Below are 141,602 nucleotides of genomic sequence, written 5' to 3' on the forward strand. Positions count from 1 at the left end.
ACAATTCTTGACTTCGGAGAATGGATTAAGATCCTAAAGAGCGACGTCACAACCGCAACGCAGGAAATGAGTGTGGAGAATATAGCGTCCACAGATTGTCGTCTCCCACACATGTGGGAGGCACGAGAAGGCCTCATGCGAAGGTGGAGGCGGAAACGCCACAATAAGAAACTCCGACGACGAATCGCGAAGCTAGAACGCGACATTGAAACTCATGGCACCAAGCTTGACCGTCAGCAGTGGAAACAAACGTGTAGCACTCTGAATGGTCAAATGGGCGCCAGAATAACGTGGCATCTATTACGTCATCTCCTCGACCCTAACAGCAACAAATCCGAGACCCGAAAACGTCTTGAACGCATCATTCACCAATACCCGGGCTCGGACGAGGAGTTGCTTGACGAACTGGCCATTATCTATATCAATACCCAAGCCAATTTAAATGGCGGTAGTAACACCAGAACGGCGCTACCAGAATACCGGGGAAACACTAATCCCCAAATCGATGCTGATTTTTCAGAGACCGAGGTTTGCGCGGCACTCCATAGGCTGCGCACAACATCGGCACCAGGCCCAGATGGAGTGACCAACAAAATGCTCCGCAACCTCGACTCGAAATCAGTGGGGGCTATCAGCAAATACATGAATAAATGCTGGAGATCCGGCCAAATACCTGCAGAGCGGAAGCACGCCAGGGTCTCCTTCATTCCGAAACTGGGCAACTCGAGCTCGGCAACCTCCGACCCTTACCTCGTGCCTGGGTAAACTGATGGAGCAGGTTGTGCTCTGTCGCCTACGAAATTACGCAGAAGAGCACAACCTTCTTCCCCCCACGCGGCTGGGCTTCCGTGCACATCTTTCTACCCAGGATGCCCTCATCCAGCTGCACCATGACCTCATCAAACCAGACAGTGGCAAAACACCAAAGCTCTATTGGGACTCGACCTTCACAAAGCCTTCGACAACGTGAAGCACTCCTCCATTGTCAGCAGTCTAGCCGCGTTACAACCTGGAGAGCGCACATGCAATTATATTAGTACCTTTCTCTCTGCCTCACTTCCCAGCTGATCAAACTCGGCGACCGGGGCACCCCTCAGGGAGCCGTTCTCTCACCATTTCTCTTCAACCTCGCATTGAGGTCACTATCCCACAAGCTGGATGCAATCCCGGGCCTGCGCCACACACTTTATGCGGACGACATCACGCTATGGACTACCACCGGGTCCGACGGGCAGATCGAGGAGACCCTCCAGAGGGCCGCGGACGTAGTCGTCCAGCATGTGGGTGAGCAGGCCTCAAGTGTTCACAAAGCAAGTCTGAATTGATGATCCTCCGATCTCCCGACCTACGAAGAATAAAATCTCCACTACCCCATTATCAACGTACTGGTTAATGGCACGCCAATACCCCAAGTGGAGCACATTAGGATACTTGGCCTCATCGTGCAGAAAAACCACTACAACAATATCACACTAGACCGCCTTGCCATATCGGTAAATCAGACGGCTCGCTTGATACACAGCGTAAGCGCACGCAGGCAGGGCATGAAGGAGAAGGAATTACTCCAGATCATTCAGGCCTTTGTCGTGCCGCGTTTCACGTACGCTTTGGCATACCTACAACTCCGACAAACCGAACGCGATCGCCTAGACCGCCTGATACGCAAGGCGTATAAGAGGGCCCTGGGACTTCCCCGTAATACCTCAACAGAACGCCTCCTCAGTTTGGGCCTACACAACACCCTGGAGAAATTCCTAGAAGAGCAAAGGACTGCGCAAATATAACGGCTTCAAAAAAGCAGGACGGGTCGTTGGATCCTGTACCGCATTGAACACAGGGTTCCTCCAACGAGCAATGACCCTGCCACCATTCCGCCAGAAATTAGGAGGGAATAGCCAATAGCCATCAAGCCAATGCCAAAGAACATGTTGGCCGGCCACCACGATGGAAGAAAAAAATGTCACAGTTTCGCCCTAAGGGCGAAGCAATGAATGCGATAGCAACACAGCAATGTCATACGAAGTAAGGTGAGCGGCTTTGGTAGCAATATGAATTGTAGTAAACATGAGCTGATTAAGTAAGCAGGTGTGCTGCGGCGTAAGTAGACCGACATGAGGAGAGACTCGATTACCACGAGAAGGCGCGTGTGAAACGGTGGTGTTGATGAGAAGCGCTTCCCGTGGGCAGCGCGTGCGAAGGGACACACCTGTAGCGCTGCACTGCCGATCCGGGCAGCATTACATGTGTAGCGTGCGTTGGAAAATGTGGCCCGACTATTACTAACTGAATGAACAAGCGTGGTGTGAGCGCGCACAAACATGAATAGATCACACTGAAGGACTGCAGACAACGACTGTCAAAAACGCTGGCAGCAAGCCCATACGCTGCAGCGGGCGAAGGTACGTGCGGTCTATCGCTTCAACAGAAACTGAGCGGCGAATGCACAGTGCATAAAGGTCAGAGCCGTGTGGAGATAAGAGACGGTGCGGGCGAGCGACGAGCGCGGTTGTTGGCAGAGTAGAAGTGCGCCCCCCCCCCCCCCCCCGCTCCCTCCGGCGCTGGCTTCCCGCTTCCTTGCTTGCGCGTGGGAGAGATAAGAGACGGTGCGGGCGAGCGACGAGCGCGGTTGTTGGCAAAGTAGAAGTGCCCCCCCCCCCCCCCCCCCTGCTCTCTCCGGCGCTGGCTTCCCGTTTCCTTACTTGCGCGTGGGAGATTGAGTGCGTTCACTCTCCTTGACAGCGCGCGTCCCCGCATGCTTCCGCTCGGGCATACGGCGCGCGGTGAAGATTTTATCTATACGGAACCTCACGGCGACGGCGACGCCGACGGCAGAAATCCGGTTGAAGTGTCCATATCGCAATAAAAAAGCGAGAGCAAGTACTCTCCACAAAACTCACGGGTCTCACCCGGAAGCGGCTTACGTAGATGCCGCCAAATACCCAACCAATAACAACTTCGCCATCAGCGTGGTCTCTCTTCCCAGCGACCGGGACTGCGAGTCCCGTCTACGCACAACATGCTCGCTGAGAGCCCCCAACGCAATTGAAGCTGAAGATGTCGCCATCGACTTGCAACAGCGGCAGGCTTCACCACAATTCTGAGCGACTCCAAGGCCGCCATCAGCAACTACACTCGTGGCATCGTAGCTGCTACAACGCTACGTCACCCCCTTCTCTCTTCTCGTTCTCAATTTCCCCCTGAGTATGGAAGCGGGGAGGACGATGACGACGCAGAGGTTTTCACTCGCCCCATCGAACTTGTATGGGTCCCGGCCCATTGGGGGAACTCGGGGAACGAGGCTGCCCACCAACATGCTCGAGGATTCGTCCACCGAGCGGCGGGACAGGCCTCCGACCCGGAGGACTCGAATACGGAACCTTTGACCTCCTACAGTGACATCACCACCTACTATAGAGTCTCGAGACGATCGAGACCACCACCTCACCCTAAATTGACCAAGTGTCAAGAAATCACCTGGCGTCGCCTACAGACGCATTAGTTTCATTGCCCCCAGATCCTCTCCTACATATACCCGGAGCTAATAGACCCCCGCTGTAAGCCATGTGGAGAGATCGCCACTTTCAACTACATTATCTGGGACTGCCGGATGGACCCCCCCCCCCCCCCCCACACACACACACACACACACACACACTCATGGCCACTCCCTCATCCCAAGCATGGAATAATATCCTCGCCGAGACCAGCCTGGAGGATCAGCTCCGGGCCGTGGACAGAGCCGGGGAGGTGGCTGGCAGGCACGACCTGACAGACTACCTCCCCCCTTGAATGACACCTATTGTCGAATAAAGTTGTACCTACCTACCTCTAAACACGCCCAGTGGAAATCGATGTTATGGGAAGCAGTGTGCCTGGAGCCTACCAATTAAACGAAATGACCACGAAAACACCCAGAGGTAGGCAGCTGTTTCATGACCTACATGACACGCATGTCACGACATTCATGTCATGAGTCCTCAGGAGTCCCTTTAGCTACGCTTAAGAGATCTTAAGGTGAAAGCCTTAGTTATGCTCATGACTATGACTTCTACCAGCATCCTTTAGTGTTTCCTTCACTTAGTACCCACGACTGAACCCATTTCAGTGGTGTTTCAGTGTTAATCTTTTTTCGTGGAGTCATTCTCATTTTGCCTCAGTCATGGTCATGACTATGACTTCTACCATCATATTTTTAGTGTTTCCTTCATTTAGTACCCACTTCCGAACCAATTCCAGTGCTTTTCGAGTATTAATTTTTTTCGCTGAGTCATGTCATTTTTGCTGAGTCACGCTCATGACTATGACTTCTATCATCCTTTTGTGTTTCGTTCACTTAGTGCCCACGTCAGAACCCATTTCAGCGGTTTTTGAGTGTACAGCTTTTCTCGCGGGGTCATTGTCATGACCTACATGACACGCATGACCTAGCATTTATGTTCGTCATACACTCTTGTCATACTATGCCAATTTTGGTGCCTACCAAGCTAACCAAACGACCGTGAGAGCACCAAGATGTAGGCGGCTGTTTGATGACCTACATGACACGCATGTCATGACAATCATGCTATGACCTATCATTTATGTTCATCATACTCTCTTGTCATATTGTGCCAATGTTGGCACATACGAATATAACGAAACGACCATGAGAGCACAAAGACGTAGGCGGCTAAATAGATAGATAGATAGATAGATAGATAGATAGATAGATAGATAGATAGATAGATAGATAGATAGATAGATAGATAGATACTGTCAAAGTGGCAAATGTTCGCGAAGAAATGCTTCCCATTTAAAAGTGATGAGCAGTGGTGGAACAAAGAATGTAAGCGACGTACCTTGTTCGACTGGTGCTCATCATTTCAAGTTTCCATCTTTCTTTGAACTTCTGCCTTGTTTGAGTTTCTGTAAAAAGTGATTCAAAGTCTGGCATACAAACTATTTACACACAACTACAATCATCACGATTACTTCCGTACAATAAAGATTTTAGTATGGTTTTTAACATACTGTCTATTTTAGAACGCCAAACTCTTGAACAAAAATAAAAACATATAACAAATTTACCCACTATAGCCTAATGTATTGAAAATCTGTCTACGAACTTTTACAGGACACAGAGGGTTATTAGAATACAAGAAACAAATAACCCTACGGAGTTCGCGCATACATGAGCTAGGTGAGTGTTGCAGTGCATGCCAGCATCAAAGAGCATCCCAAAATTTTTAACGGAATGCGCATTTTGAATACGAGAACAATTACAGTTATTGGTGGTTGTTCAATGGAAATTAAAAGGAATTACAGGCAAAACCCGCACGCCCGTACGTGTTCTTAGCACGCGTAGATCTTTTTTGCACCGTTGATTTTCTGAAGCTAAAACAGAAAGAAAGAAAAACGAGATTTCTTGCAATCCTTTTGTATGAGTTCTACGAGCACAATGAGTTGCAGGAAGGAAAATGGGCGCGAATTCACCCACTTGACCCGCAGCAGTGTGCACTGTAGTCACGCATACAGTCTGTGCGAACCCATTTCAACAGATGCGCAGTTCCCGGGAAAAGCTTCACTTGCTTCGTCACGGTGCGAGACAATCACTTTCATGATGTGACGCTCCCCGAGCTTTCTTCAATTCGAGGCACGTTCGTTACCGTGGTCGCTGCGCTCAGCCGCACACTCTTCGTTGACAAAAGACGTGTTTCGAAACCAAGTGTAGCGCAGTTGGAGACTGGTGAAGAGTGCGTCGTTCAAGTCGGCTGTACGGCCAGTTTCTTGTGCTGTTTCACTTTGGAGCCGCCACGTCGCGGTGCACAAGTTTACGGTGGTCGTGAGCCATTTTTACCGCGAAAGGTAAGCACAAGAATTTACCCAATTATTTCTCATGGATATTGCGGCCTCGTATTGACAGGTTTCGAGCGTTTTTTAGACGCATGTGTGCTACGCATGACACATCGATGCGAACAAAATCAACTCAGGCGTAAGTACAGCAACGTTACAACAGTTACTCTAGCCTATGCTTTATTCGCTTCCTTCTTGATAAGATTGTAATCTAATCCTTGCTCATGACAATGACGTTGTAAGGTTAAAATACTTTTCAGCGGTACAGTCAGAAAAAGAAATTATACGCAGATTCAATCAGATTCAGTACACATTTTGAAATATATGTATGTGAAGCGAAGCCTTCGTGAAGCGGTTAATGAAATGCTGTAAATTTGTCAATTTCATTCTTGCGTCTTTGGCCTAAAGGAAACTGGCGCGCACGACAAGTGGTACCCTGGGCAAGCTGTTGGGATCACTGGAGCGTGTAAAAAGGGTGGCGGCTGACATTGCTTCAATTTCGCGCCGAACGATTCGTGTCAGGTCTTCTGAAGTCGATGGTGGCTGCATTTTGCTGTCGTCGCATGAGGATATCGCAGCTTTGTTCAGCAAGTCGGTGAAGGACGTTGCAGTGTGGCGGCTCTTTGCCTACTCAAAGCGTTGGTACTCTTGATAATATCGCTTACTGTCGCAGAATTCTTGCACATTAGTAGGTGGAAAGCATTGTCAACTATGCCTTTCAAAAAATGCCCAACCTAATCCGAATCAGGCATGTCACTGTCACAAATCATGTCGTGGATGTAAGTGGCGTATGATTTCGCCGGTATCTGCGCGCGGATCGCTAGGTCTTTCTTTGCGGCGTTCTTCCATCCGAAGGGACGGCCAAAAAAGTACTTCAGCTTGTGAAGTAGATGGTCGCTGCATTTTGCTGTCGTCGCATAAGGATGTCGCAGCTTTGTTCAGCAAGCCGGTGAAGGACGTTGCCGTGCGGCGAGTCTTTGCCTACTACGGAAGAGACAAGGACGCGGTCTTTGTAGACGCAGCACGTTACAAACACAAACGTAGCTTTGTCGCAGCAGTAGTTCTATGGATACCAGCCCACTCCCCAGACTCAACGGGAGAGGGCAACCCTAACGCGGCGGCACACAACGAAGCTCGAGGACTGACTTTCCGAGCTGCGATTAACGCAGACCACTCGACAGGGCCCTCCGAGGTATGGGAATGGGAAGACAGAAGGACCAGGTTCAACGACATCACCAACCATTACAAGATGCTAAGATGCACTTATCCACCACCCCATCCACAACTCAACAGATCGCAAGCGGCCCAGTGGCGACAACTATATACAACCCAAATCATACAAGAGTCCGATACTAATGCACGCTATTTATCCAGAAATACATACAACAGCAAAGTGTGTGGCACCAGAGCCACGCTAGAAGACATGATATGGGAATGCCAGGGACACGATAATGAGAGTGAGACCTTCACCGACAGCCTCCGCGCGCGATGGCAGGCCACGCTGCTCAGCTCGAACCTTGAAGAACAAGTCTGATCAGTCCAGCGGTCCAAGGAAGCCGCTGGGAGACAAGAACTCCTGGCCGTAAGCTCGGCGGGTGCCCCAACCCACTAACTCGCCGGACGCATTCTGACTCGAAATAAAGTTTTTCCCACTCGCTCTGCTTACATGTGTAAGCTCATCGTGGTACCACACCCTCGCCGTGCAGGTAGAAAATCAGGCTCCCATCAATCAGCATCCCATCTGTTGTGGGTACTCCCATGATCATCTTCCACGTCGACGCCATCGGTACCACAGATCTTGCGGATGCGTCAGGGGAGCGAACGGTTAGGCTTGTCTACGCCTCTTCCGTTACGACGTTAGTACTGATGGGACGACCAGCTCGGTGGTCTCATGGTGCTACCACTCACCTTCACAGAAATGCCACGGGGACAAATTAGTGAAGCAATTAGTAAAACAAGTCGCAGTTTCACCCGAAATACAAAGCATCGATTGCGATAGCAAATTAGTAGACAGGTATATGAAGTAAGAATAGTAGTTTTATCGGCCGTATAAGCTTCTAAACATACGAGGTCTGTTAGAAAAGTGCCCGACCTTATTTTTTTTGCGAACACCTGATAGATATGAAACAAGCGTGCTTGCATCAGCCGACGTTGAACCTTCCTGCGCATGCACGAATTTTTTCCCGCCTGCCGATAGCGTCAGTCACTGGGACGCAGCGTTTGAGTGAGGTAGTGCGCAGTGCTCTCGTCGGTTTTTAGATCCGAAGCAGCTTATGGCGGGGGCTTTGTCCGTCCCTCCCTCCGTACCGCGGCGTCCCACACCCCCACAGCGCATGCGCGTCTCCTCCCCCTCTCTTTTCTCTCCTACGCTCCCCTCCCCCCTTCTCTCCTCTACGGAGCGGCGCGCACGACAGGTGGTGTGACAGCTGCATACTCCGCTGGGGGAGCCACAGTAGTTCCGCGGTATGAAAATGACGGAGCGCGCGCGCCTCATTCTCCTGCGCAGCGCCGCGATGAGCGCTCGGGCCGCTGCCGCGATGCGGGAGCGGCGATGTGGCGATCCCGAACTTCGGGCTCGCGAAGCCGAAAGGAAACGTGAACGGCGGCAAGCGGACCCTGAACTCCGGGCTCGGGAAGCTGAATCGAAACGTCAACGTCGAGCGGTGGATCCCGAGGCGGCGTGGCAACGCGAAGCCGAATCGAAACATCAACCATCTCCCACTCAAGCTAACCATCTCCCCGCTGCTTCGCATCCACACATGGTTCCCTTTAGCGGGAGATGGAGTAATTTTTTTTATTGCAAGGAAACTGACGGAGCGACCGGAGCAGCGCTACTGCATCAAATTTTGCCAGAAACTGGGCGACAAAGATTGAGACGGCTTTCGGTGACGATGCTAGTGAGCTGCACATAGATTAAGGAGTGGTACAACCGGTTTAAAGACGGCCGCACGTTGGTGGAGAGCAAACCACGCTCCGGTCGGCCATGAACATGCCGAAATGACCAGGTAATTGCCGAAATGAACTCTGTGGTGATGCGGGACCGTCGCGTGACTATCCGAGAAATTGCGGAAGAGGTGGGCATCAGCACTTTTTTTGCACATTCCATTATGACCGAAGATTTGGCCATGAAGAGAGTTGCGGCGAAATTCGTGCCGAAGCTGCTCACGGTGGAGCAAAATCAACTTCGTGGTGAAGTCTCACAGGACATGCTGGATACCACAAACAGTGACCCCGACTTCTTGAACACCATAATCACTGGTGACGAGTCTTGGGTGTACAGGCACGGCCCGGAAACCAAATCTCAGTCGTCACAGTGGAAGCATTCCACGTCACCAAGACCAAAGAAGGGCCGCCAAGTGCGCAACAACGTCAAAGTGATGCTGACTGCTTTCTTTGACTACCGCGGTGTGGTACACCTCAAGTACGCACCGCAGGGTCAAACAATCACCAAAGAGTACTACAGGAATGTCCTCCGTCGCGAGATGCTGTGCGGCGCAAGAGACCGGAGTTGTGGTCAAGAGGAAATTGGCGCATCCATGACGACAATGCTCCTGCACATTCCTCGCACTTGATTCAGACTTTTTTGGCGAAAAAGCAGACTCCTGTAGTTCAACAGGCTCCTTCCTCTCCTGATATGACCCCCTGCGACTTCTGGCTGTTTCCCAAAATCAAGAGGCCATTGAAAAGAGCGCGATTTCAGACAAGAGAGGACAGTGTGGCTGCAACGACAGCTGAGCTAAACTCCATTCCGGAACAGGCATTCTACTTTGAGGGTGATTGGGTTTTCAACGCTCCAGTTATGCCAGTTTTTTTTTCTTCGGCCAAAGGTCGGATACTTTTCTAACAGACCTCGTATATGCATGCTAACTAAATTAACAAGCGTGATGTCAAGCAAACATGAACACATCTCGCACTCGATGACCGCGGGAAGTCGCTATCCGAACGCTTGAGTGAGGAAGCGTGGCAGCAGCAGTGAGCGAATTTACCTTCGTGGTGCCTCTCGCATCAACGTGAACTAAGCCGCGAAAACACAGCGCACGGCGGACTCTGTCCCTGTCACGGCTTTCAAGATAGCGCGGCCTGGGCGTGCGCGCGGTCGCGCCTTACGCAGCTACCGCCGGAGTAGAACCCGCCTCCCTCCTTCCAGAGCCGTGCGCGCGACGGAAGACGGCGCGCTTCTTCCCCGCTTTCCTCCCTTGTGTGCGCGAGATTGAGCTGCCATCGCCGGCTCACTCTCGCACTATTTCACTCGCGCATACAGCACAGGGCGCGGCGGCGATTTTATCGCCCTTGGACTTACACGGAACCTCACGGCGACAGCGACGGCGACGCCGACAGCCGTATTGCGCCTAGAGTGTAAATATAATTGCTCTCGCCATAAAATGTATTAAGAGATTATTTAGAAGCTGCAGCCACGCTGTATACACAAGATGGCTGCCAGAAGCACGGCCGCTGGATAAAAAAAAAAAGAACCACGGCCGCTGGATAAAAAAAAAAGCTAACCGCGCGTTCTTCCCGCCAAATCTTCTTTGTTGACAGTTAGCTGCGTCTTCAGAATCACGCCTTACTGCTCCGTAACAATTTTCCGAAAATCAGCAGAAGCATTAATATTGCTGCCTTTATTTTATTTCTCCACATTCCACTTGTTCACTTCTCGCCTGTCTATTAGGCTTAGTGGCACATAACCAGTGCGCAGTGACCGTTTATTGGGAATACCCAGTGGCGCATGCCCAGTCACCAAAGTTGTTACTCAGAAAAATATCCAGTGGTCCAACTTGTCTATATTGGGAAACGCACACAGTTGCACATACCCAGCGGCCCAAGTTGCTTACTCTCCAAAAAGGCGAAGCATCGATTGCGATAGCAAATTAGTGAACAGCTATTCGAAGTAAGGATAGTAGTTTATCGGCTGCATAACCTTGTAAACGCAGGCATACTAACTAAATTAAAAATGTCACAGTTTCGCCCTAAGGGCGAAGCAATGAATGCGATAGCAACACAGCAATGTCATACGAAGTAAGGTGAGCGGCTTTGGTAGCAACAACACGCAGAACTGTTGTCGACGCCATCGGCGTTTTGCCCGCGTTAGCTCAAAATGCGTGCGGCGTTGGTGACTGTTGCTGGAGCCTCTGATATAAATAGGCACTTGGTGCCGCAGCTAAACGTCGCCTCCCTTCCCTCCCCCTCCCCCACGGCCTCTCGCGCGTCCGAAGAAGGCGCGTTTGCTCTACATATATGGTGATTGTAAAGGAGAAAAGAGACGCCTACTTCTGCAGCCCTTAATCGAGCACGGCGCAGAACGCGCGTTTGTTCTCCGCCGTGCGTTCACTCCCCGTGAAAGACGCGCCCCTCGCGCCCTTTCACTCGCACATACAGCGTTCGGCGCGCGGCGACGATTTCATCTCCAAATGACGTCATACGGAACCTCACGGCGACGGCGACGGCGACGGCGACGGCGACGGCGACGCCGACGGCGACGGCGACGCCGACGGCAGAAATCTGCTTTTGAGTGTCCATATAATTGCTATCGCAATAACAAGCATGGTGTCACGCGCGCACAAGCAAACATGAACACGTCTAACTCGATGACCGCGGAAACTCGCTGTCAAAACGCTTGTGGGGGGAGGAAGCGCGGCAACAGCAGCGACCTTGGTGCTGCGTCTCGCATCAACGCGAACTAAGCCCGGCCCGGACAGGCGCGCGTGGCCGCCCGGGCCGAAAAATATCTGGGCAGAAAAATATCTAGTGGTACAAGTTGCCTATTGAGAAACGTACCCAGTTGTAGATACCTAGTGGCTCAAAAAGAATAATCGACAAGACAGCAGCAGCCCGCTGCCAGCGTCCGCAAATCGGGGAGAGGGGGCAAAGCAAGCTTCCCTTTAAAAAAGCATACTGGAGTGTTGCAGTTGTTCGCACAGGACAGCAGTTCAAACGAAGTGCACCATCTTCGGTGTTAGGTCGTTTTGTGACGTCTATGTTGTGTACAAGAAATAATTGTAGCCTATAGAGCGTTCCTCTACCCGTGAGATGCCAGCCCTGCACTCCGCGTGTCAAGTACTTGTACTGCACTTTGAGCCGACGTAGAGTGGTATACTTTTATTGCGATAGCAATTATATGGACACTCAAAAGCAGATTTCTGCCGTCGGCGTCGCCGTCGCCGTGAGGTTCCGTATGACGTCAATGGAGATGAAATCGTCGCCGCGCGCCGAACGCTGTATGTGCGAGTGAAAGGGCGCGAGGGGCGCGCGCTTTCACGGGGAGTGAACGCACGGCGGAGAATAAACGTGCGTGTGCGTTCTGCGCCGTGCTCCCGTAAGGGCTGCAGAAGTAGGCGTCTCTTTCCTCCTTTACAATCACCATATATGTAGAGCAAACGCGCCTTCTTCCGACGCGCGAGAGGCCGTGGGAGAGGGGGGGAGGGTGAGGGAAGGGAGGCGACGTTTAGCTGCGGCACCAAGTGCCTATTTATATCAGAGGCTCCGGCAACAGTCACCAACGCCGCACGCATTTTGAGCGAACGCGGGCAAAACGCCGACGGCGTTGACAAGTTCAGCGTGTTGCCGGTGCTGCTGCATGTCCAAAATTATACAGCTGATAAAGCTAATATCATTACTCCGTATAGCTCTCTACAAATTTGCTATCGCAATTGATGCTTCGCCTTTCAGGTGAAACTGCGACAACTTGTTTAAAGGCAGACGAATAATGCCCATAAATAAGCACATTACCGAAATAACTTGTCGATCTGTTAATGACGCATCCTCAGTGGGAGTACTGCGTGTCAAATCCCCTTTAAGTATTGAAGAACAACCAACCCTACCGACTAATCTGCCTGTTGGCGAGTCTTCCATAGTGGTCATCAACCCTTGAGTACGATAACAACTCACACGGCGTTCTCCTTAGTTTGTCGGCATTTTTTGTGGGCTCGTTCTGTGCTCATCCAAAAGCAGTACCGCCTTCTAGCGGCCGCGGCCACTGAGACAAACCTCGAAGGGTAGCTGGAAAAAGGCTTTCAGTTTCCGCGTAACAAAGTTATGTTTTGTCGTATATGAATTACAATCCGAAGCTATCATGTCTGCAGCCTGTGTGTAAGTCATACTTTACGAAATGTCTGACGCAATTTACTTTTAAAAATTCAATTAGTTCACTAAGGCACTTGCGCTTGGCGGATGGCCTTGAGGATGTATATGCTGCACTTCTGCACACGTACGTGACGTTCGTCGCGTGTGGTGGTTGGTGGTGCTTGTCTAACGTCACTGCCCATCCACTTCCACGATGGAGGCGGACTTTTTTAATCTCTGTCCCCTGGTTTAATTTAATAGATTAAACCGTGGGCACAAACGAGGCATTCATGGATTCCGACGCCTGGCTTCTTCCCCTGGGATTCATTGCTTCGATCGTGGTGACGCTATGTGGTCAGGGATTCAAGGTGGTCTTGGGGATCGTCGCCGCGCTTGCCGGCACTAACTTGTACCTGCGCTGGACCAAGGGCATTTACAATGGCACGAATCGGATGGATGGCAAGACAGTCATTGTCACAGGAGGCAATGCAGGTGAGTCGGAGGCCAACTTTTTGATGCTTTGATTGGGATAGTCCTAGTTCTTGCAGCCAATGGGGCACATGTGTAAGGGGTGATTGTACTTTTGTCTTTATTGAAGCTTGCTGCGTTCAATAAACACGTTTGTAACATTAGTAACTTGCCAGAATGTTGATTCAAAGCAGGTATTCCCCTCATAATATCTGATACACTTGTGATATGTACGCTGCGAGAAGTTGTACCCCGAGTACCCCTGGTTTTCTAGTGACGCTGCATGCGCTCATTATTACCGCTCGAAAGGCGGAGAATTCAGGAATACGATGCGCCTCGCTGTCACCCTTTACCAGACTAGTTCAAGACAACGCATTATAAAGTCGCTTCAAGTTTGAGAGATAGATTATCGGAGAGCCACTAGCGATGGTGTGAAAAACGATATATGCAGCGCTAAACGGCAGAAACAGAGCAGCCTGGATTAAGGGTCGAACACCAGAAACTTGAATGACAGGGGGAGAGAGAGAAGCTCACTTTAATGGGAAGTTCGAGGTGTCAGGAGGACGACCACGAAGTTGATCTTGTGCAGCAACTGCTGCAGGCAACTTCTGTACCTCTTGCTATGTCAAAACCTAATGCGGTACCTGAGCTCAACATTTCCAATCGGCAGTACGGACAAGGAATCAAATATGGCTGGTCTCAGTAACTTGGAGTCGGATGATGCATCGACTATGGATGTGGAGTCGCGGGCCCCCAAACGTCGCGACTCCTTCATGAATGTTGCCTCAAATTCTCGCCCCCATTCTAAACCTAAGAAAAGCCCTAATGTCGCCGAGTTAACAGACTCTATTTTGGAGAGAGAAATTGCCACTGCGGTGCTCTCGTCGCCCGAGGGCTGATGAGAGTGCTTCAGTTGAATTGTCGTTCTATACTTGCTGCTTCAACAGATTTACTTCATCTCACACATCAGTTTTGTCCGGATATCATACTTTTACAAGAAACCTGGTTGTATACAGGAGAAAAAAATTCATTGCGAAATTATTGATGTTTTCGTTTGGACCGTCCTACTAGAGGCGGAGGCATTGTAATATTTATTTCAACTAAATTTTGCCACCTAACAAAGTCAGCATTCACGTTATGGGCCCCAGACAGCGAAATAGTTGCGGTAGAAATAAATTTGCCTTGATGTAGACCTTCCACAGTCGTAAATTCTTACTTTCCTGTTGGGGTCCAGAACAATAGTTCCTTAAATTCAATTTTAGCAAATTGCGGAAAAGATATAATCTTAGCTGGTGATTTCAATTCACACCATGTATCATGGGGATACAAAACGGATCTGTGTGGTAAACGACTGTGGGAACGGAGAGTAGATAATGGGCTTTCCTGCATGAACACTGGAGCAGTTACGTTTCTCCGAGGACAGTCTCGCTCTGTTTTAGACCTCACGTTCTGTGGAACAAATATTGTTGTATCATCATGGTCAACGATTGACGGCGCCACAAACAGTGACCACCTGCCTGTGTTTTTTTTTTTTTTTGAAGTGGTAGGCCCTCTAACCTCTCCGGAGCTTCATAAGAGAAGGTTTATTAATTATACTTGTTTTAATACTTGTTTGAAAACAGCGTTTAATTCAATGAGACATATGAGTTGTAATCAAAAGGCTCATAGTTTATGTTCGGTATTGGATGATTCTAGAAAACGATCTGAATTTGTAATGTGTTCGAGTAAAAACAATAGCCCTAGTAAATGGTGGAATGATGACTGCACTAGAGAATTTAGGCGGAGGAAAGCTGCGTGGAAAAAGCTTCTACACAACCAGTGTCCAACAAACTGGAATGATTACAAATACATTGCGGCCACCTTTAAACGTACAGTTTCTAAAGCGAAAGACGAGTATAAGATCAGACATTTTGATTTCTTGTCCCAAGCACGCCACAGAGGGGCATTGTTCCGTTTTCTGAGATCACTGAAGATGATTCAACGATGAATTAATGCAGACTCACTTGTTCTCACACCGAATGAAATTACTAAGTTCTTGGAACAAATTGGCAAAGGGCTTGAGAGCCGCTTTTCATCTTGTCTCCCTTGTCGGCCTTTATTGCTTGGCTCTGTGGACAATTTCGAACAGGTGTCATTACCGGAATTGGCCTCAATGGTTGTAAGTTTGCCCTCTGCTGCCCCAGGTCCGGATAGGGTTACCATCGCAATGATGAAAATTTTGTATAAGGAGTATCCTGATGTCTTATTGGCTCTGGAGAATCATTCTATGGAGAAAAAAGGCTTGGATACCATTGCAATGGAAACTCGCTAAAGTAATATTATTACTAAAAAATCAAGGTAGTGGATATACACTGGAAAACATTCGGCCTATTTCATTAACGTCAAACCTTGTTAAGCTAATGGAAAGAATAATAAATGTCCGAATCATGAAGTTCGTGAACACCAGAGAACTGCTGAGCCCTTTCCAAATTGGACCAGGCATGTCCATCTGGTGTGCGCACGCAGACATAGAGAGTCGAATTCATCTTGCACGACGCCACGGGCGGTGTGCTGCACTGGTCATCGCCATGGTCCCTCAATACTTGAAAAAGCTATTAAGAGACTATGATATCGCCAAAGCTTATGATAGTGTCGAGCATTCAATATTGTTGGATATAATGAATGCACTGGATCTCCCGCATTGCTTTATAAGATGGACAGCCGAGTTCTTGAGCGGGAGAGAATTCTTCTGTGTTAGGAATGGTATCGCCTCTAGAAGGTTTACACAGACCAGGGGTGTACCTCAAGGGGCCGTTTTGTCTCCCTTATTTTTCAATGTATTACTAAGTGGTATACCTTGTCATGCTGACGTAAATACATATGTTTACGCAGATGTTATTGCATTTTTTACTTCTGCAGACGACATTCAGTCTCTTTACGAATAATTGCAAGCTTATCTCAACACACTTGAACAATGGCTGGAAGGAATTCGCCTATCTCTCAACGTTAACAAGAGTGCGGTGCTGGTCTTTCCGCTAAGGAGTCCAGTGTATCTAACTCTGTTATCAGAACAAATTCATCTCCCAAGTTGAACAAATCAAGTACCTTGGGGTGATTTATGACAGTAAACTCAATTGGCTACCGCATATTGAGTATATTGCTAAAAAGGGGGCCGTGCTCTCGGAATATTACGACGGCTGAGCAACAATAGGTCGGGCATGCGAAGAGACACACTACTAATGATATACAGCATGTATGTCAGGCCAGTATTAGAATTTCGGCGTGTTCTGTTCTCTGGAAGTGCCGCGTACAAAATTCTTCCCCTTGTTTTAATGCAACGGGATGCGATCCGACTCTGCCTTGGCCTCCCCAAATTCGTATCGAACGCGGTGCTTTACCTGGAAGCGCGAGTGCCGTCGTTAATGGCTAGATTTAGACTACTAAGAGTCCAAACATTTCTGCGACTGCACGAATCACCTTTCAGAAGACACCAGACAGTGTTTATAAGTCAACCCACTTTATTTTTTAATGTCCACTCGCCCCGTTTTCACACGCCACAGGTGGTTTTTGAGCAGGCAAAACCACCTTTGGCCAAACCCACTTATACTAGAACCATTGAATGTTAAACTCTATAAGATAACTCCTGCAAAGTCTACTACCGTCTCTCTAGAAATTATTTTTGATAACATCTACCAAAATAATGCAAAACTTTTATCTTCACGAATTCTCAATGCCTTTCTGGATGATCACTTATGTCATATTCAGACCAACGCTATAATACGAGCTACAGATGCATCACAGAACAATGAAAAGGCAGGTGTAGGAATTTTTTCTCATTCGCTAGATTGGTCCTATTCGATTAGACTTCCAGATTTTACTTCTATCTAGAAAGCACAATTCTTAGCTGTGGTTTTAGCATTGCGGAAGTTGAACCCCTCTCATTCATCAGTTGCTATTATTACCGACTCACTCTCTCTATGTTCATCGCTTACAACGCGTAGTTACTCAAAAATTTTGCAAGAGCTATATATTTTGGCTCCGTCTCATTTGCGTTTGCTTCGCTTAATTTGGGTGCCGGGGCACAAAGGTTTGCCTTTGAATGAGTGTGCAGGTTCATTAGCGAAGGCTTCCCTGGGTGGTCCTTTAGTACCTGCAGTTCCCCTAACCGCCTATATCACTACCGCTAGGTGATGGATGAGATATATAATTTTAGTATGGCTTCGAATTCTGACTACCCCATCTACTATTCCCTTGGAGTCGTAAATTCTGTCCAACACGAAAATTAGAGATTACACTAACGAGGATACGTTGCCGCATCCCGACACTAAATTTTTACACACACAGAGCTGGTTTGGTGGCATCTCCTTTGTGTATACTGTGCGACGAACCAAAAACTATTGACCACTTTCTCCTTGCTTGCCGACTATTCTCCTCATTAAGGAAAAGGGTGCTTGAGGACCCTTTAAACAAACTTGGCCTCAGCATGAACGCTGCCGTCTTGCTTTCCTTTGGAGCTTCCACATTGGGGTACAGCCACCAGAATGTTAGCCCTGCAATGCAAAACTTTATCATTGATTAGAATTGACTGCCTTCCTAAAATAGTCAATTATAATAATTAATTAGAACACCGAGCAGTATTCATCTTCCTTTTCTCTTTCTTTCTATCTTTTTCTAATCTTTTTTTTAAATCCATTTTCTCCAAACCGCCTAATTCTTGGCCGATCTCTCACGGTGGGTATGTGCCATTTTTACTGAGGATCATCATCATCATCAGCAGCAGCAGCAGCAGCAGACCACTGTTCCTTCGTGCTGCAGTATTTTCGGTTTTATCCCCGCGTTTTACAGGAAGACACCTCTCCCATTGCTATGGCAATGGAAGTATAATCGGCAGAACGCCGACGCACTACTTTGGTAGCAACCGGCCCGAGGAAAAGAAACTGCCATCCAAGTCAAGCCGATAGCAAGGGCACTGTTCCTGCTCAAGCGATGACGCCTCAGATGAAGAAGGCTTCGAGAGAGTCGTACACTGGAAGGCCAAGAGAAGGAACATCAGCGGACGGTCTTCGTCAAGTAAGGCAACGGTCACACCACAGTGAAGGCCATCGGCGCACACAATTCTCGTTGTGCCTAACACACCTGCGGACAAAGTCCACCGCCTTAATCGACAAACGATTTTCATTTCTCTGGAGGCTCGTGTCCCAGGAGAGATTAAGGATATCAGAAATAATAATCGAAAGAACGTGCTGGCTATTGATCTCCACAACCGAAGCGCAGTCGATGCTTTGATGGCAGTAAAGCTCATATGGGCCACGTTATTGTCCACTACCTCGTTCCGCAGGACAACGAAACCACTGCTGGTGTTGTTTATGATATTGACGCATCGATTAGCAGCAGCGACCTGCCAATTTGAATCAAAGCTGCAACAGATGACTTTGGCTTACTGCAAGCTCGGCGCCTTGGTAATTCGAGCTGTATACTGAAGTCAAAAGTCTGCCTACCATCACACGTAAAGGTCGGCCACTTTCAGCATGTGGTACGGCCTTTCATACTCAAACCACTTCAGTGTAGAAGATGTTAAAGATTGGGCACGTGGGTGCTGTCTGCCGAAATTTAGCGGTATGCCCTCGATGTTCCGAACAACACGACGCTGACACTTGCCGTGCAACGGAGCTCAAGTTCCAAAATTGCCAAGGCTTGCACGCTGCATCCTCAACAGACTATCGACACCTAAGGAAAGAGTATATAATATTGAGGAAGACGGCCAGAGACGGGTCATCACACAGACATGCTTCTGCTACAATAAGGCGACATCGCTCCCGGACACGAAAGTGTACGATATCCTCTTCCGGCTCAAGGGAATACCTCCCTTCGTCCGGCAATACCGCCTCCTCTTCCATCTGTCGCTAATAAGAGCACGAATGCCAGCGAAAAAAGTGGCTATGCTATTGAAGCTTCATTAATGAGGTGTGGCCAGCGCTGCCGAAGACATGCCAAACACCAGAGCCACAGCACAAGATTCGCCACTTAGAGTCCAATGTGGCTGCAGTTGACCACATACGAGACAAGGATTCGCAAGTGACTGCTATACTAAAGTCTCTCACAAATGTCATGCGTCAAATACTGACAAACATCGACACTCCGACTGCTCGTAGTGCACTGCAAGTACTGGACACATTGACTCCAGTGCTTGAAACCTTCGCATAGCAACATGGCCCACTCCTCACTGCCCTACCGTAAGGAAGTCAAGAAAGCGTCTCTATTCCAGTGGAATGCCCATGGCCTCAAATCCAGAATTTTAGATTTTAGACACTTTGTCTTCGAAAACCGTTCCCGGCCCATCGTCGGAATTTGTGAATCGAACGTTCAGAATATCATCCGCATTTATGGCTATGAGGCATTCATGTCTTCTACCTGTCGTGATGTGAGCAAGCTCATTGTATATACGAGCTGACATAGGTATTGAACCCAGTCCTTTCTTACGACGACAACCAGTGCGTTAGCTTAATTGTGCTCGTAAAAATGAAGGAGATTCTGTTCATTCTTGTCGCTGTCTGCACTGCCCCTTCAGTCACTTCAACCCCAAACGACTGCACGACGTGTTATCAGCGACAACCGGTCCTACGATTCCCACTGGAGATTTTAATGTCCCCAATCCGCTTTGGGGGAGTTTTAAGATGGACTCCAGGGGAAGGAGACTAGCATCCATAGCCACGCAGTACGATCTTTATTACCTCAACGATGGTAGTCCGACATATTTACGAGGGCTTACATACAGCAGCTGCCTAGATTTGACCCTGGTCTCGCGGCGTCTTGAGAGAAACGTGGAATTGTTCCCAGACATCGAATCACATAGTAGTGACAATATTATCACATACCCGAGGATAAAGGGACTATCTAAATACTCCTGTACGATTCTAGAATGAATCGGCGTTTCGGTCACACATGGAGAAAGTTATGCCAGAAAGGGAACCACTTCATTTCATTTCGTTTTATTACCTTAAAGACCCCGTTCGTGGTATTACATAAGGGTTGGTTAGCATGTTCGCACAAGAAAATGCAGGTCTTACGGTGAAATATAAGTTTGAATAGTTTCCAAGAATTGTATGGAACACGAAATGCAAAAGGTCATGCAGGAGGCTACGCGCGGTTTTCAGTCTTTCCGGAAGTATGAATAATTTGAATGGAACTGCAGCGACTGCGAGCGATTCGCCGGTGGGGTGAAAAACGATACAGGCGAATTAAATCCATCCACGATCTCAGAGAGGCAAGACGGATGCAAAAGAAGATTACGCGCTGCTATGATGTACTACAATCTCCAAGATGGAGACGATTCTGCGAGTCGTTGGATCCAGTCAGCGCTTATCCCATATATTGAGAGCCGTGCGTGGACTTCGCGTATCACCGAAACAGCGGGTCCCTTTCAAATCTCTCGCTTTGTGGCAAGGTCGACGAGAGATTGTCATTGCTGAGGAATTTTGCTCAAGACTTGGTGGCATGCAGCCCCAACGCGCACTTACACCATGTGTCACTCCTGTCTCGGGACTCCTGTATCAACGCCTTACATTCATACGTATCATACATTCATACAGGCGTTACAGGCGTTGCCTGTATGAATGTAATGTCTTCGGTGGAGGAGCTTGGAGCGGCACTGGCGGCTTGCGGACGCTCCTCGTCCCCTGGGCCGGACGGCGTTAACTATGCGGCGCTCGGCAATCTTGGGCAGCTTCTAAACCATTAGAACGAGTCTTGGTGCAACGATTGGGTTCCACGTGAATGGAAATGGTTCCACTTCTCAAACCTGGTAAATCACCATTATATTTGTCATCGTACCGCCCCATCGCTCTGGCCAGTTTCATCGGAAAAATAATGGAAAGAATGGTTTTTACGTGCCTGGAATGGTACCTGGAAAATTACAACGTGTACCCAGACGCTATGGCTGGCTTCCGGTGTGGGCGCTCATCCATACATAATGTCATCGATTTGGTCACATTTGTTGAGCATCAAAAACATCTGAAACAATTCATTGCGACATTGTTCCTTAACATAAAAGGCGCGTACGGCAATGCAGCACATTATGCCATTATAGAGGCTCTGACTGAAGCCGGAATTGGTGGCCTGCACTTTTCAGTGGCTATGCAGTTATTTGACTGACATACATCTCTTCGTGATGACCCAGGATGGCGCCACGACTCGCCACCAAAGTTTCCGTGGAGCGCTGCAAGGCGGAGTGTTGAGGCCGACACTATAGGGATCGTTGGCCTTGTCCGATGCTTGCCCAACACAGCTAAACTATGACTCTATATCTGCATCTGGGCGTCTGCTGTAACACGACGGCAGGCAAGGCTACAAAAGGCGGCTACGTTAATATCGTTGTACTTGCGAAAACAAAATTTAGAACAATCTTCAGATTTACTTGGCAGGTAATGAGGTCTTACTATGTAAGTGTCAATGGTCAAGCAATTGCAAACGTACGGAAACGCCGCTTTTTAGGGGTAGTTATCGACCGCGACCTATCATGGAGCCCGCACGTTTCATACCTAAAGAGGCGGTTAACGACAATAACACACCTCTTCAAATTTCGAAGCGGTAAGTGATGGGGCATGCGGTCAATGCTGCAGCTCTATAATGCTTTGCTCTTGAGATTTGCAAGATACAACTTCCCTGTGCTAGGCAACACCTGCAAAACAAACCTGCGTGTATTACAAGCTCAAGCCCTATATAAGGACGTGTCTCGGTCTTCCGAAGCGTGCGTCTACAGCAGCAACGATTGTCATAGCGCGAGATCACCCAATATACACAGCCACCGACGCTCTCAGGGCGCATATTCGGCACGTTGCCCGACTACCTTCTCACCATCTTGCTTCCTTACCTGCAGAAAGCTAGGCCACACGCAACTTTCTGTCGTATAGTTGCTGCCAATCGTACCTCAAGGAGAATGTGTTGGAAGACTAGTTGGTAAGACATTATTTGGGAACTTAAACGGCGCTAGGTACGAGACACCGAAGTAGAAGAAGGCAGGACGAACGCAGCGTCCTGTCTTCTTCTACTTCGGTGTCTCGTACCTAGCGCAGTTTAAGTTCCCAAACAATCGTACCTCGTTTCTATCGAACTATATGCCTTCATTAAGACGATCCTATCCTTTATGGTGCCTGCATAAACCTGAAATACGCCTCACCATCCCCGGAATCATTAAGAAAGCTAACATGCCGTCGTTTGCCCTGAAACAAGCCACATTAGGACTTTTAAATGAGGTGCACAGCGGCCGCGTACATGTTTACATCGATGGCTCAGTCACACATACAATTTTAGCTGCCGCGGTGGTTATTCCAGCAAGATCCATCAACATACAGCTGAAAACGTCTCATGTATCACCAACGGCAGTTGCTGAACTGGTAGCCCTACGTCCGACTATTCGTTTCATTCAGGAAGGAACCACTCGATTCATGATCAATCTTCTTGGATTCCGAGGCAAGAGTTTATCCTCAGCACTGGGTTGTGGATCACACGAGCAGCTCGTCGCAGAGATAAGACAAGTCCACCATCGAGTAGTTGACGAAGGACACAATATAATACATGTAAATCAATTGTTTCCTAGTCCTTGTGGCATAGATGGCAATGATAAAGCAGACGCAGGTGCCTGATCTGCCCATGACGGCGCCAACTACGTTGTCATTCCACTTTCGAGAGCAGTGAAAAAACGTTCCGCGCTTGCGCGTAGCCTAACATTGGTTCATCTGATTTCACAAGTGCACGCCTTTATACCCTGGACCCTAACTTACTGCTCTGCATTCCGTCCAACCTTCCACGACGTGACTGCACCCTTCTAGACCGTCTATGGCTTGCAAGTATAGCACGTTCAAATGCGAACCTTTCTGATCGGAATGGCCAATAGCCCGCTTTGTGACTTATGCGGGTGCGGCGATACGATCGCCCACCTTCTTTGCGAGTGCCTTCGTTTCAGCCCGCAAAGAGCAGCGCTCTCAGCCACGCTAGACTGACTGGACTAGCGCCCACTCACGGAAAACAACATCCCCGGTAACTAGCCTACACGAACATCACCGCAAGCCGCTATGAAGGCACTGCTGCGTTATTTAAAAGACACCGGACTGTATGACAAACTGTGACGGTACACTGCGCGGCGTAGGATGGGATGCTGACATTGTTTAACACTAAGAACGCCTTCGCAGACTGCGTGACAGTGCCCACAGTAATGGTTCTGTATTGTGTTTGTGTGTGTGTTTTCTTTTCTTTTCGTATTGTTTTTCTCTCATCTATCGCATCCCGTTCCCCCTCCATCTGTACAGGGTAGCCAACCGGAGAGAATGTCTGGTTAACCTGCCTGTTTTTCTTGACCCCTCTCTCCAGGTTTCAGGTTAGGTTAGGGGGAACTGTTATGTTTGTAACTGGCAGTGATGTGCCGTTAATGAGAATACCAATAAAATGTTTATTTTGTCTCGAATTATCCATATTATTTTGGCGAGTTGATCGAAGTCAAAAAGGAGACTGCAAATATTCTGTACCGAAAATTGGCCCACCCGTCGACTGTCCATGTTGCGCGTGAACCGCACTCAGTCTGGTATATCCATTGGCAGCTGATATATGCGACAATACTCTCCTACTGCGGTGCTCTCGTGTGCGTTTAATGGCCTGCAACTAAACTCGATCGTCCACGCTATGAGAGCGGTGTCTTGTGGCGATAATTTTGCTAAGTCTGTGCCTTAAATATATCCGTCAGCTGCCTTATTCAAACCACATGATGCGCGACTTCTTTAAAAGCCGGGACTCCGTTTCCGATGAATCGCTCTCGATGCCGGCGTACCGCTATATAGCGCGAAGTGCACAAGCCGGCGTTCAAGCATGTCGCCTCCTCCTCCAGGGATCGGCAAGGAGACAGCCAAGGAGCTCGCGCGGCGCGGCGCCCGCGTCATACTGGCGTGCCGTAGCACAGCCAAGGGCCAACGGGCTGCCGACGAGATCCTGGTGGAGACCGGCTGCTCCGTCGTCGTGCGCCAGCTCGACCTGTGCTCGCTCAAGTCGGTGCGCCAGTTTGCCGACGACATCGCTCGCAGTGAAGAGCGGCTCGACGTACTCGTCAACAATGCCGGCATTTTCCCAGGTGCGCATACATTAAGTGGAACGAGGCAGACGCATCGTACAATGGGCACGCGAAAGGGAGGAGATGGGCCGCACGGGTTCCGCTCACTGCTAGGAGTTTTGTCGCTGCTTATTATTTTGTTTTTCATACACTGAGCCGGATAAACGAAGTGTCCGACCACAGGCGCGCATGCGTGGCTTCTAATTGGGTCATTCCATGTCAGCTGTCCCAGCCTTACGCTTGGTATGCCCGATTATATATATATATATATATATATATATATATATATATATATATATATATAATTGCAAAATACTGGCACAAAATATTTTAGGAGAAAATTTTTGTGTGCATTTGAGGGCAATTCGATTTTTTTTCAAACGGCACCAAACCAGGTGGGAACAAAAATTACCAAAAATTGAGCATTTTCTTCATTGTCGCAGAACTTACATTATTATAGTTCGTAGAAATGTTTTATAGCGATAGCAATTATATGGACGCTCTAAGCGGATTTCTGCCGTCTACGTCGCCGTCGCCGTGAGGTTCCGTTTAAACTCCAACGGCGATAAAATCGTCGCCGCGCGCCGTATGCTGTATGTGCGAGTGAATGCGCGCGAGGGACGAGCGCTTTCACGGGGAGTGAACGCACGGCAGAGAGCAAATGCGACTTCTTTCGTCGCGCGAAAGGCCGTCGGGGGACGCGAGGGAGGTCGCGAAAGTAGGTCACCGTGATGAGGGGACAGTGTGGGGGAGAGGACATTACCTTGACGAAGCGGATTCGGCGACGCGACGCCGCTTGCAGACGCTGTTCTCTAGTTGCTCGTGGTATCCGAGCGTTCCTTGCCCTCGCAAGCTCTCGCCCGGGTTTTAATTCAGTCGACGTTCCCCTTGCGAATCGGGCGCAAGGGGAACTGGCGACTCAGTCACCCACACGAAAGGAGGAAAGCGGGAAGGCAGCGCGGGAGGGAGGGGTTGCAGCTTCTGCTCTGCGAGCAACTTTACGCGGCGTCGGGCGGTCGCGCGCACCGTATCTTGAAAGCGATCTGCAATACGGCTCATACCTTTGTATGCGCTGTGCTTTCGCTGCTCAGTTTCCGGTGAAGCGATAGATCTCACGAACCTGCGCTCGCTGCTGCTGGCGCGCTTGCTCACGCCAGCGTTTTGACAGCGATCGTGTGCGGATTGAGTGTGATCTATCCATGTTTGCTGTGCGCACTGACACCATGTTTGTTAATTCAGTTAGTAAGAGAATGTGCACAACTTTACACAGCCGATAAAACTACTATCCTTACTCAGTATAGCTCGCTACTAATTTGGTATCGCAATTGATGCTTCGCCTTTCGGGCGAAACTGTGTCTTTTTTATTAAAATGATTTAGGCGCAACATCATTCTTTTTCTTTCTCTAATTTACTCCTAATGACAAAAATATTGCATTTTCTAGAAGCCCTATGCAATAAATGCTTACATGCAAAAACCCAGAAGCTTATCCAAGAAGCTTATTATCTCCCAAAGTTTAATTTGTCCCTCAGTGTTACGCCACAGTCCCGAAAATCCATGCTGAACTTAGAAGACAAAGTAGTTTGACCTATGTTTACGCGTCTGTAGCGGTCGTTGTAAACTTATGCCAAATAACGGCCATCATAGAGAAAGACATTAACTTTTTGTACAGAAGGTTTACAGAAAGGTAATTTTCTTTTAAGGACGCACAGCGTACTGAAATGTCGGAGCTTTGTTCAAAATAAAGGCCAAAAGACGTGGTTGTGCAGCATTATAATGTAGTTTAGTTTAGCAGGGTGGTTCAGAAAATGTGTTACCCGCCGGGGTGGCTCAGTCAGCTAAGGCGTTGCGCTGCTGAGCACGAGGTCGCGGGATCGAATCCCGGTCCCGGCGGCCGCATTTCGATGGATGCGAAATGCAAAAAAAAAAAAAAAAAAAAAACGCCCGTGTGCTTGCGTTGTAGTGCACGTTAAAGAGCCCCAGTGGTCAAAATTAATCCGGAGCCCTCCACTACGGCGTGCCTCATAATCAGAACTGGTTTTGGCACGTAAAACACCAGACAGAAGAAGAAGGACAGAAAATGTGTTCAAAATTTCGTAAACATAGCGAAGCTGCGATGGGAAAGCGATTTCTTCGACATTGCATTTATCACAGAGGCATGCATTGTAAAATGAAAAGTAATCTAACTAGTAATAATGCGAACCAGGCTAATTAACTTTATAATCGAGCGGGGGTCACGGCTTGATGAGGACGCTCGATTCATGCTCGCTCGGCAGTGAGGTTTAGTCACGTTACTCATGGTCGTCAGCTAAAAGCTTTGCGTTGTTCGTCCGTTCAGATCCGATTTTCTGTGTGCTATTTGACGGAACTCATTAAGTTGCATATATTAAAAGCGTCAACTTTTGCATGTTTGAAAAGAGTTATGAACTCCCCGGGATGACGGGCTTTCAACTCTTGCATTGTACGCAGTAAAAAAAGTCGCAGTTTGGCCCGAAAGGCGAAGCATCAATTGCGATAGCAAATTAGTAGAGAGCTATTCGGAGTAGGGATAGTAGTTTTATCGGCTGCATAAACTTGAACACATTTGGACTAACTGAATTAACAAGCGTGGTGTCAGCGCGCACAAGCAAACATGAATAGATCACACGGAATGACCGCAGACAACGACTGTCAAAACGCTGGCAGCAAGCGCAGCCGCCGCAGCGGGCGAATTGTTCGCGCGGTCAATCCCTTCAACGGAAACTGAGCGGCGAATGCACAGCGCATACAAAGGTCAGAACCGTGTGGAGATAAGAGACGGTGCGGGCGACCGCCAGTGCCGGGCAAAGTGCAGAGGAGTTGTGCAGAGGAGAAGTTGTTGGCAGAGGAGAAGCTGTTCCCCCCTCCCTCCCGCGCTGCCTTCCCGCTTTCTTGCTTTCGCGTGGGAGATTGAGTGTCCAGTTCCCCTTGCGCCCGGTTGCAAGATAAGCATTTGGTGAAGCAGCACAGCGTCACCCCGCCTCCCTCCCTCCCTCACTCCCATACCCCCACGGCCTTTCGCGCGACGGTCGCGTTTGCTTTTGGCCGTGCGTTCGCTCTCCGTGATAGCGCGCGTCCCCCGCGCGGTTTCACTCGCGCATACGGCGCGCGGCGACGGTTTTATCGCCCTTGGAATCTATACGGAACCTCACGGCGACGGCGACGACGACGGCGACGGCAGAAATCCGGTTGAAGTGTCCATATAATTGCTATCGCAATAAAAAGGCGTCATGGTGGGGTGTGCATCAGTAGCATCTTCTCCACAGGAAACGTGTTTACTCTTTTCAAACTGTTTTGTGACGGTGGAGTAAGAGATGGCAGAGTATTTGCTGCAAGTAATTTCCAACACGCGCAAATGCACTCACATTCTCCACTCCACGAACCATCGTCAGGAACGTTTTGAAGATTAACGGGAGATAAAAAAAAATGTCACAGTTTCGCCCTAAGGGCGAAGCAATGAATGCGATAGCAACACAGCAATGTCATACGAAGTAAGGTGAGCGCCTTTGGTAGCAATATGAATTGTAGTAAACATGAGCTGATTAAGTAAGCAGGTGTGCTGCGGCGTAAGTAGACCGACATGAAGAGAGACTCGATGACCACGAGAAGGCGCGTGTGAAACGGTGGTGTTGATGAGAAGCGCTGCCCGTGGGCAGCGCGTGCGAAGGGACACACCTGTAGTGCTGCACTGCCGATCCGGGCAGCATTGCATGTGTAGCGTGCGTTGGAAAATGTGGCCCGACTATTACTAACTGAATGAACAAGCGTGGTGTGAGCGCGCACAAACAAACATGAATAGATCACACTGAATGACTGGAGACAACGACTGTCAAAACGCTGGGAGCGAGCGCATACGCCGCAGCAACGGGCGAAGGTACGTGCGGTCTATCGCTTCAACGGAAACTGAGCGGCGAATGCACGGCGCATAAAGGTCAGAGCCGAGTGGAGATAAGAGACGGTGCGGACGAGCGAGCGACGAGCGCGGTTGTTGGCAGAGTAGAATTGCGCCCCCCCCCCCCCCCTCCCGCGCTCCCTCCGGCGCTGGCTTCCCGCTTCCTTGCTTGCGCGTGGGTGATTGAGTGCGTTCGCTCTCCGTGATAGCGCGCGTCCCCGCACGCTTCCGCTCGGGCATACGGCGCGCGGCGAAGATTTTATCTATAGGGAACCTCACGGCGAAGGCGACGGCGACGGCAGAAATCCGGTTGAAGTGTCCATATAATTGCTATCGCAATAAAATCGGGGTAGCTTGCATTAGTGACGCAAGGCTAAAGACATCTGAGACAAGCTGATCGGTTCTTAGCTGGTCATGGCTATACGAAGTGATGTTAAGTTATACGAAGTGTATAAGCATTTCCTCGTGGTCCGTGACATCGGTGAACGCCTCGCGAAGCACTTGCAGTCCGAGCACACGTAGCGGAAGTGGGGCGAAAGCTGTGCACAGTGTACGGGCGACGCGCAGCAGACGAAACGCCGGGATGACGTCATGGTGCATGCGCAGTAGCGCGCAGCTGGTGGGAGCTCGGCCGAGCCGCCGCCAGAGGCGCCTGCTGCAGTACTGTAGCTGCAGTAACAGACACCGCGAGTGTTCGGCGCTAATGCGGGGAAACGGGGAAGCCCGGATTGCGTCGGCAGTACCTCTGCCTCGTTGGTGCTGCGACAATTTGTTTCTCTCTCTCGCTCTCATTTTCTCTTTCTCTCTCCCGAGCATCGCGCGCTATGCTCGGGACATACTATGCATACGATGCTATATACTATGCATACTATGCATACATACTACATATTATGCTATGCTCGGGTCGCGTGCTATGACAGGCAGTTTGCGGCATCTGCGGCGTCGCTGGTTGCCTTAGCTACGGTGCGGCTGGGTTTTCGTGAAACGCGCACGCCTTACGGCTGGCTTAAACGGCTTCGCTGTTAAAACACCGTGCACGCGGTTACTATGCATGACACCGATACTGTGAAAGAAAAGGCGCACTGATATTTCACACTTTGCGCACCACTTGGCTCTATATGGCTCACCAACTACGTTCTTCTGCACACCACTGAAAAACACTCGTATACATGCGGCAATCGTAAGTAATTACACCGGAGGAGCAAGACATCGTTTGAGCGAAGCACATGTAATCATCATCAGTCTTGTGAATAGGCTTCTTCCGGCTGCACATTTAGCTCTCACACACGCAAAACGAATTTTGTTGCTTGCACGCTTGGTTCGTTTCAAAACGAAAGCAAAGTGAAAACAATGTCTATGCGAGAAGTTTTGACATTTGCCACAGGGCGCTACGCAAAGAGGAATAAGAAAAAAATCACCGACAATTACGATACTCCATAATGTGAAATTTGAGCACAGCGTGTTTTTATTTCGCGGCATATTGAGACAAGAAATTTGAGCTAGACATGTAGCAGAGTCGGCCGTAGTCGAAAATGTCATCTGTGGGCCAAGCGCGTCGGCTTTTGTACATAACTCGTCGAAGGTTCCACTGTAATCGCTGGTGCAGCTTGCCTTCCAGAAAGTACTACACAATTCGCGTCGCGCATACAATCAGATTGACCAACCTATTGACCAACCGCTTACGTACTCGAAAAGCGGAGCAGGTTTTTGAAAAGCGCCATGATGAAGGGGCGCGAACACACCTATTGCTACAGCGCGGGGACATATAGATTACAGCACAAACATGTAAACGTGTTTAAAGGATAACGTTAAGAGGTAGTATACGGAGTCCTATAGCACGCAAATAAACTCAACTCGATCAAGAACAAACCGATAAAGTGAATGTATGAAATAGCCACGCTTTGCAAAACTCTAGAGAAATATAGGAAAGATTATCCGCACTCTATATAAACCGGGCAAACGCTTGTGCTTTGTTCTCAGACAGGATGCAGCTCACCGACGACGGCTTTGAAGAATGCTTCCAAGCCAACTACTTGGGCCACTTCCTCCTGACACTTCTACTTACAGGTAGGCTATACAAAAGTTGGTCTATCCTCGCGCAGTGGTAAAAAGGCGTGTTGGAGTAATTTACTGGATGCAAATGTTTGGTACAGTTGTTGCAGTGTCAAAATGAATGAACCTATATTGACTTATGCTGAGGCATCCACTTGCTTAATAAACAAATACGTATAACAGACAAGTAACCGGTAACACAAGTATCGCTTATGCCACTTGCGAGTATTGTTTACTGGCACACAGTGTCACACAGCATGAAGGAGGCTGATACGGCGTGTCTTCTCAGCAAGGAATAAGTTGGGACATATCTGCACTGCAGCGAAGAGAAAGGCTGAAGACGCATATATAGAGAGCTAGAAGCATTTATATGAAGCATGTATAGAGAGTTAAAAGAGAGCAGTGGGCATAGAGTTTCTCACTATATTACCTAGAGGGAAAACTGGCGCTGCTGCGCTGTGGTCTCCATGGGAATGCCGGTTTATTGTGACTTCGGATTGGCATCGTTCTTGGCGAGCCAGAACGCCTTGAAGACGCGCCTGGCTAGCACCGTTCCGTCTGTCACAATGATTCATTTCCTGCTAAAACAGCACGTAAAAAACTGCTTTAGCTTTATTTTTACATAAAAACATGTTTTGTTTATTTTGAGGACTTACTGTTGTATGCACAATTATATGAAACGTAAAAAGTATCAGCTGGCTGCTAAAGTTGGAGGGCAGACGACAAGATTCTCGCTCGCTTTGGAACAACTTGTCGTCTGTTCTTGCCTTTCTTCGCTTGATTCTGCATTGTAGGTGAGTAAACTTTATTGAGAGATGTAATATGGGCGCATGAGAGCCTTTTATGTAGATTTTACTTTAAGAACGCGTTATTTGTGTAGCCATATCCACGTTTTAGACGAAGCCTCGTTCAAAACCAGCCAACACAAGCCTCGCGGACACATATCTCGTCATTCCCATGAGGGCACGGCGCCCTTTAAGAAACTCGCATAGACGGTGGCGCCAGTTTACCCTCTCGGTGTTATAGAGAGAAACTCTATGGTCGTGGGTATACGAGGGTTCTTCAATAAGTTTCCGGCCTGACCAACTTTTAATGGCGATAGAAATCAAACAACTGCGTAACTTTTCAATATAATCTCCCTTGACTTCAACAGATTTTTCACACCTCTGCACTAACATCTCTATGCCCTTCAAAAATAGTCCGGACTTTTGTCTTCAAAATGTCCGTGGACGGCACTCTTCACTTCATCATTAGCAGTAAATGTTTTGCCTCGGAGATCTTTCTTCAGCTTTGAGAAGAGGTAGTAGTCACTGGGCGCCAGGTATAGGGCTATAGGGCGGGTGGTCGATTTCCTCGAAGCCACAGTCCTTCGCTGCAGCCTTTGCAACGCTCGCCGTCTGAATTGGAGCGTTGTCGATGGTGAAGCAGGCGGACGCCATGACGGAAAATTCCTCACCTCTTCTTCTTTATTGCATCATGCAGTTTGTGTAGAAACGGCGCGTAATACAGTACTGTGCGTTCATGGCGGTATTTCTTTCCTTAAAGTCGATCAAGAGAATCGCGCGGCAATCACAAAAGATTGTTGCCATGATCTTCTTGGTCGACTGAGTCACCTTGGCTTTTCTGGATGGCGCTTCTCCTGGTCTGCACCATTCCATCGATTCTCTTTAGGAAAGGGGATCGTAGTAAAGGACCACGTTTCATCTCCGGTGACAATCGACGGTGACAATGACTTCTCTCATATTCCCACGGCAAAGCTCTAAACACTTGAGAGAACAGGCTACACGATGCGCATGCACGTACACATTCACATACATACATACATACATACATACATACATATATATATATATATATATATATATATATATATATATATATATATATATACATACGCTGGGTTCCTGTTCTTCCACGTTCGCTGCGCACACAAATCCTTGAAGCCTTTCATGACGACACATCTGCTGGCCACTTGGGTTTCCACAAATCATACCACCGCGTTAGGAGCCGTTTATTTTGGCCAGGCATGTCTACATTTGTGGCCAAGTACGTCGCTTCTTACGGCCAGTGTCAGCGGCGGAAACGACCGACTTCGCCTCCTGCTGGCCTTTTACAGCCCATTCCATGTCCCGAGACACCTTTTGCCATCGTTGGAATATTCTTGGTCGGACATCTTCCCACAACGCCACTAAGTTATCGATGGTTCGTGGCAGCTGGAGACCACCTCACACGGTACGCAGAGACCGCGCCTCTACGCTCTAGTTCGGCCTCAGACGTTTCCGACTTCTTTCTGGATGCCATTGTGCTGTGTCATGGTGCACCTAGTGTACTGTTGAGTGATCGCGGCAAGACTTTCATGTCAACAATGATTGAAGAAGTACTCAGAGCTTGTGGCACAGTTGATAAGACGACATCCGCATACCACCCTCCAAACAAATGGCTTAACAGAGCGATTTCACCGCACGCTAACAGATATGATATCAATGTATATCGGGCCAAGCCAAGACAACTGAGCATACTTTTACCTTTTGTGACGTTTGCTCACAACACTCCTATCCAGCGAACTACAGGGTACTCACCCTTCTACCTCGTTTACGGCCGTTCGCCGATATTCACCATCGACGCCGCTTTCTTAACTGCCTCAACTAACACCTCGGCCAGTATACCCGAACAGTTTGTCTCGAGAATTGACGAATGTCGTCAACGTGCTCGCTTCAACACAGAAGTCAGTCAGCTAGACCTCAAGCAACGTTACGACATCTCTCGTCGAGACGTCTCTTTTCGTCCTGGAGAGGAAGTGCTCCTTTGAACGCCCATTCGTACACCCGGTTTGTGTGATAAGTTTGAATCACGCTTCCGTGGACCCTACATTGTTAATGAATAAACATCCCCCGTCAACTATCGCGTTACTCCCGTACAGGTTTCTTCGGACCATCGTTATCGTGGTTCGGAGATCGTTCACGTTTCGCGTCTCAAACGATTTGTTCGGCGTTTCCCACCTGGCTAAATCGCCGCCTGGCTGGTCGCTTGCGCGCGCGGGGAAATTAGTGTGAGCATTTTCATACGCTTCATATTCTCATCTGTACATACTCATCATCACCATTCTGGTCCTGGTGGTAGCGATCTCGTTTGAAAGAATAAAGAAGAGAGTGACGACCTAAACGTTGTCTCACAATACATCATACATACATACATACATACATACATACGTACGTACGTACATACATACATACATACATACATACATACATACATACATACATACATACATACATACATACTACATACATACATACATACATACATACATACATACATACATACATACAATACATACATACATACATACATACATACATACATACATACATACATACATACATACATACATACATACATACATACATACATACATACATACATACATACATACATACATACATACATACATACATACATACATACATACATACATACACTACATACATACATACATACTACATACATACATACCATACATACATACATACATACATACATACATACATACATACATACATACATACATACATACATACATACTACATACATACATACATACATACATACATACATACATACATACATACATACATACATACATACATACATACATACATACATACATACATACATACATACATACATACATACATACATACATACATACATACATACATACATACATACATACATACATACATACATACATACATACATACATACATACATACATACATACATACATACATACATACATACATACATACATACATACATACATACATACATACATACATACATACATACATACATACATACATACATACATACATACATACATTAGAGCACTGCACTGGCTCGGGCTTACCCGAAAGCCCGGGCCGGGCCGGGTAGAGCAGTTTTTTCACAGGCTCGGGCCGGGCTCGGGCACGGCGTGTACTTTTTGACCCAGGCCCGGGCCGGGCTGGGGTTTTTTGACGCGGGCCGGGGCCGGGCTCGGGCTTTCAGCGAGTTATTCTTGGGCTTCTCAACTCTGAAAAACATGTATTTTTCGGCCTCGGTCCGGGTTCGGGCCGGTTTCGAGCCGGGCTCGGGCCGGGCTCGGACTTAAGGTAAAGGGGTGGCGGGCCGGGCCGGGCGGGTAATGTAGATTATTTCCGGGCCCGGGCCGGGCCCGGGTCTCGCCATAAAAGTTTTGATCGGGCTCGGGCGGGCCGCCCAATGTAAAAACGGGCCCGGGCCGGGCCCGGGCCGGAAAAATCGGCCCGTGCAGTGCTCTAACATACATACATACATACATACATACATACATACATACATACATACATACAAATTCACATACAGGGTGCCGCACGTAACTTGTGCCAAAGTTTAAAAGTATACAAGTGCCACGTAGCTGTATTGAACCAAGGTAATACTGTTTGCCGTCGCTTGGAGAAAGTCAGACTATTTTTGTGTGTCTACTAATGAGATAATTAGTTATTATTGACTTTTCAAATAATCAGAGAAAAATTGTCAGTGAGAAAATTGTAGACCATCCTGAAAAATTCTCGATCTAGCTTTCCGTTGGTCAATACGTGCTGAAAGAATCCCGCTAAACACAAAAAACGCGCTGCGCGACTATTGGCGCGGTACTTTTTGTGTAGCATGTTTTTTAAAGTGCATGTTCTAGCTGGGAAAATGATAGCGAGCTTCGACCGCTTCTGCACTTGTCATCCCTAGCTTTTTGTTTTGGTATGTGTTACTAATTTTCTTTTTTTTGCGTTGAGGCACAGTCATCAGTCAGTGTTATTGCGCTGTCCGTCTCCTTCTGCGGCATATTTGTGCGCTGTGACAGGTAACTCACTCACTCACTCACTCACTCACTCACTCACTCACTCACTCACTCACTCACTCACTCACTCACTCACTCACTCACTCACTCAATAAATAAATAAATAAATAAATAAATAAATAAATAAATAAATAAATAAATAAATAAATAAATAAATAAATAAATAAATTATTTACCGTGCCCAGGAACAACCCTAAAGGCCAAACTAGACGTACGCTTGCTGGCGCGCGAAAGCTCGCGTCCACGCGCGTCGAGCATGCGCAGATGGTGCGCAGAGTGAGTGGGAGAGTGAGTCGGAGATACTGAAAGAAGCCAGGCTTCGTCATCGGAACGACATCAAGAGAAGGCAGCGAGCCGAGGAGACAGAGGAAGAACGAGCCACACGCCTCGAGAAGCGTCGTAAGTACGAAGCGGCCAGGCGAGTGGATTGAGATGAGGATAGCACCCGAAACGAGTTCAAGTCACTGGACGACAACCCCTTATCCTCCCGCCTCACCTGCCATCGGGCTGTCTTTGTGGCAATTGAGAAGCAACAAGATGAAGACTTTCACAATAAATGCGTTACACTTTAATAATGTCTTGTCTTTAATGTAACCATAACTTAACGAGAGGTAACAACCAAACCTAAACACTCAGACGTACGAAGCTAAACCATAAAGATGTAACCGTAGAGAGAACCAAGCTAAATAAGATTGACCGTACCTCTCGCTACGCACACCCAGGCATAACTGAGTTAAGCCACAGCCATTTTTTTACAGTGAAGCTGTCTCCGATAATCGTGTTCGCGTGTAGAAAAAAAGCTCTCATTGGCCGTATGTTGTATGTGCTAGTGAAAGCGCGCGAGGGACGCGCGCTTTCACGGGGAGAGAACGCACCGCGGAGAGCAAACGGGACTTCTTCCGTCGCGGAAAAGGCCGTGGGGGGGGGGGGGGGAGGGAGGGAGGGGAGGCGACGTTTAGCTGCGGCACCAAATGTGTATCTTGCGACCGGCGCAAGGGGAACTGGCGACTCAATCACCCACGCGAAAGGAGGAAAGCGGGAAGGCAGCGCGGGAGTGTAGGTGTGCGGCTTTTGCTCTGCCAGCAATTAACTGCGTACTTGTATTTTGCGCGGCGACGGGTGGTCGCGCGCACCGTATTTTGAAAGCGATCTGCAACATGGCTCCTACCTTTGTATGCGCTGTGCTTTCGCCGCTCAGTTTCCGTTGAAGCGATAGACCGCATGAACCTTCGCTCGCTGCTGCTCGTGCACTTGCTCACGCCAGCGATTTGACAGCGCACGTCAGCAACGCACAGAACTGTTGTCGACGGTGGCGGCGTTTTGCCCGCGTTCGCACCAAACGCGCGCGGCCTTGGTGACGTGTTTATGAAGAACGTGCCAACCTTTGCCGTACACCCTATGGCGGTGTACCATAGCGACCATAAGGCTATGGTCCCTGTGGTCACTAAGTAAATGAAAAGCACCAGATCATATATATTTCTAATTCTTTAATAGTTCAAATAACCAATTACACCATCACATCTTAATAGTCATAATTGGAAATATATTGTCACGAGCAATCGCAAAGACAAAGACGTTGTAGTGGGGCTAGGTCAGAGGCTCTCTTGTCGGACTGAAACCTGCTGGAACCTGTGCGTTCTGAGCATTCTTGACTAGACAAGCGCTAGCCGTTTACTGTTAATTAAATACTCCCCGTAACATCTTTCTCGTGGAGGTTGCGGGCTCTATTCCACCCGGCCCTGGATCTTCGGAGCGGATGCCACGTTTCTCCCGCCTCCATGGCCGAAGACAGTACGCAGTCATCGCACCCCCCGCCCGCGGCTCCGGCAACCATGGTCCTTTCGCATCCCCTCGACCCCGGCACGTTTTGCGGCACGGACAACAATGACGTCGACGATTGGCTCCTATTGTACGAGCCCGTCAGCAAGCACCATAGGTGGGATGAGACCCTAAAGCTCGCCAACGTCATTTTCTACCTACGGGGCACTGCTCGCGTGTGGTTTAACACGCACGAAGAAGAACCTACAAGTTGGGACCTATGCAAGGAGAAGATGCGGGCATTGTTCGTCCGATCAGCCGCGCGACAAATGACAGCCCGGCACGAGCTGGCGGCCAGAGCTGAGACGTCCACGTTTTCGTACGTCGCCTACATCCAAGATGAGCTAGCCTTGTTCCACACAATTGACAAAGACATGCCAGATGCGGACAAGGTTGGCCACATGTTGAAAGGCATAGCTGACGATGCCTTCAACATCGTATGTGTAAGCACTGCACTACGATTGACTCCATCATCACAGAATGCCGGCGGTTTGAACAAGCAAAAAGCAGGCGGATTACTCAGCGCTTTAACAGACTCCCGAATACAGCTGCGACCTCCTCGTGCGAAGATCCCGTGACGCCCGTTCCGTTCTCGACGCCTAGCAGCTTGGCCAGGATTGTTCGCCAGGAGCTCGAAGCCATGGCTCCAGCCGCTTATCAGGCACCTGCTCACGACCATTTGGCGACAATATCCCTCATTCAGGTCGTCGTACATCAGGAGGTTGCAGTGGGCGTACTATTGGGCGTCCTATTTCCGCAAGCCCCCAGTTACGCCCCTCCGCCCATGTGCGCTTCCGGTCCTCCCACTGAACACCACACCACCCCAATTGTTGCTGCTGTCGCTTCCGCTTCCCGGTTCACATCCCGCTGCCGAAACCCATCTAAGTGGACGACGCCTGACGATCAACCAATCTGTTTTTCTTGCTCTCGCGTCGGCCATATTTCATGCCACTGCCGCAATCGTCGAAATTACCGACCAAGCTTCCCCGGTGACCGCCGCCAAGATCGTGGCCCGTACTACAGCACATCTCTTCTCGACGACCAACTACCGGCCCGTGAACCGTCTTTCTTCGCGCTCTGAATCGACCTACGCCGATAGTGCCGCACAAGGACACTGGTCCAGCCGATCGCCGTCCCCTCAGAGTCGCAAGTCGCGCTCCCCTCAACGCCGTCGCTCTCCTTCTCCGGCTTACTCTGGAAATCAGCCGGGAAACTAGCCAGTGCAGCTCCGGGAGGTGAGGCTGCATTGACGACAAGGACCACAAAACGTCTATTGACCCCTACTTCAAGACGCAATTTGCTCGGTGTTCTCGTCGATGGCGTGCCCGTTACTGCTCTCATTGATACTGGCGCCCATATATCTGTTATGAGTTCTACGCTCCGACGCCGCCTACGCAAAGTGCTGACACCTGCCGTCTCTCCTACTGTGCGAGTAGCTGAAGGCACGCTCCACAGCTGATCAGCTTACTTAAGCCTCGTGGACCGTACTGGCGTGTGTCAGAAGCGTGGAAGTAGTTAGTCCGGCTGAGGTACTAGCACGCCTGGCCAATGCACACGTGGCAGACAAAACGCTCTGTTTGGGTCACAATCCGTCGTCCGACGGCTAGGCGAGCATGCATGCGCGCCGAGACCAAAACCAAAACTGCACAGTGTCGACGGGGAGGACGGCCTTGCGAGGCGCCGTACGACGGAGGAGTGGCTGCTGCTGCTGCTGCACGAGCGCGTGGCGTCGTCGCCGCGTGCCGCAGTTGTGGCGCGCGCGCGTCGCGTCTTCGGAGGCCGGCCAAAGAGTGCGCGCGCGGAGCCCGGGCCGTGCAGCCGGCGAGGGGAGCCTGGGAGCACAGTCCTCAACTTTTCTACTTCGACCCATGTTCTTTCTGAAGGAATTTAACTAGCCGAACTGTCACCTCTGCAAGAATGTATTGTTTCTGCATTCGCTGCTAACGCTGAGACCGTGACGCAACGTGTCATACCGGCGCAAACCCAGGCACTTCTGGCCGAATTGATATCCCCCGACCTCTTACCTTCTCAAAGTGAAGCACTCCGTGGTGTCCTATTTTCGTACCTTGACGTATTTGATGTTGAGAACAGTCCACAAGGCCGTACACATGTCGTGGCGCACCGCATCGACACTGGTGACGCCAGCCCCCTTACCGAGTGTCTCACTCTGAGCGCCAAGTCATCCAAAAGGATGTAGAGAAAATGCTTGATAAAGATGTTATAGAGCCTTCCTCTAGCCCTTGGGCATCCCCTGTAGTGCTTGTGAAAAAGAAGGACAACAGTTGGTGGTCTTGCTCGATTATCGCCATCTCAATCGGGTAACAAAGAATGATGTGTATCCTCTCCCACGAATTGATGATGCGCTCGACTGCCTCCATGGTGCCAAATATTTCTCGTCGCTAGATCTCAGCTCGGGATACTGGCAAATTGCCGTCGATGACCGTGAGAAGACCGCATTCATCACACCCGATGGCCTCTACCAATTTAAGGTTATGCCTTTTGGGTTGTGTAATGCTCCTGCAACTTTTGAATGCATGATGGACACTCTTCTACGTGGTATGAAATGGTCGACCTGTCTTTGTTATCTGGACGATGTCATCGTTTTCTCGACCAGTTTTCACACCCTCGTCTGTCGGCCATTATCGACATATTTCGCCGGGCTGGCCTCCAGCTCAATTCATGTAAGTGTACCTTTGGGCGCCGCTAGATCAAATTACTTGGACACCTAGTCGACGCTACTGGTCTCCAACCGGACCGTGACAAGGTCCTTGCCATCCGCGAGTTCCAGGGTTCCACGGTCCACGCAAGAAGTACGCAGCTTTCTTGGGCTCTGCTCTTACTTTCGCCGCTTTGTTCTCAACTTCGCGGACATTGCTCCACCCCTCATGGACCTACTTAAAAAGGATGCGGCCTTTTCTTGGGGCGCGGACCAAGCGTCTTCCATTGCGTCGTTGATTTCTTCCCTCACTTCACCGCCTGTGCTGGCTCATTTTGACCCGGCTGCTAGAACAGAACTTCGCACCGACGAAAGCGGCCATTATCCTCGCCCAAACACAGAACGGAGCCAACCGTGTGATAGCGTATGCTAGTCGTCTTCTGTCACAGTCGGAACAGAATTACACCATTACTGAGCGGGAGTGCCTAGCTCTCGTCTGGGCTGTCGCGAAATTCCATCCTTACCTATATGGACGGCCGTACGTGGTTATAACAGACCATCATGCGTTCTGCTGGCTCTCAACACTTAAAGACCCCACAGGGAAGCTCGGCTGTTGGGCATTACGATTACAGGAGTATACGTTCTCGGTAGTGTACAAATCTGGCAAGTTACACAATGACGCCTACTGCCTCTGCCACCATCCCGTTGAACCATCCGACTCCACTGAAACGGACCCCGACACCTATGTCTTGGCGATAACAGACTTCATCTATGTGGCCGACGAACAACGTAGAGATCCATCGTTGCTCTCTCTTATTGACCGTCTGCAATCCGGCACCCTCGACCCTTCCCTCAACATGTTCTTACTTCAGGATAACGTTCTTTACCGCCGCAACATGCACCCCGACGGCGCAGAACTCCTGCTCGTTGTCCCGCATCATCTGCACAGGGATGTCCTTGTCCAGTTTCATGACGCCCCCACTTCCGGGCACTTAGGCGTCTCCAAAACCCATGATCACGTACGATGACGTTTTTTTTCTGGAAGGGCCTTTATCGGTCCGTTCGCCACTACGTAACATCTTGTGACCTGTGTCATCGTCGCAAGAAACCTGCGACTCAACCTGCTGGTCTCCTTCAGCCAATTGACGTTCCAACCGGGCTGTTTTATCGAGTGGGCCTGGACTTGCTCGGACCCTTTCCAATTTCCACGAAAGGCAACAAATGAATTGCAGTCGCTACGGATTATACCACTCGATATGCAATTACTCGAGCGTTGCCAACCAGCTGCGCCACAGCCGTAGCCGACTTCCTACTGTACGACGTCATCTTCCAACATGGTGCTCCACGTCACCTACTCACAGATCGCGGTCGCTGCTTCCAGTCTCGTGTGGTTGACGATCTACTTCATGTGCTACTCATCACAACTTCACGACCTTATATCACCCTCAAACCAATGGACTCACCGAACGCCTAAACCGTACACTGACTGACATGCTTTCCGTATACGTTTCCGATGACCACCACGATTTGGACGTTGCACTTCCGTTCGTCGCATTTGCATACAACTCATCGCGTCATGAAACTGCCGGCTACTCACCCTTCTATCTTCTCTTTGGGCGCCATCCCTTACTACCCTTTGACACCTTGCTCCCTTCTGATCCGGCCTCCACGCCCACGAATTTCTACGCGCAAGATGCCATCACGCGTGCGCTCGTCGCGCGCACAGTAGCCCGCGCTCGGCTCTCGTCATCGCAGACCGCACAAAAGTCCATTTACGATCGTCGACACCGCGATACTGATTTTCCACCGGGTTCTCTCGTCCTTCTCTGGCTCCCATCTCGTCGTGTCGGCCTCTGTGAAAAGTTAATGTCGCGGTACGTCGGGCCCTACCACGTGCTGCGCCAGGTGACTCCTGTCACCTATGAGATATCTCCCATGGCATCCACCTCATCGACTGCCACACCACGAAGTGACATCGTACATGTTTCCCGCCTCAAACTTTACAACTGTGATAATCCATTTTGATCACAACAAGCACCGGGACGGTGCTTCATCGGCCGGGGATAATGTCACGAGCTATGGCAAAGACAAAGACATTGTAGTGGGGCTGGGTCAGAGGCTCTCTTGTCGGACTGAAACCTGCTGGAACCTGTGCGCTCTGTGCAGTCTTGACTAGACAAGCGCTAGCCGTTTACTGTTAATTAAATACTCCCCGTATCAATATAATTCCCACCATAGTACAGCTTCGCTGGTCTTCCATCTCCACCCCATGTGGAAGGGCGGACAGTTTTTTTTTTCTACACGAGGGCACGACCATCGGAGACTGAATGAGCCCTTAACAGCTTCGCTGTATAAACATAATTCTCTTACGCGGAAACTCGAACACAAAGCCTTCCAGCTGCCGCTTGTTTTAGGGCCCTCCACCTGGCCCGACTGTGTTATTGAACTAATTGAATTTCTGAAAGTCAAATGTCTTGGAAAATTCGTAAAGTACGACTTACACACAACCTACAGACATTATAACATAGGATTGTAATTCGGTTGTACGAGAAAACATAACTCTGTTACACGGGAACTCAAACCTTTTTCCAGCTGCCGTATTTTGGGTGAGCGCGCCACGAAAGATCCCGACCAACTAGAAGCTAACAGCTTCGCTGTAATAACTCAACTTATGCGCGTGTTTTCAGACTCTTTTGCACACTTTCACTTGTTTACGGAACTATATGTTAGAGCACTGCACGGGCTCGGGCTTACCCGAAAGCCCGGGCCCGGCCCGGCCCGTGGGCCGGGCCGGGCCGGGTAGAGCAGTTTTTTCACGGGCTCGGGCCGGGCTCGGGCACGGCGTGTGCTTTTTGACCCGGGCCCGGGCCGGGCTCGCGTTTTTTGACGCGGGCCCGGGCCGGGCTCGGGCTTTCTGCGAGTTATTCTCGGGCTTCTCAACTCTGAAAAACATGTATTTTTCAGTCTCGGGCCGGGTTCGGGCCGGTTTCGAGCCGGGCTCGGGCCGGGCTCGGGCTTAAGGTAAAGGGGTGGCGGGCCGGGCCGGGCGGATAACGTAGATTATTTCCGGGCCCGGGCCGGGCCCGGGTCTCACCATAAAATTTTTGATCGGGCTCGGGCGGGCCGCCCAATGTAAAAACGGGCCCGGGCCGGGCCCGGGCCGCAAAAATCGGCCAGTGCAGTGGTCTACTATATGTGACCCTCTTCTGTGCCTTCCTTTACTCGTGCAGAAAACTTTGCAGATGTTTCAGTCTTCAGTCTTCTTGTGCTTTCAGTGTCTCATGCCTTGCGAAAAGGCGCAGCCAATGAAGGCGCGAACCTCTCCTTTTATTACATAACAAAAGAAACTTTCCGCATCTTTGAATGCTGCCTGCTCTGGAAAGCTCGCCAGCGATATATATATATATATATATATATATATAAAAACCTCTTGCCGACGTGCTGTTCCTCTGAAGTTACAAAAAAGAAAAGAAAAAATTGAAAAAAAAGAAGGATGCCATTTGGCTTTCTCCGCGTAAGCCGCTTCGAAATGAATAACTACGCTTTGGTTGGCGCGCATCGACAGGCGGCCTTAAATAATATTGCTCTAGTGTGCGAAGCAGCGACAGCGCAAAGCTTACGATTTAGTATGCGAAGAAGTATTAGGAAAAGCACAACGCGACAAAACTGCAACGGGTATTCTACCCAGGAGCTTGAGAGAGGGATTTGACCTGTGAGCAAGAGATTTTGGTTACTGCGGGGCTTCGCAGGGCTGCCAAATTACAGAATTGTAAAGAAAAGGTCAGAGCTCAAAGCTGACGGCGTCCGTCGTAGGGGACTTAAACCTAGAAATGGGCTGCTGCACCAGAGTTCTCGGTTTGGAGCTTCGTAGGGAATTACGCTAGTACCGATTATAATGCGGCAGCCTGAGAGTTTAATAGGAATAGAATTTAGGCACTGCTTATTGGCTTCTACTTTGCAATCACCGTGCAACACGTTCTTCTTTCTGGGGTTTTACGTGCCAAAACCAGTTGTGATTATGAGGCACGCCGTGGTGGAGGGCTCCGGATTAATTTTGACCACCTGGGGTTCTTTAAGGTGCACTACAACGCAAGCACACTGGCGTTTTTGCATTTCGCCTCCGTCGAAATGCGCCCGCCGCGGTGCAACACGATACGACGGTTGGCGGAGTGGCACACAACACGCGCTATATGCACCAGCTAAAAATTGTTATTAGGAAAACACGATTTTTGTACCTAGCTTTGCCAACGGTGCATACGGAAGCTAGTTATGTGCAATTAGAGATAACGCGTAAAATAATTGAGAGAGAAACAATAAGGCTTAACAGACGAAAAACGGCTGAGCGAGCTGACGGTGGGACATTTGAGCCTGGATGATGTGTAATACAATATATACGTAGCACCAAGCTATGTTAAGCTGCCGCCGCTCCAGGTGCAACATCGAGGCAAGCATGCAGGAACAAGCCATCACGCTCTGTGTGCGCAGGTATGCTCAAGAAATGCGCCCCGAGCCGCGTGGTGAACCTGACATCGGGCCTGCACCACCTGGGGCACACACAGCGGCTCGAGGAGCGCGCAAGGGGCACGCACCCGTGGGTGACGCCCACGCTGGCCTACAGCGACTCCAAGATGGCCGTGGTCTGCTTCACGAGAACCCTGGCGCGCAAGCTCAAGACGCACGGTACGAGCCGCGTCAACTTGCGCAGGCGGCGTCCTGAAACGCTTGTCGGATGCGCTCGTCGGTGCGGTGATAGTCGCAGGGCGGCGTGAGACGACGGGGCCGGTGAACCGCAGGAGGCCGCGTCCCGTCGCTGTGCACGAGCGAGCTGTAGTTTGTTTCGAGCGCTGTACACGAAAGTTGTTGTACAGCCCCTAGCACACTTGTCCCGATCGGCGCAGTGCGTTTGCGCCTAGATTCGAGGTAACTTTCCGCGACCATCTTTTGTCGGAGAACACACACTGCCAAGGTAGTACATGTGGCGAAGCTTCCTCAGAAATGGAAAATGCACGGTGCACTGCGACAACACCTATTCTGTCAGAAATTATGTTCGAGCGACAATAAATGAAAAACTACTAGAGTGTATTGTTGTGTTTGTAAATTCGCCTGGCATTTGTAACCTTGCCTAAATTTAGGCTCCGAAAGGAGATACACCACGCTTAGATGTTGTCTACACAGGGATTGCACATCGATCTCCTGTGTGTTTATGCTAGCAGGTGCTCTCATCAGTTTTTTTTTTGTTCGCGTATAAACTTATTTATTTGTACATACTGCGGCCAAGACATGGGCCATAGCAGGAGTGAAATAATCCAAAGGCACAAGACAGTGTCGTAAGACACATTCAAACGGAATAAAACAAGGTGCGCAGCACTAACATTCAACGGATTTTAGAAATTCATAAAGTGGCAATTCGGCGAACAGAGCCATGAAACAAACTTCAGTGGTCTATGCAGTACGGGTAAAAAAAAAAGAGCTACTTAAAATAGTCTGTACAAGTTTATGCTGATGGTACGTGACAGTAGCTGAAAAATAATGGTGAGTTTAAATTTATTTCGTTTATCAGTACGCTTTAAACGTCACAAAGTAACATAACCCTGGCACACTAAAAAAATAATAATTTACAAAGGTGCACATTTTTACCTTTTGTATGCTGTGAAAATTTTCAACACATGCAAATTCATGCCGATATTATCACAACAAAGCTAAATACGGTACAGTTACCTCCACCATGTATATCCCGATGCCTGGTGCTAAATTTCGGTGTTTATTTACCCTGTAAACTCTTTAACGTCGATATTACCGTCACACCTAAAAAGAGCAATAACAAACAAGACTTTTTTTTTTAAATTTCGGTTCACAGTAAAGACTGAAGACCGAGGCAGATTAGGCTGAAGGTGTTTTGAAACACCTGACAAAGGCCCAGCCTCCCTTCGGTAGTTCAAGCACATGTGGTAGCAGCAATAGTTTTACAAAATTTTACACAATGTTTACAAAGTCACTAAGTAGACGTCAAACATGTTTATGTCACACGTAATAAGAACAACAAATACAAAACTAACATTAACGAAAGTAAAATACATTTGTGCAATTTAAGTCATTATGTAGCATACAAAACAGTAGTTTAAAAAATCAGTCATTGGTGGTTGCAAAGCGTTCATTGTAGATATAGAAATCATAAGGTCACTGAAGAAAACAAGACCAAGGGTGCGATACTGGTTTACATCTCTCCTAATAACAAACTGTTTAAAGCAGTTGAAGGAAGGTTACCGTTTCAATGTTTCCTTACTAGAAGATTGATTTCTGGATGAGCATTTAAGGTACGAGGTATAATAGACGAAAGTTTTTGAAGGCCATATAATTTGTTCGTGTCGTATCAAACTCATAGTGTTTATAGAAATCGTAGGATGTGCTAACATATAAATACTTTTGCTCAAAACTTTGTTTGTAATTTCTGACTAGTTTATGTATATCAATTGATAATTTCTTTAGATATGTGTGTGGAATATTCAGCAGGCTGTATTTGAAACAAGAACTTCTCGTGCTTTCACGAAGTGCTAGATTTTCAATAGCACGCATAGCTCTTTTTAAGAGTATGGAAAGTTTCATTACTTCAGTTTCAGTACTTCAGTATGCAATAATAAAAATGAGAGTAAACAAGCGAGTAATAGAATAGGAACTTTACTCGAACGGGTAATGCATAACGAAATTTATTTATTATGCCTATAGAACGAGCTACTTTAGTGGATAAATAATTGGTTTCAAGCTTGAATGCTTGAAACCAAGCATTCAAGCCCACGTGGATGTTATCATTACTTAAGGCAAACGGCGCCGGTAATTACCTCCCATATGCGAAATTGTACGCGTTTCATAGCGTCACCGCGCGGAGAGAGACAGAACAATTTCGACCATTTCGGGGGATTGTGCAACGAAAGCTTGCATTCCGTCGTGGACTTGCAAGTAAAGTTTACCGCTAGCGCGTAGCAACACGCTTGCAAGACTTGTCGTGCTCTGATCCATTGTAATCAGCATTCCTGCCATTTATTCATTTTTTATTCGGGACGATTTGTTGCAAGGTATAAAGAATGTTTCTTTTACAGCGGAGCTGTTATAGTGCGTCTATACTGTATATCCTTCTCCTGTACTGTGTATAAGAGTGGTGCCTGATACCGGCAAATATATATATATATATATATATATATATATATATATATATATCGCTGAGGGCTAGTGATCCTATACTAGTCCAGGTGCAACCAAATTAGGAAGGCCCACTAAGCTTCAACAAAGTCACTTCCTCACCACAACAGGAATTGGCCTCCCTGGTGCAGTATTCGGCCACTACCACCCTCATGACTCCTACAATACTGTATATACAACAGCTCAAATATGCTATATGTCTGTTTACATGGTGCCCTGGAAGAAGCGCATAATTCAAGGTGTTTATAGTCAGAGAGAATGTGGGCAATTTTAGGGGCGATGCTGAGGAACCTCTTGACGCATGTGCGTTTATTAGGGGCTAAATAAAAATGACTAAACCCTCGTATTTGCGTGTTTGGAGGCGATGTATTAAATTCTTGTAAAGGTTTTTTTTTTGCTGCAAGGTGAGAACCGAAAGTTGTAGCAATTCTATGCGTGGGTATAGTTTGTCTTGCTCTTTCACGGGTGTAGCGTGAAGCAGGACAGTACAACCTGTGAGGATCGAGGTGCCTTCCCGCGTCTCGTCCCCCAGATCGCGCGTGGCGCTTAGCTCGACCGTCGTTCGTAGGGTAAGCCTTGTGCAAAGCCATCTCCAAAAACCACACGAATAACATAACACTAAGACGAGTTTTGCACAGCTGAACTGAAAAAAAAAAACAGTAGCCCCTCCCCTGTCGAGGAAATGGGGGTAAGCAAAGCTTGTTTGTTTCTTCGGTGTTCCTCCGAACTAGTTGCACTGTGGAGTACCAAGTTGTGCTCGAACCACAACCGGTCACACGCACTGCAGCTGGCTCCGAAGTTCCGGTTGAGAAACTCGCGTTGAAACCTGGCCGTCGCACCGGCGAAGTTGGCGCTAGCGTTGCCGAGGCGTGCACCACAGTTGTCCGGTTCTTGGAGGGCAAGATGACGCTGACCTTTGTCCTCAACACCGCGCTCCCGCAACTCGGAGTCGGCGGCTCTTCGCTGACGTTTGGCCCCAACATCGGGGTCCGCGGCTCTTCGATGATGTTTCGCCTGGGCTTCGGAAACCCTCATGCTAGAAGTCGGCACGTCGACGACGAGCATTTTCCCCACCGCGTTCGCGGCGCCTTTGCTCAAACGCAGCCTGCTCCTCGGCGGGACGCACCACGCGTACCTTCCCATCCGGGCGCCGAAACTGATCTGAGGCGAGGGAAGCCCGGCGGAGCGCGCGCCAACCTCCTTTCCTTCCCTTTCTCTCCCCGCGACACACCAACAACCCTGACTGGTCGCGCGCGTCACGTGATCCGGCGCCGGCGCAGCTTTCCATGCACCTGCTCTTTTTCTTTCTTTCTTTCTTTCTTTCTTTCTTTCTTTCTTTCTTTCTTTCTTTCTTGTCCCTGGCTCACACCCGCATATGCATAGCGGGTATACGCCACACGTGAGAGAGAGAGAGAGAATTAACTATTAAAGGTCATAAAGGGGCCTGGGCACCCCTTACGGGGGCCGGCCCGGTGGCTCCGCCCATGTGGGGACTGGGAGTCGGAGCTCGCCAGCCGCCTGTTGGGCCTTCTGGACGGCCTGGTGTTGAAGGGCCCTGTCGGGGCTCCTGAGGTGGTTGATCCAGTCGGCCTCGGTGGCAGGAGACCCGAAGCCACACGTGAGTTTTTTGCCTGACTCCAACGTCACCAAAACTTGTGAGCCAGTAAAAGCTTGATTGAAAAACAAATGACTAAGAAAACAGACAAGGCAGCCGCTGTAATAAAAACTTGTTGACACGTCATCAGTCACGCGATAAGCCATTCGCGTGGCATATTTGCGTGCTCGCAAACTACAGCTGGCTGCGCATGCGCCGAGAGATAGCGTGTGCTTATATACGCACCCGAATATCGTGTGTTTTCTTGTTGAATTGAGGCTGCCAGCGTGCGCCTCGATAGTAAAGTATGTTCTTACCCGTGCCTGGTGTCAAGCTACAACACAACTGAATTTATTTTCGCGCTTGCGGCTACATATAGAGTATGGCGCGCGCAAAAAGGAAGAAAGACAGATACATAGTGTCCGCGCCTCGTATGATCCATCTCGGGACTGCATGTCTATCGTAGCGCGAAAATAAATACCTAAAGTAGTACCTATATGCACACACGCCAGAGGCACGCATGCTGCCGACATATTAGATAAGGATAGCCATGGCTTCCGAAATTGCCCGCTCTGGCAGGATTTGCTCCCATTCGACTCGCTCCACAGCAAAAAAAAAAAAAAAAAGTTGCAGTGGCTTAGCTCGGCTATGCCAGGATATACGTAGCGTTAGCAAAGGTTCAGCTGATTATTCTTAGCTTTCCTGGTTGTCTAGATTGTCACAGTATATTCAGTCGATCGGCGAGCCTTGACGTCATCGACGGCGTTTTGTTGTTGCTGCAGGGGTGGTCGGGCACGTCGCTCAGCCTCCTGGCGACGCCGCTTTGCTAGACGTTCGTCCCTTTGCTCCAGTGTCTCCGCAGCACGTTTAGCCTTCTTCTGTTCATTCCTCTTACGCTCAACCGCTAATTGCCAGGCAACTACTTCGGGATCCGATGAGTCAAGCTTCTCCGTTCATCTGCGCTGTTGAGCAGCATTTGCGCTCTCCTTCTCCATGGCTATACCACACTGGCAAACGCCAGTCAGAAGCGCAGCGGCTCCAGCGCAGTGTCAGACGGCGACTGCACAGCGAGCGCGCGCCGGCGCCAGTGCGTCTACCACAGCTACGACGTCACTCCTCTGGAATGCGCAGACCGGCGGCGGTGAGTCGCGCGCGGCGGCGGCGGAGTGCGCGAGAGGTGCCGGCTCCGGTGGCTCCGGTGCGCAAGCCGTGTGACATCACTGATCCTTGCGCATGCGCAGCACGGCTCTTGATGTGCCGCGCGAAACGGACTTGGCTAGGCCAGTGTAGCTAACGCTACAAAAAGAAATGCTGCGCGCACATCCGGCTGCCCCGAGGTGGCGCTGTTAGCCTGAGGCTAAAGTCGGCTATATCGTATGCGGCCGCTACTAGCAGACAATGCAAGGGATTTTACCGAGACTTGCGACAGCCAGCGTACGCTGCTATAAACGTCTCAGCCAAATTTTGCAGTGGTGCGCTGCGCGAGGCCACGCCTCTCTCTCAAACGCTCTCTTTTGAGCAGAAGCCTGCTCCTCACTCTTTTCTGGACGCTTTATTGCGTAATATGGCAGATTCCCATACGCGGCTGCTTTTGGCCGATAGCTGACAGCAATCAAAGTTATCTGGATGAGTGCACTTCTTCCTACTGTTACTGCGTATATTTATTGACGAAGTTCAATACGCAAGCTAAAGTAAGCGAAAATCTGCGTTCGAATTTTCTGAATAATTAATTACGTACTTCTGGAAGAAGCCGACAATTGTCTGCTCACGAACGGCTCTTGCGGATGCTCACGCTGCGGCCCGCGTATGAATTAAGGAAGTAAACTTTGGCCACCCTGCTTGTCGGTGTTTGAACACTCAACTAGCCTCGAACCACGCGAAACTTGAGGTCAGACCACACGCAAGCTTGCCAGCGCGCGCTCACTCCTGGCCGCTTCTGGTTTGACGTCTTGGCAGACTTGGCTTCGCGATGAGCTTCAAAATGCGCAAGTCGGATGCGGCTACTATTCGTCGGTCAAGCTTATGCAGGACAAAGCCGGTCCGGACCACGTAGCACAGCCAGACAGGAGCACGTGAGCTCGAGCGCGCACTCTAGCCCTGTCGTACACAAAGCAAACGCTGCAGTTGCATGTAGCTGCGGTCTGCTACGTAGAGATAGGCAAAACGGCTCACTTCAATGAGCGGCTCGGAACGGCTCAGCTCACTGAAATCAACCGGTTCATTTGAATGGCTCACCGGTTCACTTAAATGTGTAACCTGTGTTATGCATATTCTATATTTATTTGGCTTTGAGAAAGCGATATATGCATCATTGAATAACCGTGTTATTGGTATTTTCGCTGTTTAGAAAATATTTTTACATATTTTAAAAGCATAAATTTTTACTTTTAATGAAACTGTCTTTTCTGATATTGGGGATAAAATGCTTATGATACTGTAACAGGAGAATGCCACTTTTTTCAGAAAGAAAAAATATGTAACTTCATCGTCATGGCAAGAGACTTTCTGTTTTTGTGGCACATCAACATTGGTGAAAATAAGAACACAAAATTATTGTACATAATCTTTCAACTTTATTCATTTATTCACATGCGCACGCTCACTATAATATGAGCGAGTTGTAACGCCTTGCAAAATGAATGTCGAAACCATTTCTTGAAGTACAGTACAAAAATCATATGAAAGATCCGCAATATTGCCGCACGTACCTGTCGTTTTTAAATTTTTTTCTCGTTTTTTTTCTTTTGAGCACGCGCGCGATACCGGTGATCATGCCATCATGCGCTAGGACAAAAAAAAATAAATAAAGAAATGAAGTTCTATTACAACACAACAGCTCATATTGGCCTCGTTTTATTGACGTGCTAATGATACACGCTCAGAAAATGCACAGAAGCGGATGCCATGGGCGACATTTTCATGAATACACTAATTAGCAGAAATGAAGACCAGGACGCAAACTGTACGTTCACCTGTTGTCTTTAAAGACACGGAAGACCATCTTCGAAGTGTTGTTGCACCAGCGCACGATGTGCGATCGGTGAGAGTCGTGAGACATCGTTCGAACAGAAGCAGGCAACGATCGGTATCATCCTTTGCCAATTAAGGCTTTTTTACTTCTCCCTTCGGTGGCATCGGGTGCCCCGCCATAGGATGCACAAAAAACCAAAGGGACTGCTGCGCACACCACACACTGCGAGCGAGTACGAGTAGCGCGAGTCTGCCCACGCCGGCCACCATTCGTCGGTCAGAAATCGAAAGCTCGAAACCCAGCAAAAGACCCGGCTCTGACGGATCGGTTCGGCACGGCTCACTGAACGAGAGAGAACGGGCTTCCTCTCTCCGAAAGAACCGCCGCTCACTTACTGAACCACGGCTCACTCGCTCTTTAAAAGAGCGGCTCAAAAGATCCGCCTCGCTCCTGAGCGACCCAGAACGGTTCGTCACGGCTCACTGAATGAGAGAGAACGGGCTTCCTCTCTCCAAAAGAACCGCCGCTCACTTGAACCACGACTCACTCGTTCTTCAAAAAGAGCGGCTCAAAAGACAGCCGAAGGCGAGGGAGTGGAGGCGACTCTTGCAAGGAAGGGCGGGAGGGCAGTTGCTTTCTCGCACTGCTAATAGATGACGCGGAAGTTGCACCCAGCAGAAGACCCGGCTCTGACGGAACGGTTTGGCACGGCTCACTGAACAAGAGAGAACCGGCTCCCTCTCTTCAAAAGAACCGCCGCTGACTTTTACTGAATCACGGCTCACTCGCTCTTTAAGAAGAGCCGCTCGCAAGATCCGGGTCGCTCCTGAACGACCCATCTCTACAGTGCTACGTAGCGTAGATACCGCGGCCGCCGTGGGGTGCCGCGACGAGTCCACTGGCTGAGCGCACTGCGGCTCGCTGAGGACAACCGACTTTGGGCGTCGTACGCGCTAAAATCGTAAATAGTGGCGTCCACGTACGTGAACATTAAATAAAAAATTACACCATCTTCCCGTAGGGGAACCCTGAGTAGTATGCGAAGCAGCCATGGGGTCGACCACGGCGCTGACACTGGCGTTGACGCTGGCGCTGTCCGTGGCACTCATCGCGGCGTTGCGTAGGTAAGATTTCCGACGCTGCTCGACGAGTAATGGCTGATCTCGTCGAAAACCTCCGAGCCGCCCCCAGGGGCACCGGCAACAGTCACCAACGCCACGCGCGTTCGGTGCGAACGCGGATAAAACGCCGACGGCGTCGACAACAGTTCTGCGCGTTGTGGCGCCCCCCAGCGGAGTATGCAGCGCCTACCGTCACGCCTCTAACCTAAGATGCTTCCATTCGTTGCGCAAACCGGAGAGGAGAGGAGGAATGCCGAGAGGAGAGGAGATGAGACAAGGAGAGGTGGGGGAGGAGGATGCGCATGCGCAGTGCGGGTGTGGGCGCACGGCGGATGGATGGAGGGAGGGAGTGACATAGCCCCGACCATAAGCTGCTTCGCATCTAAAATCAAATTTGAACTGCGCGGCACGGTGACGGTCAGTAGGCGGAGCGTTGTGGGTACACCGCCGTAGCCTTCGCAGTGCAAATAATTGAAGAAGGAGTGGAAGCACCGGGAATGGTATGTTTGATTTACCAATAGCTCCACTTCTGCTGAGCGTACTGAATAATTTTTGCGGCAAAGTATTTTTGGAATAGCCTAATTTAACTTCAAATGCATTTCTCGACTTCGATGAAAAAGTGGTTCAGTGCACCTCTAACCTGAAAAAAAAAAGGAAATTAAAGAGGAAGTCGTACCCATAGTCACACACACTACTCTAGTCCACCTACTCTAGTCTAAGAGAATATAAATATGAAAGGGAAGCGGAATGCAGCAATAATGAAACGTAGAGCATTATGTTAGGTGGATGGATGGAAAAACTTTATTGAGGTCTATTAGGTCGCGCTAGTTTCCTAGCCCGAAGCGGGCCGCTTCCACAGCCCTGGCCTAGTGGTAGAGCGCCCGCCTTGGCTGCGGGAGGTTGTGGGTTCGATTCCCACCGCCGCAGGACACCCACTGGTTCAAATGGGCACAAGCGCACCCTAGCCTGGCGTTCGGCTTCCTTCAGGAGTGATACGCTTGGGAAAGGAGCCTGCGCCCAAGATTCCCGTCGAAACCCTCGTGAGCACAGAAAAAGGTGATGTTTGGGCCGCTCCTATGGCGGCCATTTCCCATGTGGCGCCCAAGCACCTATTGAGGTGGGGACAAACACCCCTTTACAAGCGCTGAGGTCCCATAATGGCCGAGCACCAGACCGCGAGCGCGCTTGTACGTATTTTACCGGTAGGTACCTGGCGGCAGCACTTGCCTCCCACAGCCGCGGCAGATGTTCGTCAACAAGGCCGTCTGTGGTTGGACAAGAGGCGCCCAGAGACAACTCCTGAAATATCTATTTGGCCCTCTTTCGAGATTTTGAGATAGCCGAGCACTAGGCCAGGGGACATCTCTACCTATTAGAAAAACCGGTGGGTTCCCGGCGGCACCGGGATTTCAACTCGGTACCTCCCCGCATACGAGGCGGATGCTCTACCGCTAGGCCATCGCTGTGGTATAGAAGAGCTATGGCCTTCGCGGGCCCGTTGGGCTTCCCATAGCTGTTTCTCTAATGTGAGATTGCGTAGAGCTGCGTCCCACCGCTCTTCAGTGTTGTCTTTGTCACTGCGTAACGCGGAGCAACGCCAGAGCATTTGACTAAGATATAGGAAGTCGTTACATTTATCGCATGTTGTAGGAGTAGAGAACTCCGGATAGATCTTGTTGATTTATAGCGGGTTCGGGTAGGTTCTTGTTTGTAAGAGCCTAAACGTAATGTCTTGAGCTCTATTTTGTTTACTGTGCGGAGGGGGGAAGACCCTGCGTCCTAGGTAGTATTGCTTGGTTAGCTCGTTATAAGTCAGGAGGTGGTCCCTGCAATCAGGAACCTCAGCATCTTCTTGCCTTGAGGCTGCACGGTTGGCAAGTCCTCGTGCAGCATTGTGGGCAGATGGGGGGCTACAATAAGTATGTGGTGGCGTGAGGAATCTGGAAAGGGAGTAATGGTGCCAGCTATAACGGTCGCAAAAGTCATTCTGTGCTTAGAATCAGACAACTTGTCGGTGTTGGAGGCTAACCGAAGGTCGGTAGACCGGTTGGCTTTGGGGGCCTACGGTAAAAACACAAATGAGGCAGTGCAGGTATGCATGGGTTGGACCTGTTTTGAAGTCAGAGAAGCTGAGGAAATAAAAGCGGCACTCCTGCTGGTGTGTCTAAACCAATATGTCCACGCAAGAAAACGGATCATGAAGGCTCTGCAACTTGCGAAAGCTTTCGCAGAAGGAAGAAGGAAAGAGTGCAGAAGGAAAGGCACGGAGGTTAAGCAGTTTAGCACAACCGGTTTGCTACCCTACACTTGGGAGCGGGATGGGGAGAATGAAAGATGGGGAGGAGAGAGAGAGAGCACATAGCACAGCACACACATCGTCAGTTACAGTTCGTCATTCTTGCGTGGTATGTGACATCACTGTCACAGCCGTTTGTCCAAGCCCGTTTTTTTTCAAAAATCTAAGTAGTCCTTTCGCCGCCTTCAGCTGCGATGTCTTCTGTCGACATGTGAAAATCGTTTCAACTGACATTGGTCTATTGTCAAGGTGCGCTAAAACGGACGCCAGGGACTGTCTCTGAACATTATATTCAGGAGAGTCGCCTAAAATATGTTCTAGTGTCTCCTCGCAAAGACAGGTATTGCAAAGTGCGTTGTCGGTCATTAAAATGAGAAAAGAATAAGATTTCGTGAATACCACCTCTAGCCATAAGCGATAAAGCAGAGTGGTCTCTCTTTGGCGGAGTCCAGTTGGCATACAGAGATGCATCAAAGAGGGCAGGTGGAATTGACGATTGCTTTGGTTGGTCTGGATACTTGGTGTGCACCATAAAGAAAGCGTGATCTCCTTTGCAAGCACTCGAAGTCTGCTTGCTGCGTCTGACCGTGAAAGTGGCATGGCCTCTTCCTGCGTGTCTTCAAGAGCTGCCCGAGCGGCATTATCGGCGTCTTCGTTCCCTATGACGCCGCAGTGACTTGGCAGCCACTGAAACGTCACGTAGTGTTCTTTATCATGTGATGTATCGACTATGTATCTATTATAGAATACGAGCTATTCGTATGGTCCGTGACGTAGAGCTGATAGCACAGATTGTAGGGCTGCCTTTGAGTCACTGAAGATTGACCATCGTCGAGGTGGTTCCCGATTGACTAAACAAAGTGCAGCGCGAAGAGCAGCTAGTTCCGCAGATGTCGATGTCGTTGGGTGGTCAGTCCTGAAGCTAATGGTAATAGCTCTTGCTGGGACAACCACAGCACCGGACGAACACTGGCGGTTTGTGGAACCATCAGCATAAATATGTACACTGTTCGCATACCTCTCGTGTAGAAGAAGCAGATACAGTTATTTCAGCACAGGTGACGACAGCTCAGATTTTTTCTTGATTCCTGGTACACTGAGATGTACTGTGGGGCTAATAAGGCACCAAGGGGGTATCGATGGTTTAGATACAGTGGTGAAGCTTGAGGGAAGTTTGTCATTGTACTTGATAGTTTTAGAGAACCACGCTTGGCCCCTGTCTGAAGGTAGTGTTGCAAGGTGGTGATAAGGGGCACGTGCAAAATGTTTGATGTGTGTTCTCAGGACTTCCACCGTAATGTGAGTTTGCATCGGATGGTCCCGAGCAATCGCAATAGTTGCCTCTGTTGACGTGCATCTGGACAAACCAAGGCAAACTCTGAGTGCTTGAGCTTGTGCTGCCTGCAGAACATGAATATTTGTCTTGGAAGTGTTGCTCAGTACAGGTAGACTGTATGTTAGAAAACCGAGAAAGAGAGCTCAGTATAGTTTCAGTATCGTGTCTACTGACATCCACCACGTCTTTCCTGCCAAGTATTTAAACAACTGGGAAGTTGCTGTCACTGTCAGGCGCTGTTTCATGTAGGTCACGTGCGGGCTCCAACAGAGGACTCGGACAATGATTACGCCAAGAAACCTATGGGTTGTCCCATAGGTTTGTGGTCCCACAAGTGGGTTGTCCCACAAGTGGGTTGTCCCACAAGTATGGGTTGTCCCACAAGTTGTCCGCCCATTGAATGAGATGACATAAGGCCTCATTGGTCCTGTTTCTTCTTTGCAGGCGTGACGGTGAACGCGGTACATCCGGGCATTGTGAAGACCACCATCGCTGACAGGGAATCGTTGATGTCGCTCTTTCTTCGCTTCCTCTACAACACCGTCGGAAAAGTGAGTGCTGAATTGAATTCTACATTTACCAGGTGTGACTTTTCACATAAAGATGCGTTTTCTCTGGAAACGCTACATGCATGCAAGTCTTGAGAGAGAGAGAGAGAGAAAAGGCAGGAAGATTAACCAGAGGCGAGTTTCCGGTTTGTTACCCTGCACTGGGGTGGAGAATATAGTGTAATGCACTTACACTGCCATCCGATGCTATAAATCCTACCTAAAAGAATAACATATCGAGAGAGAGATATAGATAGAGAGAAAACGTTTATTTCTAATGAGGTGGCGTGACTTCCTCGTAGGGTGGAGCCCTTAGTTCAGGGCCCCATTGGATCGCGCCACTCCGCATGCCCGCTGAATCAGCCGTCGTTGCTCTTGCAGGGAAGGTGAAGGGGAAGGAATAAGGGAGTAACTGGAAGGGAGCGGGCATTCCCAGGTGCAGTGATATACTGTGGGCTTTGCTCCACAAGGGAAAGTATGAGGTATATTGTGTGGGGTGGAAAAGGTGAAGATAAAAGAGACACGGGAATGAATTAGTTTGAAGCTGTCGCCATGCGACGGCATCTTCTCGGTTAAGGGAATTATGTGGTGGGGGAAGTGCTACCTCTCTAATGTTGTACAGTTTCAGTGCAGTTTCAGTGATTCTGTCGGTGCGTCGTCTGGGTTGGACAGTTCTTCCAATGGCGCCCGGTTAGCGAGCTCTCGGGCTACCGCATTAGCGCGTTCATTACCATGGAGAGAGGTGTGCGTGTCCAGGTGTCCATACGATACGCACTCTGTGTAACGCTCTGGGGTGTAATTATGTAAGGATGCAGTGTGTGTAGGGTGTGACAATTCATTGTGCCAAAGTCCTGCAGGCGGTCTGTGAATCTGTGGCCACTGTGATAGGTCCATCCGGTGCTGGTATGGCTGAAGCGCGTACGAAGGCTAGAGCGATAGCAGCCTCTTTCGCCGTGCCACTCACTGTTCACAGTGTTGAGCGTGGCCGAAGCCCTCAGAGTGTCTGTACTATCTAGTACGACTAGACACAGGGCACGTCTCTGTGGGTACCTGGCCACGTCACCGGTGTGTCCGATGTGTCATCGCCGAAGAGTTGAGCCAGGGCGAGTCATAATATTAACAGGGTCTCTTATGTTATCCTTAAGATGACCTGAAGGCCAAAGCCCAAGTGCCGATGCATTAAAGACGGAAACATGACGTACACATCCCCCTTAATTCGCTTAGTGTACTTCGCTTAGTCATCCCTCGTAATTCACTTAACCTTCCTCTGAATTCGCTTAATCATCCACTTAATTTGCTTTGTCATCCATCTTAATTCGCTTAGTCATCCTCTTAATTCGCTTAGACATTCCCTTAAGTCGCTTAGTCTAGTTCGCTTAGTCATCTATTTTACTCGCTGAGTAATCCTCTTAATTTGCTTACGCATGCCTCTTAATTCGCTTAGTCACCCACTTAATTAGTGTTATCATCCATTTTGCTTGCTTACGAGAGTATGAATGCTTACGGGGGTATGAGCCATTGATGATGATAGTGTTTGTATTTCGTGTCGTTGACGCGTTTTTGCTCAAGGAAATTGAAGGTCGACTGAACGATGAAACGCATAAGGATTTCGCCTTAATAAGTCACTAAGGGATGACTAAGCAATAAACCTTGGATCAAAAAAAAAAATTAACAACTCTAGAAAACAAGAAAAATCTACTTTTTCGTTCTGCAAAGCAAAACAACTGTCCTGTGGCCTGGGGCAAATATTAGTAGGCAGACAAAGCTTAGCTCTCAGCTATACGCCACGATAAGCGCTCCTTTTAAGTGCGGAACACTTTAGGGGCCCGGGCTGTCGGCGTCTAGTATGTCATGTCGTCACGCTCAGAAAACGCAATTGCAAAACAGGGCCAGAACATACCAATACCAGCGCTAAATCGGGTAAAATTAAACTAACTAGATTCAAAATAATATAAAATACAGGAATACTCATGAATTAATGGAATTGACATAAATACGTTAAAATTGCTTCAAACACGCCCGTCTGATACCGGCGCTGCGCAAGACAGGGCGCCGCCACGCTTCTAACACGCCCAGCTGATACCGGCGCAGCACAAGAGAAGGCGCCACCACCCCACAAGTGGAAGGATTCCGCTCGCCGCGCCACCGCTCCAGCGTCCAATTAGCGCGCGACATCGGGCAGGAGAGGAGGAGCGCGCCTAGAAAAGCCGGTCCCGCACTTCGTGTTGCTCTTTCCCGCCATGGACGCCGAGCATCAAGCACGCGTGGAGCGACAGCGGGCGTTCGCCCGTGAAAGACAACGCCGACGCAGGGCTGATCAAGCGGTGCGCGCCCGAGAAGCTGAAGTTGCTCGCCAGGGAAGGAAAGCTAATCCCAACATCGTGAAGGCCCAAACACAAGCTGCTCGCCAGATGTCGGCAGATGTCGACAGCGTCAACACAAAATAAACACAGGATAAAACAAGATAAACACAAGGAAAATACAAGGGAAACACCGGCGAATCACTGCTCCCCACTTCGCCAGCTTTCACTTTGAGTGGAACTGCATTAACGCCGAGTTTTACCATTGCATTAGCGCCGGGTTTTTTCTATGAAACGTTGCCTCGAGTACTAAGCAGTAACCCTCAGAAATTCTGGCAATTTCTAAACCCCAAGCCACCGGATACTATCATTATCGCCGACCATAACGATATAGCGATCCCCGAACGAGTGCCGATGCATTTAACCATGCGTTTTCATCCGTATTCACCACTGGGCCTGATGCTCTGTTACCTATATCACGATTACCTGTGCAATCGGTTATGTCACCCATCGAATTCAATGAACAAAGCAAAACGGTAATAATTAATAAGCGAAAGCTTTCATCGTCATCAGGGGCGGACGGCATCAACTCTAAACTGTCACTAAGAACATCTAAGCACATCTGCGCAGCGTACTTCAAATTAGTCTTCACGCAGTCTTTATCCTGATGTAGCATCCCCGTCACCTGGAACAAACGGCAGGTCAGTTCCAATTTACAAATCAGGTAATAAAAGCTCATCTCTTAACTACCGACCGATTTATCTAACTAGCGTACTCTGCAAGATAATGGAGCACGTAATTTTTACCCAAATCGTGCACTTTCTTGACGCTAACAACTTCTTCATCCATCCCAGCATGGCTTCCGCAAGGGCCATTCATGCGAAACGCAACTTTCTATGTTCGTCCATAACTTACAGCACTCTGTTAACTTCGATGCTAACACCCAAATCGATGCTATTTTTCTGTATTATGCTAAAGTATTTGACAAGTTACCCCACCAACGCCTATTACTGAAACTCTTCCTGCTGAACCTGCACCCGGACATCTTAAATTGGATTATTGAATTTCTCACTAACCGATGACAGTCAGTGCATGCCAATAATTACACTTCCGCGCCTTTCCCTGTAACATAGGCGTCCCACAAGGAAGCGTTCTAGGTCCCCTACTTTTTCTTATTTATATTAACGACCTTCCTCTCCATGTTTCCTCTGAAATCCGTATGTTCGCTGACGATTGTGTTATCTACCGTATAATTACTAACGACTCTGACCACAATGATTTACAAGATGACCTCAACAAAGTGCAAGACTGGTGCAAAGACTGGTTAATGACCCTTAACCCAAATAAATGTAATTTGCTTCACTCGCCGCCATCAGCTCTTATACCCACCGTATAATATTGCTAATACACCTAGAAAAAGTGTTAAAGACATGTTAGTACATGCAAAACTCAGCCAACATCATTCCCCCGTAATAAAGGCATGTTCTCACCCCAGGTGCAAAACCTGCAGGCACCTTCAAAGTGACCTTAAAATAAAAAGCACCACAAATAGCTACACAAACGAAGTTAAAACTGGCTTTACTTGCTTGCACTAGCTGCGATGTAATTTATATGCTCGAGTGTTCCTTCTGTAAGAAACAATGTATCGGCGAAACGGGACAATCAATGAACGTCAGGTTAAAGGGATATCGCGCAGACACAGCTAAAGAGTTCCCCAAAAGCCTTCGCCGAGCTGGTCTACTCGAAGAGGCGGACATTACTTGCACGAGAAATTGAAATGCATAATCGAATAATTAACAGAAATTCACTAATTAAGTTTTTAACTACTTACCTGATGGCCCATATTGCAATTTACAAATTGTAGCCGTGGAGTTCGCAAGGTGGATCCACTTGGAACGAATTCTCGCGATGACACCAGTTTCGAGATATTAATTCCCGAACTTTGCGGACAAATGCATTGGCGTTCCAGTTAGGTTCTTAACAAAACGTCGCTTTTTGCATTGAAGCACAAAATTAACTGGAACGCCAATGCATTTCTCCGCAAAGTTCGGGAATTAATATCTCGAAACTGGTGTCATCCTGCGAATTAATTCTAAGTGGATCCACCTTGCGAATTCCACGGATACAATTTGTAAATTGCATTATGGGCCATCAGGTAATTAGTTAAAACTTCATTAGTGATTTTTTGTTAATTAGTCGATTATGCATTTCAATTTTTTGTTCAAGTAATGTCTGCCTCTTCGAGTAGACCAGCTCATTAACTAGAATTGGGCTATCTGCCATAGGCAACCTTAAATAAATTTTGAAAGTGTTCGCTGAAACACCCTGTATATACCGACGGCTCGTCCTCACCTACAGCTCAACTGCCGCATTCGTCGTTCCAGTCAAGCAAGTTGCAGTTAAATTCAAATTGTCACATATGACTACATCTACGTCGGCAGAACTTGCAGCCCTCCATGCAGCTGTGACCTACGTCACCGAAGAGCCGGCACAGAAATGGGTCATATTCTGTGACTATAAGGCAGCCCTGCACAGTATCAAGTCAGCCTTACATCACTCAACTTACGAGATGATATCCGACATCAGGGAAGTTCATCACCATGCTCTGGAAACAGGACACTTCATAGTGTTCCAGTGGATTCCTGCTCACTGTGGCATCATCGGCAACGACATTGCAGACAGGGCTGCCCGATCTGCCCACGAAGACACCCAGACGCGTACAATACCTTTGGCGAGGACGGACACTGCCAGGGAACTTCGTCTGCTTGCACGCAAAAAGTCACAAGCTTTATAGAGTTCAAGTGCATTCAATTGCCGATTGTACAAGTTGGACCCCTTGCTACGTTTACAACTGCCATCTATCCTTTCCTGCGGCGAAACAACCTTGCTGTGCCGCTTGTGGCTGGGAGTGGCGTTCACGAACGCTTACTCATTCCGTATGGGAATGGCCGAGAGCCCGATGTGCGACTCCTGTATGTGCGAGGAAACCATCGAGCACCTATTGTGTACCTGTCCTCGCTACGACGTACAGCGCCTCTCTCTCAGGACAGCTTTAAACCGGCTGGACTCGAGACCGTTCTCTGAGTCAAAGATACTCGGACCGTGGCTACACCCGTCACTGGCACAAAAAGCGTTGCGTGCATTAGTACAGTATTTGAAGTGCACCGGTTTAAGAGACCACCTATAGTGTTCCTGTACATCGTCCCACGTGTACTCAGTGCTCATTCTCTCCCTATTTTTCTCTTTCTATTTCCCCTTTCCCTTACCCCTAGTGCAGGGTAGCAAACCGGACGCTCTTCTGGTTGATCTCCCTGCCTTTCCTCTCCTTGCTCTCTCTCTCTCTTTCTCTTTTGCCGATCATCGACCGACTGGAACGGCCTGCCCCATCACATCGCTGAAATCACCTGTTCACCGACATGTTCTGATAAGCTCAACACTAACATTCTTCATTGAACACATATGTGGCCACTAATTTGAACAATCAAGATTTGTAAACCCCACCCCTTATGTAATACCTCCAGTGAGGGGTCTTTAAGGAAATAAAAGTGAAATGAAGTGCAGCTTTCATGGATTATGAAAATGCATTTGGTTCAGTAGAGATCCCATGACACCAGCAGTCATAGAGGCATTGCGTAATCAAGGAGTACAGGAGGCATACGTGAATATCTTGGCAAATATCTACCAAGATTCCACAGCTCCACAAGAAAAGTAGAAAGTTACCTATGAAGAAAGGAGTCAGGCAAGGAGACACAATATCTGCAATGCTATTTCCTGCATCCTTAGAAGAAGTATTCAAGCCAATAAACTGGGAAGGCTTAGGAGTGAGGATCAACTGCGATTATCTCAGCAACCTTCGGTTTGCCGATGGCATTGCCCTGTTCAGCAACACTGGTGACGAATTACAACAAATGATTAAGGACTTTAGCCGAGGAAGTGGAAGAGTGGGGCTGAAGATTAACACTCAGAAGACAAAGATAACGTTCAATAGCCTGGCAAGGGAACAAGAATTCACGATCGCCAGTCAGCCTCTAGAGTCTGTGCAAAGGAGTACGTTTATATTGGTCAATTGATCACAGAGGATCCCGTTCATGAGATGGAAATTTACAGAATAAAATTGGATTGGATTGCATACGGCAGGCATTGCTAAACCCTGACTGGGAGCTTACCACTGTCGTTGAAAAGGAAAGTGTACAATCATTCCATTCTACCGGTGCTAACATATGGGGCAGAAACTTGGAAGTCAACAAAGAAGCTCGAGAATAAGTTAAGGACCGTACAAAGAGCGATGGAACAAAAATTGTTAGGCCTAACGTTAAGAGACAGGAACAGAGCGGGGTGAATCAGAGAGCAAACGGGCATAACGGATATTCTAGTTCACATTAAGAGAAAGAAATGGAGCTGGGCAGGCCATGTAATGCGTAGGGTAGATAACCGGTGGACCATTAGAGTGACAGAATGGGTGCCAAGAGAAGGGAAGCGCAGTCGAGGACGGCAGAAAACTAGGTGGGGTGAGAAATTAGGAAATTTGCAGGTAGCAGTTGGAAGCAGCTAGCGCAAGACAGGGGTAATTGGAGATCAGAGGCCTTCATCCTGCAGTGGGCATAAAAATAGGCTCATGATGATGATGAAGTGAAGGGAAGTGTTGAGCTTACTTGCGGTATTATTGGATGTTTCCGAGGAATACGGCCCAAGGAACACCAGGCTTCAACGGATTAAACTGACCTCCGTCTTCAACTGGGATGAACAAACTTTGGCAACGGTGTGAGTGCTATGGGCACTTCCTCCTACTCGTAATGATATTGTTGTTTCCTGTTCTCAATATCGCTCGAGGTTGCACAAGTTTAGCGGTGTCGTAATCTTTACATTATACGGAACCCTTGAGGTGACTGCAGGTTGGCTGCAAGAATATAGTCAACGAGTCCTTCTGGTATATCGCTAGTCACATTCCTGCTTTATTTTCGCGTTACTGTTCACGGAAAGCATTGTTGAACAGCCGGCATCGGCGTCGCCGTGAGGTTCCATGTAAAGTACAAATGCAATAACACGGGTGCGGGGGAAAGCGTGCGAGGGTGAGCCGAGAAGGATGGTGTCTTGATGCATGCCGTCTACTCGCGCGCCCGATGTTCAAAGTCAAGGGGGGAGAGCACGTGGTACCGATAGTGAAAGAAGATCGAGATTACGGAGAGAACGAGGCGCTATTTTCTGCAGCTCTTTAGGGTGCACCTCTCAGCACTCATACGGTAACGAGATCAAACGCGCACCACGGTGTGCGGTGGAATAAGGAGCGGGCGAGCGTGCGTTTCTTCCTCGAGGATACAGAAATTTGCTCATCCGCCAGCGTTGTATCGCTAACCTTCAACGAAAGGGCTTCAGCCCCGGAACGTCGGCAAGAGTTAGCGCCGCTCGTTAAACAATGACGAAGGGAGTAGCGCCGCTTCCTGTCATAATAAGTTTCGTGCACAGTGGTTACACACATCTACCCCAACTCGCACGTAAACTTGCGCCCGCTCTATCGCCAACGTGTCAAGAATAAGTGAATGTGCACACACTTGAATATATGCGCACTATATACGCATAATAAATGACGGACTACATCGATAGCGCATGAATGGTCGAAGCTGAATGTTTCGTGATGGTCAACAAGAGTAAGCGAGTTACTAGCGATAATACCTCTTTGCTACAAGGCATTGCAATGTACAGAACACCTACGTTTCAAGCTTTGCGAGCAGCAAGAACAAATATATCGGAACTGAGCACCCCCGCGAGCGATTAGGCAGAAAATAATCAGATAGTGACTGCGTCGAGGAACTTTACTGAATCGGAAACGGTAACAAGCCGCTGCGTCAAAATATTTGCCGAATAAAGAACGAAGAGCAAAAGAGCTGATCCTGATTCAATTCATGAGCAGGAAGTTTGGATAGCTTGGAATACATATTTTGCCCCGATTTTAGAACAAGCACTATATACGCTGCTCGCGCCGTTTGGGCAAAGCCTAATCAGCTCCGAAAGCGTTTTATTGCGATAGAAATTATGTGGACACTCTAGGAGAATTTCTGTCGTCGTCGTCGTCGCCGTGAGGTTCCGTATAAAGTCCACGGGTGACCAAAATCGTCACCGCGCGAAGTAGGCTGTATGCGCGAGTGAAAGCATGCAACGGTGCGCCGGCAATCCTGGCTCGCGCACGCGAAGGCGGGAAGGAACCGCAGCCTTCCAGTCGTGCACAACGTTCAGGAGCGAGGGTAGGGAGGTGGCTCCCGCCGCACCGAAAGGCTCCGGAGGGAGGGTGGGCAGTTGAAGGGGACGCGCTGTACTGTGGCCTCGAGTTCCCGCCGGGCGGGAAGTTTCAGGGGGGGGGGGGGGGGAAGAGGGGGCTGGCGTTCGGCACCGCGAGCACCCGCCCGCCATCTGTGGCGGGGCACAGTCGGCCCTCCCCGAGTTTTCGCGGCTAAAATCGCGTTGATGCGAGCGCTGGCACGAAGCTCAATTCGCTCGCTGCTGCTGCTGCTGCGCTGACTCACTCCAGCGTTTTGACAGCCAGTTTTCGCGGTCATTGAGAGAGATGCCTTCATGTTTGCTTGCACGCGCGTGACACCATGCTTTTATTGCGATAGCAATTATATGGACACTTCAACCGGATTTCTGCCGTCGGCGTCGCCGTCAGGTTCCCTATAGATAAAATCTTCGCCGCGCGCCGTATGCCCGAGGGGAAGCGTGCGGGGACGCGCGCTATCACGGAGAGCGAACGCACTCAATCTCCCACGCGCAAGCAAGGAAGCGGAAGCCAGCGCCAGAGGGAGCGGGGCGGCGGGGGGGGGGGGGGGCGCACTTCTACTCTGCCAGCAACCGCGCTCGTCGCTCGCTCGCACCGTCGCTTATCTCCACACGGCTCTGACCTTTATGCGCCGTGCATTCGCCGCTCAGTTTCCGTTGAAGCGATAGACCGCACGTTAGATCACTGCACGGGCTCGGGCTTACCCGAAAGCCCGGGCCCGGCCCGGCCCGTGGGCCGTCCGGGCCGGGTAGAGCAGTTTTTTCACGGGCTCGGGCCGGGCTCGGGCACGGCGTGTGCTTTTTGACCCGGGCCCGGGCCGGGCTCAGGTTTTTTGACACGGGCCCGGGCCGGGCTCGGGCTTTCTGCGAGTTATTCTCGGGCTTCTCAACTCTGAAAAACATGTATTTTTCGGTCTCGGGCCGGGCTCGGGCTTAAGGTAAAGGGGTGGCGGGCCGGGCCGGGCGGGTAACGTAGATTATTTCCGGGCCCGGGCCGGGCCCGGGTCTCGCCATAAAAGTTTTGATCGGGCTCGGGTGGGCCGCCTAATGTAAAAACGGGCCCGGGCCGCAAAAATCGGCCCGTGCAGTGCTCTACCGCACGTACCTTCTCCCGCCGCTTGCTGCCAGCGTTTTGACAGTCGTTGTCTGCAGTCATTCAGTGTGATCTATCCATGTTTGTTTGTGCGCGCTCACACCACGCTTGTTCATTCAGTTAGTAATAGTCGGGCCACATTTTCCAACGCACGCTACACATGCAATGCTGCCCTGATCGGCAGTGCAGCGCTACAGGTGTGTCCCTTCGCACGCGCTGCCCACGGGAAGCGCTTCTCATGAACACCACCGTTTCACACGCGCCTTCTCGTGGTCATCGAGTCTCTCTTCATGTCGGTCTACTTACGGCGCAGCACACCTGCTTACTTAATCAGATCATGCTTACTACAATTCATATTGCTACCAAAGCCGCTCACCTTACTTCGTATGGCATTGCTGTGTTGCTATCGCATTCATTGCTTCGCCCTTAGGGCGAAACTGTGACATTTTTTAATTTAGTTATTATGCCTATGTTTACAAGTTTATACGGCCGATAAAACTACTATCCTTATTTTGTGTAGCTGTCCACTAATTTGGTATCGCAATCGATGCTTCGCCTTTCGGGCAAAACTACGACTTTTTTTGCTTGTGACCAAAGCTTCGTGTCGTCCACCCAGTCACCGCCTACGTTATCTCCCGAAATAGAGGTTTGCTAAGCTGCACCCGTGTCATACCCATCCATTATAAACACGTAGGCAAAGGAGGCAAGCAATGGACGCGTCACCACGTTGTCAAACATGGCAGCGCCCACGGGATCGCCGTTAAAAGGGTCAATAGCAAACCACCCTTCTGTAGTGTTGGAGGTCGCGTAATCTCAAGTTTTGGAGACGCGTTGAAATTAGAGGCAGCAGGAAGCGTTCCTTCGCCTACTGCTGCCGCTCTTCATCACACCAGTGTTGTGGCAGCGAGTGTTCGCGGTCATCGAGTTAGGTCTGTTCATGTGTGCCTGTGCGCATGACACCATGCTTGTTAGTTTAAATAGCAAGTGAACGTTGACTGCAGTTTACACGGACGGTAAAAGTATACGAATGTTAATTCGGTTACTTGCCTAATATTTTGCTGTCGCTATCAACGCTTTGTCATTCGAGCCGTAACTGCGAATTTGTTTTTATTTTTGAAACTCCAAGTTGATGACAGTTTCATCCTTCAAAATTGTCAAGCTCGCTTCATGCCTACTACAGAACTTTGGCATTTGACTTTTTATTAACCTTGGAAGCCGTCTGGTAACTCAACTAACCAGTGCTTGTCTTTAATGTCCTAACAGATGACATACACATAAAACTACGTCCCTAAACGCAAAATGAAAAGTTAATCAATGCACCAGGCCCAGTTTTATTGTGATAGCAATTATATGGACACTCCAAGCGCATTTCTGACGTTGGCGTCGCCGTGAGGTTTCGTGTAAAGTCTAACGGCGATAAGATCGTCGCCGTGCGCCGTACGCTGTGTGTGCGAGTCAAAGCGTACGAGGGTGAGCCGGCAATCGTGGTTTAATGTAGCGCACGCGAGGGAGGAGGGCAGGCAGGAAGCGCGCGGTCTTCTTTCGTGCGCGAGGCACGGGGGCGAGGGGACGGAAAGGGAGAGGAAGGGGGGTGCGTTCTGCTCCGTCGGCTGCTGCTCACAGCGCGGCAGCGCGGGCGCCGTGTCTTGAAAGCGATCTGCGATGTGGACGAAGTTAGCACCCGCGCGGGCCTCATCCTCAAAGCGATCTGCGATGGGGCCAAAGTGCATGCGCCGAGTGCCGGTAGCTTCGCAGGCGCTGTGCTTTCGACGTTTAGTTCGCGTTGAAGCGTGACGAGAGCAGCGCGAGGGTCAATTTGCCGGCTTCTGCTGGCGCGCTTTCTCACTGCGGCGTTCTTACAGCGAGTTTCCGGCTCATCGAGTGAGATGTGTTCATGCTTACTTGTGCGTGCGTGACACCGTGCTTGTATATTTAATTATTAAGCGAAAGTTTACAACTTTATACGACCCAATAAAATACTATCCTTGCTTCGTATAGATCTATACTAATTTGCTATCGCAATCGATGCTTCGCCTATCGGGTGGAACTGCGACTTTTTTTCTGCTCCATGATAGCAGCAAACCTCACTACGACGAATAGATGAACGCCCACAATACTTCGAATTATAAAAAATGTCTACAGTTTCGCCCTAAGGGCGAAGCAATGAATGCGATAGCAACACAGCAATGTCATACGAAGTAAGGTGAGCGGCTTTGGTAGCATTATGAATTGTAGTAAACATGAGCTGATTAAGTAAGCAGGTGTGCTGCGGCGTAAGTAGACCGACATGAAGAGAGACTCGATGACCACGAGAAGGCGCGTGTGAAACGGTGGTGTAGATGAGAAGCGCTTCCCGTGGGCAGCGCGTGCGAAGGGACACACCTGTAGCGCTGCACTGCCGATCCGGGCAGCATTGCATGTGTAGCGTGCGTTGGAAAATGTGGCCCGACTATTACTAACTGAATGAACAAGCGTGGTGTGAGCGCGCACAAACAAACATGAATAGATCACACTGAATGACTGCAGACAAAGACTGCCAAAACGCAGGCAGCAAGCGCAAACGCCGCAGCGGCGAAGGTACGTGCGGTCTATCGCTTCAACGGAAACTGAGCGGCGAATGCACGGCGCATAAAGGTCAAAGCCGTGGGGAGATAAGAGACGGTGCGGGCGGAGAGACGAGCGCGGTTGTTGGCAGAGAAGAAGTGCCCCCCCCCCCCCCCCCCCCCCGCTCTCTCCGACGCTGGCTTCCCGCTTCCTTGCTTGCGCGTGGGAGATTGAGTGCGTTCGCTCTCCGTGACAGCGCGCGTCCCCGCACGCTTCCGCTCGGGCATATGGCGCGCGGCGAAGATTTTATCTATAGGGAACCTCACGGCGACGGCGACGCCGACGGCAGAAATCCGGTTGAAGTGTTCATATAATTGCTATCGCAATAATAGAAACCGAAGAAATTAAATAACGAAGTGCTATAGCGGCGTACTCGTCGGCGCAATTCCCGACGTCGCCGCGGTGCGAGGATCTTACAAAAACGCACAGCAACTCACGAGCTATGAGAGAAACGTGGTGGGGGCCAAGGTTTAATTTCTACCCCGTGGGTTTTTTCAACGTGCGCCCCGACCACGGCACGTGAGCGGTGCACGGGAAACGCAATAGCCTCAGGAGCAAGTAATGGCGACCGGACAGAGAGTGAAGGACCACATGGCTTCGATACCTCTTGTCCTGCTTTACTGGCATTGCTGCCGATTGCTGTGAAAGGCTGTGGAAACGTCACGAGTCTTGCAAGTATAGCCGAGCTGCGATTGGTGCTCAAGATAGCTACGATAGGAGCAGAGTCTCGGTTCGCCCTGGAGCTGTCTCCTTCCATCTATTTTCTAGAAAAATATCATATCTAGCTAAAATAATAATAATAAAAAATTCAGTGCCATTCCACTCTGTGAAGGTGGATGACCAGCGAAACTGTGTATGTGGTGATTGACCGTTGCTCCAGTGAAACGTTCCAAGTTTCCTGGATCGGGGTCACCTGGATGGTTCGCATTTCTTTTCGCCTAGCGATTCTGGCGGGCAGCACGTTTACGTTTGGCGTCCGCGGTCCGCTAATCGTCGGTGGTCTCCTTCAGCAGCCGCCGCGCCCATTCCCTTTTCTGTCCACGGCGTCGTTCTTGGTAAGCATGCTGTTATTCGTACAACACGTGGCATACACATTTCACAATCAGAGGAGAACTGAGGAAAGGATCCTACGTAGAGCATGACGTCAGGAGACACTCAGATTGGTAGGTACTAGTTTGAATACGCGGGATAGCGGACACGTGTGGTGCGAACATGACCGACGCGGGTCAAAGTGTAGTATTTGTTCTTATCAGCTTAATATCTGATGCGGGTTGTATTTGGACTAGTGATGCAGAACTGTCGATAGTGTTATCGATACTATCGATAGTTGAGTCACTATCGATAGTGATAGTGATTTCGATAGTACTATCGATAGTATGAAATCAACCGCGCGAACTCATTACAGTATAAACTTGGTTCCCCCAGTGCGTGGTATACGAGGGAGGTCTGAAAAGTTCTCGGCCTGATGTAGAAAAAAGCGTTTTGGACCTTCAAAATTATTTTTATTTTTCAACATAGTCTCCTCTCAGCTCTACACACTTGGTCCATCGATGTTCCAGAGCCAGGATTCCGTCCTTAAAGTGACTTTGTGGAAGTTCTGAAAAGTACTCATCCACAGCAGCAATCGCTTCTTCATTTGATGAAAAACGTTGCCCACCAAGAAAGGTTTTGAGTTTTGGGAACAGGTGGTAGTCCGACGGGGCCAAGTCAGGAGAATTGGGTGGTTGCTCCAACACTTCGTACTTCAAATCGGGCAATTTAGCCATTGCAAGATGCCCTTTGTGCACCGGTGCATTGTCTTGATGAAAGATGATTTTCGTCTTCTGCAAACCTGGTCTTTTCTCACGAATTTTCTGATCCAATTGAGTTAAAAGGTCAGAATAATACTCCCCAGTTATGGTTTTACCGTTTTCAAGATAATCCACAAGCAGAATGCCTTCAGCGTCCCAAAAACAGAGGCCATCACCTTTCCTGCGGAGGGAACTGACTTGGCCTTCTTTGGTGCAGACGACCCGGCTTCAGTCCAATGCTTTGATTGTTGTTTCGATTCCGGTGTGTAATGGTGAATCCAAGTTTCATCCATTGTTATAAATCTGCGCAAAACGTCTGCTGAAGCTCCAAAGCATGCTGTGGCATCGTCATGCGGTTGCGGTGTTGCTCAGGAGTAAGGATGCGCGGCACCTATCTTGCACAGAGCTTGTTCGTTACTGCCTTTCCGATGTTAATGCCTTTGCGCGCTTTTCGCGCTTTGTCAGTGGTCAGAGTGACGGTCCGCTCACGTTATCAACGGGATCAGCCGGCCGTGAGTGGTGGAGGATAAGACTAGTATAGAATAAAGCATAACGCATCGCTACAAAATACTGGTCTTGTTTAGTGCGCTGGAGTGGTGTGCTGCGGAACAAATGATAGTGCGGTACTACTGTGTCAAGGGTCGTTTCTTGCTTTTATGTCTATGCAGCTTCGATTCAGTTCACAAGAACGCTTTTTTCTACATCAGGCCGAGAACTTTTCAGACCTCCATCGTATACCACGCACTGGGGGAACCATGTTTATACTGCAATGAGTTCGCGCGGTTGATTTCATACTATCGATAGTACTATCGAAATCACTATCACTATCGATAGTGACTCAACTATCGATAGTATCGATAACACTATCGGCAGTTCTGCTTCACTAGTCCAAATACAACCCGCATCAGATATTAAGCTGATAAGAACAAATACTACACATTGACCCGCGTCGGTCATGTTCGCACCACACGTGTCCGCTATCCCGCGTTACTATCAGTTAATGTGTAGTTCGTTATGCAAAATGTGACCTACACGTTCCACTGAGATGCCAACAGCCTCGGCAATTTCGCACAACTTCACTCTCCTGTCTTCCAAAACCATATTGTGCACACGGTCAATCAATTCAGGAGTTGTTGCACTTTTTGGGCGCCCTTCGCGCGGGTCATCTTCAATCCTCTTTAAATTCAGCAGCCCATTTCTTGACTGTGGAGTATGAAGGTGAATCTTGCTTGTAAACTTTAAAAAACCTTTGATGAATTTCATTCGGAGATAAACCTTCTCTTACAAAGAACTTTATCACCGCACGGTACTCAATCTTCTCCATGCCTTACGGTACTTCACACTACACCCACTGTGATCGACTGTCAAAGCCAAACTGCTAATCGGCACTAGATGGCGTTTCATCTGAGACTTGCAGAGACTTGTATGAACGTGCACATGAATGCTGCAAGTTCTAGCTCGCGTGATTATTATTGAGGTCGACAACTTTTGGTGATGGTAACTATATGACAGGACTCTTCGTTATCGCAGTCTAGCCGTCATCGAGCTCTGCAGATGTACCCTACGTTCAGCTGCCGGATAAAGTGTTAGTGTCGCAAACGTCCTTGTTGTGCTGGCAACAGCGACCCGAGACGCACGGTGTAGCGCGCCTGCTTCTGAGCTGAGTTCGAGTGGAATTATTAATTCAGCACGTATGCTTGCTTTGATTTCACGGACCTTGATTTCAAGGTCAGTGCTTGAACTGAATCGAAGCTGCCTTGACACAGCAGTACCGCACTATCATTTGTTCCGCAGCACACCACTACAGCGCTCTAAACAAGACCAGTATTTTGTAGCGATGCGTTATGCTTTATTCTATACTAGTCTTATCATCCACCACTCACGGCCGGCTGATATCGTTGATAACATGAGCGGACCGTCGCTCTGACCACTGACAAAGCGCGAAAAGCGCGCAAAGGCATTAACATCGGAAAGGCATCGCTACAAAATACCGGCCCAAGTCTGCTCACGAATGTATATACGTATATACAAGGACGTACAAGGACTACCGATGGTACTATCGATAGTATGACCAACTGAACTATCGATGGTAATACTATCGATAGTTTATCGATAGTAATACTATCGATAGTCTTTTTACACTATCGATAGTTTCAAAAAAACTATCGATACTATCGATAGTCAATTTACCGATAGTTTTCCATCACTAATTTGGACCCAAGAAATTCAACTTATTTTTGCAGGTTGGCGGAGTGCTTGATGCCTGTTTCACCAGCGCCGCGGGTTGGCCCAGTATTGTAGTATCTTCGGGATCGGCCCATGGTTTTTGGTCTACGGACATCAATCTGCTGGAAGCTAGCCATAAAAAGCTTCGCTGTGAAAAGCAGTCTGAGGGAACTAACGACAAATGGAAGCAGCTACAGCCGTTCAGCAATATCTTCCACATTTGGGTTGGTCTGAGAAGACTCTGTAGAAAGCGCGTATTCGAACGGACAGCTACAAACGCTCTTCCTGTGATTTTTCGCATTATCGTGATCATGAAAACGCAACAACTGCTGGTTCTTGCCAAATGCTTCGCCAAAAAGTTCGCTATTGCGATACATATGTTCGTCAGTGTCAAGTTGCCCGAGTGTTGCCCGCGCTCTCCGAACGCGCGAGCAACACTGCGAGCGCTCGTTGTTTCATGCGAGAGACGACGATCGTCGATTGAAAACCCGGCGCGGGCCGGCGGTGGTCCGGTTGTGATGGCTCCGTGACGTCACCCTCGTCGATCTTGATTGGTTCTTCATCTCGCGGCACGCGGCATTTGCCGCAGAAATGGGTCTCGAACCCATTTCGCGCGGCACGCCGCAAAACCCCCGATTCCTGCCGCTTTTGCCGCGCGCGGCATGACGCGTTGCCGCGCGTTTTTGCCGCATGTTTTTTCCGCTAGCGTGGCCGTACCCTTAGAGCTCTCTTCAAGACTTGTGTATTCATATTCTGAGAGATATTACGCTTGTGGTATTCGTATGACGCAGACGCCTTGGGAAGGAGCCCAGACTGTCGTGTACGCGGCTGTGGACGACCGGTTCGTGGAAAGCAGTGGCAAGTACCTGGTGGACTGCACGGATGACTGGGTCAACTGGAGGGCCCTGGACAAGCGCGAGGCCAGGCGGGCTTTCGAGACAAGCGTCAGGCTCGTCGGCATGGAGCTCGACCATGTACAGAAGCTACTGTGATCCGCCAAAGTGCGCGCAAATGTTTGTCTCAAGGCTAAAGGCGAAGAACAGGCGTCTTCTCTTGAATTTGTCGCGCGTCCTTCTGAGCGCGGCTACATGTGAATCAATATGCATTTCGTTTATTTGGTCTAGTCGTCCGTTTTCGCGGGTGCCTCGGCATCACGCACGCGCTCGCATGGCACATCAGCAGCACGACAGCTGCGACAGTGCTACGGAGTCGCCGCTGTCTACTGGAGTCGCTAATGCAGCATGTGTTGAGTCATGCTTTCTCGGCGCACGTCGACCGCTCGCTTGCCTTTCTTGTGAGCGGCCATGCTTGTGACGAAGGTTGTCAACGAGGGGATTTTTGTAGAAGGCGCTGACACGGCGGGTTTCCTCAAGAAATTGTTTAAATGATGGCGCCCGGTGCTATTCGTCTTCTTGTGCTGCGGATGGAATGACCAGCAGGAGCAAGTGCGACACACCACGGAAGTAGTAAAAAGAAAGAACACCGCATTAAGACAGGCGAATGATGGCTACACGTCGTCCCTCCTTCGCAGAAACCTGCAAAGGGCGCTGCAAGAAATAAATACATTCTAGGACTTGATTTGCCAAAGTTACGATCTGATTATGAGGCACGATGTAGTGGGTGACTCCCGATGGATCGTGATCACCCTCTAAGTCCACGAGCCTTTTTGCATTTCGCCTCCATCGAAGTGGGATCGAACCCGCGACCGGCAGCGCAACACTTTAGGCACGGGGGGTGCAGGAAGGAATGCTGAAACTCCACTGGAGTATGTGTAAGCAACCACCAAATTTCAAGTTGGCCCACCCCCAAATTTCAAGTAGGCTCATCCCTAAAGTTCAGTTGGCCCACCTCTGAATTTCATGTCGACCTAACCCCAATTTTCAAGTTGACCGAACTCGAAATTTGAGTTTGGCCACACCTACTGTATGCATTCCCATGTATTTTATATGGAGCCCTATGTATCCTATGGGTATTCTCTGTGACCAATTTATTTTTGTATAAATTGTTCCTTATCGCTTAAAAGCTGCCCATCATCTACATTTACACTATTATAACGACTGAATGTCCTAACTTTGCAAATTACGCATTTTTATGCTGATACAAGGCTTAATCCGTGACAGGGCTGGGGTACTCGCCAAAGAATGCTTACGCAACGTCGCCAACGTCGCAACGTGCTTACATCGCCGAGTAGATGCACGGGGAGGACAGCTGTGAGCGCGTGCAGTCATTGCTGCATTACTGCTGGTACGCACCGACAGTTGTCTACATTTAAGGATACACGAAATCAGGGCCTCTGAAGCCGGTGACTCGCAGAAGGCCTGGCGCAGCGCTTTCTGGAATGGCAGTCTGCTGACGCGTTCTCGTGCCTCTGCGCCAGGCTGATTAAGTTCACTATGCTCTCCATGATAGCAGTATGATAGATTTCTCTTCACCCCGGTAAAAAAAAGTACATTATTGCGGGGGAGAAATTTGTGCGGAAATGACCGGAGAGGATAATCGAAGTAAGCGAACCTGCTGTTTCGTATACGCATACTGCCTATATGTCCTTGCCCACTTGAAGCGTCGTTGTATTGCGCGGCTGTACGCACATGCCTCGCTGTCCAGCGCTGGCGCGCGCGCACATCGTCGCACAACGTGCAACGCTTTCTGCCACAGAGGCGCTTGACATGCCACAGCGCAGGGAAAGACAGGAACAAGTGGCGCCCTCTCACTGTAACTTGTTGCCACGCTATTGAGACTGCTCTGGATATTAGCCAACGTTTCTCAAAGCGCTAGCGCACATGAGAGAAAAAAGTGGTGAGGTTGCTATGCTCCTGTGTTATTAATTTTAAAATACCGCACGCCAGAAATCGGCCCAAGCAAGAGGGATTGCGTCAGCACATAAGTGCCCTAGTGATACAAACACAGAAATAAACACTATAGCAACGGACACGTCGTGCCAGTGTAACATTATACAACATAGATGAATAAAAGTGGCGTTTCAGTGCAGCTGCAATCTCGTTAGCTTCAAAAAAATGTCACAGTTTCGCCCTAAGGGCGAAGCAATGAATGCGATAGCAACACAGCAATGTCATACGAAGTAAGGTGAGCGGCTTTGGTAGCAATATGAATTGTAGTAAACATGAGCTGATTAAGTAAGCAGGTGTGCTGCGGCGTAAGTAGACCGACATGAAGAGAGACTCGATGACCATGAGAAGGCGCGTGTGAAACGGTAGTGTAGATGAGAAGTGCTCCCCGTGGGCAGCGCGTGCGAAGGGACACACCTGTAGCGCTGCACTGCCGATCCGGGCAGCATTGCATGTGTAGCGTGCGTTGGAAAATGTGGCCCGACTATTACTAACTGTGGTGTGAGCGCGCACAAACAAACATGAATAGGTCACACTGAATGACTGCAGACAACGACTGTCAAAACGCTGGCAGCAAGCCCATACGCTGCAGCGGGCGAAGGTACGTGCGGTCTATCGCTTCAACAGAAACTGAGCGGCGAATGCACAGTGCATAAAGGTCAGAGCCGTGTGGAGATAATAGACGGTGCGGCGAGCGACGAGCGCGGTTGTTGGCAGAGTAAAAGTGCCCCCCACCCCGCCGCCCCGCTCCCTCCGGCGCTGGCTTCCCGCTTCCTTGCTTGCGCGTGGGAGAGATAAGAGACGGTGCGGTCGAGCGACGCGCGCGGTTGTTGGCAGTGCCCCCCCCCCCCCCCCCCCCCCCCGTTCCCTCCGGCGCTGGCTTCCCGCTTCGTTGCTTGCGCGTGGGAGATTGAGTGCGTTCGCTCTCCGTGATAGCGCGCGTCCCCGCACGCTTCCGCTCGGGCATACGGCGCGCGGTGAAGATTTTATCTATACGGAACCTCACGGCGACGACGACGACGACGGCGAAGGCGACGCCGACGGCAGAAATCCGGTTGAAGTGTCCATATAATTGCTATCGCAATAAAATGGTGAGGTTGCTATGCTACTGTGTTATTAATTTTAAAATACCGCACGCCAGAAATCGGCCCGAGCAAGAGGGATTGCGTCAGCACATAAGTGTCCTAGTGATACAAACAGAGAAATAAACACTATAGCAACGGACACATCGTGCCAGTGTAACATTATACAACATAGATGAATAAAAGTGGCGTTTCAGTGCAGCTGCAATCTCGTTAGCTTCAAAAAAAGTTGTCGCAGTTTCACCTGAAAGGCGAAGCATCAATTGCGATAGCAAACTTGTAGAGAGCTATACGGAGTAATGATATTAGCTTTATCAGCTGTATAAACTTGGACATGCAGCAGCATCGGAACACGCATAACTGTTGTCGACGCCATCGGCGTTTTGCCCGCGTTAGCTCAAAATGCGTGCGGCGTTGGTGACTGTTGCCGGAGCCTCTGATATAAAAAATTTGCCGCGTATCTGCGTGCTTCGCTGCAAATGTCGTCGAAAGACGATGGTCTTCTGCCGGCCGTACTACATGAGTGCTGGTCTGATCCGCGGCCACCCGTGATGCTGTTCTCGTACCATTTCCGTCCTGGCATGAAGGTTTGTTTGAACAGATTTCATTTTACCGCATTATTTCATCAAGCGGCCATTTATGTTTTGCCCTGCCTCAGACAGCGCTTCCTTTATGTTGAATCGGCCGCATCTGGCTGGCATTGATAAAATTGAGGAGGCGCTGCGTGAGACATGGACGCCATCTGGCAATACATCGGGAAACATGAGCTTGTGCAGAGGGTTTCCTCCCTCCATGGCAGAGGGCGCTCGTCGGCGCGCAGTCAGGGAACGTCGTTCGTTGGCGCGCATATCATGGCATTTTCAGGGCAGCTTAAGAAACTAGGGTCTTTAGAGTTACGTATCTATGTATTTTCTATTAAAGGAACACACCTCCTAATACTTACCTAGTGATGTTGCGCCTCAGATATGCGTAATATTTACTTTGTGATCGATAACGTTCACAAGTGTGAACAGCCGTACCAGTTTAAGTAGTGTGGGCGGTAAGCAAGTGGTCCAACTTTGGCCGGGTGGCTGAATCGGGTGACAGACAGACAGACAGACAGACAGACCGACAGACCAAATTTTCAGCGTTTAAGTTCCCCAAGAAAGACTATCGTCTTTAATAGGCACTTGGTGCCGCAGCTAAACGTCGCCTCCCTTCCCTCCCCCTCCCCCATGGCCTCTCGCGCGTCTGAAGAAGGCGCGTTTGCTCTACATATATGGTGATTGTAAAGGAGAAAAGAGACGCCTACTTCTGCAGCCCTTAATGACGTCATACGGAACCTCACGGCGACGGCGACGCCGACGGCAGAAATCTGCTTTTGAGTGTCCATATAATTGCTATCGCAATAATATTCAGTGGTACGGTGGCTAGATGGGTAGGTGTGCCGACCGGCGCGTCTGGAGCGTAGTCAACCGCTTCTTCGCGTCATGACGCAAAATTGGCGCTGTGGTCACTAGAACGGTTCCGCAGCGCGCGTCGTCTGCTACAGGGGGCTGGCGGCGAGCAAAAAAATAAAGCCCGTATTGGAATAGTTGTATGTCGTCTGTTCATGTCAGTTTCAAAGGTGAAGAGCTCTGCGTCTCCCGTACTGTTTTGCAAGTTCCTAAGCGATGTGGAATGTTCCAAGTCGGAAAAATGACCGGCGAGATTAGCGGCGGCATTTCTCCACCAAAGAAGACCACCAAGGAGACTTACTGCTTCGCTCCGAACTGCAAGTCGGGCTTCAGGCTCAAAACTTGTGAGAAATACAGCGGAAATGTTCTCCCCGGGCTGCTCAGTAGCTTGCTAGCTCAGTATCGGCGACGTTAATGAGCAAGCCGTACACCGAAAAGCGTACGTGCATGAGCTCCTCGACATTGGAAATTTGCAAGCCGCACATGAGGTGCTCAGCGCCTGCGACACCGAGCACCGCTGCGCTGCTACAGGGAAAATAAAAGCGACTCTAGGCTTATATTCCTGCAAAGAAACAAGTGCTCCGATTGCTCAGGGACATTACTGAATTCAACAGAATGAGTAGGTCAGGGCTGTTGCTCCCTTCTGAAGCACTAAAAAAAAAAACTGGTAGCGTCGCTCGAAGACGCCTTCAAGCTGTGCTTCAGTTTAAATGAGTTACGAAGGAACAGTATCGCCGACTTTGCATCCTTTTTGCAGCTGAATCCTCCGAATTTGATCGGCTGTGAGCGGCACAAGAAAGAGCTCGCAAACGATGTTGTGAAGTTCTATTCACGCCTTTACTTTCTTGTCAAGGGCAAGAAAACCGCGCGCGAAAGCAACAGGGAGAAGAGGAATCACCTGAAGCGGAGGCGTGTGCTGTGAATAATCTTATGATGTGGTCGACCAACGTTGCGATCGACCTTGCTGGCGCTAGGCTATTTATGTTGGTGCGTCCGCTGACTCAAGTTATGAGAGCGCTTGTATTTTAAATATATTCATGAATCTAGCCCAATACGTATTGCTTTATTTTATTGCAACCAACAGTGAACCATATGCACTTACCAACACAATTCGTCTCGTAACAATTTAAATACCGTAACTGAGGCAGCAATAAACACAATAGCTGGATTTCTCGAAATTGAAACATTAGAACTCACTAAATATCATGTAAACACGTTTCCATATACCGTATAAAACCACTGCAGTATTGTTTGATGCATGGAAAAAATGCATCTACGTATTTAATGCAATGGGTTGGAGCGCCGCGTGATGTGACCAATCGCCAAGCTAGAAAATTGACTTCAGCATAGCGTGTCTTCTTAGACGACAGTAACAATTCCCCATTCTGGCTTTGCCTACACTGCTCAAAACGGCATTGTATAGCGCGTACTTCAAAGCTAGAGCAGAGGCAGCGATACTATCAAACACGTACGCTGCTCGTCTACACAGCGCAGCCGACGTTGCGCGCAGCTCGGCCGTTATACTGTCCGCAGCGCCACTTCTGCGTCATGATGCGGAGAAGTGGCGAACTATGCTCGGTCGGCACACCTACCCATCTAGCCACCGTATCAGCGGTAAACAATCGCACTCTTCGATAGACCGCAGAAAAATACTGTACTTTTGATTGTTCGATGTTGTGAGTTAACGGGTGACTGTAGCATTGCGGAGTTCGTCGATTCCCAAGAAGTTTGAGATATTCAGGGGTTATTACATTATTTTACGTGATGAAATATTATGAAGAAATGTAAGACAACCAACTTTACGTCCAACTTTCAGCGTCTGGATGGTACTTGTTTGCCTTAAATGAGATAGTGTCTTCTTTTTTTCTACTCACGGTACTAACCTCCTGCCTATTAATACGCGCAAATCTAACGATATCTTTTTGCAGTGAAACTGTCTATGGCTATGATCCCGGGATTTCTTCGTGGCGTAACGTCGACAGAAAACTGTCATCATGAATGACTCATACCCCCAAAACTGCAATGGCTCATACCCCCGTAAGGCAGAGGCTACAAGCACTCAGCAAAGTGAAGCGAACAGTGCAAACAATCTTTGGAACCACGCATGCAACATACAGTACAGCATACGTTTCAATAAAGAACAAGCGGCACATAATTGCTGATAAGGCGCTCCTGCGCCTGCATACGCTTCTCGGTAAAGATTGCTGTTTCGCAGACTGCCGCGGCGACGGCATACGAAGCAGGGAGTGACGTAACTACACTTTCCTATGTAAAAGAAGAACCCGCCTAGCAACTGATGTGTGTTGTGGCAGTGCTATGGGAAGGCCATGTGTAGTGAGGACTCCTGAAGAGCAGCGTGCGTACGAGGCGTTTCTCTTCTCTCTGATCCACTCTTTGTAGGTGCATGATGTAGCGGCGCCAGCCAAGCCGCAAGCCGTCGAATCGTCTTAGGCTATTAATTAGGAAAAGTGCATGTGCATGTGAACCTGCGTCGAAATGGGTAATCGTTCTAGTTGTCGCTTACAGCTTCGCTGTCCAACCACCTTCACAGCGCGGATTGGAGACCTTTTTCTAATTTTTTTTAGTAGGCCGGTCCCAGACCATGGAAGCGTATTCTTGTTTGCTTCTTATGCATTATGCACATATTCAATGCAAGAAGCTTAACACTTGCTGGTGCAATGTTCAGTTTTATTTTAAGTACCATATTTTACGAAGGGCAAACTCACAAGTGTCAGATATGTGAGTAGATCAGCTTAAGTTGTTAAGCTGATCTACTCACATATCTCTACTGATCTACTCACATGATTAAGCTGAAGTTATTAAGGTTAGGTATTGGTATTTTGCTACTTTTTAAATGGCTTTACCTTGTATTTGATATGATTAACAACTGAGAGCTTTCTTGCGCGTCATACGCACAAGCACACTTTTTTTTTCAGTGTTAAGGCACATGTCCTAACGCTTGCACCACTCTTCAATAGCGGCAACAGCTTCTGCAATGAGCTATGTTTGCTTTGCGATGAATTTCTTTTGTATACAATGCACTTGTCAGTGAATAACTTCATAGTCACATCATCAGGAACTACAAACACTATATCAATCACTTGAATTAAGAACAATAAAAGCCCCAGCATACTTCCGTGAGGGACATCCGAGAAAACGTCCGGTGTATCAGATGATGAAGAACCAATTTGTACATGTCTGAAGCCTGTTCAAAACGTATGCTCTAATCCATTGAACAATATTGAAGGGGAGGCCTTTGCGTTCTAATGTAAGGAGCAGCTTTTCTTGTGGTGCCTTGTCGAACGCTTTGCTGAAATAGAAGAACAAAACATTGGCTTTCCAACCTAAGTCAAGTGCAGATGGAAATTGATGCAGACATGCCACTAGTTGCGTTTTAGTTGACATACCCTTTTTAAATCCGTGTTGGTATGGTGATGAGTACCGAATAATGAATACCTTCTTCAGGAAGCGCAGCAACAGGAAGTGGACCTGGAAAAGCCCTAATGGAGAGACAAGGAATGAAATAGATCTCATACTCTCTGCCGATCCCAGCACAGTGCAGGATGTAGAAGTGTTAGGTAGGGTAAAGTGCAGCGACCATAGGTTAGTGAGGTCTAGGATTTCTCTCAATTTGAAGAGAGAAAGAATAAAGTTAGTCAAGAAGAAACAAACCAACCTAGACGCAGTAAGGGTAAAAACAGACCAATTCAGGCTGGTGCTCACAAACAAATATGCAGCTTTAGAACAGGAAGATAAAGAGAACATAGAGGTAATGAATGAAACCGCAACAAGTTGATCTCAGAAGCAGTAACTGAAGTGGGATTTAACGCACCAAGGCAACCAGTAGGTAAGCTCCCTAAAGTAACAAAGGACCTAATAAAGAAACGACAAAACATGAAAATGTCAAACTCGAGAGGTCGGATAGAATTCGCTGAATTGTCGAAATTGATCCAACAAGAAGAAAGTAATGAATATCCGAAATTATAACGTGGAAAAGATTGCGGATCCAGTAAAATATGGACACACCATGAAATCAGTCAGAAGAAAACTAGGCATAGGACAAGGCAAAATGTAGGCACTGAAAGATAAGCAGGGTAATATCATCAGCAATTTCGATGACATAATAAGAGCAGCGGAAGAATTCTATAGTGATCTGTACAGTTCCCAGAGAAGACAAGCTACTTTCATTCGAAGTACTGATGAACAGGATACAGAGGCTCCTTCTATAACTAGCGATGAAGTTAGAAGGGCCTTGCAAGACATGACCAGGGAAGAAGCTGCTGGAGAAGATGGAATAACAGTCGATTTAATCAAAGATGGAGGATATATCATGCTTGAAAAGCTTGCGGCTCTTCATACGCAGTGCTTCACGACTGCAAGTGTACCAGAGAGCTGGAAGAACGCCAACATTATACTAATCTAAAAGAAGGGAGACGTTGAAGAATTGAAGAATTATAGACCCATTAGCTTGCTTTCAGTATTGTATCAAATATTCACTAAGATAATTTCCAATAGAATCAGGGCAACACGTGACTTCAGTCAACCAAGAGAACACGCTGGCTTCAGGAAGGGATATTCTACGATGGATCATATTCATGTCATCAATCAGGTAATCTAGAAATCTGCGGAGTACAATAAACCTCTCTATATGGCTTTCATTGATTATGAAAAGGCATTTGATTCAGTAGAGATACCAGCAGTCATAGAGGCATTGCGTAATCAAGGAGTACAGGAGGCATAAATGAATATCTTGGCAAATATCTACAAAGATTCCGCAGCTACCTTGGTTCTCCACAAGAAAAGTAGAAAGAATCCCATCAAGAAGGGTTAGGCAAGGAGACACAATCTCTCCAATCCTATTCACTGCATGCTTAGAAGAACTATTCAAGCTCTTAGGCTGGGAAGAGAGAACCAAGCTAAACTATAAGATTAACCGTACCTCTCGCTCCGCACACCCAGGCACAACTGTGTTAAGCCATAACCAATTTTTTTTGCCTTTCCCTTACGCGTTACTGCGTAATTATAAGGCTTGACGTTGTGTCGAGATCCACGCCTATGAATGCGGAATTAGCTGACTGAGTGTGAAATTCAATGAGGATTATCTCGCAACACTCAACGAGAATCAAACAAAGTTACGTTTTGCGCTCTTTGGCCATAACTAGCCGTTGCGCAGTTAAAGTCAATACATCATCAAGGTTGTCTTCATACATGATTGTCTAAACCTTTCAAATGTAAACATATACCACAATCGTGATATTAGCAAGAAAATTATTAGGCTTCTTGTTAATTATGTGTTTGGTGCCTGTAATTTGTGGCAAGAATTGTGCTGCAAGAGCGCACTAACCACCTGTTTAAAGAGATTTTGCGTAGTTGGTATAGCGGTTTTAATAAAATTACTGTTAGGGTAACCTTTAAGACCCGACACGTATGTAGAATATTCAGTAGACTGTTCTAAAATGAACTTTTGGTGCTTTCACAAATTGTCAGATTTGCATTTGCACGCAGCACTCTTTATGCCGATATGTAGAAAGCTTGCCGCTATACCAGAATTTTAAACGGGACTTTCTTTCTTCACGGTTTTTATTAAACTTTAAGTTCGGGAAGTTCGCTTTCCCGGAACGCACAATGATTAAAAGGTAACTCATGCGTTGGGTTGTTCGTTTTCGGGTAAAACCCGATTTTACCCAATTTTTACACCCCGAACACGTTTCAAAACAATTGTGTTAAACCAGATTTCTCCCCGAATTCCAAAACCACATACCAACCTGTTAACTACCGAGCTCTCTTCACTTCTGTGACCGACGACGTGGAATCGCTTCACGACGAGTTTAACCAGTACTTGCTGGAAGAAAGCCCCACTGACACAGCTGTCGAACTCATTGAGTATTGGCATGATTCTACCGCTTGCTACCCCAGGCTGGCAAATGCTGTACTGTCATTGTTGTGCCAAGATAATGGAAGCTTTGATGTCGAGTGAACTGTCTCTCAGCTGAGATAAGTTAAAAGATCGGACAGGTCTCGGATGGAGGCCGACATGTTGCGCATGCAGATTATAATGTATGCGGACAAGGATGTTTAAAAAATTGATGACCAGCTTTTCGTGAATAAAATGTTTCATTTCTGAGAAGTTATCAGTGCTCTTTATTGTCATTATTTCTTTTTAATTTCCAAATAAACGCCGAACTTCCGAGTTATTTGCAAGAAAACCCTGATGTCCCCCTATTACCAGCTTGACAGACATCTCTAGTTTTAACGCGCGAGCTTAAGGGGCTCGTAATACCCTCTGAAAAAAAAAAAATGAAAAAGAAAACTTGAATCTAATGTACGACTTAGTACATTTGTAAATTTAACCCCAAAAAAACTCGAATTTCGGAATGGTTGCACAAAGAGCCCGATTTCGCCCAGCTTGAAAAAGAGCACCCAATTTTTGCCTCCCTCCCGAATTATATATATATATATATTGTTACGCGTGAGGAAAACGAAGACCGGGTGAACGTGCTTGCTGCGGTCCCGGGTGGGAAATATATAAAACCCGAAGACGAACACCCCTAGGACTCATCGGTGGGTGAGCGGTCGAAGGCAGGATTCTGCCCGCGATCCGTTGGACATTGAAACACTGGCCAGATGAAGGGCTGTTCACGGTGTGTGCACTTACGTAATGCTGAGCGTTGCCCGACATTACATATTAAGGTGCCAGTGTTATCACCGAAATGTCTCAAAAAAAAAAAAAAAAAAAACGTCCACCACACAAGCGCATAAGGAAAGAAAAGCGGACAAAGGCTGCAATTTTCTCACATATAGGAAAGCCAGCTGCATCAAACGCTGGTACACGCCACAATTACCGCCGGCTAACCTTCCTATTGTGCTCGCTTTGGGCTGGAAAGAGGAAAAAGAACAGAGATTAGCCCGGTCTGTGTGGAGCCGCGTTATATCACAGAGAAGAAAGCAGGAAATAACAATAAAAAGAAAGGTCTTCGTTACTCTCGTCAGTCACTGTTGCACAAGCGCCTTCCAGAAACACTTGCGGCGAAGTTAAGCGGCTTTGTGAGTTCCTACTACATACGACGCGGCCGCAGGACTTTAGTACGAGAGTCTCCCTGCTTCAGCGCCATTGAAAACGGTGAGCGGATGCCGTCTTGGGAACTTACAAATTGAATTTATTGGCGTGATCGCGAAGGGAAAAATTGCGCAGTTCGTATCGATGACCAACTACATCGAACGATGGGATTGTTCTTTTTGCGCGCTGTCATTTCGTGTGCCAGCAATGCTTGGAATAGCAGGCCTGCCATGACAATACTTTGTAGCATGTAGCGCAGTATTGCAGCAGACCTCTATAGCTAACACGGAAATTGTCCGACGCGTAATAACAATTTACGCTGGGAAGGCCTTTATCGATGGTTAGCTGTTACTCTGCGCATGGCGCCGTAAATCGTGTACGCTGACTAAATAATGAATATTTCTTTGCGCTGATTTAATGACTACGGGGCTACGTGCTAAGCTATATACTCCGCAGCAGTAGATGTTTGCAGGAAGTGGAATGCCTGTACGCTTGTAGTGATTTATATCGTTGGTATTATCCAAGTCCGAAAAAGAATTAAGTTAGATTGTCGGGTGCCAAAATCATGATGTCATTGTGAGACACGCCGTACTCCGGAATAATTCTGAGCACGTGGGGTTTCCTTGTAGCATGCACCGAATGCGGCAACGAGTGGCCTCGGGTTATATCGCAATGCCGGGATCGAACCCGCGACATGCTGCACAGCAGCGCAACGCCACTCGGGCCACGCCCGAAACTTTCTGAAAATTGTTTCTTACATTTCTAACGTCGCAAGACTGACACCAATTCGCATTGGCTCCTTTGATTAGCTCGCAGGCACCGCGTAGATTTCGCTGCACTGCAAGAAGATTGTGAGACATGCAGCGTATAAACTTTCTCCTGTCTCAAAGAAAGGTTCACTGAACAAGTCATATTAACCGTAGCCATTGTTATTTCACGGACACTGTAAAACTGGAGCTCAGAAAATGTGGTTGCGAATGAATAAAGGCGCAGGTTTATTTGTTCAGGCGTAAAAGTCCATCTTTGTTCTTAGCTAGCTGAGTGCGCGCTCTCACTTTCATTAATAAATCGGAAGTGTGGACACGGTGCACGCGCAAGCTGTCTAAAATGTCACGAACGAAGTACTGGTGTCGTTCCGCGTATGCGTCCGTGGCGTAATGAGTTTCTGCGCTTCGGGAACCGAGTCCCACCAGCGGTCATTTTATTGAGCAGCAGCTTGTTCTAAAGAAATGAGGCGAGAAATTGGCTGCACGACCGACCCAGCCATGCCGCGGGGGGAGGGAAAAATGTTTCGCATAACGATTTCCGGAGAAACCAACTTCTCAGTGCGCTTACCCGACTAGCATTCAAGCAATGTAGCGACACCGTATTGCTCAAGAGAACTTGCTTACAATCTGTAGTGGTCATTCTGAGACTTCCATTGCTTCGGGTTCGTATGAAGGATCTGTCAATGGGATATGAGGGATCTGTATGATACCTATTTAGGTGCTTTAATGTTAGTAAGTTTCCTAGCGAGCACATCGGCGATGACCCTTTGTCTTTGTGAACCGGGGACAAAGTATTCGAAGGCTCGTTCGACATCGAATTCCTCTCTCATAAACTCCGTAAACCGGACATTTGAGTATGTCGACATATAGACGTTAAAGTCGGCTGTTGTAATGATTGGTATCTTCTGGCGTCAATTCCGTTGTTCTAGCTCGACAGCTGATAAAGCCCTATTATAGGGCTTTTCTTAACAGCAAGGGAGGCTCTGTAAACGTTTTTAGATAAAGTCGTGATTTACGTAATAGCGGGGGCAACGCGCAACTCTTGGATGTTGCATATTAGATGACCTTACGCATGTGCAATTGTTTCGTGAGCGAGAGCGATGTTTTAGGGGCTAAATAGCAGAAGCTTCAACGTGCCGAAGTTGCGCGTTAGCGCAGTGGTAATCGCTCTCGACTCTGAAATACGTCTCGCGGCATTGACGCATGGGTTCGAGACCGAGTAGTAGCTGCGCTTTATTTTAACGCAATTAGGGCCCCATGTCGCCGAAAACACGGCGTCGGCAACCGGCGTGTGACGGAGAAAATCATCCAACCACATTGACCGCGCAGGCCCTCCACGTGGTCCAAGGTTTTCGTGGACAAAGATTGAATTTCTCACAGTGAAATCTGTCAGAAAAATGGTAAAGTACGACTTCACCATTCGGCGTCGGATTCGCCGTCGGATTGTAATTTGAATGTACGAGAAAACCTAATTCTGCTACGAGGAAACGCAAACATTACTGCCAGACCTGCGCGCGTCGGGGTAATAGCAAACAATTAATAAAATAATAAAAAAAGGTGCTAGGGCCTTTACATTTTAATATAAGACCACTTATATTGTCCCTGAAAAAACGTCTTTCCAGCAATGCATTTCAGTTTTATCGTGAAGCCGACTTTAAGGGGATCAGTGTAAGCTTGGTCTTCGTAAGCTGGCTTTCCTACGTTCAGCGTTTCAGTGAATGAAGCGTACTTGCCGTATTCGAACGATGCGACGCGAACGTGTCCCGATAACGCTATCGCGTTCTACTCTTAAAGGCGAAGCTTAAGCGTCCTCCAAGTTTTTATAGCGGAGCTATATACTTCTACCAACCAATATTTCTTTCGTGTGCCCAGCAAAAAACTTCCGAAAAAAGTGGGCCGATCCTGGTGATTGTGCAGAAAGGGTCCAAGCTCATTGGCACATACCAGGGACGAAAAAGAAAGGGAGGAAGAGAGAGAGAGAGAGAGAGAGAAAGAAAGATATACCTTTACCAACCAACGGTTCTTTCGTGTGCCTAGCAAAAAACTTCCGCCAAAGTGGGCCGATCCTGGTGATTGTGCAGAAAGGGTCCAAGCTCATTGGCACATACCAGGGACGAAAAAGAAAGGGAGGAGAAAGAGAGAGAGAGAGAGAAAGAAAGATATACCTTTACCAACCAACGGTTCTTTCGTGTGCCTAGCAAAAAACTTCCGCCAAAGTGGGCCGATCCTGGCGATAGTGCAGAAAGGGTCCAAGCTCATTGGCACATACCAGGGACGAAAAAGAAAGAGAGAAAGAAAGAGAAAGAAGGAAAGAGAGAGAAAGAAAGACCGAGAGAAAGAGAGAGAGAAAGAAAGATCTAAAATCACCACTAAGGTCAGAGAAAGAAAGAGAGAAAGAAAGTGAGAGAGAAAAAGAAAGAAATACAGAGAGAAAGAAAAAGAGAGAGAAAGATAGAGAGAGAGAGAACGAAACAATACCACCACGAAATCAGAAAAACAAAGAAAGAGAGAGAAAGCAGGATAAAGAGAGAGAAAGAAAGAGAGAGAAAGAAAGAAAATCACCGCGAAGGTCAGATACACACACGACAAGCTTCGCTTACCCCCATTTTCTCGACAGGGGAAGGGGCTGGTGATTTATTTCTTACTCCGCCCAATAGCGAAGGTGAAGCGACGTTTCAGAGGCAAGACTGGACCGTTGGGGCGAAGCACAGCCCCGTATTCCGAGACGATCCCTGACTCGAAGCTCTTGCTACACCGAGTTTTCTTTTTTTCGCTTGGTTTGCCAAGCAGCATAACATCAGAATGGGGTTAAATATAAGCATGCAGAGCCGTTTCACGGCCGCTGGATAAAAATTCCTTTTTTTTATCCAGCGGCTTTGCCCGTTTCATAGAGATACTGCAACATCGACTTGTAAAATGCGTTGTCCACCGAGTTGAACACACCGCCGCCCCTCGACTGAGGAAGACGCTCCACTTCTCACGAACCGCCATGGATGATCATGGCGCGCAGTGACCACCTCTGTACAAGTGTGGTTGTGTTGACATACTCGAGTCAACGTAGGGTGTCGAGGGGAGGAACGTTCTAGTACGTGGGAGAGTAAGAATGCTATAGTAAGCATTATATCTTTCAAAAACCACTGCAGTGCGGGTTTCGGCAACTACTTCGACCAATCTGAATTGCGAAGTTCCCAATACACCATTTCTTCCTGAATCAGTCATCTGCGCTTTTACTCGCAAAAAGCTCTCTCGACAGAACTGTTCGTCAGAGAAACTTTCAGCCAATCCTGATACTGGTCTTATCATTAGCAAATGCGGTTAGCTGATGGCAAAGAATACTTGCGAACAAAACATCTTCGTGAATTCCGCCCCTGATATTCTAGAGCGGGTGGCCGTACATTGGGTGCTTGAACGCCTTGCTGGAATGCTTCCATACTTGCGTGCCGCGGAGGATTAGGTTACGCCTACCGCAGCAGACCCAACTGGGGGTCGTTGGAATGACCCATAGACAAAACAGTTGCCGTAATAAATGTAATTTTATCTTGCCACTATGGGGACAGAGGTATGAGCCGGCGCTATTGCGCGGGCATTCACCTTTTTTTGTCGTCCCTACGCCTCTCCCCTCCACTGGCGACGGTTGTCGGCGGTGGCGCTCCACTCGCGGTGGTTTGTAGTGGGGGAGTACGCGTGCCGGCAGTGGCTTCGGCTTTCTTAGGAGGGCTCTGAGACCACCAGTGTAGACAAAGACTGACCCGGAGAGGCACCAACATTCCAGGAACGTAGAGTCTGTATGAGTGGAGAAATAGACGTAAGCACCAGTGCCAAGTTAATTCAGACATAAAGTGTATTAACCACGGTGTAAGAATAATAAAGAGAGGTGCTGACACTCCCCACTACGCGTGCGAAAGCGCTGTCCGCTCATGTCCAGATTATGTTCGGCTCGGTTACAGCTCGGTCGGCGCCGTCGTAGAGGGCGCTGCGGAATGCGGTCCCAGCCTTGGCGGCAAGGCGCGTGCTACTGCTGCTGCGTCTTCCTGCTTGTAGGTGTGGCACGCTTTTATTGCGATAGCAATTATATGGACACTTCAACCGGATTTCTGCCGTCGGCGTCGCCGTCAGGTTCCCTATAGATAAAATCTTCGCCGCGCGCCGTATGCCCGAGCGGAAGCATGCGGGGACGCGCGCTATCACGGAGAGCGAACGCACTCAATCTCCCACGCGCAGGCAAGGAAGCGGGAAGCCAGCGCCGGAGGGAGCGGGGGCGCACTTCTACTCTGCCAACAACCGCGCTCGTCGCTCGCCGCACCGTCTCTTATCTCCACACGGCTCTGACGTTTATGCGCTGTGCATCCGCCGCTCAGTTTCCGTTGAAGCGATAGACCGCACGTACCTTCGCCCGCTGCGGCGTATGCGCTTGCTGCCAGCGTTTTGACAGTCGTTGTCTGCAGTCATTCAGTGTGATCTATTCATGTTTGTTTGTGCGCGCTCACTGGTACCACGCTTGTTCATTCAGTTAGTAATAGTCGGGCCACATTTTACAACGCACGCTACACATGCAATGCTGCCCGGATCGGCAGTGCAGCGCTACAGGTGTGTCCCTTCGCACGTGCTGCCCACGGGAAGTGCTTCTCATCAACACCACCGTTTCACATGCGCCTTCTCGTGGTCATCGAGTCTCTCTTCATGTCGGTCTACTTACGCCGCAGCACACCTGCTTACTTAATCAGCTGATGTTTACTACAATTCATATTGCTACCAAAGTCGCTCACCTTACTTCGTATGACATTGCTCTGTTGCTATCGCATTCATTGCTTCGCCCTTAGGTCGAAACTGTGACATATTTGTTCGCGTGCGTTTCATGAGCTTATGCTTGGGTATTGTCGCCACGGGCCCTGGACAAAAGTGACAGCGGCCTTCTGAGGGGCGTTTGTAATAGGTAGAAAGTGCTTCGTTCCGAACTACAATTCTGGATACCGGACTGTGGCGGAGCGTGTGCCTTTATTTAAAGCACCGTCCGACAGAGCTCGTCTGGAGCAGTGGCGCCGTGCAAATCTGAGGGCACACCGAACTCTAATGCCTACCGACCATATCTGCGCCAATCATTTTTCAGAGGATGTGATATCGACGGCATATTACGCGGAACTCGATGAAAGGGTGCTACTTGACGCGCCAAAGAGCCCTGTTCTGTCTGCAAATGCAGTCCCCACCTTACTTCCAAAGTGTCCAAAGAACCTCACACGGAACAATAAACTTCGAAAGCTGCTGCGGAAGAGAGAACCTCCTTTGTACCAGAGTAGTTTATGCGAATTTCGCTGCATGTATATGATATAAACAAGGTGTCTTAACTATCATGCACCAAATGTCCCGTAGCTGGACAGAACCAAGGTAATGTCTGCCATCGCTTGGAAATACCCAGATTATTTTTCCATTCCGCCTATCATCATCAGCCTATCTTTATGTCCACTGCAGGACGAAGGCCTCTCCCTGCGATCTCCAATTACCCCTGTCTTGAGCTAGCTGATTCCAACTTGCGCCTGCGAATTTCCTAACTTCATCACTACACCTAGTTTTCTGCCGTCCTCGACTGCGCTTCTCTTCTCTTGTTATCCATTCTGTAACTCTAATGGTCCATCGGTGATCCATCCTACGCATTACGTGGTTTGCCCAGCTCCGTTTTTTATTTTTTTTCTTAATGTCAATTAGAATATCGGCTACCCCCGTTTGTTCTCTGATCCACACCGCTCTCTTCCTGTCTCTTAACTTAAGTCCTAAGATTTTTCGTTCCATCGCTCTTTGTGCGGTCCTTAACTTGTTCTCGAGCCTCTTTGTTATCCTCCAAGTTTCTGCCTCATATGTTAGCACCGGTAGAATGCACTGATTGTACACTTTTCTTTTCAACGACAGTGGTAATCTTCTAGTCAGGATTTGGTATTGCCTGCCGTATGCACTGCAACCCTAGTTTTATTCTTCTGTAAATTTCTTTCTCGTGATCAGGGATCCCTGTGAGTAATTGACCTAGGTAAACGTACTCCTTTACAGACTCTAGAGGCTGACTGGCAATCGTGAATCCTTGTTCCCTTGCCAGGCTATTGAACATTATCTTTGTCTTCTGCATATTAATCTTCAACTCCACTCTTACATTTTCTCGGTTAAGGTCCTCAATCATTTGCTGCAATTCGTCCCCATTGTTGCTGAATAGGAAAATGTCATCTGCAAACCGAAGGTTGCTGAGATATTCACCGTTGATCCTCACTCCCAAGCCTTCCCAGTATAAGAGATTGAATATTTTTCTAAGCATGCAGTGAATAGCATTGGAGAGATTGTGTCTCCTTGCCTGACCCCTTGCTTCTTTTTTTCGCATTTCCGGCGATAGCGGTTATGGACGCGGCCGCCGCCGCCGCCGACACCATCGCGAACCGGAACAGTTATTGGAATAAGCCCATAACAGCTTACGCTGTAAAAGTGTTTTCCGTGCGTAAAAGCAACCATCGAATACAATCAAAATTTCCACGCGACTGGCCGCTCGATGCACTTTGCGTGTATTCGTGGGCTTTTTTCACGCTCGGAAAAACCGTTCTACGTAGCGCGTATTGAGCAATAGAAAGCTGCATCGGGATTCTTTCATGTTGCTCTACAATTTTCTGATTGACACTTTTAATATAATTATAATATTATTATTAATTAAGACTAATAATGTAATTAGGCGGAATGTAAAAAATAATCTGAGTATCTCGAAGGGATGGCAAACAACATTACCTTAGTTCTGTCAAGTTACGTGACATTTGCATATTTTAAATCTTTATGCATCCTGTATAATATACTGCTGTTTTTTGCAGATATGTACCTGATTTTCAAATTTGTTCCATCCTGGCTACTGATTTTTTTTACAATGCGTGTGCTATCTATATTACGCGCTTGCATATTTTTATTCAACATTTTTGCATTGTGAGAGTGTATGTGAATGTAAACTTCTGGGATGGTTATCCCCCTATTAAAATTATCCAGCTGCTTCATGCACAATTTTTTCGTATTGTATCTTTTCAAAATAAAAAAAAGTCTATGAGTTAATTGTGTGGTGGGTGTAAGTGTATTTGTGGACATGCTGTAGTAGGCTTTGTCAAATACGCTTTCATTGGCACATTCTCATACGCAATTTAAGAAAAAAAGAAATTCACCTCTTTTTTTTAGATCCTGCAAGAGTCACTTAGTCCTGAATGGACGAAAGCAAAATGAACGATATACACGGTCTATGTTAAGTGGAATTAGAATGCAAAAGGCATTTGCTCACGTTTTCACCAGTATTAGTGATGCTGTAATCCAAGGTAAGACGCCTGCCTTCCTCCCGCCTATTAAATTCCCATTTGAAAGAGTTTTTACATAGCTGATGTGCATTCTCATCTTAAGTTCTAGCCATGAACAACCACTTTGCTCTAGTGCGCTGCATATCGCAAGCTTGCGCCGTTTCATTTATTAATTTATATCGCGGCCGCACTAAATTCGCACAACGATGCTTGAGCGGTTTTCTGAGTGTGAATGGAAGCAGCGATAAGCATGAAAAACAACATTTTCCGGTGCAGTCACTATTTTCTTCTGATCGAGGGGTAGCACGTGGGCTAACGCTTTTATTTTTTTACGCTTGGATGAACGGCTAGACTGGACGAAACAAACTGCGCGCAAGGTAACTTGAGTGGGCTTTGAGTGCTGCACGATTGACCTGTGTTCACGTCATTCACACCCTGCACAAGGAACCTTCATGCTAGCGAAGCATTAAGCCCGGTGCACTTATCACTTTATTCTGAAATAACGAATTTCCTTCACGCTTTGAGTTTTACTCACTCCACTATGAACGAAAATTTAAGGGGGGCAGAAGCAATGTCAAGCCGCCGGCGCCGCTAAGCTGGGACCGCTGACCGCGGCGCCTTGTATCGATTCGCAGAAGAGCTAATCGGTGCGCCCGCGCGCTGCCGAACATATTCTGGACGCTCGCGCGCGCAGTTTCAACACCTAAATGTTCTTACTCCGTGGCATTAACATGCAAGGCGGCAAGAATAGGCTGAAGTGGGATTAACTAGAAGAGCAGCTAAGGCAGCACGAGTTATTGGTATACGGGTTTGTGGAGGCACACCTTAGGAAGATGGCGCAACCACCCTGTAATCCGGACTATGCATGGGAATATTGCAATAGAAGAGAGGAAGCGGGGTGGAACTGGGGCACTCATTCGCTTAAAAGTATGAATTGGCAAAGAGCCAAGCAGGAATGTGAGGAACATTTAGGGATAAAGTGCCAGGGGAGCAGACACTCCTTGTCTTTGTATACCTGTGGACAGGAGCATAGAGGAAACAAGTGCCGCTCTGTGAAGGAGGATGAACAGCGAAGCTGTGGTGATTGGTCGCTTCTGCGGCGAAACGTTCCAAATTTGCGGGATCGGCGCCACATGGACGGTTCGCATTTCTTTCCACCTAGCGGTCCTGGTGGGCAGCACGCTTAGCTTGGCGTCCGCGGCCCGCTCATCATCATTTCATTATGGGGTTTTACGTGCCAAAACCACGATCTAATTATGAGGCACGCCGGCCCGCTCATCGTCGGTGGTCTACATCCGCCACCACCGCTCCTATTGCCTTTTCTCCGCGAAACCCCCGAGATATCACTTGATGATGATGATGATGATGATGATATAGTGTTTAATGGCGCAAGGGCCAGTTATGGCCAAAGAGCGCCCTGCCAGTGTTTGTGAGTTTGCAGTGCAGCGATGAATTTTGAGAAGTACATGAGGCGTGGCTGTAAAGGGGCCTAAAAATAATCCTGTAAAGTGCGTAAAATATACATGTACTAAAATCATGGCAGTGACCAATGGGGTGTACTATGAAAATGAAGAATGCATTGAGAAAGAATGATACGATTTACAAGATATAACAGATGCAAGAATTAGTCAGAAGCACAAGTGCCTAAACAGAGCCCTTGAAACACAAGGGCCTGAAGGCATGTGCTATAAAAATAAACTATCACAGCAGCATGCTCTGGAGAGAGGATGCGCTACGAACTTATTGGGCTAATAACATGTAGCACAACATCGTTCAAGAAACTGAGGACTGTTTTGTTATTAAAAAGAGGTTGTTCACCAATAAACATCATGGGATGAAGAGGGATATGGTAGTGGTATGCTACAGGGAAATGTTTCCTTCTCTCCGTTTCGGCTTCCCGACACTCCAGGAGGACATGGAGGACGGTCAGCCTCTCACCACATCTACCGCAGGTTGGTGGTTCATCGCCAGTCAGCAAAAAACTGTGGGTGCCATATGTATGTCCTATTCTGAGTCGACAGAATAAGACATCAGTTCGCCGTGTTTTCGTTGCAGAGGGCCAAATACCTATCTGTGGCTTTATCAAGTGAAGCTTACTATTTGTTTCAGCGTCCCACAGGCGCTGCCAGTGGCCTCGCAGTTTCTTTCGCAAAAGAGGCTTCAGATTTTTGGAGGGAATAGCAGCGGCAGGAACCCGAGATATCACTTGACGCCGCAAGGTGGCGCTACGCTCCGGGGCGATGTACAACAGCGATAAACGCAAACTTCACATACAAAGGCACACACATGATTGTAGAAGAGAGACTAAGTTTTATTAGGGGCGAGGCTCCTTATAGCGGCACCCGTTCCGTCCCCGTCGTCGTAGTAGTAGTCTGTAACCAGTCTGAGAAAAATGAGAAAAAAATTCCGAAGTTGTGTCCGTAGCGCGGAATCGAACCAGGGACCCCTCGCTTCCGAGCGCGCGGCGTTAGCCCACTACGCCACGAAGCGGACATGGACACACGCACCACGATGGCAATAAATACCCAACATTAACGAAAGGCCGCGTTTCTAGCGCGTTTCTAACGCGTTTGTGCTAGCGCGTTACGGCCCGTGTAAGAAGCTGGTGTAAGACACTGTGGCCTCTCCGCCTTACCTTCAACGCGTTTCGAACGCGCTGCCCAAAGCGGTGGCAAGTCAAGTTCAAGTCGAGGAGCGTTTATGAATACGGGGGGTATACTCTCTCAGCAGTCATGTGATGGCGTCGGCAAACGCGGTGCACGTTCCGGCATGTGTAAATGGCTGCGTAAGACGCTGTGGCCGCTCACCCTTACTAGAGAGTACTGCACGTTTCTAACGCGTTTGTGCTAGCGTCCCCTTAAGCGGGAGATTCGATGATTCCCTCCGGAGCTTCGCCCACTCATCATCATTCACCCCGTGGATATGCTGTGATTTTTTTATTTTAGAGTCCGGCTGCCCAATCGCGTCGCACGTACTAGTGCGACACACGCGCGGACGCCGGCGGAGAGCCTACCTCACGTTATACGAAAAATCTGGGGATTTCAGCGGGCGCCACAAGGTCGCGCTACGCTTCGGAGGGAAGCATCTTTCAGCCGGCACGGCGTCGCCCGACGATGCTCAAGCCCCACGTGATGGAGATCACGGTCGAGGGAGATGCCATTACCGAAGACGAGTTAAATGATGGCAGCTGGACGGCGTTCGAAGCGCAGAGGAAATATTCTAGGCGAAATACCTCAGCAGCCACCCCGTCTGCGAACTGCACTGAAGGAGCCTCCCCGGAGGAGACCGCGAAGAAGCCACCCCGCTATCGAGCGCGACAGCCAACGCTGCCAAGGCATAGACCCCTCCCAAAGTTGCCTGAGGAGCATCTTAAGGTTGTTATACGCCCACAGGGAGCTATAAATATGCGAGATTGCGGCTCGGCTGCCGTCCTCCAAGCCGTTTGCGCCGCAATAGACGCCGACGCAGAAGACGTTTTGAAGAACGACCAGATCAGGGTGCACCGCATCAATAATACGGTCATCATCAGCACGCCGTCGTTAGCTAGAGCACAGGCCTACAAGGACATCAACAGCCTCAAATTTGACGGACAAGATTACCGTATGCTAACCTACGTACCGGCACCGGATAACTCAACGCGGGGGGTGTTCTACCACGCGTGGTCTGGCGAAGGGGACGCCAAGATATACAAGGAGCTGCAAGAACGCAATCCTGAGCTGAAACTGGCCGGAGCCAGGAGACTGGGCTCATCCAGACACGTACTCATCACCGTAGCAGAAGCCACACTGCCAGCTTACGTCCGCTACTTTGGAGACACACACGACGTCTACCCCTTCAGAGAAAGAGTAGAAGCCTGCTTCAACTGTCGGAAGACAGGGCATCGCACGGACGTATGCCCTCTCCCAAGAAGGGTGCGATGCCGCAGATGTGGATCTGAGGAACATGAAACGCCTCCCCCGGGCACACCTGCCACATGCTGGGCCCGTTGCATCGTGTGCCACGGAGGCCATCCAACCGGTGCTCGTACCTGTCGGTACCGCTTTTATGAGCAATTCCAGGGGAAAGGCACAACTAGAAACACCGAGGCTACAAGCAAATGGAAAGAACCAACAGAGACGCCCTTCATGGAAGTATCAAATACTGAGGATGGGAACACAGCATACAGGGATGCTCTGTGTCGCAGCCGTCCCGTCACCCGTAACATCAACCAGGGAGCATCGGGGGCGCGCACCAACAGCGCGCACCACCGTAGTGGCAGTAGACACCGCAGCAATAGCAGGCCCCGTGGTGACAATAGACAACGACCTGCCTCGATGACAGAGAAAGACCAGGAACCTGGAAAATCAGTGCTGAGGCAGCCGTCAACACCGGACGACGCCGCAAGAGGAAGAAGACCAGAGGACACACAGGTGAGGGAGCTTGCCGCAGAGATCCGTAATCTCAAAAAGCAACTCGCTATAACAAATGATAAACTTGCAGCAGCTAATGAAGAAATTAAATTTCTAAAATCCAAACAAACTAAAATTACAACTACCCCGCCCGCCACGCGAGAGATCTTGGCTTGCGTTAGGAAGGATGACTCCCAGGATATGGAGGTTGTTGAAGGGAGAAACCCCAAGAGGAAGTTAGTAGAGCCTACCTCAATGGCAGCCCCCGACACCTCCGGTCCTACCACTCTCACCAAACGTATGGATAAACTTGAGGAATTCCTTAATAATTTCGTACAGGAGGTTGATAACCGCATGCAGGTCATGCAGGAAACCATGCAAAAAGGCATTGAAACTTGCATGGTGTTGATAGCTAAACAATCATCCGCAACACAAACAGGCCACTCAAGCAAGGAGGTCCAGCCGTCCGCTGCCGTCATTGCTCTCACCCCCAATCCCCCGGCCAAAAGCAACAATATGAAAGGCCTCAAAATGGTTACCTCTTTTCCGACTAGAGCGGAGCCATATGCCAAGGGCAACGATGGCGGAATCAATTAGAATCATACAGTGGAACTGTAGGTCTTTCTCTCGCAAGAGAGCAGCCCTGCAGTTCGCCCTCGCTAATTTCGACCCCAAAATTGACGTTATCGCACTCCAAGAGACGGAGACCCTGGTTAAATTGACAGGATATGCCACCTATAATGAGCTATCATCAGAGCAAAGCAAACCCCGTACGGCCGTTGCAATTCAGCGTAACATAGCGGCTGAGCAGGTGGATTTGGAACTTCCGAGCCTTCACTATACGTGCGTACGGCTACTCCCTAAGGGCAAAAAACAACTACCTGTGATTATCCTGAATATATATAGTCCACCAAAAGACAAATCTATTCCCTTCGTCACCCTCCTGAGGAAAATTTGTAGGGAGGCAGGAAAGTCGCAAATAGTCGTCCTGGGAGATCTAAACGCTGCGCATATGGTGTGGGGGTATGATCGTAACTAGAGCACTGCACGGGCCGATTTTTGCGGCCCGGGCCCGGCCCGGGCCAGTTTTTACATTGGGCGGCCCGCCCGAGCCCGATCAAAACGTTTATGGCGAGACCCGGGCCCGGCCCGGGCCCGGAAATAATCTACGTTACCCGCCCGGCCCGGCCCGCCACCCCTTTACCTTAAGCCCGAGCCCGGCCCGAGCCCGACTCGAAACCGGCCCGAACCCGGCCCGAGACCAAAAAATACATGTTTTTCAGAGTTGAGAAGCCCGAGAATAACTCGCAGAAAGCCCGAGCCCGGCCCGGGCCCGCGTCAAAAAACCCGAGCCCGGCCCGGGCCCGAGTGAAAAAGCACACGCCGTGCCCGAGCCCGGCCCGAGCCCGTGAAAAAACTCCTCTACCCGGCCCGGCCCGGCCCACGGGCCGGGCCGGGCCCGGGCTTTCGGGTAAGCCCGAGCCCGTGCAGTGCTCTAATCGTAACTCCAGAAAGGGCCTCACGATTATGAATGCCGCCAACAGATACGAGTTCTCACTCATCACCGATTCGGAACAACCCACTCGCATCGGCAATAGCATCTCCCGGAATACCACCCCAGATCTCTGCTTTGTCAAAAATGCGGACGGTGCTAGATGGTCTAATACAGAGCTAAACCTCGGCAGTGACCACTACATGCTCACCATTGACATCCCCGCCAAAGGGTACCCCAAAAAGAGAAAATTCGTCACGAAACACACAAAGTGGGATCTCTTCAGATTCGAACGTAATAGAAAAGCCCCGTCTAGCATCACGGACCTAGGTCGATGGGTCAGGGAACTGATATGGGATGCCGATAAACATACAACGGAGATTCCTTTCGAGGAAAACGGCCCTAAACCGGATTCCAAGTTAATTAACCTCTGGGAACAACAGCAAACGCTACAAGCAGAATGGTTGAAGAACAAGCATAACCGTCAGCTTAAACTTCGTCTGGCGGGACTCGACCAAGAGATTCAGGACTACTCGACACTCCTTAGTTCATCGCAGTGGTATCAAATCTGTGATAGGATTAATGGACAGCTGGGTAGCAAAAACCCCTGGACATTGCTAAAACACCTACTCGATCCAGACCAATCAAAGGGCGCATCTCAAGAGAAAATGCTTAAGATCTTACACTCCTTTCCAGGTGGGGAAAAGCCAATGATGGACCTTCTCTGCTCCACTTACCTAAACACCAAAATGGATAGTGACTCTTATGAACCGTATAAAGGTGCTCCCAATGCCGATCTGGATCAAGATTTTACTGCAGCAGAGGTTCGTGCGGCCCTGGCCAGCCTACGCACCACATCGGCGGCAGGCAACGATAGAGTAACCAATAAAATGCTCCGGAATTTGGATGGAGTTTCTATTGACGCCATCACCAAACTGTTTAATAATTATTGGCACGATGGTTCCATTCCTCCTGAATGGAAAGACGCAAAAGTAATCTTTATACCCAAGCCCGGCAAACCTCTTAAATTAGAAAACCTTCGCCCTAATCACATCATGCCTGGGAAAAGCGATGGAACATGTGGTCTTGAGTCGACTTGTTGAGTTCACGGAGACGAAGCAGCTCTTCCCCGCGACCATGGTCGGATTCCGCCCCAACGTCTCAGCCCAGGATATTTTATGGCAACTGCAGAGAGATATTTTAGATACAGGGATCCCTGGAGTAACCAGAACAATTTTGGGACTCGACATTAAAAAAGCCTTTGATAATGTGGCGCATCGAGCTATTCTCGAGGGTCTCTCAGCTCTAGGGGTTGGCGACAGAACCCACACCTATATAAAGGCTTTTCTGCGCGACCGAACCGCCACACTTCATTTTGGCACTGCCTGCAGCGACAAGATCACCCTAGGGACTTGCGGTACCCCTCAAGGGGCTGTCCTTTCTCCCTTTCTATTTAACGTTGCAATGTATCCACTTGCAAGAAAATTATCGGCAATCCCGCACATAAGACACGCTATCTATGCGGATGACGTGACCATATGGACGCGTACTGGATCTTCAGATGAGGTGGTGGAAGCGCTGCAGAGGGCTGCAGATGAAGTCCAACGACATGCTCGTAAGAACGGGCTCGAGTGCTCTCCGGCAAAGTCGGAACTTTTCTTAATGTGCAGGAAGCTCCCTAACTCCATAGACAAGTATAAAATTCTAATCGACGGCGCGCAGGTACCAATAGTACCAACCATTCGAGTACTCGGTTTGCACATCCAAGAAAAGGCCCAGAATTCAGTGACCTTAAGCAAGCTACGAACTACAGTCCAACAGCTCAGTAATATGCTCAGAAGGGTGACAAATCGGAATCAGGGAGTGAAAGAAAGTGAGGCATGCAGACTAGTCCAAGCCTTCTTCATTGGAAGGCTGGCCTACGCGTGCCCATATCTCTACCTCCGAAAATCTGACTTGAAAATACTCAATACCATGATCAGGACGGTCTACAAAACGGCATTGGGAATCCCTAAAGGCACAAGTAGCCTGCGTCTCCTAGACCTCGGAGTGCATAACACTATAGAAGAAATTATTGAAGCACATAAGGCTGCTCAATTGTGGCGCCTCTCATGTTCTGCTCAAGGACACAAAATTCTAGAAGCCATGAATCTCCGCCCCGTTGCCGGCATAACGGATAGAATTCGTATTCCCAACAGCATTAGGAATAAAATTATCATCCCCCCCTTCCCAAAACATGGGAGAAAACAATGTAGGCAGGAGGAAGGCTCGGGCCGAGGCACTCGGCCGCCGCCTTAGCAGCAAGCCAGCTATATACGTGGACGCTGCACAGGAGAGCGCTCACACGTTCACAATTGCAGCAGTCAACAACGAAGGCCAGACAGTGAGCTCACGTAAAATAAGCGCAGGCTCCATTCACGAAGCCGAGGAAGCCGCAATTGCGCTTGGTATAGCAGCATCGCGATACAGCTTCATAATATCGGACTCCATGTCAGCTATTAGAAGTTACATGCAAGGGTCGGTAGGCCCACGAGCCTCCGAAATACTGAGCGAACCGGCTGGCAAGGTTACGCTTATCTGGATGCCGGCCCACTCTGGGAATGGCGGGAACGAAATGGCCCACCGTGCTGCCCGAGAATTAATTAACCGGGCGGTGGAGGCATGTCCGGGACCGCTACCAGGTGGAACGACACCCAGTCACAGCTACAATGAAATTGTCACCGCGTACAGGGAGGACCGGCGGATATATCCACCACCGGATTCTTCCCTTAGTAGAAAGCAAGCCACGGATCTCCGCAGGGCGCAAACATCTACTGTTATGTCCCCCAAAATTCTATCTTATCTATCCAAAGGCGACTATAATTCAAAATGTAAATATTGCGACACAGATCCAGCTGATCAGAATCATATTCTATGGGGTTGTAGGAATAATCCTCCCCCAAGAAATCTGCTACGGCAAGCTCCCTCACAGGAGGCGTGGGACTCCGTACTAAAATCTACCAACGCTCAAACCCAAGCCGGGCTGGCGGACTGGGTGGCGAAGGTCGCGGCCAGCTGGACGCCACTCTAGCCCCCTCTGCCTGACCTCGGCTCCCCCCCCCCCCCCTCCCCTTGTCTTCAATAAAGTTTATTTCCTCCTCCTTCAGCCGGCACCGCAAGTGGGCGTGACGCTCCGGATCAATGTGCGCTAACGCAAAGACAAAAAAAAAAAAAATCTACACACGATATAGGAGAGGCAATGACGTGTTTTATTAAAAACGGATACGCCAATCGCAGTGCGCGTACTAGCGCTGACGCACTCACGTGGCTGCCAGGGTGAGCTACGTCACGTAATGAAGAAGAAAACATAAGGTCCTGCGAAAAGCGTAGTGTTGTGCACAAGGTTTTTACGATCCCGAAGTTTAAAAACACCGCCATCCCGCCGTTTTCATACGACGCCAGAATTGGCGTCATGCCTCTGGAATTGTTGATCTACTTTCGTCTGTTGCCGGATGCGATCTCCTGGAACCTAGCCTACAACAGCTTAGCTGTAAAAGGATATGGTTTATCCCTCTTTCAAAAATATCCCTAGAACACGAAAGTGAAACGTGTCTTCACAGAAGCTGTTGAACGTTTGCTTCGTGAACTCACGGTCGGCTGCAACGAAAGGCGCCGGGTTTGCGACCGTGTTGCAGGTTTGCTTGGCGAGTGGCCTCCTACAGTCGAGTCGGTTCGGCGAAGGTACGAGCATTTTGGTCCATAGTGTTTTGGGCGTCGCCAGTTGAGTTGCGACGCGCTCAGCTTCAGGAATGCGAGTGGCAGAGTTCGCAGCGTGCGCTGCGAACGCGCGAAGGCGTTCTACATCATGCTGGCGTGTCTCGCCGGACCAAAGCGAGATTGGTCCGTCGACCTCATTGCCTTTCTGGGCCGCTTAGCGCAGCAGTTTTCTCAGTTGGTTCCATCGCAAGCGAAGCAGTAGGGGGCGTGCAAGCACTGCTGATGCATGTTGAAGCTGCATTCCGTAGGCGACGAGGTGTTACATGCTAATCGGACGCGAAAGACAAACCATGTTCGCAAACTGCGTCGTCGCCTCAGCAGAAGACCTATACCACCTACACCAGGCTACACTGCGTTGAAGCTTCCGCTGCGGATGCTATGAGCGGTGCGATGGATGCTATGAGCGTCCTCTTTGAAACGGGGTGGTGATTTGCGCCACCAAGCTCTTGTTATTATTTTGCCTAATGTCCTACCTTTATTTTTGAGAAAACACACAAATACAAAGAATTACAAGCATCAAAATTTTTGAACCATTACTGGGAACTCTGTTTCTGTACGTCTCCGTTGTTTGTGGTCTGCCTATTTTTCTGCCACCAAACCTCTAACCGCCTCTTACTAATCTCTGTAGCGGACATATTTACTTTACACCTGCTATCCCTGAACTCATAGGCCTCAAGGAGGTCAGAGGAGCCTAGACTGGCAGCTGGATAGATTTCTTCACATTCCAATATAACAAGTTCCATCGTTTCCCTAGTTTAACCGCAGAAAGCACATGCGTCTTCATCCTTGGTGTACCTCGCCTTCTAAGGCATCCTGATCTCACTTCGAAAAGTAAGGAGCTTCCCTTTGAGTTATCACAAATTGTTTCTTTCCTGATTTCGTTTTTCCTTTGCGGTAGTTAGTCATAGCAGGTTTCTTTTCCATTGCCGCCACCCATGACATTGTCTCAGCCTCTGTCACTTTGCGTTTGACGTTCTTTGTTGCCGTGTTGCTGACCATACCGGTCGCCTACTTGCTGGTAAGCTTCCTAGTACTTTTTCTCCACTGTGAGTAAATTTTTTGGCTCAGACTACCGAAGCGCAATCTGTTGGTGCTCGTTAGTGTCACGAAGCAGTAAAAGCAGTACTTCGCTTCACCGCTCATAGATGGCGGCGCCATCCCTGTCAATAGAAAGCATATTTTACGCATTCGCGCTGACGTCACATCCGTTACAGGAAGTTGACGGTTGATCCCTGCATAAAACGCTTTCGGGCTAAAAAATGGTAGAATGCCTTGCAAGTGATATTAATGAGCTACGAGGAGGGTGCGAGATAATTATATTAGCAGACATGAATGCGCACATAGAAGATATGGACGGGTACACAAACTGAACAGGCAATATGCTGCTGGATAAGTGTGAAAGGCACGACTTAGTTGTATGTAACAGTACTGAGAAGTGTGAAGGGCACACAACATGTGAGGTAGTGAGCCTACAGTCGACGATAGTTTATGCACTAATGTCACATAGGATGTGTGATAGGTTAGTAATAATGAACATCGATTAATATGGCTCCAGAAGTCTAGGTAGTGATCACAAAAAGTATCAAGCTGAGTTTTAGAAGAAAAACAAACGTAGGAAGGAGCCAACATGAACAACCAGAGGGGATTTTTTACTCGGAAAACAACTGGAAATAGCAACCAGTCAAACTGAGAGGGTACTTTTTCTGAGGATACTAAAACAGAACGAACATACGCAAATTTACAAATTTAACAGGGCTATTTGAGCTAGAGCTAGCTAAAGTACGGGTCAGGCCCAAATGAAAAAAAAAAAAGGACGCAAACCTAAGAGGTGGTGGGATGAGGAGGTTAAGAAGGCCATAAAGAAACGTCAGGAAGCTTCCAGGAAACACAGATATTCCAAGCAGAGGTGTGAACCACAAGCTGATGTAGACAGAAAATGGGATAACTTCCTAAACTGTAAAAGGGAAGCATCCCATTTTATCAATGAGAAGATTACAATGAAGGGTACCCAGTGGTTGTCAGAAGCAAACAAAGATGATAGAAAAGCAGCTAAAAAAATTGAGAAACATCTCAACTCCTTGAGTAAAGAGACTAACCTAGAGCAGAGGTTTATAGTTACAGATCAAGGTGTTTGGTTAGAAGGGGATGAGACAATTGAACACATAAGAACAATGATGACAGAAAAAATTTAAAGAACAAAGAAACGTTGCATGTACTTTACGAGACGAGGATAGACCGGTTAGTGCAGTGGCTCCACTTGAACAACGAGAGTGGGAAAGCAAAGAGAAGAGGGTTCCTAGAAGCACGTCGACAGGTTCTGATGGCATACCAATTGTGTTAATAAAGACATTTGGCCCAAAATCGAAGCAACATTAAAAGAGCTAGTGGGCAAAACGGTAATGGATGGTAAAGCCCTCGATGGGTGAAGACTAAGCAGGATGAGCATGATATATATAAGGGAAAGGGAGACAAAACTGACATATACAACTACCGTCCCATAACAGTGATGTGAGTGGTTTACAGGGTGTTGATGTAAAAAATGTGGTTGATCCCTCTTATATAGGAATCGGTATAGAACACGAAAGTGAAACGTGTCTTCACAGAAGTAGTGTAATGTTTATTGCACATTGATATATAATGTCTATTGGTGTTTTGTGGCTAAAGCGCCCTTAGGCGTTGATGCACCCACGCTGACGCCTGGTGGCACGTCTCCTCCATCACGACTACCAACGTCGATGACCATGAGCAACCGTCGTGCATATGGAAGCTGCACTACGCTGCACACGCTAGCACAACGCGAAAGACGAAGCACGTAACTGACACACTAATACAACGCGCAAGACAAAGCACGTAACTGAATCGTCACCGAGTCAAATCAGCGCGTACAGCGCGTCGTAATTGCAGCCTCCGCGATCAACTTCAGAAACATTTTCAGAGCTAATTGCAGGGGCCACGCTCCGCTGTGCTGAGTACGGTGAACGCCACCTAGGTGGCGTTGGTAGTGCTTCTTGATGCCAGCGTCCCTTCGAATGCTGGCATCGAGGCGTCGTAGTGCTGAGACCACCGAAGCGTTCACTGTCGGTGCGCGTTAGTGTCATAATGCAGTACTTCTCTTTTCTGCTCGTAGGCGGCGGCACCGCCCCGAGCAAGAGCGCGGGTACACGGAGGAGTGTTAAGCCCAGACCACACGTACGCTTGCGGACGCGCGTAAGCTCGCGTCTACGCGCCTTGCGGTTGCCGCGCCTAGCGAGGAATGGCGGTTTGCATCCACAAATACGCGCGACAGCGCGCGCCACTGGCTTCACTTGTTTACACCTTGGCAGACGCCACTTCGTATCAAAATGCTTCAAAATGCTTCAAAGTGCTTCAAAATGCTTCGATATCTATAAACGTAATTGTTATCTTTTTGGAGCTGTTAGATCAGCACGAAAAGTGAAGAAGAAGCACTTTCTTGCATGATATATTTCTGCTTAACTGAGAGTTGAATTTACCGCGCCGTCGCTGCGTAGCCAGGCGCGCCGACGCGAGGCAGCGAGGCAGCCCAGGCGCGCGATAACTGAGAGGAGCTGATCACCGAGATCGCGCCGCGTTTCGACGCGTACGAGCCGTGACGCACCGTCTGCGCATGCGTGGGCGTGCGGACGCGAGCTTGCGCGCGTTTGCAAGCGTACGTGTGGTCTGGGCTTTAGATATATAAGGCGCGTCTGTGTAGCTCTCTGCAAATGCGTTTGTGGCGCAATGGGTTAAACGCTCGGCGATCTATCGTCGCGGACCGAGAGGTCGTGGGTTCGATTTCCAAATTTTGCATGTTTGTGGAACTTTTTCTTCTGGTTTCTTTCTTTGTATTATGTTCTATGACGTATTTCCGTGACGGAAATACGTCAGTGAAGTCTTGGTGGACCCCGGCATAAAACACTTTCGTGTTAATAAAAAAGTTGTCGCAGTTTCACCTGAAAGGCGAAGCATCAATTGCGATAGCAAATTTGAAGAGAGCTATACGGAGTAATGATAGCAGCTTTATCAGCTGTATAAACTTGGACATGCAGCAGCACCGGCAACACGCAGAACTGTTGTCGACGCCGCCGGCGTTTTGCCCGCGTTCGCTCAAAATGCGTGCGGCGTTGGTGACTGTTGCCGGAGCCTCTGATATAAATAGGCACTTGGTGCCGCAGCTAAACGTCGCCTCCCTTCCCTGCCCCACCCCCCCCTCCCCCACACCCTTTCGCGCGTCGGAAGAAGGTACGTTTACTCTACATATATGGTGATTGTAGAGGAGGAAAGAGACGCCTACTTCTGCAGCCCTTAAGGGAGCACAGCGCAGAACGCGCGTTTCTTCTCCGCCGTGCGTTCACTCCCCGTGAAAGCGCGCGTCCCTAGCGCTCTTTCACTCGCACATACAGCGTTCGGCGGCGCGCGGCGACGATTTCATCTCCAATGACGTCATACGGAACCTCACGGCGACGGCGACGGCGACGGCGACGCCGACGGCAGAAATCTGCTTTTGAGTGTCCATATAATTGCTATCGCAATAATAAAAGACATACTGCAGGCATGGGTGGAGGGCGAGAGAATGCTGGGGGAACTACAAAATTGGTTCCGGAAACAGAGGAGGCTAGAGGACAATCTGTTTTCATTTACACAGTGTATCGAAATAGCATAACAGGAACACAGGCCCCTATGGCTGGCATTTTTGCATATCAAGGGAGCCTATAACAGTGTAATTCAAGAGGATTTGTGAGACATAAGGGACACACTAGATGTGGAAGATGGAGCAACTTATATTTTAAAATATATCTATAAAAGTGACAATGTGCTCATATAATGGGAAAAAAGTGGTATCTGAGCCTATACATATACAGCGGGGTTTAGGCAAGGGTGCCCTCTGTCACCTTTGTTCTTCTACCCACAAGGATTAGAGACCAAATGATAGAGAGTGGACTTGGCTTCAAGCTTCCTTTTCCAAGCAAGGAGAATGGATTGAACACTCATTACCAGGACTGATGTACGCGGATGATATAGTATTAATGGTTGACAACAAGGAAGATTTGCAGGCATTAATGGGCATCTGCTTTAAAGAAGAAGATAGTTTAGGTTTGAAGTTTAGTCTGTCTGTCTGTCTGTCTGTCTGTCTGTCTGTCTGTCTGTCTGTCTGTCTGTCTGTCTGTCTGTCTGTCTGTCTGTCTGTCTGTCTGTCTGTCTGTCTGTCTGTCTGTCTGTCTGTCTGTCTGTCTGTCTGTCTGTCTGTCTGTCTGTCTGTCTGTCTGTCTGTCTGTCTGTCTGTCTGTCTGTCTGTCTGTCTGTCTGTCTGTCTGTCTGTCTGTCTGTCTGTCTGTCTGTCTGTCTGTCTGTCTGTCTGTCTGTCTGTCTGTCTGTCTGTCTGTCTGTCTGTCTGTCTGTCTGTCTGTCTGTCTGTCTGTCTGTCTGTCTGTCTGTCTGTCTGTCTGTCTGTCTGTCTGTCTGTCTGTCTGTCTGTCTGTCTGTCTGTCTGTCTGTCTGTCTGTCTGTCTGTCTGTCTGTCTGTCTGTCTGTCTGTCTGTCTGTCTGTCTGTCTGTCTGTCTGTCTGTCTGTCTGTCTGTCTGTCTGTCTGTCTGTCTGTCTGTCTGTCTGTCTGTCTGTCTGTCTGTCTGTCTGTCTGTCTGTCTGTCTGTCTGTCTGTCTGTCTGTCTGTCTGTCTGTCTGTCTGTCTGTCTGTCTGTCTGTCTGTCTGTCTGTCTGTCTGTCTGTCTGTCTGTCTGTCTGTCTGTCTGTCTGTCTGTCTGTCTGTCTGTCTGTCTGTCTGTCTGTCTGTCTGTCTGTCTGTCTGTCTGTCTGTCTGTCTGTCTGTCTGTCTGTCTGTCTGTCTGTCTGTCTGTCTGTCTGTCTGTCTGTCTGTCTGTCTGTCTGTCTGTCTGTCTGTTTCTTCTTTCTTTCTTTCTTTCTTTCTTTCTTTCTGTTGCTTCAAGTTGGTGACAGAGCGCGTCTGTCGCAGACCGAATGCCGACGTCGACATGAGCCTGGAAAACAGAGATGCTGGTGGCCTTGAAGACGACGTCCTGGCGATCACATGGTTCATCAGGGCTGTGCTTGTGTTGGTAGTGGCGGGCTTGTGCCTGAAGGCGTACCTGCTCTACAGCAAGCGCATTTACCGCGGCACCACCACGATCCGCGGGAAGACGGTCATCGTGACAGGCAGCAACGCAGGTGGGCTACTGTGGGGCAGTTGCCTTCTTGCAAAGCTAAGTGGCCGCCCACTTTTCTGGGTTTACTCACCGTAGTTAAAAAAAAACATTATTTAACCGGCATTGGCTAAGCAGGAGCGACGTAAAATTACGTAAAATTTACGACGTAATATTTCCGTACAGATAGCTGACCTCGACCTTCTATCCATCCCCCCGAATTACTAAATGTAAATTTTGGTGCAGCGCTGGCCTTGCTGTGTATTGCCACGGTTTCGCCCGAACGGCGCACATCGATTGCGATAGCAAACTAGTGGACTATACGAAGCACCCGCCGTGGTTGCTCAGTGGCTATGGTGTTGGGCTGCTGAGCACGAGGTCGCGGGATCGAATCCCGGCCACGGCGGCCGCATTTCGATGGGGGCGAAATGCGAAAACACCTGTGTACTTAGATTTAGGTGCCCGTTAAAGAACCCCAGGTGGTCGAAATTTCCGGAGTCCCCCACTACGGCGTGCCTCATAATCAGAACTCGTTTTGGCACGTAAAACCCCATAATTTAATTTTTTTAACTATACGAAGCAAGGATAGTAGTTTTATCGGCCGTATATAGGTATACTAACTAAATTAACAGGCACGGTGTCACGCACGCACAAGCAAACATGAACGCATCTCACTCGATGACCGCGAAAACTCGCTTTAAAACGCTGTAGAGAGCAAGCGAGGCATTTGTAGCGACCGAATTCTTGGTCCCGCCGCTCGCATCAACGCGAACTAAGCTGCGAAAACCCCGCAAGGAGTACTCTGCCCCCGCCGCAGATGGCTTTCAAGATACAGCCGCCCAGGCGGGAGCGCGCGGCGTATACGTGACCACCCCTCCCTACCCTGCCCCCGGAGCCTTGCGCAGCCTTGCGGCCCGGCGGCGCGGAGTAAAACGCGCACCACCCCTCCTTCCCTTCCTCCAAAGCGTTGCGCGCGACTGGAAAACGGGGCGCTTCCTTCCCGCTTCCCACCCCTAAGCGTGCGCGAGGTTGAGCCGCAATCGCCAGCTCATCCTCGCACGCTTTCACTCTCACATGGAGCATACGGCGTGCGGCGACGATTTTATCGCCCTTGGACTTTATACGAAACCTCACGGCGACGGCAGAAATGCGCCTGGACAGACAGACAGACAGACAGACAGAAAAACTTTATTTGTAGCAAGTGAGTTTGGACTCCTCTAAGTCCCTGGACCACCGCACGGTCCCGCACTACGTCGAGACGGTCATGTTCCTTTTGTTCATGACGTCGGCGGCCCGAGCCACCGCAGCAAGCTGTGATGTCGGGTCCGTAGAAGAGAGAAGGACCTCCCAGTCCTCCCAGCTTGAGATGGCGGGCTGTCCCTGCGGGGGAGGATCAGTAGGGCAGCCAAAAAGGATGTGGGACAGTGTGGCGTGAGGGTCGTCGCATAGAGAGCATGTAGGGGAGGGGCACTTCCTCTACATGCTGAGGGGATGGGAGAGAGCGGGTCTGGACGCATCTCCAGAGGATCTGTTGGGAGTGGGTAAGGGAGGGGTGGGGAGGAGGGTAAGTCCAACGGTCCAAACGGGATACTTGCCTGAGCTCTGCAAAGCTGTGCGCCCGCACCCTCGAGAAGCCCGGATCGAGGCTGTCCTGAGCCCGGCAAATCAAACCTCGGGCCAATTTATCGGCAGCCTCGTTTCCGGTGTTCCCAGAGTGAGCCGGCACCAACCGCAGCTCTACCCTGCGTGGTAAATTCTGGGTGGGGTGTTCAACAAGTGCCAGGCAGGGGTGTGAATCCTGCCTCTGGCAAAGTCTGACAGAGCAGTCTTGGAATCGCTAATGATGTATTCAGCATCCGAATGTGCAAGGGTTAAGGCGATGCCACTCTCCTCTGCCTCCTCAGGTGTAGAGCCCTAAGGAAGATGGTGAGTTAGTGGTCGGGGTAGGGTTGGGTTGTAAGCAACTGCTACAGCTTCATGCGTTGTACATGCGGCGTTTACCCAAATGGCATTCTCGGCTTGTCCGTAATACTTGTGGAGGGCATTTGCACGAGCTAGGCGGCGAGAGATGGGATGTTGGGGATGGATGTTTCGAGGAAGGGGTTTTACTACCAGGGGGTATGGATGTGTCGAGGAATGGCTATAAGGGTTGACTGATTAGCGGGCATGTTGATGCGAAGGGAGACGAGGATATGGTGGCCAGTGGCGCTCGCGGCAGGTCTTAAGTACTGCGTCTGCGTCCTGCAAGTCTTAAGTACTGCGTTCAGCTTGAGATATAGGGTGGCGTACAGAATGCGGCTAAGCGTAAAAGCATGTACAACTTTCATGCTGTCTGCTTCGTCTAAGCCCTTGTGCAGGGAAGATACGCGGTGTAGAAGCTGCAACACTGATTGCGTGGAGGTCTTGAGGGTTTTAAGGGTATGGTTATTGCGTCCGGAATCCTGCAGGTAGGGGCCAAGGATGCGCAGGGTGGGATGCGCCTGGAGCGTCCATATAATTGCTATCGCAATAAAAAATAATATAAGCTATACCAGCATTTGCGTCTGTCAAGCCTCGCGTACTTGGTATAAGACGTGTGTATCGAAAATGAAAAGAATTACAACGGTTAGCTATGCCTGGCGGCTAAAAGTTGCGCAGATGTCCCTGAACATTTTCTTTAGCGGCCGAATTTCCCACACGTCGAAGCGATCGGAACAACAAATAGGGCAAACGTCAAGAACACGAGGAGGTGAGAGAAGAGTCTGCATATTACGTATACGGAAATAGTGGTCAGCGTGAAATAATTTTGTACGAATGCCGTTAGCGTTAACGCTCTACGTCTCATACTACGCGATGATGGCAGTGCCTGTTCGGGCCTTAATAAAACTACTTCTTGGGCAAGTTGGTGCGATTTGGAAAACATGAAATTGGGGAGCTCAAAAGACATACACAAGGGAGAAATACACAGACACACAGAGCGCCAAATACCAACTGATTTATTGAAATAGCAGATGGGACATAGTGAAATTCCTGGGCATGCGCAACACAACATATATGACGCGTCATAAAAGGATCATCTCTGCCGTTACATCTGGGCTTCATACCTCAGTGACGTTGTATGATACTGAGATACACTTGTTTGAAGCACAGATGCAACGGCAGAGATAATCCTTCTATGAAAGGACATATCTATATAGTGTTGCACTTGCCCAGGAATTGCACTATGCCTCATCTTCTATTTCATTGAATCATTTGGTAGATGGCCCTCTGTGTTTCTGTGGGTGTTTCTCCCTTGCGTGTCTTTTAGCACCATAAAATCGGGTTTTCCTGTTCGTTCCTGCACTCTTTCTCCAGCGAAGCTCTCAAGAACGCGTGTTTCCCTGGCGTCCTTGGAGAATTGAAAGATGCACCCAGTCAAATTTTGAAGTGAATTGAAATTTTAGGACTATTTCTGAACCAAAGTAGGTTACCGCCGAAGAAACAGTGAAATCAGTCACGAATAGTTGTGCAAGTATCATCCTCATCATCAGAGGAGCAGCAGCCGCGGCCTATTTTAACGCGGTAGCGTTAAGGGCCCCATGTCGCAGAAAATCCGGCGACGGCGTCGGCGTCCAAGAAAATATGCTGAACCACCCCGACCGCGCAGGGCCTCCGTGTGGCGCTGGTGAACTAATGGAATGTCCCAAAGTAAAATGCGCCAAAAGTACGGCTTAACCGCAACCTGCAGGTATGATAGCGTTGGATTATAAATTGAATAAGCGAGAGAACATAATTCTGTTACGCGGAAACTCAAACACAATCCCCTTCTCTACGATTTATATAACGGCGCGCCTCGTCGGTATTCTTTGCAATAACACCATCCAGATGGCGTTCGCCTCCTCGGCTGAGGAGGAACTTGTGCCTGCAAATTTCCTAATTTCATCACCCCACCTCGACTGCGCTTCCCTTCCCTCTTGGCATCAATTCCGAAACTACTGGTCCACCGGTTATCTGCATATGCATTACATGGCCTGCTCAGCTCCATGCTTTACAGCGTAAGCTGCTATGGGCCCCATTCCAACAGCCGTTTCGGTTGGCGATGCCGTCCGTCGCAGCTATCGCCAGGAATGAGAAGAAAAAAAAAAATACCGAGTTCCCGCCGGGATCAAACCCAGGCCCGCTGCGCGAGAGTTAAGGCCCAACCACAAGGAACCAATTTTCGACGAATTTTCGGCGTCGGCGCCGGCCGACGCCGAACGGACGACGTAATACAGCCATCCCAAGCGACCCAAGGACGACGTAATACAGCCATTCAGTAGCCCGTGGACATCTCCGGTAGTTCAGGTTAAAAAGAAGGATAACACCCTACGCTTTTGTGTTGACTATAGGAAACTCAACCCCGTCACGAGCGAGATGTTTATCCACTCCCACGTGTCGACGACACCTCCGACAAACTACGCGATACTCACTTCTTCTTTTCTTTGGATCTTAAAAGCGGGTACTGGCAGATAGAAGTAGACGAGTGAGATCGCGAAATAACGGCATTTGTTATACCGGATGGTCTATACGAGTTTAAGGTGCTTCCATTTGGTCTGTGTTCTGCGCTCGCCACCTTCCAGCGGATGATGGACACTGTTCTCTCCGGACTGTAATGACAGTCGTGCCTCGTCTACCTTGATGATGTGGCGGTGGTCTCCACTACGTTCGAGCAGCACGTGCAGCGACTGAGAGCAGTTCTGAATGCCATTAGCACGGCGGGATTGGCCATAAAACCCGAAAAATGCCACTTCAATTTCCGCGAGCTCCGCTTTCTCGGACACATTGTCAGTGCTGAAGGCGTCCGCCCAGATCCGAGAAGATCACGGCAGTAGAAAAGTTTCCTAAGCCGAGAGACAAAAAAAAAAAAAAAAAAAAAAAAAAAGCTATCAGGCATTTCCTGGGACTGCGTGCCTACTAGACGTTTCTTAGAAAACTTTTCTGAAATTGTTGAGCCACTCACGCGACTTACGAAAGAAGAGGTCCCTTTCGTGTGGCACAAAGAACAAGAAGACGCCTTTTCTGAGCAACGAAGACGTTTGCAGAGTCATCCTATACTGGCCCACTTTGATGAAGATGCCGAAACAGACATCCACACCGACGCGAGAAACGTTGGTCTCGGCGCCATACTTATTCAGTGGCAGAATAGTGACGAAAAAGTCATTGCGTACGCAAACCGTACTCTATCGGAAGCCGAGAGAAATTACTCAGCTACAGGAAAGGAATGCGTGATGGTTATATGGGCCATCAGCAAGTTCCGGCCATACTTGTATGGCAGACCGTTTCGAGCCATCAGCGACTATCATTCATTGTGGTGGCTGGCGAACCTCAAGGACCCTTCTGGAAGACTCGCTAGATCAAGCTTGCGTCTACAGGAGTTTGACATCACGGTCGTTACAAGTACGGTCTCAAGCACAATGATGCTGGTTGCTTGTTACGCGCACCTATCGAATCTACGGCACCTGAATACGAGCAAGATTTCCCATTTCTTGGGGCTGTGAACACGTCGGCAATGGCTCATCATCAGCGTACTAATCCGGAATTACTCCTGCTCATCCAGCACCCTGAGGGTCAGCAAGTGAAAGTTCCTTGATTTTTTTGTCCGCGGATTAATGTGCTCGTAGGTCCTCAAGAACAACGTCCTCTACAAAAGAAACTTCGAGCCCAGTGGCGAGACGTTTCTGCTTCTCGTACCATCATCGCTACGAGCTGATATTTTAGAAGCTTGCCATGATGACCCTTCAGCTGGTCACTTAGACGTTAGTAGGACTCTGGCAAGAATCCACCAAAAATATTACTGGCCGAGGTTAATGAATTCAGTGCAGCACTATGTCAAATCATGCCGAAATCGTCAAAGGCGCAATACACCTCCACTCAAACCAGCAGGTCTTCTGCAACCGATACCGCCACCAGCAGTGCCATTAGAACAGATAGGAGTGGATTTACTTGGGCCATTTCCTGTTTAGTCCTCAGGAAAGCGGTGGAGTGTGGTAGCAACTGATTATCTCACCTGGTATGCGGAGACTTCTTCTATCACAAAAGCGACCGCCATTGAAGTCGCTCAGTTTTTTTTGTCACACACATCGTATTACGACATGGCTCACCTAAAGTTGTCATAACAGACAAAGGCACAGCTTTTATGGCCCGTTTGATGCGCAGTCTGTTATGAAACTAACACATACCGATCATAGGAAAACCACAGCATACCATCCGCAAACAAACGGCCTGACTGAACGGCTCAATAGAACGCTCGCTGACATGATCTCGATGTACGTGGACATAGAGCATCGAACATGGAACACTATTCTACCACACGCTACATTTGCGTATAATACTGCAGTGCAAGAGACCACACATTTCACGCCATTTGAACTTGTTTACGGCAGGACCGTAACAACGACACTGGACGCGATGTTACCTGTGAAAAACAGCAGCGAAGTCGACCCTGACGTGAATGAATACATAGAAAGGGCAGAAGAAGCATGGCAGTTGGCAAGGCACCGCATCGTACAACAGCAACACGCCGACGCTAACCGGTGCAGTACAATCCTGGAGACACAGTGTGGGTATGGAAGCCTATACGTACTCCCGGCCTTTCGGAAAAGTTACTGCGCCGTTATTATGGCCCCTATTGAGTACTGCGCCGGCTAAATCCCTTACACTACGAGGTAATTCCTGAAGGTGAAGTGTGCCCCGCACGACGCAGGACTCACCCAGAAGTCGTACACCTAGTAAGAATGAAACCTTACTACGAAAGGCATTGAAAGCAGAATTGGCACATGTGCCCAAGAATAGCACCGGTCGTACCCTGAGCTTTGTCCTTTTAAAGCCGTTGGCCTGTCTAGGCCGTTTCTACGCATCGGGACGATACTTCTTCGGAGGGGGACTAATGCCGACAGCATAACGACAATGATAAGACACCCACCGCATTCTAGCTGTGTCCTAAAGAAACGCCACACCACAAGCGTCAAGCAGGGCGCCGCAAGGCAACGCTGCGCCGCTCGTGCCCACGCCTCGTGGTGGCAGACCACCGGTGGCTTGTGTTCGAGAAAAGGATAGATAGCACGTGACAGGAGGCGACGAAGAAGCGAACGACGTTCGAAGAAGCGACGCTCGAAGGCCATTTTAGTTGAGGGTTGAGTCTCTTGAGTTCATGGGCACATGTTCGCCCTGAATAAATCAGGTCTCGTAGAAGCTGTTGTCGTAATTGTTGGTTACAATATCTTCAGTTTTGTTTCCCATGTAATAAAGAAAAAAAGTGGGTGATTATGACGTTTGCCATCGGACCGTGGGTACCCGCGTTCGAATCCCGCCTCGCCAAGGAAGTTCATTTGGTTTTCTTTATTTCTCTCGCTCTCTGTCTGTCTCTTTCTTTCTCTCTCTGCACCTCCTTTCCTCCTATGCTCTGCTTTCACGCTCTCCCAGCTCGGCGATGCTACGCACGACAACGAGACCAACCTAACTAGCGAGGCTTTCACACCTCTGCTGTAAAAGAAAGCTTATTTGTTGATAATTTTCTTCTTGTGATAATTGTTAAGCTCGTGCGTAAGACTTACCAGCGTCGTACAGCTCGGCACATTGTGCTCGTTGTCATGTTCGTTTTCTAAGGTTTCGAACGGGTCCCTGAGGCAGAACCCCGGAGAACCAATTAAGGACAAAGCCGTTCGTTTCAGGAAAGCACACGAGACATTTAATATAACCAGTATGAAAGAATAAATAATGAACACTTCGAATATATTAGCCCCCCCCCCAGCAAGGTACAATTACAACTCGAATATCACCCACAAAATCAGTAGAGTTATGGCATAACGCGAGCGCAAGCTTGAGGTAGAGTCAACGCAACAACAGTTCGACGTTGACAGGCAGCGGGCAAGGCGGTGAGATAAGCGGCGCTGTTCTCACCAAGCCAGTGATGTGACGGAGCGCCTAGTTGATGATTGGAGTACGGCGGTTCCGGCTGGCCAAGAGAACGCAGGCCCCCTCAGCGGACCTTACAGGTGAAGCCAGCAGGAGACCGGGACGTCTTGGCCAGGCCGCTGTACGCAAACTCGGGGCGACCGCTCACGTTCTATCTGCCTACGGGCACAGGCGTCCGCAGGTAGAAGTCCGCTGTCGGGCGAAGCACGCGAACAGGATTCGCTGGTCGGGAGAAGTCCTGGTGGCTCGGGTCCGGAACCTGACGGCCCGTCTACATCTCCAGGTCCGGTGGCCGACCTTCTTACTGGGTAACTTCCTAGAACTGCGCCGCGTTCTGCCAGCGCGCATCGTTTTTCTTCTCCTCTGGCCCTTATGTCCTTTTCCGATTGGTAATTTTCGGAGCTCCGTGTTTACCAGTGATTTGTTCTTGGAAGGTCCGTGAGTTTTCTAGAGTGGATCATTTTCCCTTTACTTTCTTTAGTCGCGCCACGTGTCCTCGTGCTTGCCGCGTCGACGTCGTCGTCTTTTGTAACACAGTGGACTCACTTCCCCGCGCACACTCTTTATCTTCACCTTTTTGTCTCACAATGCACGCCACTTTGCTTCGCGCACCACACTCACCACACATGTGCTCTTCGTTGGGCCACCTTCCAGGAATCGGAAAGGAGACGGCCAAGGAACTTGCCAGGAGGAAGGCCCGCGTGATCTTGGCCTGCCGAAACGTCCATCGTGCACAAAAGGCCGCTCAAGACATCTTTGCGGAAACTGGCGAAACGGTGGTGGTCAAGCAGCTCGACCTGTGCTCCTTCAAGTCGGTGCGGGCCTTCGCCGAAGATATCATCCGGACGGAGCCCCGACTGGACGTGCTGATCAACAACGCAGGCAACATCCCAGGCAAGTACAAGCTGCAGCGCTTAGCGCAGGCGCGCACGCACGCACGCCCTCCATCCCCCATCTCTCTCTCTCTCTCGCACACACAAGTGTGTGTGTTAATGAGGTGCCTGTCTTTTCTTCGCAGACAAGCTGATTCTCACAGAGGACGGCTACGAAGTGGGCCTGCAGAGCAACTATCTGGGTCATTTCCTGCTGACTATTCTGTTGACAGGTATGCTCTCTCCTTAGACTAACATGCGGTGTTGTTTGAATGTTTCTAAGGCCCTGAATACAAAAAGCGCCGCTTCACTTACATTGCCAAAATGAGGTACGCCTATGAGTATCTAGCATTTAGCATCTTGCTCCATAAAGCCTCATGTACTATATACAGACCCGTGAGAAAAAGTATATGGACGAGGGATTGCATGATAAAGCCGATTTTTTCAACTGCCTGCCAATGCAACTTGCAATTGAGGACTGCAGTCCAAACTTGGCATTGCGAACTTTCCAGTGTACTCGTCAATTTCAGTTACGAAGAAATTCAATCAGAAATTACGAAGAAATTCAATTTTGCGGCGACCCTGTGGTCCATACTTTTGCTCACGGGTTTACTTACAATACAATACCTGGCTTTCACCGACGTAAGGCATCGCTTCTATACCGGCTGTGGTTGGGAGTAGCTTTCACGAAGGCGTACACTAATTTGATTGGAATGACCGACAGTGCTGCGTGCGGCGTCTGCGGCGGTGTCTGCGGCGGTGAAGAGAACGTCGAACATTTATTGAGCCGCTGTCATCGATTGCAGTCGGAAAGACAAATATTATCTATCCCCATGGCTCGTCGGCCCACAAAGCTGTGAAGGCAGTTTTGTCGTTCTTGAGGGCCTACGTGAACGCCTTCGACTTGCTCGGGCCCTCCGCGTGCGTGCGGGAGCTCACTGCGTCTTCCCTCTCTCATCTTTCTATTTCCTCTTTTCCTTCCCCCAGAGTAAGGTAGCCAACCAGACGCATTTCTAGTTAACATCCCTGACTTCTCTCTCTCTCTCTCTCTTTCCTCCTCCTCCTACAATAGGATCGCAGAAAAGTATAAGCGTGCAGATGTTCGTAAAACAAGTCGGACATCGTTCTATAAGGCTTGGTCTTCGAATCGAATAGTCACTAACTATTCGTAGACACGAATACTTTTCGAATATTTAAATATTTAACTTGCGTGATAAGACATAATATTAGAGAGAAATTTCGATATATTTCATTTCGGTGTGGCCGTAGTAAACATAAAACTTGATAAGTTCTGTAGTAGAGAATGCGCTGAGCGAGCCGAACTATCCCAGCTAAATCATTCGCACTCACCGAACACTCCTGTGGACGAACTACTTGCTTGTTCTCGATGCAGTATTTGTGTATTTAGTAAACTCTTTGTAATGTGCAATTTAATGACAGAAGCTTGATAACCTTGTGAACATACCAATGGGAAAAATCCTCTTATAAAATTGGTGGCAATGTCTGTTCATTATTGGAAAACTATTCGAAAAGTGTTGGAAATTCCATTCTCTTTTGGCACTATTCGATTCATATTCGATTCGGCCTCAAATATTTATATTCGCACACCCCTACAGATAAGCAGCGCTATAATTAAGATGGGACGAGGTATAAGCAGGAGCACAAGGGCACTTCGGATGTTGTCTCGTATTCCGTAGCCCTGCTTTTCTCGGTAATGACGAACCAACTACCCAACCAGTCTCAATTCTATTTACAGTATCTTTCAGATATTTCTTTCCGGTTTGACTAAGTGACAGGGATACATTTGCAGCAGGGTGCCTCCGAAGAACACTTTGGCCCACATGAATACTGTTCGTTTGGACTGACGTTGCATGGCCAGGTCATTTGAACGGGTGCTTGCGCAGAGCTTCTCAAGAAGAGCGCGCCCAGCCGCGTGGTGAACCTGTCTTCGGTGTTGCACCACTTCGGCACCACGTGGCGCATCGAGGAGCAGGCAAAGGGCACGTACGGCTGGCGCACGCCTCTGCTCACCTACTGCAACACCAAGATGGCCATGGTGCTCTTCACCCGAGCTCTGGCACCTCGGCTCAAGATGCACGGTGAGCTGCACGTGGCGAGGCCAAGCAAAGTGCAAAAAAACATTCATAGGTTGCGCAACCTATCTGGGGGCTCCACCGCGTTTCTTGATTAATCAGGTCAGGGCTCCTTTGGCCACGCCGACGCGCTGTTGTCACAAAGGCGTAGCCGACCCGCTGCTTTGAGAAAGATGTCGCGACATGTTCTCCTTCTTGCAGTTGACTCAAGCAATGCTCTATCGACGGTTAACAATTACTAGTTGACTCTGTCGTACGTAGTATATGACTTAAGTATGTTTACAGAACACGCGAACACGACGAATTGCAGCTCTGAGAAGGAGCATTCACGCATAAACACCTTCAATCGCACTATAGGGCTACCTTTCTTTTTTTCCTTTTTTTGTATATCTGTAATACATTTTCACATCTTTTGCAGCACCTACCTCCGTGTTAATATTCATACGTGGAAAGATACAGATAGCAGGCAATATACAAGTATACGAGTATTTACAGAAAGATGCATCACACTGGCCACAACGCAACAGCCCTCGCTATCACTAAATCGTCGTCGTCTTTTAGACTTGAGGGGCCTCTTCATCCTACCCTGCACTGGGCCGTAGCACTACTTTTGACGCTTCATTGTCGCTGTGGTTTCTCTGTTCAGAGCAAGATCAGAGCGCGGAAGTCCTTTGTGCATTATGGGGCGCAGAACATGGATGCACCTTTCTGTAAGAGCGCCTTGCGTCTGGTTTTATTGCAAGCGCGGGCCACACACAGCGACCTTAAAAGCAGACGTGAAGACACGCGATTTTCAATAGTAATTACAGTAGCAAAAACTTCAAGGGTGTGTTGCCTTTTTTAATGCCAATTTGACGTTGCTTGCTTCTCCCGAAGATTATATCTCACCAACGACATCGTAATTATTGCGCGGTAAACAGGCATGTCTTATACACATTATAATTCTTATAGTTAGGTCCTGCATAGCTGTCGACTTAGAAACGAAAAAAAGAAAAAGAAAATAGATGGGGTGTTTCTTCGTATTCTTTATTTTTCTTGATTATTACGTTGGTGGCTCCAACACTTTACCTGCCTGAAAGCATTGAAAACATTCTACTCTGCTGGAGAATTAAGAAGATGAATAATGAGAACTTGTTATACCAAACAACCATTCAAATTTGCGTTGGAAGTAGGGCTAACCTAATTCTAGGTTTCTAGTCTGTACTAGAAGAAGAATAATCTTGAACTTGAACTCGAAGTTGAACTTGAACGGCGAAGGTGAAATAGCGCCATTCGCTAGACTTGACTTCTCCCGAATACACCCAGAACAATTACGAAAAAAAAACAACACTATAAACAGAAACATGATTGTGCGTATCCATGAATGACTCATATGTACATCGGCTTCGTTGGCATTGAAGCCACACGCGCGGGCCCCTATCTTGAAGGCGATCTGCGATGGGGGCAGATGAGTGCGGCGAGTGATGATAGCTTCGTGCGCGCTGTGTTCTCACCGAGTAGTCTGGCTTAGTTCGCATTGAAGCCACTCGCGCGGGCCCCTATCTTGAAGGCGATCTGCGATGGGGGCAGAGAGTGCGGCGAGTGATGATAGCTTCGTGCGCGCTGTGTTCTCACCGAGTAGTCTGGCTTAGTTCGCATTGAAGCCACACGCGCGGGCCCCTATCTTGAAGGCGATCTGCGATGGGGGCAGAGAGTGCGGCGAGTGATGATAGCTTCGTGCGCGCTGTGTTCTCACCGAGTAGTCTGGCTTAGTTCGCATTGAAGCCACACGCGCGGGCCCCTATCTTGAAGGCGATCTGCGATGGGGGCAGAGAGTGCGGCGAGTGATGATAGCTTCGTGCGCGCTGTGTTCTCACCGAGTAGTCTGGCTTAGTTCGCATTGAAGCCACACGCGCGGGCCCCTATCTTGAAGGCGATCTGCGATGGGGGCAGAGAGTGCGGCGAGTGATGATAGCTTCGTGCGCGCTGTGTTCTCACCGAGTAGTCTGGCTTAGTTCGCATTGAAGCCACACGCGCGGGCCCCTATCTTGAAGGCGATCTGCGATGGGGGCAGAGAGTGCGGCGAGTGATGATAGCTTCGTGCGCGCTGTGTTCTCACCGAGTAGTCTGGCTTAGTTCGCATTGAAGCCACACGCGCGGGCCCCTATCTTGAAGGCGATCTGCGATGGGGGCAGAGAGTGCGGCGAGTGCTGATAGCTTCGTGCGCGCTGTGTTCTCACCGAGTAGTCTGGCTTAGTTCGCATTGAAGCCACACGCGCGGGCCCCTATCTTGAAGGCGATCTGCGATGGGGGCAGAGAGTGCGGCGAGTGCTGATAGCTTCGTGCGCGCTGTGTTCTCACCGAGTAGTCTGGCTTAGTTCGCATTGAAGCCACACGCGCGGGCCCCTATCTTGAAGGCGATCTGCGATGGGGGCAGAGAGTGCGGCGAGTGCTGATAGCTTCGTGCGCGCTGTGTTCTCACCGAGTAGTCTGGCTTAGTTCGCATTGAAGCCACACGCGCGGGCCCCTATCTTGAAGGCGATCTGCGATGGGGGCAGAGAGTGCGGCGAGTGCTGATAGCTTCGTGCGCGCTGTGTTCTCACCGAGTAGTCTGGCTTAGTTCGCATTGAAGCCACACGCGCGGGCCCCTATCTTGAAGGCGATCTGCGATGGGGGCAGAGAGTGCGGCGAGTGCTGATAGCTTCGTGCGCGCTGTGTTCTCACCGAGTAGTCTGGCTTAGTTCGCATTGAAGCCACACGCGCGGGCCCCTATCTTGAAGGCGATCTGCGATGGGGGCAGAGAGTGCGGCGAGTGCTGATAGCTTCGTGCGCGCTGTGTTCTCACCGAGTAGTCTGGCTTAGTTCGCATTGAAGCCACACGCGCGGGCCCCTATCTTGAAGGCGATCTGCGATGGGGGCAGAGAGTGCGGCGAGTGCTGATAGCTTCGTGCGCGCTGTGTTCTCACCGAGTAGTCTGGCTTAGTTCGCATTGAAGCCACACGCGCGGGCCCCTATCTTGAAGGCGATCTGCGATGGGGGCAGAGAGTGCGGCGAGTGCTGATAGCTTCGTGCGCGCTGTGTTCTCACCGAGTAGTCTGGCTTAGTTCGCATTGAAGCCACACGCGCGGGCCCCTATCTTGAAGGCGATCTGCGATGGGGGCAGAGAGTGCGGCGAGTGCTGATAGCTTCGTGCGCGCTGTGTTCTCACCGAGTAGTCTGGCTTAGTTCGCATTGAAGCCACACGCGCGGGCCCCTATCTTGAAGGCGATCTGCGATGGGGGCAGAGAGTGCGGCGAGTGCTGATAGCTTCGTGCGCGCTGTGTTCTCACCGAGTAGTCTGGCTTAGTTCGCATTGAAGCCACACGCGCGGGCCCCTATCTTGAAGGCGATCTGCGATGGGGGCAGAGAGTGCGGCGAGTGCTGATAGCTTCGTGCGCGCTGTGTTCTCACCGAGTAGTCTGGCTTAGTTCGCATTGAAGCCACACGCGCGGGCCCCTATCTTGAAGGCGATCTGCGATGGGGGCAGAGAGTGCGGCGAGTGCTGATAGCTTCGTGCGCGCTGTGTTCTCACCGAGTAGTCTGGCTTAGTTCGCATTGAAGCCACACGCGCGGGCCCCTATCTTGAAGGCGATCTGCGATGGGGGCAGAGAGTGCGGCGAGTGCTGATAGCTTCGTGCGCGCTGTGTTCTCACCGAGTAGTCTGGCTTAGTTCGCATTGAAGCCACACGCGCGGGCCCCTATCTTGAAGGCGATCTGCGATGGGGGCAGAGAGTGCGGCGAGTGCTGATAGCTTCGTGCGCGCTGTGTTCTCACCGAGTAGTCTGGCTTAGTTCGCATTGAAGCCACACGCGCGGGCCCCTATCTTGAAGGCGATCTGCGATGGGGGCAGAGAGTGCGGCGAGTGCTGATAGCTTCGTGCGCGCTGTGTTCTCACCGAGTAGTCTGGCTTAGTTCGCATTGAAGCCACACGCGCGGGCCCCTATCTTGAAGGCGATCTGCGATGGGGGCAGAGAGTGCGGCGAGTGCTGATAGCTTCGTGCGCGCTGTGTTCTCACCGAGTAGTCTGGCTTAGTTCGCATTGAAGCCACACGCGCGGGCCCCTATCTTGAAGGCGATCTGCGATGGGGGCAGAGAGTGCGGCGAGTGCTGATAGCTTCGTGCGCGCTGTGTTCTCACCGAGTAGTCTGGCTTAGTTCGCATTGAAGCCACACGCGCGGGCCCCTATCTTGAAGGCGATCTGCGATGGGGGCAGAGAGTGCGGCGAGTGCTGATAGCTTCGTGCGCGCTGTGTTCTCACCGAGTAGTCTGGCTTAGTTCGCATTGAAGCCACACGCGCGGGCCCCTATCTTGAAGGCGATCTGCGATGGGGGCAGAGAGTGCGGCGAGTGCTGATAGCTTCGTGCGCGCTGTGTTCTCACCGAGTAGTCTGGCTTAGTTCGCATTGAAGCCACACGCGCGGGCCCCTATCTTGAAGGCGATCTGCGATGGGGGCAGAGAGTGCGGCGAGTGCTGATAGCTTCGTGCGCGCTGTGTTCTCACCGAGTAGTCTGGCTTAGTTCGCATTGAAGCCACACGCGCGGGCCCCTATCTTGAAGGCGATCTGCGATGGGGGCAGAGAGTGCGGCGAGTGCTGATAGCTTCGTGCGCGCTGTGTTCTCACCGAGTAGTCTGGCTTAGTTCGCATTGAAGCCACACGCGCGGGCCCCTATCTTGAAGGCGATCTGCGATGGGGGCAGAGAGTGCGGCGAGTGCTGATAGCTTCGTGCGCGCTGTGTTCTCACCGAGTAGTCTGGCTTAGTTCGCATTGAAGCCACACGCGCGGGCCCCTATCTTGAAGGCGATCTGCGATGGGGGCAGAGAGTGCGGCGAGTGCTGATAGCTTCGTGCGCGCTGTGTTCTCACCGAGTAGTCTGGCTTAGTTCGCATTGAAGCCACACGCGCGGGCCCCTATCTTGAAGGCGATCTGCGATGGGGGCAGAGAGTGCGGCGAGTGCTGATAGCTTCGTGCGCGCTGTGTTCTCACCGAGTAGTCTGGCTTAGTTCGCATTGAAGCCACACGCGCGGGCCCCTATCTTGAAGGCGATCTGCGATGGGGGCAGAGAGTGCGGCGAGTGCTGATAGCTTCGTGCGCGCTGTGTTCTCACCGAGTAGTCTGGCTTAGTTCGCATTGAAGCCACACGCGCGGGCCCCTATCTTGAAGGCGATCTGCGATGGGGGCAGAGAGTGCGGCGAGTGCTGATAGCTTCGTGCGCGCTGTGTTCTCACCGAGTAGTCTGGCTTAGTTCGCATTGAAGCCACACGCGCGGGCCCCTATCTTGAAGGCGATCTGCGATGGGGGCAGAGAGTGCGGCGAGTGCTGATAGCTTCGTGCGCGCTGTGTTCTCACCGAGTAGTCTGGCTTAGTTCGCATTGAAGCCACACGCGCGGGCCCCTATCTTGAAGGCGATCTGCGATGGGGGCAGAGAGTGCGGCGAGTGCTGATAGCTTCGTGCGCGCTGTGTTCTCACCGAGTAGTCTGGCTTAGTTCGCATTGAAGCCACACGCGCGGGCCCCTATCTTGAAGGCGATCTGCGATGGGGGCAGAGAGTGCGGCGAGTGCTGATAGCTTCGTGCGCGCTGTGTTCTCACCGAGTAGTCTGGCTTAGTTCGCATTGAAGCCACACGCGCGGGCCCCTATCTTGAAGGCGATCTGCGATGGGGGCAGAGAGTGCGGCGAGTGCTGATAGCTTCGTGCGCGCTGTGTTCTCACCGAGTAGTCTGGCTTAGTTCGCATTGAAGCCACACGCGCGGGCCCCTATCTTGAAGGCGATCTGCGATGGGGGCAGAGAGTGCGGCGAGTGCTGATAGCTTCGTGCGCGCTGTGTTCTCACCGAGTAGTCTGGCTTAGTTCGCATTGAAGCCACACGCGCGGGCCCCTATCTTGAAGGCGATCTGCGATGGGGGCAGAGAGTGCGGCGAGTGCTGATAGCTTCGTGCGCGCTGTGTTCTCACCGAGTAGTCTGGCTTAGTTCGCATTGAAGCCACACGCGCGGGCCCCTATCTTGAAGGCGATCTGCGATGGGGGCAGAGAGTGCGGCGAGTGCTGATAGCTTCGTGCGCGCTGTGTTCTCACCGAGTAGTCTGGCTTAGTTCGCATTGAAGCCACACGCGCGGGCCCCTATCTTGAAGGCGATCTGCGATGGGGGCAGAGAGTGCGGCGAGTGCTGATAGCTTCGTGCGCGCTGTGTTCTCACCGAGTAGTCTGGCTTAGTTCGCATTGAAGCCACACGCGCGGGCCCCTATCTTGAAGGCGATCTGCGATGGGGGCAGAGAGTGCGGCGAGTGCTGATAGCTTCGTGCGCGCTGTGTTCTCACCGAGTAGTCTGGCTTAGTTCGCATTGAAGCCACACGCGCGGGCCCCTATCTTGAAGGCGATCTGCGATGGGGGCAGAGAGTGCGGCGAGTGCTGATAGCTTCGTGCGCGCTGTGTTCTCACCGAGTAGTCTGGCTTAGTTCGCATTGAAGCCACACGCGCGGGCCCCTATCTTGAAGGCGATCTGCGATGGGGGCAGAGAGTGCGGCGAGTGCTGATAGCTTCGTGCGCGCTGTGTTCTCACCGAGTAGTCTGGCTTAGTTCGCATTGAAGCCACACGCGCGGGCCCCTATCTTGAAGGCGATCTGCGATGGGGGCAGAGAGTGCGGCGAGTGCTGATAGCTTCGTGCGCGCTGTGTTCTCACCGAGTAGTCTGGCTTAGTTCGCATTGAAGCCACACGCGCGGGCCCCTATCTTGAAGGCGATCTGCGATGGGGGCAGAGAGTGCGGCGAGTGCTGATAGCTTCGTGCGCGCTGTGTTCTCACCGAGTAGTCTGGCTTAGTTCGCATTGAAGCCACACGCGCGGGCCCCTATCTTGAAGGCGATCTGCGATGGGGGCAGAGAGTGCGGCGAGTGCTGATAGCTTCGTGCGCGCTGTGTTCTCACCGAGTAGTCTGGCTTAGTTCGCATTGAAGCCACACGCGCGGGCCCCTATCTTGAAGGCGATCTGCGATGGGGGCAGAGAGTGCGGCGAGTGCTGATAGCTTCGTGCGCGCTGTGTTCTCACCGAGTAGTCTGGCTTAGTTCGCATTGAAGCCACACGCGCGGGCCCCTATCTTGAAGGCGATCTGCGATGGGGGCAGAGAGTGCGGCGAGTGCTGATAGCTTCGTGCGCGCTGTGTTCTCACCGAGTAGTCTGGCTTAGTTCGCATTGAAGCCACACGCGCGGGCCCCTATCTTGAAGGCGATCTGCGATGGGGGCAGAGAGTGCGGCGAGTGCTGATAGCTTCGTGCGCGCTGTGTTCTCACCGAGTAGTCTGGCTTAGTTCGCATTGAAGCCACACGCGCGGGCCCCTATCTTGAAGGCGATCTGCGATGGGGGCAGAGAGTGCGGCGAGTGCTGATAGCTTCGTGCGCGCTGTGTTCTCACCGAGTAGTCTGGCTTAGTTCGCATTGAAGCCACACGCGCGGGCCCCTATCTTGAAGGCGATCTGCGATGGGGGCAGAGAGTGCGGCGAGTGCTGATAGCTTCGTGCGCGCTGTGTTCTCACCGAGTAGTCTGGCTTAGTTCGCATTGAAGCCACACGCGCGGGCCCCTATCTTGAAGGCGATCTGCGATGGGGGCAGAGAGTGCGGCGAGTGCTGATAGCTTCGTGCGCGCTGTGTTCTCACCGAGTAGTCTGGCTTAGTTCGCATTGAAGCCACACGCGCGGGCCCCTATCTTGAAGGCGATCTGCGATGGGGGCAGAGAGTGCGGCGAGTGCTGATAGCTTCGTGCGCGCTGTGTTCTCACCGAGTAGTCTGGCTTAGTTCGCATTGAAGCCACACGCGCGGGCCCCTATCTTGAAGGCGATCTGCGATGGGGGCAGAGAGTGCGGCGAGTGCTGATAGCTTCGTGCGCGCTGTGTTCTCACCGAGTAGTCTGGCTTAGTTCGCATTGAAGCCACACGCGCGGGCCCCTATCTTGAAGGCGATCTGCGATGGGGGCAGAGAGTGCGGCGAGTGCTGATAGCTTCGTGCGCGCTGTGTTCTCACCGAGTAGTCTGGCTTAGTTCGCATTGAAGCCACACGCGCGGGCCCCTATCTTGAAGGCGATCTGCGATGGGGGCAGAGAGTGCGGCGAGTGCTGATAGCTTCGTGCGCGCTGTGTTCTCACCGAGTAGTCTGGCTTAGTTCGCATTGAAGCCACACGCGCGGGCCCCTATCTTGAAGGCGATCTGCGATGGGGGCAGAGAGTGCGGCGAGTGCTGATAGCTTCGTGCGCGCTGTGTTCTCACCGAGTAGTCTGGCTTAGTTCGCATTGAAGCCACACGCGCGGGCCCCTATCTTGAAGGCGATCTGCGATGGGGGCAGAGAGTGCGGCGAGTGCTGATAGCTTCGTGCGCGCTGTGTTCTCACCGAGTAGTCTGGCTTAGTTCGCATTGAAGCCACACGCGCGGGCCCCTATCTTGAAGGCGATCTGCGATGGGGGCAGAGAGTGCGGCGAGTGCTGATAGCTTCGTGCGCGCTGTGTTCTCACCGAGTAGTCTGGCTTAGTTCGCATTGAAGCCACACGCGCGGGCCCCTATCTTGAAGGCGATCTGCGATGGGGGCAGAGAGTGCGGCGAGTGCTGATAGCTTCGTGCGCGCTGTGTTCTCACCGAGTAGTCTGGCTTAGTTCGCATTGAAGCCACACGCGCGGGCCCCTATCTTGAAGGCGATCTGCGATGGGGGCAGAGAGTGCGGCGAGTGCTGATAGCTTCGTGCGCGCTGTGTTCTCACCGAGTAGTCTGGCTTAGTTCGCATTGAAGCCACACGCGCGGGCCCCTATCTTGAAGGCGATCTGCGATGGGGGCAGAGAGTGCGGCGAGTGCTGATAGCTTCGTGCGCGCTGTGTTCTCACCGAGTAGTCTGGCTTAGTTCGCATTGAAGCCACACGCGCGGGCCCCTATCTTGAAGGCGATCTGCGATGGGGGCAGAGAGTGCGGCGAGTGCTGATAGCTTCGTGCGCGCTGTGTTCTCACCGAGTAGTCTGGCTTAGTTCGCATTGAAGCCACACGCGCGGGCCCCTATCTTGAAGGCGATCTGCGATGGGGGCAGAGAGTGCGGCGAGTGCTGATAGCTTCGTGCGCGCTGTGTTCTCACCGAGTAGTCTGGCTTAGTTCGCATTGAAGCCACACGCGCGGGCCCCTATCTTGAAGGCGATCTGCGATGGGGGCAGAGAGTGCGGCGAGTGCTGATAGCTTCGTGCGCGCTGTGTTCTCACCGAGTAGTCTGGCTTAGTTCGCATTGAAGCCACACGCGCGGGCCCCTATCTTGAAGGCGATCTGCGATGGGGGCAGAGAGTGCGGCGAGTGCTGATAGCTTCGTGCGCGCTGTGTTCTCACCGAGTAGTCTGGCTTAGTTCGCATTGAAGCCACACGCGCGGGCCCCTATCTTGAAGGCGATCTGCGATGGGGGCAGAGAGTGCGGCGAGTGCTGATAGCTTCGTGCGCGCTGTGTTCTCACCGAGTAGTCTGGCTTAGTTCGCATTGAAGCCACACGCGCGGGCCCCTATCTTGAAGGCGATCTGCGATGGGGGCAGAGAGTGCGGCGAGTGCTGATAGCTTCGTGCGCGCTGTGTTCTCACCGAGTAGTCTGGCTTAGTTCGCATTGAAGCCACACGCGCGGGCCCCTATCTTGAAGGCGATCTGCGATGGGGGCAGAGAGTGCGGCGAGTGCTGATAGCTTCGTGCGCGCTGTGTTCTCACCGAGTAGTCTGGCTTAGTTCGCATTGAAGCCACACGCGCGGGCCCCTATCTTGAAGGCGATCTGCGATGGGGGCAGAGAGTGCGGCGAGTGCTGATAGCTTCGTGCGCGCTGTGTTCTCGCCGCTTAACGCTGAAGCGAGAGGCAGCACGAAGGTGAATTCGCTCGCTGCTGCGCACCTTATCTTGGAAGCGATCGTCTTATGGGACGGATGATTGGACGGTTTTTCTCGTTGGAAAAGCATAGAAATGCTTACGCATTTAAAATACATTCGCCAAATGGCGAAGGAATGCCATTTTTAAAAAATAAACATAACAATACGAATAATAAGGTCTCGATGTCCTTCTGAGAGTATAACATTTTCCTGTAACATGCAACCCCAAGGAGCTGTCTACTAGACAATCTGCTTGCCATATGTCGCTGAAAACGTCTGCATCGGTTGAGCTCATTTGTCTTAATATTTTTTTCTCCGTTTCTTTTCACTGACTCATTACTTCCTTTTCATTTACATGGATCGTCCAGGAGTGACCGTGAACGCAGTCCACCCGGGTGCAGTCAACACTGGAATCGCCGGAGAAGAAAGGCTGATCGCCTACCTCTTCCGGATCCTCGTGAATCTCTACGGAAAGGTAACGGGTGCCCTTGTTTTTTGCTTTTTATTTTCTTTTTGCGTTGAGAAAGGCGCTGGTAGTGCAGGACTATGAACGGCGTCTCGAGTGCACACGGACACTGAATTGTCCCGGTGCTATGGAGGATCACAAGCTAACCGGAAGGGAAGCTAAGGAGCCATGGAAGGGAAAACATGCGTAGAAACAGCGTGGGATTCCAGAGAAAACTCGAGTAGAGGGTGTTCTGGCTGACGCCAAGACTAGTGGAGGCCGTCAGGTCGATGATACAATGCATCTGTGTAATATAAAACAGGCAACGGGTGGCCTGCAATAGAAAAGCTGGCGAGGGAAGGAACGCGCAGCTAGAAGCAGCAGAGGCTTACTTCGGGTTGGCCATACCTGGCTCTTGCGCCTCTAATCACTTTGCATAATCATGAGGCAACGCAGGGTGCACTCGGCTGTCGCAGGACTACCGGGAGTGATCGGCTGTACACGCAACTTGCGAGGAAGGAATTACGTGGTATACCGGGACGTGCGATAGCGGATTCCGACGGTTCATGTATCTTCGCATATACCTTCTGCAATAAATTTCTTATCAATTTTTCATCGCACGTAATAGAGTCATTGTACCCCTTTTAACCACTCGGTATAGTGCTATCATCACAACAGAACATCTCGTAAAGGAAAGCGATTCAGAATGACCAAGTTTATTCGTAGCTTCATGGACAGCGTCTGCTTGGGCCTAGTCAAATTTTGATCGACAAGGCTGGATGAATTCTAAACACTGGGCACGTTTAAACAACATATAATCAACCACAATGGTGTAAATTTGAAAATAGGAAAATGTGGGAAAACCATGGTCGATGATTGTTGAAGAGACAGAACGCACGCATGAGCGGCAGTGCACATGCTTGTAACCATTACACTGCACCTACGTAAGTAACCAATAATGAATTATGCATTAAAAATTGACTAAGTCGTTTGGGAAGGTTTCACTCTAAGAACGTTTTATTTGTGCCACCACGAACACATTTTAGGTCAAGCCACATGTAAGCAAGCCCAGCGATTATTGAACCACACATATCCCGGGATGGTGACACAGTGTTTGTTAGGATAGTCGCATAGACAGTGACACCACAATTTCCTCTAACTAACGTTGTCAGAAACTCAGTGGCAGGCACCGTGCAACTGCAGTGCAACACCAGACGAATAGATAAATAAAAATCTAGAGGCCTACTCCGCCAAGTTCCACAAGGGGTGAGAAGGATAAAAGCATCTTGTGCCGTGTTATTATTATTTTTGTAATGTCCAGATTTTCTGTGCCTAGTCACAGCCAAGGTCAAACGCCAGGCCGTCCAAGGTCACACAGTTTGTCGCTGATGCGCGCACCCCAGTGCGCCTGCTTTGGCTCGGCCCCTCCTTGCTCTAGCCGGATGCGCGCGCTCTCCCACGCGTCCCCTCGCACACCGCTACTATAGCGTTCTAGAAGCTTTTCTAGTAGTCGCCCATCCTTCCTATGCACTCCACTGAAGCGGCCGCTGTCGCCTATCAATGCGCCCGCTAGAGGCGCTGCAGCAGCTTCCTCCTCATCAGACGTTATCAGACTGCTTATCAGACGTTATCAGAGATAACTTCGGCACGAGAAAAAGCGTAGTTCAGACAACAGATCCAGCAAGAACAGAGAGGCCTGAGAGATCAAAATTTAGCATAGAAAGCTTTTATTGGAAAAAGGCAGCAGAAAATGTCTCTAACAACACGGCAGCAGGACCCCATGAAATCCCAATACAGCTAATCAAAAACCTCGGTCCAAAAAGCAAGGCACTGCTGACTAATGCCATAGAGCAAGTGATTAGAACAAAGAATATTCCCGTTGGATGGCATGAAAGCAAGATGAATCTCATCTACAAAGGCAAAAGAGATAAGGATAAGATGAGCTCGTACAGGCCAGTTACAGTAACGTCGGTGATATATAGAATGGCAATGCAAGCCATAAAATTAGAACTGTCGAAGTGGGTGGAGAAAAACGATGTATTGGGGGAACTACAGAATGGGCTCAGGCCAGGCAGACGCTTAGAAGATAATATGTTTGTACTAATTCAGTGCATAGAGATTTCAGTAGCTCAGAAAAGACCTTTATGGATAGCATTTCTAGATATTAAAGGAGCTTATGACAACGTAGACAGGGAATTGTTGTGGGATATTCTTCAATACGAAGGCATAGATGACGATTTCGTGGAGCTGCTGAGGAAGATATATAGAGACAACCAAGTACAAGTGGTATGGGAAGGTCGAAAAGGAAATGAAATGGTGGGAATTCACCAAGGATTGAAGCAAGGATGCCCTCTGTCACCATTGTTGTTCACGCTTTACGTCAAGGGTATGGAAAGACGACTGGAAAGCAGCAAATTAGGTTTTGATTTATCCTACATGCGTAATGAACAAATGGTGCAACAGAAGGTCCCTGGACTGATGTACGCAGACGACATTGTGCTACTAGCGGACAATAAAAAAGATTTGCAGATACTTGCGAATATCTGTGGGAATGCAGCGACAAATCTAGGCCTTAAGTTTAGCACAGAGAAATCAGGAATTATGATCTTTAATGAAGAGACGAGTAACTATGTGATGTCAATTCAACTGCAAGTAATACCCATAGTAAAGCAATATAAGTACCTCGGCGTACACATAAACGAAGGAAAGAATTACTCAAGCAACCACTAAGGTAATCTGAAAATAAAGGGGAAGTGGAATGCAACAATAATGAAACACAGAGCACTGTGGGGCTACAATACGTATGAGGTGGTGCGTGGAATCTGGAAAGGAGTAATGGTGCCAGCGCTAACATTCGCAAATGCCATTATATGCTTAAAATCGGATAGATTGTCGGGTTTGGAAGTTAACCAAAGATCAGTAGGCCGGTTGGCTTTGGGAGCCCACGGTAATACCACATGGGTTGGGCCTCTTTTGAAGTCAGGGAAGCACAGAGCAAAATTAGTTTTGAAGAAAGGCTCAGGAACATGGATGAAAATAAATGGGCGGCTAAAGTGCACAAGTATCTCTACATGAAAAGCGTGGACACAGAATGGAGGAAGAGGTCAAGGAAGTTGGCAACCAAGTACAGGATAATCGAAACTGTAAATAGACAACCAGAGGTCATCAGAAAGAAAGTGAGAGAAATAGAGACCGTGAATTGGATGCAAAGAATGGAAACGAAAAGGACAATGGAGATTTACAAGAATGAGAAGAAATTAGAAGGAAAGGGCAGTGCATTGTTATTGGAGGCTCGAGCCGGATGCCTAAGGACCAAAACATACCGGAACAAATATTCGGATCTAGATGAGGCATGTGTATGCTGCAGTAAAGATCCAGAGACCACTCCGCACATCCTAATGGAATGCGACGGGATCCACCCAGCGAGAACCGTAGGTAACGTGCAACTCCCAGAAGCGCTTGGGTTTAAAGTGGAAGGAAACATCAACAGATCAGCCGTAGAGATAAGCAAGAGACGATTAGAGTACTGGTGAAAAAAAAAGCAGGGAGAAGATGGATACGACCTGATCTCTTAAAATCATGGGCAGCGATACAAAGTAAATTTTTGAAAAAGAAAAATAATAATGAGAGGTATATAAAATGCTAGATAAAGAACATGTAAAGTATACCTGATTAAATCAAGCAGGCTAGGTGACTATTTGTCGCCGCCCCGTTTCAAAGGGGTTGCCAATAAATCATCATCATCCTCACCTGAACTCACCAGTCCGGCCGCCCGTTTCGCGGTCTCGCGTGCGGGTGGTTATTTGTTCTATGCTGCAGTGGCGGTCGGTTGGCTGCGACTTCGTTGCTTGCTGCCGGCTTCATTTCCGTGTAGTGCCTGCCTCTGCGTGTCGCCCACGTTACAGACGTGTGTCCCGGGTGGGCCTAACCGTCGCCGCAACTGTCGTTTCGCGCCCGAGTGCCGTGCGGTGTTCAGCCGCGTACAACAACACACCGAAGGCAAGACGAAAAACGATGAAAGCAGTTAGAACGCAACATTCACCGTGCAGATCAAATACTTGAATAAACATGTGCGGTTTGCGAGCTACATTTCGATATACAGGGTGTCCCAACCATTTTGCACCAAGATGTAAAAATATGCAAATGCCACGTAGCTGGACAGAACCAAGATAATGTTCTTTGCCGTCGCTTGGAGACACTCAAATTATTTTTTATTCTGCCTAATTACATAATTAGTGTTAACAATTTATTTAACTTCGCAAATATTATAATTATATGAAAAGTGTCAATCAGAAAATTGTAGAGAAACATGAAAAGCTCCCGATACAGCCTTATGTTGCTTAATACATGCGGCATAAAACTGTTTTTCTGAGCATGAAAGAAGCCTGCGAATACAAGAAAAGTGCCTCGAGCGGCCAGTCGCGTGGCAATTTGTGTGTTTTCGAGGGGTCCTCTCGCGCTCGGAAAAAACTTTTATGTAGCACTTATTGATTAACAGAAAGCTGTATCCGGAGCTTTTCGTGTTGCTCTACAATTTTCTGATTGACACTTTTCATCTAATTATAATATTTGAGAAGTTGAATATTAATTAAGACTAATTATATACTTAGGCGGAATGAAAAAAGTAATCTGAGCATCTCCAAGCGACAGCAAAAATTACCTAGGTTCTGTCCTGCTACGTGGCATTTGCATATTTTTAAATCTTGGTGCATGGTAGTTGGGACACGTATAATCAGAGACCATGTGCATGTAATCGATGGGAATCAAATACGTGTTCCTCGCGGAAGGCCCCTGCTATCGGAAGGCGAATCTCCCCATGAATCTCCCGAACCTGCATGGTTGCAGCGAACACGCGGCTGAACTGACGAAGGTGGTCAGTTTCTACCTAACTACTCGGCCGTACTCCGTGAAATGAGTTAATGCAGAGAAGCGAGGCAACAAGCAGACAATGAAACTCCGAAAGATGAGACCTAGGCTAAATATGCAACATGGGGGGGGGGGGGGGGGGGATGTGTGGTTGCTTGGGTTGCTGATTAGCTTCTGCTTGCTCTTCTGCTACATTTTTGCAAGATGCGCATTACCAACATGTTGTATTTGTTACCGTAAGTGTTTATAGATGCTCTGAACAATGCTTGTTTGTTTCGGCCAATTTACTCTTATGCTTTGTATTGTAAGGAAGTGGTCTTGTAAAAGCGCGCGTGCACGAGTGCCGTAGACAAACCATTTGAGATTGCATATCCATAATTACTCAACAAATTGGCCTTCGAGCCTATGCGAGTGAGTGAGCGAAATAACTTTATTGAGGTCCAGAGAAGACGCAGGGGACACCCCGCGCCACCCGGCTAGTCCCACGTAGGGACCGGCAAGCCGAGCTTGACGGCCCGATCGCGGGCACTCTGGGCGGCCAGGGTTTGGTCGTTGAGTTCGGGGCTGCCCAAAAGCGCAGCCCACCTATCCTCGCTGAAGGCGGAGCCGATGGCTTCACACTCCCACAACACATGGTTAAATGTTGCCGTTAGTCCACAGGCAGGGCAGTCCGCACTGGGATACGTTTCAGGGTATATAGCGTGAAGAACCGCAAGGTTAGGATGCACACGAGCTTGTAAAAGTCGAAGGGTCACCGCCCGCGCCCTGCATAAGGCAGGGTGCGGGAGGGGGAATACCCGTCTTGACAGATAATAATGCTTAGTGATCTCATTATACGTCATCAATGGTTCCCCGCGGGGTAGGGGGACTGCGGAGGCGGCGCGGTCAGTGAGTCCTCGCGCGGCCTCGTGCGCGCTCTCGTTAGGGTTAGAGGGAGAGCCCTCAATCGACTTGCAAGTGAGCGGGAAACCAAATGAGAGAATGCGGAGAGATACTTTTCAAGCTTTGGAGAATGCGAAGGGCCTGAGGGGAGACCATCCCGGTTTGGTAGGCCTTAATGGCCGCTTTAGAATCGCTATATATTATTACGATAACATCGAAAGATGTTGAAGAGACGAGCCGCCGCGCGAAAGACGACGAAGTGTGTCTGTGCTCTTGGTGCGAGCGATGGTGGGCCTGGCTGTCTGGCTTCTGTGTAAATAGCCTGTAAATAGCCTCTTTCGTTTGTGTCCTTCCACATGTAACACTCTGGTGGAGGTTAGCGATCCCCGTCCTCACCACGGAACTCCGAAGTGGTCGGTACATCGAGCTTGTCACCATGCCCCCGGGTGACGAGACCGCCTCTGCAACGGCTTCGGCTCGCCCGACTACGCCTATCGTCACGGTTGCCCAACATCGCGACCCTGGTGTGTTCTCTGGCCTGGAGGGACAGGATGTTGACGAGTGGATCAAGCTCTATGAACACGCCAGTGCTAATAACAGGTAGGACCCAACCATTATGCTCGCCAATGTCATCTTTTATCTCGGCGGCACCCCACGCGTGTGGCACCAAGCGCATGACGACGAGTTCACCAGTTGGGACTCTTTCAAAGAACAGCTTCGGGAACTGTTCGGCGACCCTCTTGGGCGCAAGGTTGCCGCGAGGAAGGCTCTTGCGTCTCGTGTGCAGACCTCTACAGAGCCGTATGTTTCATACATCCTCGACGTCTTGGCTCTATGCCGCAAAGCTGACGATAATATGTCCGAAGCAGATAAAGTGGCCCATGTGCTAAAAGGCATTGCCGACGACGCTTTCAATTTGCTTGTTTTCGGCAACGTCTCGACTGTCGACGCCATCATAAAAGAATGCCGTCGCCTTGAACACGCTCAGAGCCGCCGTATCACACCCCACATCACGCGGCTACCCAACACTGCTGCTACGTCGACATGTGAGGGTCGACCGCGTCAGGCCACCACCTGTGACGACGTAACCCGAATTGTTCGTCGCGAGCTCGAGGCTGCCTGTTCCTCAGCTTTCTCCACGACGCCTCCTGATCCGCCAGCTACCACGATTGCGATGATTCAGGCCGTCGTCAGACAGGAATTTGAAAACATGGGTCTGAACTCCGTGTGTTCAACGTCTAAACCTAGCGTTCCCCAGTTCTCTAGTGGCCCTCCTCGCCCTCGGCAGTCCTTTTCTGCCACATCTCGCCGCAACCCGTCCGAATGGCGTACCCCTAATGACAGGCCGATCTGCTTCCACTGCTGTCGCATCGGCCACGTCGCTCGTCACTGCCGCAACCGATGGCCACCTCCTCCTCGGACATACGCCACCGCTTATCCCCGCACCTTCGGACCTTCTGTTCCCTATGCCTCCCGCCATGAACCCACTGTCGCTGATGCCCCTGCTCCGAACCGTCGCTACAGCCGCTCGCCCTCACCTCGACGCCACCAGTCTCGTTCGCCCCAACCCCGTCGATCTTCGTCGCCGCCTATCACCTTCCGGATGCCGCCGGAAAACTAGACACTGCAGCTTCTGGAGGTGAAGCTGCGTTGTCGACCCTGCCCTCAAATCCTTTGCTCACGTTGCCTACGAACCAAAACCTTCTTGACGTTGACGTCGACAGCTATCCTGTCACTGCACTGACCGATACAGGGGCCCATATTTCCATTATGAATGCTGCCTTCCGACGACGACTCAGAAAGCTCCTCACCCCAGCGTCGGCACGCGTCGTCCGCGTCGCGGATGGCGGTACTGTCCCTATCGTCGGCATGTGTACGGCACGTGTCAGCATCGCCGGCCGCCACACTCCTGTCCTCTTCACCGTGCTTGCTCATTGCCCCCACGACCTAATTCTCGGACTCGATTTTCTTTCTGCACATTCTGCTCTTATTGACTGCTCTGCCAGCACCCTTCGCCTTGAGTTGCCGATTCTCGCAGAACCTCCTGATGAACCCCAGTGCCGCTTACGCCCCAAAGGCTTTATTCGCCTACCACCAAGTCAATAGCCTATATTGAACTGTTGTCTTCCCCACCTGTTCCTGATGGCGAGTACCTCGTCACTCCTCTGCCCGACATTCCACTACAGTATGACGTCACCGTGCCTCACAGTATTCTTACCATTACTAATAACTGCACTCGCATGCCTATCTTCAACTTTGGATTGGCAAAACAAATTCTCCCGCAAGGTATTTGCCTTGCCAACGTTGACTGCCTCGGCGACCATCAAGTGGCAGCTTTATCAGCCGATGGTTCTTCCGAGCTTGGCGTGCCCCTCGCGCCAGCCTCGGGCGCCGATCCCAACATAAAGAAAATGGTTGCGGCGGACCTGTCCTCTACTCAGGCTGAAGACCTTTCCAAAGTGTTATCGGCCTACAGAGATATTTTCGACTTCGACGATCGCTATTTAGGCCAGACGCTCGCGGTCAAGCATCGGATTCCTACTGGCGATGCTACGCCTATTCACCGACGACCATATCGCGTTTCTGCGTCGGAACGCCGAGTAATTCAAAATGAAGTGACCAAAATGCTAGATAAAGACATCATTGAGCCTTCTTCGAGTCCCTGGGCGTCACCTGTGGTGTTGGTTAAGAAGAAGGACGGCACGTGGCGCTTCTGTGTAGACTACCGCCATTTGAACAAAATTACTAAGAAGGACGTCTACCCGCTCCCACGAATCGACGATGCCCTTGACTGCCTTCACGGTTCCAGCTATTTCTCTTCTATTGATCTTCGCTCTGGATACTGGCAGATTGCTGTCGACGACATGGACAGAGAAAAAAATTCACAGCATATCCACGGGGTGAATGATGATGAGTGGGCGAAGCTCCGGAGGGAATCATCGGATCTCCCGCTTAAGGGGACGCTAGCACAAACGCGTTAGAAACGTGCAGTACTCTCTAGTAAGGGGGAGCGGCCACAGCGTCTTACGCAGCCATTTACACATGCCGGAACGTGCACCGCGTTTGCCGAGGCCATCACATGACTGCCGAGAGAGCATACCCCCCGTATTCATAAACGCTCCTCGACTTGAACTTGACTTGCCACCGCTTTGGGCAGCGCGTTCGAAACGCGTTGAAGGTAAGGCGGAGAGGCCACAGCGTCTTACACCAGCTTCTTACACGGGCCGTAACGCGCTAGCACAAACGCGTTAGAAACGCGCTAGAAACGCGGCCTTTCGTTAATGTTGGGTATTTATTGCCATCATGGTGCGTGTGTCCATGTCCGCTTCGTGGCGTAGTGGGCTAACGCCGCGCGCTCGGAAGCGAGGGGTCCCTGGTTCGATTCCGCGCTACGGACACAACTTCGGAGTTTTTTTTTTCTCATTTTTCTCAGACTGGTTACGCACTACGACTACGACGAGGGACGAACGGGTGCCGCTTTAAGGAGCTTCGCCCCTAAAACCGCGTTCGTAACACCTGATGGCCTATACCAATTTAAAGTAATGCCGTTTGGGTTATGCAATGCCCCGGCCACCTTTGAGCGTATGATGGACTCCTTGCTGCAAGGTTTTAAATGGTCCACGTGTCTCTGTTACCTCGACGACATCATCGTCTTCTCGCCAATGTTCGACTCTCACCTTGAGCGTCTAACAGCTATACTTGATGTATTTCGAAAGGCGAAGCTGGAACTCAACTCGTCCAAATGTCGTTTTGGCCGCCGCCAAATTACTGTTCTGGGCCATCTCGTCGACGCTTCCGGAGTGCAGCCTGATCCCGACAAAACTCGCGCCGTCCGAGACTTTCCGGTTCCGAAGACAGCCGCAGACGTTCGCAGTTTTGTTGGGCTATGCTCGTACTTTCGTCGTTTTGTTCAGGATTTCGCGGCAATTGCTAGACCCCTCACTAATCTTTTGAAGAAAGGCGTACAATTTTCGTGGGGTACTTCAGAAGCCACCGCCTTCTCTCGTCTCGTCACTCTTCTCACCTCACCGCCCATTCTCGCCCACTTCGACCCTGATGCCCCTACAGAATTGCGTACAGATGCCAGCGGTCATGGTGTAGGTGCCGTCTTAGCCCAGCGTCAGCGTGGCCAGGATCGCGTTATTGCTTACGCAAGCCGCCTCCTATCACCATCGGAGCGCAACTATTCCATTACGGAAAGAGAATGCCTTGCTGTTGTCTGGGCAGTTGCGAAGTTCCGCCCTTACCTTTACGGTCGCCCTTTCTCTGTCGTCACTGACCATCATGCTCTCTGCTGGCTCTCATCGCTCAAAGATCCTACAGGCCGGCTTGGTCGATGGGCTTTGAGGCTACAAGAATTTTCATATTCCGTGGTGTACAAGTCTGGCCGCCTGCACCAAGACGCTGACAGCTTGTCGCGTTACCCTGTTGACGACTCTGACTCCTCCAATCCTGACAGTGCTGCTTCCGTTTTCTCAGTATCCCAGCTCCTTCATTTCGCCGACGAGCAACGTCGTGATGCCTACACCAGAGCACTCATCGACCGTTTGGAACACTCTCCGGCCGATACTACTCTATGCCTCTTCGTACTCCGCGACGGTACTCTATACCGTCGTAACCTTCATCCGGACGGCTCCGAGTTCCTACTTGTAGTCCCTAAACACCTCCGCTCAACCGTTCTAGAAGAGCTTCACGACGACCCAACGGCAGGACACCTCGGCGTCTCTCGAACCTATGACCGAGTACGTCGCCGTTTTTTCTGGCCGGGCCTTGCACGTTCCGTACGGCGTTATGTCGCCGCTTGTGAACTTTGCCAACGACGCAAGAAGCCTTCCCAGCTCCCCGCTGGTTACCTGCAGCCGCTCGACATCCCGGCCGAGCCCTTTCATCGTGTTGGCTTAGACCTTCTCGGCCCCTTTCCGGAATCTACATCAGGAAACAAGTGGATAGCCGTCGCTGCGGACTACGCGACCCGCTACGCCGTAACACGCGCTCTTCCGACCAGTTGCGCTACTGACGTCGCGGACTTCGTCCTCCACGATATCATTTTGATGCATGGTGCTCCGCGTCAAATGCTCACCGACCGTGGCCGTACGTTCTTGTCCAAAGTCATTGACGACATAATGCGTGCCTGCTCAATACAGCACAAAATTACCACCTCCTACCACCCACAAACGAACGGCCTCACTGAGCGTTTGAACCGCACGCTTACAGACATGCTATCGAAGTACGTATCCGCCGACCACCGTGACTGGGACCTCGCTCTACCTTACATTACCTTTGCATACAACTCTTC

The 141,602-nt window shown here is 49.7% G+C and overlaps 2 protein-coding genes across 2 annotated transcripts; both read left to right on the forward strand.

Annotated features, from left to right (window-relative positions):
• The first annotated feature begins 5,655 nt into the window (after positions 1 to 5,655).
• LOC119443169 (retinol dehydrogenase 12-like) lies at positions 5,656 to 74,970 on the forward strand. The gene is made up of 7 exons (XM_037708333.2): positions 5,656 to 5,844; positions 13,153 to 13,383; positions 24,215 to 24,454; positions 30,322 to 30,408; positions 44,229 to 44,423; positions 56,700 to 56,806; positions 73,878 to 74,970. The coding sequence occupies exons 2-7, from the start codon at positions 13,182 to 13,184 to the stop codon at positions 74,076 to 74,078; spliced, it is 1,032 nt and encodes a 343-aa protein (XP_037564261.1). The 5' UTR covers positions 5,656 to 5,844; positions 13,153 to 13,181; the 3' UTR covers positions 74,079 to 74,970.
• Positions 74,971 to 109,114: 34,144 nt separating this feature from the next.
• LOC119443170 (retinol dehydrogenase 12-like) lies at positions 109,115 to 130,922 on the forward strand. Its single transcript, XM_049662635.1, has 5 exons — positions 109,115 to 109,389; positions 117,930 to 118,157; positions 118,273 to 118,380; positions 120,052 to 120,246; positions 130,482 to 130,922. The coding sequence occupies exons 1-5, from the start codon at positions 109,197 to 109,199 to the stop codon at positions 130,661 to 130,663; spliced, it is 906 nt and encodes a 301-aa protein (XP_049518592.1). The 5' UTR covers positions 109,115 to 109,196; the 3' UTR covers positions 130,664 to 130,922.
• Positions 130,923 to 141,602: the final 10,680 nt, after the last annotated feature.

Source organism: Dermacentor silvarum, chromosome 2 (genome assembly GCF_013339745.2).
Source record: "Dermacentor silvarum isolate Dsil-2018 chromosome 2, BIME_Dsil_1.4, whole genome shotgun sequence".
Classification (NCBI taxonomy): Eukaryota; Metazoa; Arthropoda; class Arachnida; order Ixodida; family Ixodidae; genus Dermacentor; species Dermacentor silvarum.

Excerpts from the sequence above, each read along its gene's own strand:
- LOC119443169 (XM_037708333.2), top strand. The coding sequence starts at position 13,182 with ATGGATTCCGACGCCTGGCTTCTTCCCCTGGGATTCATTGCTTCGATC. Across the intron at positions 30,409-44,228 it reads CCTGACACTTCTACTTACAG|GTATGCTCAAGAAATGCGCC; the intron begins GTAGGCTATACA and ends CTGTGTGCGCAG. Across the intron at positions 56,807-73,877 it reads TCTACAACACCGTCGGAAAA|ACGCCTTGGGAAGGAGCCCA; the intron begins GTGAGTGCTGAA and ends CGTATGACGCAG.
- LOC119443170 (XM_049662635.1), top strand. The coding sequence starts at position 109,197 with ATGAGCCTGGAAAACAGAGATGCTGGTGGCCTTGAAGACGACGTCCTG. Across the intron at positions 118,158-118,272 it reads CGTGCTGATCAACAACGCAG|GTGCCTGTCTTTTCTTCGCA; the intron begins GCAACATCCCAG and ends TGTGTTAATGAG. Across the intron at positions 120,247-130,481 it reads ACCTCGGCTCAAGATGCACG|GAGTGACCGTGAACGCAGTC; the intron begins GTGAGCTGCACG and ends TGGATCGTCCAG.